The 104,536-nt window shown below is 42.2% G+C and overlaps 7 protein-coding genes across 10 annotated transcripts; 3 read left to right on the top strand and 4 right to left on the bottom strand.

Annotated features, from left to right (window-relative positions):
- Positions 1-442: 442 nt before the first annotated feature.
- On the top strand, positions 443-38,510 carry tmem131 (transmembrane protein 131). 2 transcript variants are annotated; one of them, XM_079506179.1, is made up of 42 exons: positions 443-537; positions 645-784; positions 3,785-3,846; positions 4,344-4,384; positions 8,044-8,112; positions 10,898-11,018; positions 12,156-12,272; positions 12,382-12,504; positions 13,307-13,387; positions 13,476-13,626; positions 13,788-13,844; positions 13,947-14,008; positions 14,097-14,205; positions 15,308-15,416; positions 16,038-16,191; positions 16,302-16,472; positions 16,735-16,845; positions 17,254-17,388; positions 17,482-17,586; positions 17,681-17,767; positions 18,484-18,636; positions 18,734-18,809; positions 18,925-19,039; positions 19,198-19,336; positions 19,527-19,636; positions 19,754-19,826; positions 20,439-20,590; positions 22,162-22,304; positions 23,015-23,201; positions 27,940-28,125; positions 29,818-29,973; positions 31,742-32,202; positions 32,383-32,567; positions 32,695-32,825; positions 32,910-33,028; positions 33,105-33,257; positions 33,433-33,586; positions 33,835-33,950; positions 34,328-34,409; positions 34,505-34,608; positions 37,079-37,230; positions 37,494-38,510. In XM_079506179.1, the coding sequence occupies exons 2-42, from the start codon at positions 655-657 to the stop codon at positions 37,761-37,763; spliced, it is 5,412 nt and encodes a 1,803-aa protein (XP_079362305.1). In that variant the 5' UTR covers positions 443-537; positions 645-654; the 3' UTR covers positions 37,764-38,510. The 2 variants fall into 2 exon arrangements, with proteins under 2 accessions (XP_079362305.1, XP_079362304.1); XM_079506178.1 differs by having other exon boundaries at positions 453-784.
- LOC306927273 (mitochondrial inner membrane m-AAA protease component AFG3L1-like) lies at positions 24,576-26,900 on the bottom strand (the record flags this gene model as incomplete). Its single annotated transcript, XM_079506982.1, has 1 exon — positions 24,576-26,900. One exon carries the CDS (start codon positions 26,898-26,900, stop codon positions 24,576-24,578), a length of 2,325 nt encoding a protein of 774 aa, XP_079363108.1.
- A 1,749-nt stretch (positions 38,511-40,259) lies between the features above and the next one.
- On the bottom strand, positions 40,260-51,684 carry LOC306926774 (inosine-uridine preferring nucleoside hydrolase). Its single transcript, XM_079506197.1, has 6 exons — positions 51,604-51,684; positions 48,597-48,785; positions 47,396-47,578; positions 47,171-47,282; positions 41,652-41,788; positions 40,260-41,562 (listed from the first exon to the last, which is right to left on the bottom strand). The coding sequence occupies exons 2-6, from the start codon at positions 48,777-48,779 to the stop codon at positions 41,197-41,199; spliced, it is 981 nt and encodes a 326-aa protein (XP_079362323.1). The 5' UTR covers positions 48,780-48,785; positions 51,604-51,684; the 3' UTR covers positions 40,260-41,196.
- Positions 51,685-51,906: 222 nt separating this feature from the next.
- On the top strand, positions 51,907-57,031 carry LOC306926769 (basic immunoglobulin-like variable motif-containing protein). Of its 2 annotated transcripts, XM_079506191.1 has the most exons (11): positions 51,907-52,065; positions 52,678-52,756; positions 52,820-53,222; positions 53,649-53,781; positions 54,101-54,196; positions 54,472-54,576; positions 54,663-54,757; positions 54,847-54,979; positions 55,423-55,506; positions 55,580-55,676; positions 56,070-57,031. In XM_079506191.1, exons 2-11 carry the CDS (start codon positions 52,745-52,747, stop codon positions 56,361-56,363), a joined length of 1,452 nt encoding a protein of 483 aa, XP_079362317.1. In that variant the 5' UTR covers positions 51,907-52,065; positions 52,678-52,744; the 3' UTR covers positions 56,364-57,031. The 2 variants fall into 2 exon arrangements, with proteins under 2 accessions (XP_079362317.1, XP_079362316.1); XM_079506190.1 differs by having other exon boundaries at positions 52,678-53,222.
- A 2,053-nt stretch (positions 57,032-59,084) lies between these two features.
- LOC306926212 (homocysteine S-methyltransferase YbgG) lies at positions 59,085-61,828 on the bottom strand (the record flags this gene model as incomplete). Its single annotated transcript, XM_079505476.1, has 5 exons — positions 59,085-59,294; positions 59,492-59,653; positions 59,930-60,033; positions 60,726-60,898; positions 61,824-61,828. The coding sequence occupies 5 exons, from the start codon at positions 61,826-61,828 to the stop codon at positions 59,085-59,087; spliced, it is 654 nt and encodes a 217-aa protein (XP_079361602.1).
- Positions 61,829-63,324: 1,496 nt separating this feature from the next.
- nme7 (NME/NM23 family member 7) lies at positions 63,325-92,069 on the top strand. 2 transcript variants are annotated; one of them, XM_079506192.1, is made up of 12 exons: positions 63,325-63,601; positions 65,668-65,769; positions 66,789-66,955; positions 68,010-68,120; positions 70,739-70,789; positions 71,058-71,265; positions 71,503-71,608; positions 78,366-78,430; positions 79,227-79,295; positions 81,170-81,271; positions 90,836-90,943; positions 91,873-92,069. In XM_079506192.1, the coding sequence occupies exons 1-12, from the start codon at positions 63,416-63,418 to the stop codon at positions 91,903-91,905; spliced, it is 1,308 nt and encodes a 435-aa protein (XP_079362318.1). In that variant the 5' UTR covers positions 63,325-63,415; the 3' UTR covers positions 91,906-92,069. The 2 variants fall into 2 exon arrangements, with proteins under 2 accessions (XP_079362318.1, XP_079362319.1); XM_079506193.1 differs by lacking the exon at positions 63,325-63,601 and adding an exon at positions 64,152-64,261.
- Positions 92,007-104,026, bottom strand: atp1b1a (ATPase Na+/K+ transporting subunit beta 1a). Its single transcript, XM_079506198.1, has 6 exons — positions 103,774-104,026; positions 98,912-99,040; positions 96,362-96,517; positions 95,437-95,624; positions 93,851-93,928; positions 92,007-93,696 (listed from the first exon to the last, which is right to left on the bottom strand). The coding sequence occupies exons 1-6, from the start codon at positions 103,865-103,867 to the stop codon at positions 93,445-93,447; spliced, it is 897 nt and encodes a 298-aa protein (XP_079362324.1). The 5' UTR covers positions 103,868-104,026; the 3' UTR covers positions 92,007-93,444.
- Between the last annotated feature and the right edge of the window lie 510 nt (positions 104,027-104,536).

Genomic DNA, 104,536 nt, shown 5'->3' with positions numbered 1-104,536 from the left:
TTATTGCTTCAACTTATTGCTTCAACCTATTGCTTCAACCTATTGCTTCAACTTATTGCTTCAACCTATTGCTTCAACTTATTGCTTCAACCTATTGCCGGCCTTGCCGCACACGCCTGCCCCGCAAGGCCGTGGCAGGCGTAAAGAGTGTCCCTTATTTCAAGATCTCAAAGGTGGCAACCCTACCTCTGGGTTACTTGAGGGCTTCCAATGGAAGGTGATCTGAGAGTGTACAAAAAATGAAACCAGAATGTGCACACAGTTATAATAATACTTATAATATATAATATGGGTTCCCTTCCGGTTTGAGAACAACTGTGTGTAGTGTGCTCTGTGTACAGTCTGTAATAACTGTTCATGTCCTGCCCCTCCGCATCAGCAGATGGCAGTATATCTATGGTATTATACGCACTATCATGCGCCAACAACAAAACTGTAACCGAAGAAGACGGAGCGAAAAAAAGCAGAAGGTAGCCAGCCCTGAGCCAGCCAGCAGCCAGGCCAAACGTCCTCCTCCTCTACTAGCTCACTTCCACTGTGTGTGTCCCACTAGGTTATGATTGACAGAGTCAGCAGAGGTGTTTTATTATTGGCATGCTGTACGCGATAGACCCGCTGCTCCAATATTACTGTGATCTACCCAGGAGCTGCAGCATGGCGGGTCGAGCCCACAAGAGCAGCCTCCAACAGCCGTCAACAACAAGGACAAAAACATCCTCTTACATGGGGATCCTGAGGATAGTATTTATTGCTTTCATCCACGCGTCGCAGGCGAACAAACAAGGTGGGTTCTGGCGCTGGTTAACCCCGTACCACAGGAGACAGGGCAACGTCAAGGTAGTAGGTTAATGTTATGGAGCCTGCAGTGTTTATTTACACTCTCACTTTATCATCCACTGCTAGCCTTTGGTGCTATATAGCTAATACCTTGCTAACCCTCTCCAGTCCACTTCTATTGGTAGCTTAACGGCAACTTATGTATGTGCTGGGCTGGCCGCTGGAATTAACTGGCTCCTGTGAATGGTGCAGAACCGCATATGAAATTGGAATATATCTGAGTTGCTAACAGATCCTGAAGGTTGTCATGTAAAGCAGCATTTGGCTGCGCAGGCTAACGTTAGCTGGTGTTTTAGAGTATCTATCTGAGAGGTGAGGCTGCTAGTTAGCCACAGCAGACCACAGCCAACCAGCAGTAACACTATCTGATGTGTTGGAAGGGAGCTGACAGGTGTGGTTTATAGATTAACTTTATTGTATTTCCTGCAGGGCTGTCACATTGGAAGGAGGTGGTGGTTTACTTGCTGTTCACTGGCTGTTGGATTAATGTAAATGTGGCTGATTGAAATCTAAGGATCTAATCCACAATAAATGATATCATCATCAGTGCTACTTTCCATTGACCATTTGTTTTGTACTTTTGGATTTTACCGTACATGACATGTTGACATTTGGTTACACTACGTTTTTTATAGTGTAGCTAAATGGATTGACATGGGGTTGAGCCACCCTCTCACATCATCCCTTTTAACAGATCAGATACAATATGTGTCAGATGTGTCACTTTAACACGTAGCTCTCAGAGAGTTGTCAGTCTTGTCACCAGATTGTTGTTGGTGTTGGTATTGTTAATCCTGAGAGACCTTTATGGGGTGTTTGGGTTTCAACAGCAGCTGTGCCAGATCTGAGATCTTGCCTTTAGTGACCCCGGCGGCTTATTTTGTAAAGTCACTGAAACTAAATGAAAGGGACACTTGGGTAACGCAGACCTGTCACAACAAGGCAGCGTGGTGGTGGATCTACTTTCTGGCCAACTGCAAGTGCAAACATCTCACGTTCATTAAACGTTCTTGTAGCCCTTCCTGACCTGTACTCTCATAGACACCTATTAGTCAGCTCTATATTAGCCTACACACACCTGTCACAAACCGCTCAGTCAGAAGTAATGACTGGACAAAACTGTCACCAGAGCCCTTCAGTCTTCGTCACTGCTTAGCCCAGGTCAGGCAGGGTGACCTAGGTGAAACATACTATGATGGTACAGTATTATACCTACTGCACAGTATCAGAATTAAACTGAAAGGTCAAAGGGGAAATTGAGTTGAACTCAGCTTGCTGCTGTGTTGGTTAGTCTAGTCTCTTTCCACACAAGTATCCTCGTCTTGTTAAAACAGTTTTTTTGTCCCCCTCCATGATTCTTTAACTCGCATTACTTTCTTATTCCCTTCCTTCTAAGCATAGGTCAGTTCATTACACGCCCAGGTACATTTAAACATGGAGTTTTGTCCCTGAAAGCAGTGAAAGCACCCGTAGGCTTGGCACTGGGAAAATGTAGCATGGTGTGCCATAGATTAATTATGCATGTTATCACAGTTAGTGAAATCGATTGAATAATAATGAATAAGCCATTAAGTATTTCCATTGTGGACATACTAATCAATTACTCTGCCACACTTTAAGAAAAAAAACATCCCTATATATATGTCTCTTGAAATACTCTTCAAATCGAATCGAAATGATTTTGTAATTGTTTGTTTACCATACTGCTAGACTAATTGGGAAGAACCCTGAGGCGCTAATGAGTTTGAGTCTTTATGCTTCTGCTGGTCCGCAATTTCACTTTCACAGTAATATTATTTCGGTAATTATTTCATGTTGACTTCAAGTTCAAGGCTTAATTTCAGTAATAGTTGTCTGTAGATCTAGAGAAAGACACTGAGCCTTTTTCCTTCCCTTCTGAGCTACTCTGAACATTCATGGCATGTGTTTGCTCACAAAGTTGCAACATACTATCATATTCTACTGCATCTCCACCCGTTCTACTATGAAATATGAATCGCTTACTTCAATGGAAAGGATGGCAGGCATTAACCACTTCTTACGCCATATTACTGTACTTCATTGCCAACGAATATCAGATCTACAAGCTCATAATAGGGATGAGCAGATTTTTAGTACAAATTGTTCAAAAATGTGTCACCGTCAACTTGTGAAAATCAGCGTGGTTAGATAACAGTGTGTGCAATACTTGCCTGCAGCTGTTGAGAGGGTTTGTACAGGTCTGAAGATGTATGGAAATGACATAGAGATTTGTGCAGCCGTGAACATTTTTTGGAACACCAGGAAAGTAGTGCTGGGTGATGTGGACAAAATAATTATTTTTGACCAAATACCTCGATATCGATATTGTGAATTTGTGATGATAATGTCATTTTTTTGTCTTATTCTACAAGCTCACAAAACATCACGATAGGATACATACATATGTCTTTATTGTCTTATCACAATATTATGATATCCAAAACCCTAGGCCTAGACGATACTGTGTGTGTATCTCTCTCATATGATGATATCAATATAATGTAAATATATTGCCCAGCCCTACAGGAAAGTATGGGGAAATTATGTTCGGTCCCTCCCTGTATGCATAATCGTACATGATGATGACAGATTGCATCGCACTCTGACTTACTGAAACATTGTTGTGAGAGAGGATTTGCTATGGAAATGAGTCTTGTGTACAGTATCTCATTCAGTGACATGCAAACATTCTGCTCTCCTTGTATTCACTTTAGCTTTATCTACGTGTATTGTTTATTTTTGCCTTCATGGTGATCACAAAAACAGTCTCCCTTTAGCAAAACGTGGGGTTTTCTCTTCAGTAGTCCTCCTAGCTTTATTTTTTCCCTCTACCTAAAAATCACTTCAATGTATGAGCAGCATAATAATAATGACAAGATGAATATTGCGTCTATATCAATTTGTATTTTCTCTCTTATTTTCACAGCATTTATTCAGTCAGACACCATTCTAGAAGTTCTACATTTTGGTGAAGGAAGCCTCTTACAGGTGAGAAACAAGTTTTACATTCTTTTCATAAATGTTTTCCTCCTTTTCATTGCCATTCTCAATCTGTCACTAAAGCAAACATGAATAGGTAAAGTCATTAATTTATAAGCAGGCACACACTGAATTCTTTTCAATTTTCCTACCTAAATTTACCTTTTGTGGGCCTGGGCCATGGCTCAGTGGTCCAGGCACCTTGGCTGGTAATCCAGTCTGGCAGTGTGCCGCAGGTTCGACTCCCGATCCCGACGGCCTTTACTGCATGTCTTCCCCCCATCTCTCTCCCCATTTCCTGTCAGCCTACTGTCTGTCCCTCCATAAAAAAAATATAAAATAAAGGCGAAGGCTTTGTGTATAAATTAGAACATGGCTAATTGAACTCTCCTATACACACCTGGGCAACGTTTGTAATGTATATGTAGTGATTTTGGATGTGAGAAATGATTGTCAGATATGTATAGCTTGTTTGTTACAGTTTGTCCCTACATTTCTGTTTACAGGCAGAGTCTGACATTGATTTCAGTTTATATCATCAAAAAAGGTAAGTGTTTATTTTGCCTCCAGAGTTGAACATGAAACTATTTGTAAAACATTTGTGTTAATGCCATTATGAAATGAGATGTGATCATGAGACATTCAGACGCTAGCAACAAGAACGACAAACAAAGATTAGATGGGAGTGACGCCTATTTGGTTACATGCAAGTGTACATGCAGGTTTAGCCTGGCAGCTTTTACATAAGCCAAGTTGCATGAATCAAAACAGGCATGAAGGCAGGCGTCCATTCCACTTGTCATATCGATGTGATTATAAAGATTGGAGTTTAATTGGATTACATAACTGTGTCTGGCCTTGGCCTTGAAATGGTTGTCTTGCGGCTGTATGTACTGTATCATCCCTTTACATTACTTGGGTTTGTATTGCTGACTGAGAGAGTACAGTAGGCAATCCTAGTAGCTGTGGGTTTTTCTCCTTTTTTTTCCTCTTTGCTTGCTTCAAAAAGATGTGAAGCGTGTGAAGTTGAGGCCTTGTCTACCCTTCTGTCCCTGGGTTAGTCATACCTTACTCGGGATGAAGATCGATTAAATCATGTTAAACTCAAGTCTCGAAACAGACACATCTTCCATCTTGAACATTATTGGACAACTTGATCAATGTGATACTCTCCCCGCCTCCATCCATCACAGAGTAGAGAAACATTATTTCCTCACAGTTGAATACTAGTACTTACACTTCAGACGCCCTCTAACTCAAATTAGTAAATATCAGTTTTATTTTTGGGGAAAAATGTAAAGTCCTATAAATATCTGGGTTTCTTTGTTGATGAGCATATGAGCTTTGTTCATGGTTCCACAGTCCTCTGGGTCTGCAGGCAGAGCCTTAAGGAGTAATGAATTCATTCATTCATTCAGTACTAGCAATAGTTGCAGGCAGGTGTCGCACACAGAAAATACTAGATGATCTGAAAGCTCGCAACGTGTTGTGAGCTTGTAGATTGGCTATTTTTCAGTGCGCGACACCCACATAATAGTATAACTCAGGCTATTTTACAGTGATTCCTTCAGAAGGCCACCTATAGCTGTGAAGGGAGGAGCATTTTACAGCACCCTTCATGATGCCTCCCACTCATATTTTCTTAACCAATAAAACCTTGAAACAGCCCAAGTGTCTTCCTGTGATTGGCTGAACTGAGCTGTTGCTTTCTTTTCTTTTGCATGCCAAAGCCCAAGGGGGGGGAGAATTACTTTAGCGTCAATCTTTTCCAGATTGCCAGAAAGACTAGAAATCAGTTTTGCGGTTTGCTAGAACAATTCACAACAGGGACATCCTATAGACTTGCATGTCTTGTCCACTTATTTATTTATTTTACAGTATGAGCGTCTTTCTGTGTCAGGAGGACTTGCACACGGCGTGCAGATAAACTATTCTCACTGCCTATTGTTTGTAGGACAGTGCAGAACGTCCCTGCCCATTTTGTACGTACAGTACACGGGGGTTATCTTACACATTCACAACGCAGCCCAGGGCGGAGGCCTCCTTGCTGCTTCTTTCTGTGTCGCTTTCAGAGCTTCTCTAAAAAAAACAGCTTCCCTTTCTGTAACCGATGAGCAACTTTTGCCAAACGTGCCTAGTAGTCATGGTGGGGAGGGGGGGGGGGGAGGTTATTGAGTGTATACTGGAAGTTGGCAGTGTTCCTCTCTCAGTGGTTGAGCGCTCTTTCTCTTTCCTTGAAGAAGTGAAACGTCCCCTTATGTCTAATCATGAGCTTCTTCTTTGTCGTTATTCTCTCAGTTTTTGTGTAGGTTTCATTCAGCACACTAAGCACTTCCTGAGGAGGTAGAACATTTAAAACTTTGCCTACAGTAGCCTCGAGCGCAGGTCACAGCTGCCGGCTGGGTTTGTCTGCTATGTCAGTACGTGGTCTCCCTTCTTCGTGTGCTGACAGGCTCCCCCCGTCGTGGAATATTGTGCGATATTCCGTTCCCAGCTGAAGGTCAGCCTGACACTGGATAGACCACGCAGACATGCAGGTCTGAGGCCAAAAGGCTGAACCTCCCATGACCTTCTGCTCCTGTTACGCACTGGACAGTCCCCCCCCCCCCCCCCCCCCCCCACACACACACACATACTTTCTTGTCCAAATACACCCGGTCCCGAGCTTCCTGGTGGAGCCAACCTCATAGTCAAATGTTTAGGGTGTGCGCATACCACACTACATGCACATATTGCCCTGATTAGCGAATCTCTGGTTGGCTTTGCAGGTGGCCAGACCATTCGCTATTTCGCTGTCATTCCCTTACTGTCTCTATGCATTTCTTCTCTCTCTCTCCACTGAAACTGTCAATTAAACGCTTAATTAATCGTATATACTTTGTTGTAGGAGTCGGACACATTGTGACAACTGCTGATCTACTAACTCACAACACGTTGTGAGCTAGTAGGTCTGCAATAATATTATAAATATTATGATTTATGTCAATTATGTACATTTGCCCAAAATAGGGATGCCTGCCAAGTAGTAAAAAGTGAAATAAATAAATACATAAATAAGATGAAGCTTCGAGAATTGGCTTCGGCAGTAGATTTTTCAGAGAGTTGCGGACAGACTGTAAACGATAAGATGAACCAGATAAAAATGAATGACTAATTACTTGGTCAGCATAGAGACTGCTGGCAGCTGGGCACCCACGACTGTGGGGTGTTGGCAGTCATTGTGAAGCTGTCATGCATGGGAGGGTCTCTGTGTGGATTATTATCAGCCCCCAGGAGATGAAATCCACCCCAGCTCCAGCTAGTAGAGCTCTCTCAGAGGAGTGTGCTATTGTCATTGACACTGTATTGTCTCTACACACTACCTGGTAGATTCTATGTGGTGTTTGTAATTAATAATTAGGGGATTTCCCTTGGCTGCCAGTACATCAGCTTGGGTACTCATTTAGCCAGTAATGTGGGAAGAATATTTAATTTTTAACAAGATTTAATTTACAATAGCCTACTAGTTAATAGAGGGACTCTTTCACAATTGCATTTAATCCTGTGAGTGCTGAGTCAAATCAACACATCACAGTTGACTAACTACCAACCTAAATCATCACATGACTTGAATTTGGCTTGTCCCATTATCCTACGTCACTCTAAAATGTATTTTCTTTTGCGGGAGGTTTAAGATGACGCTACATACAGAGTTTTGCGTTATGATCACCTCAGCTTTTAGCTTTGCCCCAAAGATGATCCATTCACTTCCCTGTGAGGAGGGGCCTATCCTATTGTTAGGATACACCTGTTGTCAAGCAGGTTTGGTGAGCTGTAACCCATCGCTTAAGCCCTGAGCTCACACCTGTGAAACCTCAGCATTGTTTTGGCTTGCCTACATGTGATGGAGAAACTCTAACCTTTTAGGACCCTTTTCTAGTCCGAGTCTGACGAGGAGAGAGGCGTCTTCTCCCCGAATTCCCTCTCCATCCCTCTTGAATCTATGGAGTTTTATCGAGGTTTTCCACGTGGAAGCTGCCTTCCACCGATGGGAGCAGTGCTCCATGTCCATAGCATTAATCCATCAGAGGAACTAGTAGCTACGGGTCATTCTGCTTGACATCACATTTTGAGCGTTTGTATCCATTTTTGGGGGACTTTCACACACATGGATACTATTCTGTTTAACCTGCTGTTGCTCCTATCATGTCTTCCGCTTGCCTGCAGTGTGTCCCCGCACCGTGGGAACTGTCGACCTATACGATTTGAACCTCCAATGCTGGACTTCCACGAACAGTGAGTTGTGTGTGTGTGGGTGTGTGTGTGTGTGTGTGTTGTCTCTTCATAATCTGTTTTCATTATGTGTACCGTGTCAATATGACACAATTCAAGCCAAGTAACAATGACTGCATTAATTTAAAAGCTATTATTAATATAACTGTTCCATTTCACGCTACACATCTTGTCTAAGAGGACCACAATTGTGCCATATAAGCTCACAGACTGGACCTCTTAATGAGTCAGTCAGCCAATCAATCAAACAAACAAAAAACAACTACGACAAATACAAAAATAAAGACGGACAGAATCCATAGGTTACAGGTACAGGTGTGTGTGGGAACTATTCCTGAACCATTTCCATCGTATGGTGCTGCATTCCAGCATTATACGATGTGAGGAATTGATATTGAAAGCATGATGATGTGAACTGCTACTAGTGCCAATCCAAAAGGATTGTTTAACACGTCATGGTATGCTCTCATCTTTTAAACAAGATACCTTTTTAAACCACACGGACAACACCCAGGTACTGTACACTGGACACATTCACTAGATCACATTCCACGTTGACAATGGGTGCAGCACCCATGTGGCGTGACCCAGCCTCAGGTGTTGCCTTGCCACCATACAGTAAAAAAGCCAACAACATGCAGTGATTCAGTTGACCCAGCCTCAGGTGTTGCCTTGCCACCGTACAGTAAAAAAGCCAACAACATGCAGTGATTCAGTATCGCTGAGAAGGGCTGCTCGGCTTGTATGTTTTAGTTTACCATTTATTGTCATTCCAAAAATTGCAATTGATGATTTAATTGTGTTTTGGACATTGATATTGGAACTTATATATATTTTTTTAATATTATAGATAAAAAATCACACCCGTGTGAACTGAGTGGTGCAGTGACGTCACACACTAACCATAGCAACCATGCTCACCCGTACGTGGCCACAGGTACACGGGTACACGTACAGGTATACGGGTACAGACATAACTTATATATATTTTTTAATATTATAGATAAAAAATCACACCCGTGTGAACTGAGTGGTGCAGTGACGTCACACACTAACCATAGCAACCATGCTCACCCGTACGTGGCCCCAGGTACAGGTACACGGGTACACGTACAGGTACACGGGTACAGGTACACGGGTACAGACAAAGCTGGTTGTTGGAGTGGTTTGCACCACTCAAAAATACATTCATGTTTTCCCTTTTTAGACTTTGTAAACAAAAATGGCAGAATAGATATGACAAATACCATAAATATACAAAAATATACGGTTGTCTAAACTTGTCTGCACCTGAGGAACATATTTAAGATGTTGCCATCAGGCCGAGAGGACCTCACTAATCAGTTTACATTTCTACAAAAAGTTACTGTTAATAAAAGTTCTATATAAAGTTTATTACTGTATATTATGTTATATTCAAAGCCTATTACTGAAATGTACCAAGAAATGACTGACAATGACGATAAATCAAAATAATGTACTATTACAAAAACAAACCATACTTAATAACCTAATAACCAATAATCAATGGACAAACTATGGATGCCAGTGGTTAAAAGAGAGTGGAAAACAACATGGAAATGATGATGAAATAAATATGCCATACAGCTGTCTTTATGGCGTGGCTCTGCAATAGGCTAGCCGTCTGTGAGTGTGTGTCTTTGTATGTGTCTGTGTGTGTGTGTGTGTGTGTCTGTGTGTGTGTGTGTGTGTGTGTGTGTGTGTGTGTGTGTGTGTGTGTGTGTGTGTGTGTGTGTGTGTGTGTGTGTGTGTGTGTGTGTGTGTGTGTGTGTGTGTGTGTGTGTGTGTGTGTGTGTGTGTGGGGGTGTCTGGGTGTCCGGCACTAATCCCACAAAGCGCTGGACCGATCAATGCCAAACTTTGTACTATGCACACTTGCCAGTAGGCCACAGAAGTACCACGATAATTTATTTATGCTTTTCACGTTTCTGAACTTGAAATATTTAAAGGGGCACCCCACTCATTTTCAACATTTTACTATGTCATTAATATACCTTAGAGCTGTTGTGTGGAAATAATAAAAAAAGAGTCCCCCCATTTCCCAGAACTGGAGGTCTGAAAAAAATCATTAACATGGTGAAACACATCTTTATTCATCATGTTAATGTTTTTTTTAATGGCGTCAAATTTGGCATGATTCGTCATAGATATATCATAAAACGACTTGTGTCGACTGTGAAGTCATCCGAATCAAGGGTTCTCCAGTCATAGACATCACAGGCTGGTCAGTGGATACATAAAGTTCGAGATCCACTTTGGAGCCAGGCCGTTCCTATTTGGATCCTGAGATCCACATGATTTGATTTTCATTCAGATGAATGGAAACAGTTCTAAACAGTTGGTGAATTATGTTAACAGTGATCAAGTATGACTGAGAAAGGCTGACCTCAAACCAATACTCGCACCCCACCATCTCCATGTGAACTCGCCCAGCTGTCTCTGCCTGGGAGTTCCTGTCCTTCTTTCTCAGTAAACAGTCGCCTTATCAGACACACTTGCTTGAATTGGCATGTTACCTTGAGAGATTTTGATGAATAGTAAGAACCAAACAATGAACATTCCCATGATGCAAGAGGACATGGCGTAAGGAAACATTTGTGACCTTAAACAGCAGTTGGGCTCGTCAGCGTAGAGCAGACGTTTTGTCTCATTTGCATCGTCCCCGTTTCCCTCCCATTAAAAAAACACTATAAATATAAGACTTTTAAGCCTATCTAGGTGTACAGTATGTTGACTTGAATTTAATATTTTATTTCTTCCTCTACAGGCCTGTTGGAATGCCAAAAATGGAGAAAGTTTATTTACATAATCCTAGCTCGGAAGAAATTAGTTTGATATCAATATCAGCAACAACATCACATTTTCACGCATCCTTTTTCCAGAATAGGGTAAGTAGCTATCAATGAATACACTAATTATCACTGATTCACAAACCACACAGCATTTTAATTTAAATTTGTTCAATGAAAATGTTCAACATCCATGTGATTTTCCAGATTCAGATCTTGGAATATAACAGGAAGTTGACATTTTGTAATTTAAAGAAATGTAGTGTTGAGTTTTGTATTGTGAAACATTGTCAGAATTCACTTTGTTTGCATGCATTTGTTGTCTGTTGTTTCTGTTTCGTGTCAATGGGGAAGCTATTTTGAATTATCATTTATTAAACAACGCCATAACTATTGAAGAAATCTCACCAATATTTGGAGTTACATCATGGCAAGGTACAACCCAGGCCAACGTGTCCTTTTGCTTTAAAACCTGCTAGTTAAAAGCATACTTGAGCCGTTTATGTGAACTGTAATAAATTAAACTCATAACACCTGTTCCAGACTCAAAGCGGATAGCATGTAGGAGGGTTGGCCTGGCCTTACTTCATCCATGATGTAGCTTCCCTGTACTTCCCTGCACTGTGACCTCCCATTCGGGTTGTTCACTTAAGGAGCACTCCAAATTTGGATTTCCTCCTGGGTTATTACACTTGTGTTAAAAATAGGCCAATGTCTTAAATCATAGTGATCACTTGAACACACTTGGTCTCAGGCCTGGGAGATCATGTTGCATACTGTAGTGTGGTGTGTTACATTACAAGATTTCAATTATTATTGAGCCTATACGAGTATTAGAACTTAGAAGCCTTACAAAGCCTTGTTTTGATTTGCTACTTTTTTTATTGTGTGTGTGTGTGTGTGTGTGTGTGTGTGTGTGTGTGTGTGTGTGTGTGTGTGTGTGTGTGTGTGTGTGTGTGTGTGTGTGTGTGTGTGTGTGTGTGTGTGTGTGTGTGTGTGTGTGTGTGTGTGTGTGTGTGTGTGTGTGTGTGTGTGTGTGTGTGTGTGTGTGTGTGTGTGTGTGTGTGTGTGTGTGTGTGTGTGTGTGTGTGTGTGTGTAAATTCCTTCTGTCTGGTATGATGTAATAATAATAAGTTGAATTTATATAGCACCTTTCAAGAAACCCAAGGACGCTTTACAATACAGGAAAAAAGATGTACCAACACTTTGCATTTTTGTCTCTTTTCTTCCAACAGATAATTCCACCTGGGGGAAACACATCATTTGATGTTGTGTTTCTCGGCCGCGTAGTGGGGAATGTAGAAAATACATTATTTATTAATACGTCGCATCATGGACTGTTTACATACCAGGTAGATGCCAAAACATTATCTTCCTGAGTCTCCTGTCTTGTGTTAAATGTGTAGTGCCAGCAACATGTGACTGGTGCGCTACTATCGTGTTCCCATCTCTGCCCTGCAGGTTTTTGGGGTTGGCATCCCGAACCCTTACAGACTACGGCCCTTCATAGGGGCCAGGGTCCCAGTAAACAGCAGCTTCTCCCCTTTAATAAACATTCACAACCCGCACAGCGAGCCTCTGCAGGTAAACAGCCATCAACAACAACAGCACTCGATGTCACTGGTCATCAATCTTGAGCTTGTTTGATTAAAGTCTGTGAAAATAGATTTACGCCAGGTGAATATTTCATATCGTCACTGTCGGGCATACATTTCTATGTCCATATTTCATTGTCTTGTTTTTTTTTCTTCATTAAATGAAGGCCCTACTTTATACATATGACAGTGTCGCACAATAGTAGTGGAAATAGCTGATGTACAAGCGTGAATGTGTTTGAGCTTGTAGACCTGCTATTTTTTACCTGTTTTTCTGCATTTTTTTTCTATTTGAAAATGTTTTAAAATATTTGAAACATTTTGCCTGTAATGACATTCCCAAAATCGTGAGGTTGAAAGTGGTGAAGTCTGTCTGTGAGTTTTATAAATATTTATTGTTTAACCAATGAAAAGTATTACGACTTGACGACTTTTTTCTAAAGGCCCACAGAGCCAAGGACGACTTTTTCGGGTTTTTAGTTTTTACACTTAGTTCTTTGCTAATTCCCTGTTCGAGTCCCAATGATTCCAAGGAAATCACGTGGTCGCTAAAACCCGCATCCCGTCCACTTCCATGTTAGAGAATTTTCTAGAATATCTCTCCAGTCGTGGCCACCATTTAATTTTCAATGGACCCTTAAAGTTAGAACTACACTGGATCCATTCGAACACAGGTTATTTTTTCCATTTACTGAAAAAGTAATGATTCTGGAAATGCAAGGTTTCAACTCGACACCAACAATATGTTTTCTTAACTTTCTTTTCTTTTTCTTTTTTCTTCTTACTGCCAGGTTGTGGAGATGTATTCTAGTGGTGGGGATTTACATCTAGAGCTGCCCACAGGTCAACAAGGAGGCACTGGCAAATTATGGGTTAGTTCCAGCTTACAAAAAGACATCTACTTCATGGCACAGCTGTGAGAATTGAGTCAGTTCAACCCTGCTGATTTTGCCTTTGCAGGAAATCCCCCCATTTGAGACAAAGGGGGTGATGAGAGCCAGCTTCTCGTCCAGAGATGTAGACAACCACACAGCTTTCATCAGGATTAAAACCAGTGCCCCCGATGAGGACCAGTTCATCATCCTCCCTGTCGAAGTGGAGGTCACTTCAGGTCTGTCGCCTCATCCTACTACACTATAAAATTCTCCTCCATCCAGTAGTGCAATGCCCATGGCTGCCGTTACGAATGCATGGCCTACATTTTGGTGGCAATACAATAAGTTGTATGAAACCTAACTCTTCTTGTTTTGTCTACTTGCTCCCTCTATACAGCCCCTGGCATATATTCATCAACAGAGATGCTCGACTTTGGTACGCTTCGGTCACAAGGTATGGAATACAGCAATGCGTATGGCATTTTGGAAAAAGAGTCATGAGTTTTTCTTATTCTTGACAATTTCTCTCTCTCTCTCTCTCTCTGTTTATAACCAGATCGACCAAAGCAGTTAAATTTACATCTTTTAAACTCGGGAACAAAAGACGTTCCCATCACAGTGAGTGTCCTGGTGCTTCTTCAGTTCATATTATAAGCAAACTCAACCACCTACCAGTGAATAAAGAGTTTGTGTTTATGCTTTCCAGAGTGTACGGGCGACCCCATCAAATGAAGCGGTCACAATAGATTTTAAGGCGATAACGCTAAAAGCTGGTGAAAGTAGATATACCAAAGTCGCAAGTATTAGTTTTGATGGTAAGTTTTTTTATCAAGCCTTTCAGTGTTGTTATTGATGTAATACTACTACTACTACTAATTATAATAACGATGAAGTCCTCAAATAGTACTTAACCATGAGATAAAAACTGTTTCTTAGAATCTGTCTTTTGTCAATTTGTTTAAAACAGTTGCTAGAAAATAACATTAGACAAGGAATATACTCAAATTCATAATGATGCTATTGAGTTTGACCTCTTCTGCATTGCTTCTTGTCCACTTAAAGACTAACCTGTTAACTTTGATTGATTGAAAATTGTATTAACAGTTTGCAGAATTACAGTACATTTCAAGCACAAACTCAATACAATACTCAATACTAATACTATAGAGCATATTATGAGACATACAATTACAAAGTGGCATTGCCCTACACTGCACTGTTCAACATGAAACACTATCACGTCTCACTGAGTGACCTCTAGGACAATAACTGCTAATCCATTCCTAGATTTAGCAGTGACCACAATTTAGCAGTGACCATTTCTAGATTATGTGATAGTTCAAATATTATGCTCAGTTGGCACAGCAGTATTCTGCTTGAGAAGTGTTGCCTAAAAACCCGATTCAGCCTGACTCCAAATTTCCCATTTTATAAAGTATAACAACTCTTACAACAACTCGTGTGCACAATTGACTCTCTGTATGAATGTTTTGACAACCGTAAGAGCAAACTAGAGTCACACTGGCTGTAAATGTTCATTTCGGGTCAGATGTAGTGCTTTTTTCCCTCACAAAATCCCAAATGGGCCCTCAAATGTGATCAAAGGTTTATAGCCAGCAATGCATTATTGACCAACTGTGTGCTGACCAGGGTCCCCCAGGGGCCAGGACCTGAAATTGGTCTCCTTGTTTTTTTCCCCCTATACCAAAGTTCTTTGCAGAAAATTGCTGATCTACAAGTTTACATGTCTCGTTACGATGTGTACATAGATCGTCTATTTTTGCTGAATGTTCACCTATTATGACATGCCCAGAATAGAGACACTATGGTTCATGTGATTGCGTTTCTTCTTGTAGAGCTCTTGTGTCTTCCTGCACTGTACTTGTGTTTCTAATCTTTTCACTCTTCTTGTTTCAGCTTCAAAAGCAAGAAGACCATATCAGTTTTCTGGAAAAATAACAGTAAAAGCAAAAGAAAAAAGTTACTCTAAACTTGAAATCCCCTATCAAGCAGAGGTTTTAGAAGGGTATGTATACATGTTTAATATTAATAACAGTATAGGGACAATGTGTTAATGACTGGGAGAACAGGGATCAACCCGGAATCTATCTACGCCATGGGTTTTGCATAAATTATGAAAGTAAGCTGTATAGCAAAGGCTTATGACATTGCACTTTTTTCCCAACGAGACGATCTCCAGAAATCAACTTTTGTACAATTTCTGAACCACACACAATTAATATAAGTAAGAGAAGAACACAGGCCTACAACGGGCCCTTCTAAATGAATTATTAATTGTTAGGACATTTCCCTGTACTGTACTGTTCTGTGTCTTGTCTTTTTCTGGTGGCTCCTAGTCTGGGTCCGTAATATTAACGGATGTGATAAATTATGTCATAGTCTAGAACAAAATGTGAAACTCTCTTAGGCTTTGTATAACTACAGAGCTTATTTTCAGCATAAATCAAATTCCATACGCATACGGTAATAAAAAGCAATGGAAATGGAACCGATAGAGAACTCACTAATGGGTTTTAGTACCACAAACTGGACGCAGCTCAACAGAGAGACTTCAGTTATGAATGCAGTATTTCACATCTCTGCATCATAGTGCCTGACATTGATGTGGTCTCTCTCCTCATGTTAGCTACCTGGGCTTCGACCACACAGCCACCCTGTTCCACATCAGAGACAGTCCCGTAGACCCTGTGGACAGACCCATCTTCCTCACCAACACCTTCAACTTCGCTATTCGAATCCACAATGTCTCTCTGCCCGAAGAGGCCAAGACCATGTTTAACGTGAGTGCCGCCCCAGCATGGGGTTCATGGGGTCAAGCTGACATAAACATACTTTCTGAACGTACGTATAGATGTCAGATTTTTTACAGATGTTTGTGATTTGGTTTCAGGTGCAGAACTTCAGTGCCCCCATCCTCATACCACCACACGAGTCGCGATACATCTTCTCCCTCCTCTTCCGGCCGGTTCGGCCCTCCATTCACATAGACGGCAATATCCTGCTCATCACAAACGCCTCAAAGTTCCACCTGCCAGTCCGGGCTTACACAGGCTTCTTAGAGGTTAGCACTGGGAAAGAACATCATGTGACATTGTCTGAAATTGTACATGCATAGACGGAATAATGCATTAAAAACATTCCATACCCTATGGTAGTATATTATGATGTTATTTTGTACATCAAAGGTTATCCGTTTGACTTATTTTGGTAATTTATTTTTATTGCACGAATTGAGTTTTTTATGTTAATTTGTGTGTCTAAGGTATCTGTCTACATGTTATTTTTGAATGCTTGTTTGAAATGTTTGTTTCTGCTATGAATAGACCCTGGTCCTGTCGCCCAGTCTGCGGGAGAACATGCTGGACTTTGGAGTGCGCAGTGCTACAGACACCAGCAGCATCACATTAGTGGTGATCAACAGTAATCCCATAGAGGTGAGGGTGGAGCACAGACACCACACACTACAGACAATTGAAGAGATTTTGGTCACTAAAACGTGTCTCTGCCTTGTGGTACAGCCACATGCACATTGTGAGTCCAGAGGACTCAGAAGACCAGAGTTTGAATCCGACTACCTTCATATCTCACGTCTTCCCTCTATCTGTTTCCTGTTGCTCTACACTCTTTTCTAAATAAAGCATTAAAGGCCAAAATAATTGTAGTCTTAAGTATCACGTTGCTGGTACAAACCTATAAGATCTTCAATACATACATAAGATCTCACTACAGTGAGAGAGGTCATTAATCTTTCCAAGTACAGTCAAGGAAAGCAACCTGGATGTGAATATCAACTCACAACTATCCGTATCTCTTCTATACTAAAGCACTTCCTTTTCTTTCAGCTGGAGATCAAGTCATGGATGGTGACAGGAGACAGTCTGTCCATGGAACTCCTCAAAACCGAGAAAGGCAATAGGACAGCAGCTCTCAGTCGCATCCGAGAACTGCACAACAGTTCAACCTCCCATCATAAAACAGTAAGAGCTTCTTCTCCATTCAGAAACCAGTATCTACAACAAGCCTACCTAACCTAGCTACCTAACGAAAGCATACATTTGTTTTGCATATAGGTAATATTAGCCTCTGGCTACTACGCAGCATTCAGAGTGACTCTGGTGGCCAAGGCACTGGAGGGCACATATGATGGAGCCGTTCACCTTACCACAGACTATGAGGTAGGTGGTCTGTGAAGTTCAGCCAGAGAACATGGAATGTTTTTCTTCATTCAGTTTACCCTTTTTCTGACTGACTATTCCTTCTCCCCCTCAGATATTAACTATCCCAGTAAAAGCTCTGATAGCAGTGGGAACATTAAACAGCTCTCCCAAATCCATTATTCTACCACCGTCATTTCCAGTAAGTATCATCTGCTGATCTGTTCGGGAAAGTCACTGTACAAGAGTTAAACACTACATTTTTTCTTTGATGCAAATAAAGGTGCTACATGAAAACTAGAAAATTGTCCAATTGTCAATGAAGTGAGGGTTATCTCAAAAGTGCATAACATTGTTTTGGACCTTTAAACCTTTGCATTGGGTGTTCCAGATGCTTCCATTAGGGTGGATATTTAGTATTCCCAAAATGGCACTGATAGATGCATATTGTTATTTGTTACATCTGCTCTTGGAATCATAAGCACAGATATCATCATGGTTCTTTTATCATTGTAATATATGACTTATTGAAACAGTGTAGTAGGTCATATGGATCTTGTGTTGTAATGTGTTGTGTGTGATGCATTATTATACAATATGTATTGGATTGTACTCATTTCTGTAAAAAATAAATTGGACTAAAGTCAATCTACTGTACAAGCTCACAACATGCTTGTAGATTGGCAAGCCTATGTTGACATGCCCAAAATAGGGGTGCCAGGTTGAAAGTGGTGAAGGATCCACTCATTTCTTTCTGTTTTGATAAGTGCAAGGTTTCACACCAGCAGCTTGCAGATGGTTAGATGTAATCTGAGGCAACCAAACATTCTCCTACACAAGCTCTTCCCTGTACCCTGTAGACACGTTAACAGAGACGTGTACCTTTGACGCGCCTGCTTGTGTGTTCTCTGTCCTCAGGGGAAAATTGTTCACCAGAGCTTCAGTGTACAGAGCTCTTTCACACAGAGAGTCAGGCTCCAGCAGATCCGCTCTCTGACTGAAGATGTGCGCTTCTACTATAAGCGACTCCGCAACAACAAGGACGAGCTGGAGCCCCGACGTAAAACTAAGGTGTGCACCCTCCCCCGTCTCTCAACGGTTTGAGACTGTGGTTCTTACACACACAAATGTATACATTGATTATGACCAAATCGTTTCTCTTGTACAGGTAGCAAATATTTATTTTGATGCCAGCTTGCAGTGTGGTGACCACTGCTACGTGGGATTGCCGTTTGTCCTTAAATGTGAGTGTTCCCCCTGACTAGACTACTAGATATTGAGACATTCCAGTCCCTCCAAACGATCAACAACCATGCACATCTTTTGCTTATTTTAATTTTAAAATGTTTGCTTCCTCAGTGGAGACCAAGCCACATGGCCTGGCATTGCAGGAGGATATCTGGGATGCTGATGTCGATCTGCACCAGAAACTCCTCAGACGATGGCAAGAGCTGAAAGAGCGCTCCGGCCATGAGTGAGTCATATGATTCCCAAGGAGACTGTCTGTGTGCACGCTTTATCACATTTTACAGTTGCTTGACTTTCTTTTACATCTTTTCCCCTTCTTCTTCCACAAGTGGTGTTCTATTTTTTTTTTAAAACGTCATGGGATTCTCTCTATTTATACCATAGAATGGAAGCCATCTTTGAAGTGAACACAGATCTTCAAAAAAATGTGCAGGCTAAAGTGAGGGCGCAGCTGACTTGGCCATCACTGGTGAAGTCTTCACAACAAATTATGTTCCCCTTAACCAACACAAACGGCTCCTCTGTGAGTAGAAACAGTCTGCCCCTTATTCACACTCTCTCTCTAACATGTGCACGGGTGTACACACACACACGCGCGCGCACACACACACACACACACACACACACACACTGCACAGCTTCAGATACAAAGCAAAGATGTTTGAAGTAGTGTATTTCAGAATGAGATGAGACTAATGTCTGTGATTTTGTAGGATGAGGAGGTGGTTCTGGAGAATCCTGCTGATGTCCCCGTCTTTGTCCAGGTTCTCCCCCTGGCTCTGTTACCAAACCCCTCTGTATTTTCTGGGAAACTAGCCGATAGGTAGGACCCCCTTCCTCCCCTAAACAACCATTACTGTAGTAATGCATAATGCATTTTTTAAAGTTCACTGGAAATAAATAAAGTGAATGGTGTAATTGACGTGACTTTATCTTCCAGGCTGCCTTTTGGAAATCTGTCCAACATCAACATTGACACAGACACCCTGGAATTCCAGGTCCACAGAAATCAAGTGAGTACGACAGGAACAAACAATATCGCTGTTCACTCAAACTGATACATGACACACAGGTTGGGTCCCTCCGCCCGTAATTGAGCCGGCACGTGTAAGTTGTCTCCCTGTAATGCAATCTAACCCATCTTACATCTGACAAAGGTTGAGACCCCCACACGTCACTCATGTGTGCACACACACACACACACACACACACACACACACACACACACACATTTTAATTATTTATTTATGTCCACATAAGAGATACAATACAAGGACACAAATATTTACAAGGTGCTGTACAGAGTGCAATCAGCAAATCCCGGACAAATACCCACACACCCTTCAGGGGTACAAGTAACAGCGTCTTCGCCATATTTGGCGGCTACCGATAGTGGAAGAGATTGCACAGAATTTCGCTGTTTGATGAATAGTGAAAATAGCCAATCTACAAGCTTTTTTTGTAATGTGTGTGTGTGTGTGTGTGTGTGTGTGTGTGTGTGTGTGTGTGTGTGTGTGTGTGTGTGTGTGTGTGTGTGTGTGTGTGTGTGTGTGTGTGTGTGTGTGTGTGTGTGTGTGTGTGTGTGTGTGTGTGTGTGTGTGTGTGTGTGTGTGTGTGTGTGTCAGACGTCCCTGATAAAGGGCAGTACAGGCTTTGTGGAGGGATCAACAAGACCCTTTGTATATAACCTCCTCCTCCTGCCCGGCGAGGTCAAGTCTCTCAGTGTGAGGTTCACCCCTGTCAGCAACCACAGCGTGGCGTCCCTGCTCATAGTCCGGTACGTGTGGGTGGTAGGGCCCGCAATCATGAATCTGTACTTGACGATTAATTGTCTTTGACATAATTGTGATTTAACTATTTAACACAATCTATGCATGGCAGATTCGACAATTCTCGTACCAAGATGAGAATTATCTGCTTTTAGATTTTTATTTAATCCAGAATTATACTATTATATTTACCGTATTTTAGCTTCCCATCGCTAAGCAACGCGTGCTACCATGGTGTGACATCATCGATTCGAAATCTAAAAGTTTTAAAATAAAAATAAAAGAAAAAAAGTTTTTCTCTGAATTGAGGCTCAGATTGAGGTGATATGAGGTGAGGGACCATGTTAGGAGCTCAATAAAATGTCCCGATTGGCATATTGGCGCTTCTGACGCTAGCGAAGGTGATCGGCGGTGGCCTGAAAATGGCCGATTACTACTCCCGTTCACGGGGTCTTCTTGCAGCTTTTTTGGTGCATTCTGTTGGCACTGGTGCCACAGCGCCATGGTGGCATGGAATCGGTTAGTTGTGGTTTAATTGCAGGTTCAGAATAACTGAAATGGTAGGGCACTACTGAAATATGCAAAGAAAGGACTGACATTTAATAATGTTACCCTTTCAAATAAACAAAACAAACTAGTGAAAATAGCTCTGCCCTTTCCTCATGGACCCAGTCAACGCACTGACATTTTGCACCTAATCCCATGTACCCCATCGTAGCACTTAACTAATATGACTGCGCCTTAACACCTAGAACGCCCAGGACGAAGTATCTTCGTCTTTTCTATTAGTAACGCCCGACGCCCAGGACGTAGTAGTATTGTCCAAAAGACGAAGTTTATTGATATGAAAACGCATGACTACACAGCCTGGGAGCGCCTGTTGGGCAATCCTCGATGTTGCGTAAGAGTGAGACGTCATCGAAAAACTCCCTCCCCTGTTTTGCCGACGAAAATGAAAATCTTAAAACATCAATAACTCGTGATCTAAATCATCCCGTCTAATTATGAAAAAAGATCCTGTGTTAGACGGCCCTCCGCAGTCCAGTCACTAGTCGCGATAGATTTATTCTTACCTCCCGTTGTTGTCGATCGACTTTGAAGTGGCGTGGCTATTGTTAGCTGCTACACACACATTCACAACAACATCCGGTCCGTCGGTAAAAGTGGTCTGTGTTTATAAATCGACTGGGCGCTATAATGTAATGGATTAAATAACCCCGGGCGTTCTAGGTTTTAACTAATGTTATACATGTATACACAGCACACATCTGCTGCTAATATGCTCACACACCTTTTTATATCTTATCTCAGGCATGTAAATATGTAGATATTTTGTTGTTGTATTTCTTGTTTGATCCCTCCCCCCCCCCCCTCCTTCTTCTTGCCTTACGATGGGAATGATGCACAAAAATGAATTCCACCGCCTTCTTTACTTCTGTAAATCTGTGATGTGACAATAAAGCCCCCAAGCCCACAGTGCAATGTGATATGTTGTTTGTTAAACTATTGGTTAAATAGCTCTATTCTGATTCGCCCAGAGTTTAGAGCCCTGAGTGTTGACTTTTGCCTGTTTGCTTAGGAATAACCTGACTGTGTTTGACACCATCGTGCTACAAGGCCACGGTACAACGGAGAGCCTGAAGGTGGCTGGGAAGCCCCCAGGACAAGGCAGCTCACTGAGGTTTAAGATGACTGAAGCCCTGCTTAAAGACTGCACAGAGAGTGAGTTTAGACGGGCCGGAGCCTTTCTCTACGTCAAGTCACAGGCACTGAACAGGAGATTTTATTAGCACCTGCATGGAACTCTGAAAAGTAGTTGTCGGCCTATAGTGAGCCAGTTTACCACCCTCAAACTAGACACCTTGGTCTCCACAACACACTGAAATAGAATACATTCGTGGTGGGTTGGCTGACTTTATCTATGACCTATACTGTACTTAAACCACTAGCCTATTATTTGGCATGTCATGATATGCAGCGAACATTTTGTGAAAATAGGCTAACTCAGTGAAGAGATTTGGTGTAGAGGGAAAAAGGAGGGTTCCAAGTATATTCCCTGACTTCATTGACCCTGAACTGTGACAAAAAGAAAAAAAAATATTACAAAAGATGAATTAACATTCATAATTGTCAATTTATACTGTTTATTTTTTTAATATCCTAAATCAATTGGACCCACATGGGTTTAGCTGAGCCAAATCAAAAGAAGCCCAAAACTGAGAAATTAAACATTTGGTTAACATGAAAAGTGAAACCATTTTGAAAAATAGATAATCAACATTAAACCATAAAACCCATTATCAGCAGTGTACAGATTTGGGTCAATGGCAGACCAGAAACATGCAAATGCATAGGTTTGTACACATCTATGTATAGAAAAATGTTATCACTTGGCGTTACCATAATACACATTTCAATCTCTTCTCTTTCAGAGACAAAAGTCAAAGAGCCGAACTTCACTCTCAGAAGAATATTCAAAGTAGAAAACACGGGCCTTCTCCCGATCTTCATCCGATCAGCAGAAATCAATGGGAAGCCTTGTGAAGGATATGGCTTCAAAGTTCTCAACTGTCAAGAGTTTACACTCAAACCAAACGCTTCAAAGGACCTCGTCATACTGTAAGCCAACAAAACCGCCGTGTCTGTCTTCCACATTTCTGTGGAATTTTGCAGAATTGTGTGGCTATTTGCTCTAAATTGGCTCTGCGTTCTTTTAAATAGACAGGATAACAATGTGGTTATTGTGCAAAAACGGTGGATGTGTAGTCGTGTGTGGTTATAGTTGAGGCGTGCATGTGGTCTCCATCATCACCACTCTATTAACACTCACCTTTAGCAACTCTGGTGAGTAAGTCTGAGGAAATAACGCTCCTCTGTAGGCTCTTATCTCCTCTACTACTCTTTCGCTCCAATTGACCTTAAAATTGAATGACATTGTGTCCTACCATGGCATACCATGAAGAATGATGTAGGCTATTGAGATACCTCATAGTCCTGGACTGGTCAACCGTTAAGTCACCATTCTTAATCAATGCTCAGTTTTTACTCTTTTATCTGTGCTGCACTATGGTGTTGTCTTATGTAATGCATACCTCTGCTCAGTGTCTCCATGTGGTTGAGCTAGCGTACCATGCTTCCTTCAAGGTTCAGTACCAAATTACCTATATTGTATTATACTCAGACCTTAAACCATTCAGGACGGGAACCCCTTTTGGGGTTCTTGTTGCCTCTGTCCTAAATGGGTTAATACTGTATAAAGCAATTCTTGGTCTGCTACTATATTAGTGACGGACAATACTGTACATAAAGTGAAGGAGCTTTTGTGTATTCTTCCCCCTTGGCATAGATATGTTGCAGAATGACTTGAAACCTAAATGCTTTTAATGCAAAATGAAAGAATTGTAGGCATGTGAGTTATTTTAATTACTTCTGCCATGCAGAGGCAAGGTGGTAGATGATGTTTTCGCCTCTGGTTGTCAGTCTGGGGCTCATTTCTATTTTCTACTTTGTGCCTATATCACCCGTGCAATGACCTGTCCGATGCCATGTACCGATATAAGCACATAGCATAGACACACAGTGCTGATTGACGACACACTTACAATCAGACTGACTGATACATACGCCAATATACATGTATGACTGATACATGCACCAATATATGGACAAATACACAGTGCTGACATCATAGAGTGGCTAAATTGTAAATGGTGCATTTCTATAGCACCTTTATCCAATGAGCTTTACATTGTGCTAATATTACACCCATCCATTCACATACTTGACAGTGGAGGAAACCATGCAAGGCTCATCAGGAGCAGTTAGGGGTTCAAAACCTTGCTCAAGGACACTTTGACCATAACCCAGGGATCAAACCAGAAACCTTCTGATTTTCAAGCTCTACCTCCTGAGCCACTGCTGCCCCCATATGGTTCATACCAGCTATACATTTAAATGTAGACACACTTAACATAATTCTGGTTATGAGATGCATCAATGCCCGGTGTGAACAGAGCTTGTGTGTTTGTCCTCTTCTCTCAGTTTGTCCTTTGCAGGGGCAGAGTTCTCAGGGATGTTTCCTTTCTCCAGATTCCAGCCCCTGAGTCCTTCGGGCAGGCTGGTGTCCTCCTCAAAGCTGCCTGTACCCTCCACAAACTCCTCATATGTAGACTTCTCCTTAAACGGACGAGGGCCCAGCAGCTCCAACATGTCCGCCTTGTCTAACACCTCTTTCTCTAGAAGACGCTTCGCCACCATCTCGACCAGCTCCTTCTTTTCTGTGACGAGTTCCCGTGTTCGCTGGTAGGCTCTGTCCACCAGATCTCGCACCTCCCCATCGATCATTTCCGCCGTGGCCTCGCTGTAGGGCTTCTCCCTTAGCACCTCCCCTTGTTGTGGCAGGTTAAAGGACACCCGACCAACCTTGTCGCTCATCCCAAACTGCACCACCTGAGCGTAGGCCGACTGGGTGATTTTTTCCAGGTCGTCCCGTGCCCCGGTGGTGATCCTCCCAAAGATCACCTCCTCAGCCACACGCCCTCCAAGCAACACACACATTCTGTCAAACAGCTGCTCTTGAGTGTACAGGTACTGCTCCTTGGGAAGGTAATGGACATAACCCAGACCCTTTCCCCGGGGGATGATGGTCACCTTAAGGAGTGGGTCACCATGCTCTAAAAACCAGCCAACAATGGCATGGCCAGCTTCATGGTATGCCACTATCTTCTTCTCTGTAGGCTGCAGGACCTGGCTCTTCTTCTCTAGGCCCCCAATGACCCTGTCGATGGCCTGTTCAAAGTGTTTTGTGCTTACAGACGTGTTGAGGTGTCTGGCAGCAATGATCGCAGCCTCATTACACACATTAGCGATGTCGGCTCCCGTGAACCCTGGAGTCGCAGCAGCCATTTTCCGGGCAAGGGTATCTCTGTTCAGACCGGGGTCTAGTTTTATTGGTTGTAAATGGACTTTGAAAATGGAAGCTCTGCCCTTGATGTCAGGTGGACCTATGAAGATCTGCCGGTCAAATCGTCCTGGTCTCATGAGAGCAGGATCCAAAACATCGGGCCTGTTGGTGCCAGCCAGGACCACCACATTATTGACGGACCCGGTATTAAATCCATCCATCTCGACCAGCAATTGGTTGAGGGTGTTTTCTTGCTCACTTTGAAAACCAAAGTTTCCTTTGCCTCTTTTACGCCCCACCGCGTCGATCTCATCAATGAAGAGGATGCAAGGGGCGTTCTTCCTCGCCATGGCAAACATGTCCCTGACCCTGGCTGGACCAACACCAACAAACATCTCCTGGAACTCGGAGCCATTGACTGTGATAAAGGGGACGTTGGCCTCTCCGGCTGTGGCTTTGGCCAGCATGGTCTTCCCTGTTCCTGGAGGTCCAGACAATATGGCCCCCTTTGGGATTTTTGCTCCCAGGGCCAGATACTGCTGCGGGTTCTTCAGGAAGTTGACAAACTCGAGTATCTCGAGTTTGGCTTCCTCGCACCCGGCCACATCCTTGAACTTCACATCAATTTTGTCCTTCATAATCTTGGCAGGTGACTCGCTAATAAAGGGCCAACTCCTTCCACCCCCAGCGCCTCCTCCCATTTGACCTCGTCGCATGGCAAACAGCAGGAAGCCAATAAAGCCAATAAACAGCAAGGTGGGCATCATACTAATCAAAAATGAGCCATCGCTTTCTGAACGGTAGACCACAGATATCCTTTGGGAAGGCTTCAGGCCTAGTTCCAAATTGGCTGCCTCTAGGATCATTTCGAATGTCTCCACGCTCCCTATGTTGAACCACACATAGCTCCGCCTATCTGAGCTGTCAGCTCCTGACACTGGAATGACTAGAACATACCGCTTGTTGACGACCTCCAATCGGTCAACCATGCCTCTGCCAAGGTAGTCATGCAGAAATTCCTTCCAGGTAATCTCCTTGCCGGAATCTCTGACGTACAAGTAGAGCAAAGATGAGATCCCTGCGGATGCCCCTGCCAGGTAATAGAAATCCTTATGCCAGTCACCCTTCTGGATGCGGCTCCACCAATCTTTTTCTTTTCCTCCACCTGATCTCTCTCCTCCCCCGTTTGACTCCTTGCTCGTTCTATCCTTTGGTGCCTTGTTGGAATACAATCGTCTTTGAGACGAGTGGTGTCCCTGTCGGGACAAAAACCTAGATGGGATGAGAGAGACATTGGTGGAGGTATAGCCTCCATACACGGGCATGGAGCTGCGTCTGGTGGCTGTGAAGCAGAGTCCCATGCAGGCTCTCCCTGCCATCAGCACAGACAGAGCAGCCACTGAGAGATGCCCCATGATGATGTCTACTGCTATCCTGCTGCCTAGTTTTATGTCATGTTCATATTTAATTCTCTCATCTCCTGGGGTTTGTCAAAGTTGTGTTATTAACCACAGAAATGTTATAAGAGGGTGAGACGATGATTTAGATCTTACTATTGACGTCATAGTACTGACTTCATATAGTACTGACATCACACTTTATATAGTACTGACATCACACAGTAGATGACTGACATGAGTGCAGTGTTGATGATTCCACAAGTAGACAATGTGTTGTGAGGCAATGCCACGCTGATGACACGTTGCCTGCTTGTAGTAGAGTTTAAGTCCACTATCAAATCGACTAATCAAATGATTCCTGAGTGCGGCACGGCTGGCTCCTTGGCTGTGGCTCACCGCTCCAAGAGATGGGTCAAATACGGAGAACAAATTTCACTGTGGTAACGTCACTATCGTGTGTGACAAATCGTACGACTTTGACTTTAGGGTTTGTTTATGGTTATGTCTCAGTCAGAATGACATAGCTGTGGTCCTGCCTATATATGGTCGTATGGGGTTTGTTTATGGTTATGACTGAGTCACTGAGTTTGTTAGTTCACAGTAGCATCCCAGAGCTCCACTGGCTGGCAGTCCGTCCGGTCAGACAATCTCCAATTTTAATATATAGGATAGAGGAGGATAGATGAAATTAAAAAATATAAACACAACCTTTTTTGGCCATAGTACTGTTATGAGATATCCGACATATCTAATCTTACTAACCCACATTACAATCTTCATATTTGGCCCTGGCTGACCCTGAGCTCTATATACAGTATGGATATAGCCGACTGGCATCATCATCGTGACAAGCATTCAGCTGACCCTAGATAAAGAGTCACCTTTATTTACTACGCTCCTCATGAGATACTATTAACCCAGATATCTCAGCGATATTTGCCCTTGTAACCCAAATATCGTTGTGTCCGAGATCTAAACTCAGGGAACCAGTCCCCTTAGAGATATTGGTGTTTATGTGTTGCACACATTCATGGAAATTCCCCTGGTCTTGTAGGTTTACACCTGATTTCACATCATCTCGTATCATCCGGGAGCTGAAGCTGGTGACGTGTGGTGGCTCCGAGTTTGTGTTTGTTCTCAACGCCTCCCTGCCGTACCACATGTTGGCTGCGTGCACAGAGACCCTGCCCAGACCCAGCTGGGAGCTGGAGATCTACATCATAGTGTCTCTACTCATGAGGTTAGTGTCACACATCACCGTACAGCCTTCTCCAACAGTGACACCTTCTGGCTAGGGTGTGTCTCTGCACCATGTGGCTTGGGAGGCAAAAGGGAAAACCTGAGCTGTGAATGCAGATGACAGTTTTGTTGATAAATGACTAGTACTGTTGGTATGTCTAACCAACGTATGCACCCCTTTGTTTGATAGCACATATTCCTCAGTAATTCAATTTACTAACATTATGTTGGGTATTATGAAATTTAGATTTTACCACCTAATTTGACCCTAAACTCATGTCAATAGGCACTCCAAAATAAACAATTCTCTTTGTGCTCTTCTGTTTATAGAAACAACGATATTTACAATATAGTCCATATTGGCAGAGAAAAGACCTGTCTGTTTATGGCTTTTTCAGTGTCTGCTATAACATCAAACTGATTAATATTTTCTGAAATCATGTCATAACGGCAAACAAGGACAATGTCACTCACGACCACCAAGCACAGCTTCATTACAGAGACAGAAAGAGCAATGCTCCGTTTTATGGCTACTAATGGAATGTCAGCCCTACGACTAATAGATTGTTGCTGTTTGGCGGAAACCGTTACTTTTCAGGCAATGGAAAAAATAAACTGTGCGCCAATGTAAGTATTATTTAGTCACAAGCTCCTGGTAATTATTTGTATTGGTTCAATATTTATAAAAGCCACTGACAGACGTAACCACCTTCAACCTGGGATCCCTATTTTGGGCATGCCATTAGGTGAAAATGTTCAAAATGGTTCAAGAGATTGTCTTTTTCGTTGCTTGTATATACAGTTGGGTGCTACCGATATTGTCCCTTATCATTTGACCCATTTAGGCCTGACCTCAATTTTTTTTTAAATCCTTCTAAATCCATATTTTCACGATTTTTCAAAAATAGCAGACCTACAAGCTCGTAGATCTGCTATTTTTCAATAGCTAAATTATAACAATGTTTAAAACACCAAAAGGGGTTCCCGCCCAAAATGGGTTAACTGTCCTTTTGCGCAGATCACGCAAACCTCAGCAAAAAGAAAAGGACAATATCGATGGCCTCCAACTGTATATATGTCTAATTTCGCTGCTTTTGCAAGACACTGTCATATGATGACGTATAAAATAGGCCATTCATTTATGAAATAACAGATGAGGGATACAAGGTTTCTGCCCGACGGCGACAAAGTATAGATGATGTTGAAAATCATGATTGTATCCCTTGAAGGATTTCATATTCATGTGCTCCATGTTTAGCTCCATGTTCCTGCTGGTCATAGTCACAGCCTACTGAAGGATTTTATATTCATGTGCTCCATGTTTAGCTCCATGTTCCTGCTGGTCATAGTCAGCCTACTGAAGGATTTCATATTCATGTGCTCCATGTTTAGCTCCATGTTCCTGCTGGTCATAGTCACAGCCTACTGAAGGATTTCATATTCATGTGCTCCATGTTCCTGCTGGTCACAGCCTACATTGTCTGTCTTCAGCTCCATGTTCCTGCTGGTCATAGTCACAGCCTACTGAATGATTTCATATGCCTCCTGTCTTCAGCTCCATGTTCCTGCTGGTCATAGTCACAGCCTACTGAAGGATTTTATATTCATGTGCTCCATGTTTAGCTCCATGTTCCTGCTGGTCATAGTCACAGCCTACTGAATGATTTCATATTCATGTGCCTCCTGTCTTCAGCTCCATGTTCCTGCTGGTCATAGTCACAGCCTACCTTGAGGCTCAGGGCATATGGGAGCCTTTCAGGAGACGCCTGTCTGTGGAATCCAATTCCACCTTGGAGACCGGGAGGCCCTTTGATTTCAGGGATATAGCACAAATTCACAGTGACGCCAAGTAAGTTAAGGACGGGGCAATGTCTCAATCAATTATTTAAAAAATAACTGATCGATCATTTTATAAAATAATCGATTAATAATTGATCCCTATTTTCTGCATGGTGTCTTTTATAGGTGAAAACCTTCCTAATTTATTTTATGTAAAGATTGCCAATCTACAAGCTCACAATGTGTTGTTCAGTTTGTAGATTGGATATGTTCACTATTTTTGCAACATTTTAACTCACTATGAGCACAGATAACTTTATATTGTGAATATGAACTATCTAAAATCAAATAAATTATATTTTTTGTTTTTCACCAGTTTTCCACTATTTTTTGCAAGAAAGGTATAAAATACAAGTGGTTAATCAATTTGTTTATATATTTGATTTGAAAAAGTAATCAATATCAAAATATATTTGATATGAAAATAATCAATAGTTAAGGTCCCCACACACGCGTCCAGTGTGCAACCACCTTTACAGTCGTTTTCAACCACTTTGATACTAAGGAGCAGTGCGGCCACTAGGGGCTGCTAGCGGTGCTTTCAGTCTCTTCTCTATTCTTCATGATAGCTGTTAGGTCAACCCCAATTCCACTCCAAAATGACATGTAAGGAAACAACTCCAAGATCCAACTCAGGTCAACTTTTATTTTCCAACTTTTTTATCCACAGTTGCTTGGTTTGTTGACTGGTTGGTATCTTCAATTAGGTTGAAAACCTTTGAAAACAAAGAAATAAGGTTTAACAACAATGTCAAGACATCAAAAACAAACATCTTTTCAAAACAATAGGTTCTCTTTTAAACAGGTTTGATTTTAAACATTAAATATATTTTTAACTAATCACATGTCTTTAACTATTAGTGTTTTAACAATAAAGTGTTTTACACTAAATTAAGTCTTAAATTAACTTATTTAAGTCAACGTTTTAATCAAAATATTAAAGTCATTTTAAATTAAACATTTCAGGTTACTGTAACCTTTAAGCTTGAATAAGTTAGGAAACAAGCATTTTAAATGTAATAAGTATTTAGGGGGAAACTGAACTTTTGAGCTCTAAGCCAACTAGGCATTTAACATACCTTTAAACATGGTAAATTGTTTTAGTAGTTCTTTAAATTCTTAAGTAATGTAAATAAGGTTAACATCTTTAACTTTGTCCAAATTGCCTTTTCTAAATTCAAACAAATAAAATCCAAACTCAAACAAATTGAGGCTATACTGCAAGTTGCAAACTGAAACAGTTACTTAATTCTACACACAATTAGCCTATTAAGGCCAGACTTTTAACCACATTAAGCACAAAGTAAGTAGAACAAACATAACCGACCATTGGCGTCTTTGGAGGTAGAGCTCATGGGTAGACCTTCATCTTTGGTAGTCTGATATTTGTTTGACAGCCACCACCAGCAGCCTTTAACAGGTGTTCAATCAGGCAAATGAGCACCAGCAGCCATCTTGCAGCTGATGCACTCTGGGAGATGTAGTTGTCTGAGAGGTCTGAGGTGTCTTGTAGAAGATCCAGCTCCATTTATGAGATTCATGCTCCATTTATGAGTTTTAACTCAACAATAGCTCCAGTGCAGACATGTTTATCCTGTGAGCTGGACAGCACACAGCATAGCTTTGTCATGCTTTGTTTTTGTTTTTACATTCTAGTGCTGTTTCTTAACGTTTTTATCAATCTTGTTTGATATGATTTGTAGCTGCGCATGTATCATAGATATGTTGATCTGATATTTTGTAAGGGCCATGTATTTACTCACACCTTTCATTTTCAGCTTGAATGATTACAGTGACTCACAGCAGAACTCCAGATGTTTCTATGGGTCCGGCAGTGGGGCGTCCCGGGTCGGGGGCCGGCAAGGGAGGGCCTTATCTGATCCGGAGAGCCAGAGGTCCAGAGGAGTAGGTTTTGGTCGCTCGTCTATGCAAGCTGCTTCATCCCATCAGCTGACCAAAGCCAATACCAGCACAGGCCAAGAGGGCCCTCAGGCTGCATGCCAGCTAACCAATCGTAAGACTCGGAACTCCAAGCAGCCACAGCAGCAGCAGGCAGTAGTCCTCCTGGACCTCCAGAGTCAAAGCTTAGCTGGGTCAGCATTGTCTCACAGAGGTCTCTGTCCTGAGGACGCAGACTTCACACACTTACTAGGGGCCATGGACAATGACCTCGACCGTCCAGAGCTTCCTACACTGGGTGCTTTACAGGAGCAGAACTGTCAAATGATACAAAACAAAGGTATTCATTCACATTTAGTAATGAATTATTATTATTATAGTGACCACTAGGGTGGGGCCCTTTCTTACCTGTCACGAGTTCTAGTTCTGCCTGTGGTGGTTAAGAAAAGGGGGAAGGATTTGTTTTAAGCAGATTGGGATAAATATGATGTCATAATATATATACTTACTTTGCTCACAGTATTGGAGTCTAAAGGGAAGTTGCGGGGTAAAACAAAAGCCCAAAGGAAGAAAGAGGAAAAGGAGAAAAAAACTAAGGTTAAGCCTCAGGGAGATGAACTGAAAGACCCCTTGGCTGACAACGATGACAGCTCCTCAACCACCACAGAGACCTCCAATCCAGATGTAGAGGCTAGCCTCAAAGAGGTATGCACATACACTATACGTATGTACTCATAGCTTGTAAGCTTGTGAATCTGCAGTTTATGCTGAATGTTCGCCCCAAGGTACGCAAGGATTCATGTGTGTGAACCTTTCCTGTTTTCCTGACTAGGAACCTGCTAAAAAGAAGGGACGGACATCAGCCGCAGAAAAGGGGAAAGAGGAAACTCAGAATTTCCTCATCAAGCCAAAAAACAAGAAACAAGCACCAGCAAAGAAAGAGAGCCAAGTAGAGAAGTCCAGGTTTGTGAATTACATTTTGTTCTATTCACTTTTAAATCCACTTAACATTGACACTGAACATTGAATACAAATCTTTGTTCACAGTTCACTGGAACTACCATATGTCACACCCCTGGAAAATAAACAACGCAAGAGTTTCACATCTAAAGTGCTTCACCCTGTCACCAGCGCCCCAAAGACGCGGTCCCTGCAGAAACAGAGATGTAAGTTCATTCACTGGAACTGGATTATTTGTATTATTACTACGGTGGAGTCTAACATTTGTTTCTTTTCATGAAGTGGCTGTGAAACTGGACGATTGCCGCCCCTCTCTGCTTGTTAAGTCGCTGTCTAACGGCTCTGTCCCTGAGCCGGGTCACAGCAGCAGCTCTGAGGGCGAGAAGGATTTGCCTTCTCCAGAATGGGATCTTCCTCTCCCCAAAGGCAGCAACCGTAAGTCACATCGTCGGAATCTATCGCCCTTCTTTCCTTTTGGATAAACCTTTTGGTTGAAGACCAAATGAAAAATCATACATCATACAATAGATGCCAAAAAGTTAGCAAAAAAGCAATTACATGACTTATTTGAGATCAACTGTTGTCTCTCTTCTGCTCTCCACATATACAGAAGCGGACAGTCTTCAGCAGATCTCCCTGCAGACGATGAATGCAGACCCCTTTCTGAAGAGACCCATTTCATCCAGGACCTGCTCCCCGCCGCCCACTTCCCCTACCTTAGTGCCCCGAAGCTCCTACAGTAGTGTCCTCAACACTAACAACAGGTAACACACATGCTATAGATTGTATAGATTACTTTTTAAATTGTTATTTTTTTTAAACGTATATCAACAAATCAATTAACCACTTAAGCATTATTTCATAGTTGGTTTGTATTTTATATGGAGACATGCAAAACATACATTTTTTTATATGATCGATTAAACCAATAAGTTTGATTAACTGTTGCACCCCTATGTGTAGTAGTAGTGTACTATAATGTGAATGAAGATTTCTCTGTGCTTTTTGGTAGTGAGGGAAACCTGAAGAAGGCTCCTGGGAATAAGTCCTCCATAGCCACTTCACTCCCTGGCAAATATGGAAATCCCACATTTGCTGCTGTTGCAGCTGGTTATGACAGAAGCCCAGGTGAGTTCATACTTCATAACGTGTATTGGGTGTATTCACTTGCCCTGAAGTAGGAGGAGGAGGAGGACTGACCTGATGATAGTCCACATGGGATATATTGACCATCATCAGTGGAGTTATAGTAGAAAATATGTAACATAGACAAACAAAACAAAAACTCTACGTGTAGTCGTGTACCCTAGTATTGAACCTTTTGTTTACCTTACATGTATTATACCTTGTTTTTATTCTATGTTGGAATTTTTAATACAGTTTGGCATTTTGCTGCACATACTGTACTTGTATGAGCATAACAATCATCTTGTATCCCTGTGTGGGCAGGCTATATAAATGAATAATGTTGTAAATGTGGACCTGTTGCTTTGGGTTGTCATCAGGTGGCACTGGTCCAGGTAAAAGTGAAACCCAAGGGAAGACCCTTTCACATATGACATCAGTGGAAAGTGACAGCTCTGACAGGTAATTGCAACTCTGGACAAATTGGAGTAACTCCATATAAGTCATTGTACTTAATTATCTACCCTGAACTCTTATTTCTTTTCATACCTCAACAGCTCTGGATTATGGAGTCCCATTGACACAGCCAACAGTCCGAGCTTCAGTGCTGCAAACTCTTTCTCTGCATTTGGACCCAATAATTCTTTCAATCTGACAGGAGGTAAGCAACATGGTTCTAATCTAATTTATTAAGAACAATAATTAACCTCTTGACCCCTATTTAAAAAATAGTGAAAATAGCTGATCTAAAAGCTCACAATATGTTTCATCGTGACACGTGAGCTTGTAGATGTAGTGTGGCATTCTGCGCCTTTAAGCACACGCCTTTAAAGGTGGCCTTACACTAGCCGATAATCGGGCATTTTTGACGCTCGGGGGGTCCCCAACCGCTCAAAGCGCGATCGGGATCGGCCCGATCAACATCAAGAATGTTTGATATTTGCTCTGCCCCGCTCCGATTATCCTGTAGTGTGTGGCGCTATCAGATTTCAGATTGAAAAAAATCGGCTAGTGTAAGGCCACCTTAAATCACACGTTCCCACGCTCTCACAGAAGCTTTGCCGTGCGGGTAGTGTGAAAGCAGCCCGTCAGATGCTGTGAGAAGCCAAGCGTTGTGCTACCTGCTGCTATACCTGCCGTCCACAGTGACCTACGCCTGGTCCGTGAATACAGTCCGTCTTTATTAGTATTAATCCAGTGGCCGTATCAACGCGAGTGAAGGACTGGGATCGTTTCGTCTCGTCCAGAGGAGCAGCGATTCCCCTCTCGCCTGTCAGTGCGTTCCTGTGCTCTACAACGTCCAGTAACGCCAGGTCATGACAGCGGAGCTGTCAGCGGTTATGTGGAACCCTTGGGATGCATGGTGGGGAAGTTAAGACCCCGATCAGCGTCCCTGTTAGTACAGTCCACTTGACAGTGAGTTACTGACGTGCCGACCTTGACGTGACGTGACTGGGTTTCTATCATTTCCGGAGGTTTATTGACGGAAGTGAACGGGCCATTCATTTACACTGTTGACTGAGTGTGTGTATTGCACGTCCCTGGAACTGTATAAAAACATTTGAACATTGTTTGACCACTTGAGGTGTCTCTTTTGAACTGTGTTGACTGTGGGAGAACAAAGGAACATTATTTCATTTTGGGTTGGTTGCACTGTTGAATTAATACACTGTTGGTAAATAAAGTTCTCTGTGTGTGTGTGTATTTTCTTTATGATTTTGTATGGTATTGTGTGTGTCTATTGTTTGCATCAGGTGTTGATACAAATGTTTGTCAGTCCTGTGTACGGTTAATTGTTGGTAATACTATTTACCCTATTTGTCAGACTGGTTCTCTGACTGGCACCCCGACGCTTTACCCAACAAACCGCTACACAAAAAGTTAATTTACCAACAGGGTATTAATTCAACAGTGCAACCAACCCAAAATGAAATTATGTTCCTTTGTTCTCCCACAATCAACACAGTTCAAAAGAGACACTTCAAGTGGTCAAACAATGTTCAAATGTTTTTATACAGTTCCAGGGACGTGCAATACACACACTCAGTCAACAGTGTAAATGAATGGCCCGTTCACTTCCGTCAATAAACCTCCGGAAATTATAGAAACCCAGTCACGTCACGTCAAGGTCGGCACGTCAGTAACTCACTGTCAAGTGGACTGTACTAACAGGGACGCTGATCGGGGTCTTAACTTCCCCACCATGCATCCCAAGGGTTCCACATAACCGCTGACAGCTCCGCTGTCATGAACTGGCGTTACTGGACGTTGTAGAGCACAGGAACGACAGGCGAGAGGGATATCGCTGCTCCTCTGGACGAGACCAAACGATCCCAGTCCTTCACTCACGCTGATACGGCCACTGGATTAATACTAATAAAGACGGACTGTATTCACGGACCAGGCGTAGGTCACTGTGGACGGCAGGTATAGAGCGTTGCAGTCCCGCCCCCTTTCATGACGACGCCAGGCCCAGGAAATAATTCCCAATGCATTTTTCCCATAGACATTTCAAACCGTATTTATTTAAAGACCTTATAAGCGTTGTACGAAGCCAACTCGAGTTGTGACAAATGACAACAAACACAATATTTTGGACCAAACAAATGACAACAAACACAATATTTTGGACCAAACAAATAATTACAAAGAAGAAAAACAACAACAAAAGTGTTGTAACCTGCCGTTTTCTTCTTCTTTCTAATTATTTGTTCGGCCCGAAAAATTGTGTTTGTTGTCATGATTTGTCACGACAAGAGTTGGCTTTGTTCGAGGCTTAAAAGGTCTTTAAATAAATACTTTTTGAAATGTCTATAAGGAAAATGAATGGAGAATCATTTCCTGGGCCCTGGTAGGGGGCGGGACTGCGACGCTCTATAGCAGCAGTAGCACAACGCTTGGCTTCACACAGCATCTGACAGGACGCTTTCACACTACCCGCCCGGCTCCTTTGCTTCATTCACAAAACTTCTGTGAGAGCATGGGAACGTGTGACCTAGCGGTACTGCTTAAAGGCGCAGATCGCCACAGCTATTGGGTTTATTTTTTCACTTTTTATACCATATGGTATAGAAACGGTGACCGCGGCTGCATTGTGTGTAAACTGTCTAATTTGGGTTGATTTGTTTCAGTTTTCAGTGGAATGAACTTTCCAAAAACTGCTGAGCCACAGCAGAGCTGGCATGATTTGAATGCTGTGTCCTCTTCCATCTGGGACATCCCAAGCAACGACTCTCTTCACTCCTGGCCGACTAGTGCTGGCTCATCAACAGCCCCAACCACGGTGAGACTCCCTGTCCACTGTGAACGCAGATCATCAAGACTTTTAACACAATTTAATACTTTGGCTTTTATACATGGTGATGCATTGTGAGCTTAGAGATCTGCTGTTTTTGAAAGAAAGAATAATAATCCTTTATATATATAATTTGAAAAACTTAACTTGGGGGTCTGCTGCCAAATATATTGATTTATAAATGTTGGGATTCCTGACATGAAAATGTTTGAGAACCACTGCATTCTAAAATCTTCTGTTTTATGGTGCAGTCAATCTTAGGAAACGCCCGCAGTCCGTGGTCCACCACCACACCCTTCGGCAGCTCCATTTGGTCCACGAGTGGGGACTCAGCCTTGCACTCTTTCACTCCATCTACCAACTCGACAACTCTCAGCGATCTGGTCGGCAGCCCGGCTCCGCCCACCCCGGCTCCTACAGAGATGAGTCGGGGATTCTACAATCCCTGGAACATGTGGCGTCCTACCCTGTGTCGACGGAGCTCTGAGCCCTGGCCCAACCCTTCTGACAACGACAACTGAAGACACGACTTGAATTTACTAGAAACATGTGATTTGTATGCTAAAGCAAAGCATTTTTAAACTGACTCCTGCCTGAAACCAATGTCACATTTATATTATATAATATAATATACCGTATATACGGTAGCCCGTTTCTTTAGGTTACCAACCTCCAACTTTGTTTTTATTCAGGGCAAGGAAATGGCAAACTTACTTTCATTTTAGCGGCTACCCATAAATTAAAGAGAAATCTTCATAGTATGGAAGGCATTTTGCTCTATTTTAGAAGTCCCAAGCAATTGGTTATGCTGCATTCTTTCTCTAAGTTTGGCATGTGGCACAGCACAACTGGCCTATTCTAAAGCTCAGTATTACTCTGTTGGAACAAGCTTCTTGTGTTAAGCCATGTATGTTCTGTTTTTGAGGATTGTTTTAATTTTCATTCTTTCTGGCATTGATGTATTCTAAAAATGGGTTCCACGCCTCATCTTCACGTCTTCATTAGGGTGTCATTTGACAGCAGGGATCTTTCTGACCCTGAAATGACCTCTGCCCCGAGAACATCCACGGCCAATTCAACAGCTTCATTGATAACGACACTCACCGTTTTTAAATTGGGCTTTTCAATAAATAAAACAATGTTGTGTTGCAATCAATTTTAATTCGGTCAAGCGGTCAAATAATGCGTGGCAAATTAGAGGTTTGGGTTTGTGTACATTACCTCCATTTGTCTGCAAATTTAAATAAAAAGATGGATTTCAAAGTGAACAGTTCTCATTGGTGTCATTGTACACGTTACATTTGTACCAAACCGAGAGCTATTAGTCCCTTTTTTTTTGAGTGGTGCAACCACTCCAAGGAACAGCAATGTCCCGATGTTTAGAGTACCAATAGGGGTTGCTGTTGCACCACTCGCTTCAGACTGGTCTGATTTTTACCAGCAGCTTCGTAGAAGGTGCTGGTTAGTGTTTGCCCTGGAAACTTGCAACCGGTAGATAGACACCGCTAGTTGCTGAAGAGTGGGTTGCCAAGTCCGCATATTTCAAAAGCCCACAAAAATACCTTTCACCACACTACTTACACGCACTCCAACTCGCTTATAATTTGCGGACCTGGCAACACTGCCTCCCCTCTCCATTGGCTCACACACACACGCACGCACGCACACACGCTCACACACACGCACGCCTGGAAGCCACCGCCCACTCCACAAAGTGTCATCTCGACTCTCTCCTACTCATGCAGGAGACACAGCGGACGAAGTGGAGGAGGAGGAATTGCCGTATCACGCTTTTGCTTATTCCTTCTAAATCTCTATATAAAATATAGCTCACTCAGCGAATCTTAGTTACATCAATATTGTTCTTCGACAATAGTTGGTTTGTGCCTAAGTATTACGATTAGACAGTTCGCATTGGCCATTTCCAATGCGACGCACTGTGCACCTTCCCAGCCATTAGCCATGATCGCACTGGTTTCAACCTGTCCCAGAGCCAACTAATACAACAGTTACGACATTGAGGGGGCAAATAACAGCGGAGCGCCGCTAAAACGTGGCAGCAGACTCGCTGATTTAATGGGTAACCGACAATAACACATTTGAGTCTCAGTGACTACTCGCGGACTCCCACGCATACTACCGCGGACCCCCTCCGCCCCGCGCCGAACTCCTCGGGGACCTCCACAGCCCACAGCCTCTACCCGCGGACCCCCACGCAGGCTACCGCGGGACTTCTTTAGACCTGTCAACACTACCGACAGCCTGTGCGTGCGGAGTGATGTGAATCATGCGATATATGATGGTTTGGAGAATGGGTGATTGATTATGGTTTGTGTTTCAACGCATAAGGGTCGCAAATAGCCTTGAACAATGTTCCGGGCTATTAAACTCTCAATGGCTTATGATCAGACGGATTTAGATTAACGTTTTGCTGATCCGAAAGTTATCTTCACTTGCTGTTGCAAGACACATTCGAATTCGTTTTTAGTTCGTTTTTAATAGCACATTAAGTTACATTTTCCTTTTTTTTTAAAGATATTTTTTGCCTTTATCTGACAGGTGACAGTAAGTAGACAGGAAAGGGGGGAGAGAGATGGGGGGAGGACCATAGAGTAATAAAAGGATAGCTAGAGGCCGAACCGGAGCGACAGCCCCACCCCCCTGCTATTCATTTCAGTGGAAGTTGCTCAGTGGCGTTTGGAAGCACCTGGAAGAACAGTCTACTTCCGCATTTTTTCGATTTAGGCACCAAAATTTGGTGCCCAAAATGTGGAAACCCCAGCTGCACGGGGTTTCCTCATCATAAATCCACGGGTCGCCTGCAGTCCCGACTCCCCGCTCTGACCAGTAGGGCCCGAACGCTTCAACGTTGGAGAGCCTCCCTGGGGGCTTGGGGAAGGACACATAGCAAAGTTCGTCGGGATCGGGACTCGAACCCACGACACGCTGTAAGGCTGGCTTACCAGCCAAGGTGCCTGACTGGCCTATTCTAAAGCTCAGTACTGTTGGAACTGCTTTTGAGGATAATTTCAATTTTGTTTCTTTCTGGCATTGCTGTATTCTGAAAATGGGTTCCACGCCTCATCTTCACGTCTTCATTAGGGTGTCATTTGACTTTCTGACCCTGAAATGACCTCTGCCACGAGAACATCAACAGCCAAATCAACAGCTTCATTGATAACGACACTCACCGTTTTTAAATTGGGCTTTTCAATAAAAAAACTATTTTGTGTTGCAATCAATTTTAATTTGGTTAAGTGGTCAAATAATGCGTGGCAATTTAGAGGTTTGGGTTTGTGTACATTACCTCCATTTGTCTGCAAATTTAAAGATGGAGTGCCACGATTTTTTTCCCACTCTAAAACATGATCATCAGGTATTATTATAATATAAGGAGGAAGAACTTTTTCCCAAAAGTGTACAGTATTTGTTAAAATCATGCTTTTATGTGGGCACACCCACCAGTTCATTAAGTATGCCTGGTTTGCCTGCGGTGATCCACCTGAACTGAAGTTGCACCCACAGCTGTAGTTGTATGATAAAGGGGGAGGGGTTAGGGGAGGGGCTGATAGTGTGATGTCACTATTTTACTGTTTATTTCATTGGCCCGTTTGACTGTCAAGGGTTCAGCCTCCTCACCTCATAGACACAAAAATCGTGGCACTCCATCTTTAAATAAAAAGATGGATTTCAAAGTGAACTATGTAATGACAAGTTAATTATGTAATGACATCTATGCATCTGCCATTTCATATTTTTGTTCATTCACAATAGGGCTGGGTGATATGGAAATACCTCTATCGATAGTGATGATTAAATTATTTTGTATTTATTTCATTTTATCATCTTTGAATGTATAAAATCAAGCAAAAAATTATTAAAACCAGGAAATATTCAAAATCACACACGATATCTAGTCTCATATCATGATATCGATCCCTAGTTCACTAAATGTTACTTGTTTAGAGGTAGCTTGAGGGAGTCCATGAGCAACCGACTGAACTTGGCAAGATCACATTTGTTCATGACACAAATGCGGTGACTCTTCTTCAATTGATTTGTCTGATCTAGTGCCATCATACCACGGCACATTGTTCCCTGCAGCTCCACGCGGACTGCACAATCAATGCTCTGTGTTACCACGCTGCTGTCGATGAAGGCCGCCATTGCGTACGAATCATAGGAGACAAAGCCAGGTCCGAAGTACACATCTCTCTTATTCATCATAGCCGACTTGGAGTAGGCCCAACATTTTGACGTGATCTTCTTCATGAAACGTGCTGCAGGTGTGTCTTGATTGGTCAGTTCTTCAAAGAATTCCTATACAATGGGAATCAGAGTAATTAAAAAAAGACAAGAGTACAGTGTATTTATTTTCCAAGTGAGATGTTGTTCACTGGCAATGTTACCCATGTCAATGTATTCCTGCAGGAATATTCCCAAGATGCAAGGTGTGTGGGGCAGAGGAATTCTTCCAGCACAATGTAAGCCGACTCCGGATCCATTACAAAGTTGAACTCTCCACATAATGTCACGTTCCCTTTTCCTACAAAGAAAATAGATATAACATAATATACAGTACCTAACTGCCTTCCCTGTATGAACACCCTGATGCAGTTATTACGCCGGGGCGCTGTGGGTGCTGGCGGCGTGTTTCCTCCTCTGCGTCATCAGTGTCCATACCCGAGGCCCATACCCGTTGGCGAAAGGGCCTTTCTGTGTGGAGTTTGCATGTTCTCCCCGTGTCCCCTAGGGTAGGTACCCTCACAAAAAACATGCAGTAATCCTGGTCTCTAAACTGCCTCCCCCTGGCCAGCCGGGGTGCCTGATGGAGGGGAAAGGAACTGGTTGGAATAACGTGTTCCTTCCATGCACTACGTCCAACCAGGGAAACTCCCCCCTGTCAGGTGTAAAGGAGCAACTTGGACACTCAGGCATGAAGGAAGCATGAGTTCAAGTTCAAGAAGATGATGATCATGTAATATAATTGTATAGGCAGTTATTACCCTTATGGGCCAACAGTTAATCAAACTAATGGTCAATCAATTATTTCAAATCATAGATTTGAATAAAATAATCACTTTTAGAGAAAGAAAATCAACAATAGCATATCTACAAGCTCACAAACGTGATGAGTTGTGAGCTTGTAAATCGGCTACTTAATGGGGCTTAAATGGTCAATCACACTACTCGATTTAAAGGCCCAGGCCACACGTCTATGGATCTTTTGCAAAACGCACATTTCTCTGTGCGTTTGGGCCTTTCAGCCACACGCAAACGGCGTTTTCGGCCACTCAAACGGAGGTTTTTTTAAACGGATAAATAAGTGAAGATTTTCGAAAATATCCGGATCGGTGGAGCTGTGTAGTCATGCAAAACGGAGCTTTTGAGAAACGATGATGTCACCGCTTATTAGCGCATATAATTTTTACTATAATTAGGTGAGAAATGCAGCTTGTGCCTGCATGGAAACTACACAGATAGCCTATCTATCCAATTGTTCATGTTTATATATCACTGTTAACAACCTTTTTAACTTCTGCTCTGCTGCATCCAATAATAAATATATCAGCCTACTAGTCCAGTGCGGACTGGTGATTTCATTTGTATTGGTGCCGAGTGGGAAGCACAACCGATTGTTTTAATTCAAAGTGGTATATATTCTGTGAAATGTTTATCGTCATTCTGTGTATCTACAAGCTCCAAGTGTTGCGTCCACATGCAGCGCGTTGTGAGCTTGCAGATCGTCGGTGCCGTCCATGAATCCAAGCAGAGGTCCTCACAAGTATAGGTAAAACACTGCCAGTCCTCAGCGCAATGGCCCGTTGCGCAAAGAACTTGTGCGATATTCAGATAATCTTCAACCGATTGTTATAATTTGAAGTGGTATATATTCCGTGAAGTTTATATTTCCATTGGGTGTACAAGACATGTTTTTAATATGCCTTTATCAAATGATATAGAGAGATGGGTAGTGCCCAAGTATATTAGCCATGCAGCCTATATGATCTGTGGTGCGCTTGCTAGGCCTACACTCTCTCAATTAGGGATTTTCCCAGAGGTTAATTTCACTGATGTGATGTGTACAACCTTTATTCAAATAGTTTCATTTGTATTGGAGTGCGAAGCTTGAACAATAGGTTAATTGCGGACCGCTATGGATAAACTGTGGATATTAACCTATAAGGACCCAGGCCAAATGCCATTGCGCAGTAGCCTATACACCAACAAGTCTATGCGCGGTGTGTGCATAGCCGCATGCAACGGCGTCAACTTTGGGAGTGCCTGAGGGCTTGGGCACCCACTGAAAAAAGAATAAGGCAAATAGCACCCACTGAGATTAAGGCTGAAGATCCCCTCCCCCTGGTCATTTTGTCACGTAGGCACACACCTTTACGGTGTTCACAGAACAGGTATTCAAATGCTAATACGGTGGCTTTGTTCCAGTGACCGCACGGTTCATTCACACTCCGTCTCCTGCAGCAACACAACACTAACACAGTCAGCGGAGAGGCTGCTGTCTGTGTACCGTCGGCCCGTCTGTAAAGAGCCATGAGTCGGGAGGGGAGGGGAGGGCAGCAACACCGCCGGCCAATCTCCACACTGACTTGAGACTTGACAAACAGAGCCATCTCAGCAAAAATATCCCAAAACAATGTCCGGGGAACAGAACTGTTCCCTTTCCTCAGACTACTTTTACTTTAATTAAAAGGTAAGATGCAGTGGCTGTAATTTGGTCAAGGATCTTGCTTTCGTGAGCAATGGTGTACGAGATTGGTAATACATTGGTCAAATCATGAGATTGTTAGACCATCTGGGGGAAATAAATAAATAAATCTGCGTCGTCCCACCTAGCTAAAGGTAAAATCCACCCGCCGCTTATGGCTGAAACAATTTAATTATTTACTGTTGATCATGCTGAAATGTTGAAACAAGATGCTGAAAAATTTAATGTGTTCGTTAATTGTTGTGAACTGAAAGCGCGCACCACTGTATTTATTAGCAAACTGTAAATAAAGTACCAAAAAAAAGGTTTTTTCCCCGCTGCGGCCGGGTGGGGGGGGGGGGGGGGGGGGGGTGGCAGGGAGGCGGGGTGGCTGGGGGGCGGGGCGGAGGGCACCCACTGCGGTTATAGGAACCTGCCGCCCCTGGCCGCATGTGAAACTATATCGTGCTGTATTTTGCTCTCCATTTCATGGTCATGGTCATGCGAGGAGAGAGAGAGAGGTGTGAATGGAATCGCATCGTGCGTATATGGCACATCTCTCTCATGTTTAGGTAATTAAGGGCGCACCATTGACTGCATGTCACTGTGCCTACATGCTGACAATGTGCGCGTGTGAACTTGTATTAGCCTACACATTATAACGTGACATTTATTATACAGCTCGAAAATATAGCCACTCTACAAGCTCACAACTGGTTGTGGACACTTCTATAGGTCTGACTATGCTATTCATTTTTGTGCAGGACTTGCCAAGTCGCCAGAGCAATGGTAAAGTGTTTATAATTTTTAAATTATATGGAGAGAAAAGTCGAGAGTCGGGATTTGGAGATTTACGCACATAGTGTGACATGCGACATGCTGACAGACAATGAAAGAAATATGTTCCACTTCCACTCACAATTTAGGTGGCTTTTAAAATGCGGTACTTATTCCTTCATTCAAAAATATGATTGGCACCTCATAAGTGTAAATATAAAATCAAGTATAATATAGCCTACAATTGAAACCTGCTACTGCAGTGATTTTATCCTGTGTTCAATGCGTTTCTGCGTTTGGGTGTGGACATAGATATCTCTGTCGTATGGCCAGGGATTTTTTCTAAAACGGAGGACGAAAATATCCGTTTTGCAAAATATCCAGAGTAGTGTGGCCTGGGCCTTAGTCAATTTGCCCTTCGCTAAGTCCCTCCCCAACCCGTCCTTGTCCAATAGACACGTTAGCAGTGAGGAGACAGGGCAAGCTGTCCTTCTCACCCATTGAGCGTAGGCACATAGTAGCGTCACGAAGATGCAAGATGCAGCTTAGAGCAGGCGTCACTTCCTGGTTTTCAGACAGCTTGTGGATGGAAAATGAAGCTTGCGTGGCTGCAACTTGCAGCGTGGGCGGTTCTTCCAATAGTACCGCCCACGCTGCAAGTTGCAGCCGTGAGCAAGCTTCATTTTCCATCCACCAACTGTCTAAAAACCAGGAAGTGGCACCTGGAGGCGCGTTTTGTGCATCTTGTAGGTGTGCTCATGCCAATTGAGATGCATGTTAAATGACGGGATTTCTCCATATAAATAATAGATCATTTCAGTAGCAATAGCATCATAGCAAAAGGCTGATGCACACCTCAAAAGGCTGGTGACAGGTGCGTAGGGCAATAGAGCATACATTAAAAAGGGTATATGAAAAACCAAAGAAGAGGACCCGCACACTGTCAGACACTTGCCAAAACATGTTGCTCTTTATTAGGTCGACGTTTCGGTCGGTTAGACAGACCTTCATCAGGACAGACAAAAAAGGATTTTGTCTGTCCTGATGAAGGTCTGTCCTGATGAAGGCCCGACAGGAGTTTTCTTGTTGCACGGTAACGGTAAGACGGTCATTAGTATTATTGCCATCACCTGGTTTGGTCAGTCGTGTAACTTTCCTGACGTTAAGCTGTGTAAGTGTTAAACAACACAGCCATGCAAAATAACATTGACAGAGGTGACGAAAGCTTGCCCTGCATAGCAACGGTTGCTAAACTATTTGGATTGGCATTGGACAATCGCTTTTTGTGGTGGGTTAGTACAAAAGATTCTTAAAAACAAAACGATTAATTTGTTAATTGAAACAGTACTGAATGGAATAATAGTTAATAGTTAGTTAATTCTCAACTAGTCCTAACCCGTTCTGAATATATGAACAGCAAATGATGTTCAGTGTGGGTAATGTGATGATAGACGGTCCCTAACCGCTCACCGTCTGATATAAGCTATTAAACGTGAACGCGGAGGTTGGCTTTTTGGGCTACAAAGCAAGTTGTAGTTTGTTCTTTATATAATCAGGTTAAGAATGAGATGTTTTGTGTGATTTCGGAATGTGTTGTTCGTGAGCTACTGAGCCAGCGTTGGTCATTGTGTCTATCTGTATGTATTTTTGTCATTGTGTTGTTCCGACGGCACGGGATCTGTCTTCCCCGGATTATAGTATTCTTATGATCCATCAGATATAAAAGTGCACAGTATTGTAACTGTTGCCATGGCAATGCCCCGTCCGGGTGGAGTTAAACCTTGTTGTTGTTGCGTGCTAACGGTAGGCGGTTAAGAAAATGTCTCCATTTGGCCACCCAGAGTCGCCGACAGATAAGCATTCGTGTCGAAACAGCGCGTGTGTTCACGTGAACATGCCCCGTCCAACTGTCAGAGCTGGCTTTCAGGTGCCTGTGCCACGCAACCCCCGCGTTGGCCGCGATGCTTCCCCAAAGAAGAAGTGATGTCGACGGACGCAAGAGTAGCTGTAGGCTACTATGGGTCCGAGTTGTTTTCCCCATGTGGGTGTGATTTATAGGTCTGATGCCTGCCTGGGGGCGGTGTGGAAAAGGGGAGGTGGAATGTTGCGCGGAAAACTGTGTCCCAGTATTAATCAGTGTCCGTCCCAACATGCATTTCACTGGTGAAACTGGTGACACATGATTTACGGGGAGATGAGTTGTTGCAAATTAATTTAATTAAGATGATTGTTAGAATGTTTGGCGTGTGCAATGCGGGGCAGATTGAGGTTGGAGTACAGGGCTGCGCGGCGCTAGGTTCCCTGAGAGTCTGTTTGTGCGTTGTGGAGTTGTGAGGAGGCGCTGTAGGCGAGCAGCTGTCTTGCTCTATGCTAGGGAAGGGACAGACTGACTGACTGACAGACAGACAGAGGTTCTTGAATTTCATAATGATAGCAGCATCCTACCCTCCATGTTGCCACCCATGATGAAGAGATCCTTGAGCTTCTCAGGAAACAGGGGATCCAGTCTGACAGCAAGAGCAAGATTTGTGAGCGGTCCGAGGGCTACCAGGGACACCTGTAGAAGGCATCGGAGATGAATGAAGTGGTATAAGAGTTACAACATCCACATTTTCATGAATGAAAATGAATGAATGTTCATGGCACAAGAATGCAGAAAAGATGTAGCACCTGTTTGTGGTTCTCAGATACCAGTCTGAGCATTGCATCGACTGCATGCTCTCTCTGGATCTTCTCCTTCCACAGAGGATCTTTGTCTTCAATCACATCCCCCAGTCCGTCACTTCCAAAATGGTCACTTAATTCTTTATTGGCCCCAACAAGAGGACCAGCAGAGCCCTGGAACACTGGGATCTGTGGAAATGGGAGCCTGATTAGTAGTCTTTTCAAGTACCACCTGGGGAAATCAATAAATCATCCATCAACTATATCTGCCAGACATAACAACGCAGCCCCTTGCATCCAACAGCCCAACCCAGTAGTCAGTAGTCACTTTGAGTGGCACAGCACGCGGAAGCCACACCGGGTGAGTCTTAACCGGCAATGTATGTCGGACTCAAGTCGCCTTAGTCTTAACCAGCCATCATGTATGTCAGACTCCGTTGCCTCAGTCTTAACCGGCCATTAATGTCGGACTCTGTTGCGTTCTAAATCTTTACTTTATCAGCAAAAAAAACATTGTTTGTGGTTGGCACAAAAATAGTGGCACAAGCGGGATTGATACAAACCTGGGAGGTGTGTAATAACTAGTGAGGGATGCTACGGAGCTGGCCTCCAGAATGGGTTTTCAGGCTGTATTAGAATATGACAACGCCCAACTCATGTAAAAAAATAAAGCCTGCCAGGATCTCCGCCAAGTAGGGGAGGCTTCCCCTCCCCGTCCCCTCCCCATATTTCTGGCAGAAGCCCTTGACTGGTGATTTCACCATACCATTGTGGCTGCGTAGGCTAGCCACAGGTGTGCGCCGCCCCACCCACCACTAAATGAGGTGATCAGCTCCCACTCCACCCCACTGGGTGTAAGCACACCTAGGATTCCATGCGTGGACAAAAGCCACTGTCTGCCGGCGTCTCTTCCGGGTCTGTGCCATAATGCATTTCCAATGTGAGTCACATGGTTTGCCCAAACATTTTTGTTTGATGGGCAGAACACAGCCATCAAACACAAATGTTTGGTCAAACCATGTGACTCCCATTGGAAAAGAATCGTGGCGGCTATTAAACACAGACAAGACACTGAACATGTGTTTGATATGTGTGTAAGAGCCCAAATAGTGGTGGGTTTTGTACAGCAGTCTTCTCTGGAATAAACCCAACTGTAAAATGTAATAATAAGCTTCATCTGTGTATTGATTAAGTTTAGAGAGCTTACCTTCCCACGTTCACAGATGGAGAGCACCATTAAGACATTTTGGCATACATTCTCCACTGATGCGTTCCCAAAACAGCAGGTAATTCCCAGGACCTGAACGTCAGGCGCTGCCAGTGCCATCATTATAGCCTGGGCATCATCAATGCCACAGTCTGTGTCAATGATCACCAACTTATTTGCCATGGTATTCTGTTAAAATACAGATTCCCAAACAGAGTTAAACAGATTCATCAAGGCAGATTCCAAATGACCATTTTAGATTTAAAGGACAACTATGGTGGTTTTAATGAGAAAAGTTTAACACCAACATGAGCCTTGGTTGAAAAAAACTATAAAGTTGTCCTTTAACGTACTGTATAGCAACATACATTTAGGATTTAGAACCGTGTTTTAGAACAGTGTTTCTTAAAAACAGCAGATATACAAGCTCACAAATATCTTGAAAGAGTTTGATTAATTGTGTAATTGCATTTTTGGGGGCTAGAAACGGCCATAGCCATTATCACAAATGTGATGAATCATCACATTTGGAAAAGTAGCTATGGTTTATGAACACATTTGTGAAGAAATCTATTGTACCATTTATTAACTATTAAAAAGGACAAAGGGAAGTGTTTTCAGAAGTTATATGTGACTACAACATAGTTATATATAAACTAGAGGGAGGACTGCCCTGCCCCCAGCTATTCAAGCTATTCATTTCAATGGAAGTTGCTCATCCTGCATAGATATTATCCTACAATTCATTATCATTTGGCCACAAAAGATCACTCTACTGAATGTGAAGGGGGAGGTGACAAACTGACATATTGAGCCCCCTATAGTACCCCCCTTCACATTCAGTAGATCCTGTGATCTTTTGAGGCCAGATGTAATTTCCTGGGGTCTAGTAGGACTATAGTAAATAATACAAAAATAAATCGCTAGAAGATTTTGTAAAAAATACATATTTAGCCCCATGTTCGAATGCCCCCACCCCCCTGTCAAAAATAGCTAAAATCATTAAAACGAAAGAAAGCAGCAAATAAAAAAATATATAACACTCATCTTTTAGATATCTGTGTGAACTGTTGCGTGAAATGTACCCAGAGACAGTTCTGCACTTAATTGTTTTGGAACTGTACATGTTTTGGAAGGATGTATCTTGGACTTCTCTGTATATTATTGTTAATATTGACTCTGACTTGACTTCTGTCTACTGGCAACATACTGTTTGGCTTCAGTAATAAGAAGAAAGATTAAGTATACATAATTAATTTGATCATTATTCTAGCTACATTTCATCATATAGGCCTACATAAATCCAGATTTAGTCACTCCAAACATTGAGACCAAGCAGTACTGTACAACTCATTCAGTGCCACCTGGTGGACACCAGTTTTGGCCCTTTGCCATGAAGCCCCTTATTAAAAAAAAGAAAGAAAATGAAATTCTACCGTGCACGACATGCAGTCACCTGCACACCGGATTAGAGAAAAAAATATGGAAGATCTTTTATTTTTTTATGATATATATATATTTTTGTAAAAGGCGTCCTATAAGACTTTAAGGCATCCTGTAAGTTAAAGAAAATTAGCGAAAGGTGTGGCAAATCCTCAAAGAAAATGCTTACCACTAGCTTTCTTCACAAATGTGTTCATAAAGGTGGCTACTATAACATATACATTTGTTCCAACCCAACTCCCTTGGGAAACTTTGTGACAGCTGCTGAAAGTTGGGGTACCATAAACCATTAACAACCAATATAAGGCAAAATTTCCAAAATTTCATTATGCTTTAAGTAGCATGTGACATGTCAAACTAGGGGGTTTTCATGATGCTGAATCCATTCCAAGCATTCGTTTTGCACAAAAACACTCCTTGGGCTAAATTCGGCCATAGCCACTTGCCCAAATGTGCCCAAATGTGCCGACCTCATCACATTTGTGATGACGGCTATGGCCATTTTTAGGCGAAGGAGTGTTTTTTGTGCAAAACGAATGCTTGCAATGGATTCAGAATCATGAAAACCCCCTAGTTTGACATGTCACATTCAACTTAAAGTATAATGAAATTTGGAAAATGTTGCCTTATATTGGTTGTTCAATGGTACCCCAACTTTCAGCAGCTGTCACAAAGTTTCCCAAGGGAGTTGGGTTGGAACAAATTTATATGTGATTGTAGACACCTTTATGAACACATCTGTGAAGAAAGCTAGTGGTAAGCATTTTTTTTTGCAGATTTGCCACACATTTCGCACTGAGTGAGTTTTAAAACAATTTACAACTTTAGTTTAAAGTACAAGAAAGCTGCAAGAACTGTTGCCTTGTGTTCACTCTTTAATGTTTTCTGTAATTCCCCCTGGCTCTGATGTTGTATTAATAACTTTGTTGTTTGTGTTTTTTGTATTGTATTGTATGTCAATATGTCGACTGTAATACAGATTTTAAAAAAGAGAAAAAATTAAAAAAAACATTGGCGGATTCAACCGCTCTGGAGGCCTGGGGGTTGCACCACCTTCAACCTTAGCCTAGTTATAGCTTAAATGGCTTTTAGTAATGCATAAGTCTTGACTTAAAAGCCATTTAAGCTATAACTAGGCAGCTAGGCTAAGTTTGAACTTGGTGTGAGCTGGCTCCACTGCTCCAGGACTACACAACAGTGCAAAGGGCAAGGTGAAGGCAGTATGGTCAGTGGTCAGCCAGCCTTGACTATTGAAAGCCTTGGACCTCAGGAGTGGACCTGAGATTTAAACATGCGTTCATAAATTCTACAGAACAATACAACCTAAATAAATTCCTGTGCTCATATAGTGTAACAAACTTTGCACATATTATTACTAGTAGACCTTTAAAGAATAAATTAGAGTAGACTTGTACCGGTATGGTAGCCTAACGTCTTGCGTGACCAGTAGCCACCAGGGGAGCTAGTTAGCTTTAGGAAATATATCAATATCAAGTGACAGCAATTTTCACGAGAATCTGTAATTAGTCAAAGTAATTGATTAAGGCCTCAAGTAAATACAAACCTCATGTAGTTCTCCTTTCCCTCTTCTCTAAAAAGTGAAGTTGTAATGTGGTTGCAACACATAGGCTACACAGACCTCGGCGGGTTCGTCCATTATAAGAAACACGGGAGGGGGGGGGGGGATTCTTATTGGAATGTGTGTTAAAATATAAACCCGTAAAAAACTAAAAATGCATCATGGAACAAATAAATAAGTTGTTGGATTAGATGAACTCCTATAATTTCTTACTGGACTTATATTACTGTGAAAACTGAAAAGGCCCTTGAAAAATATCTTGAGATACAATTAAACTTTACATAATGGTACAGTCCTGCTGGATTTGTAGCGGAAGAAGACACGAGACAGAAGGATGCTGTGGAATGTTATAATTTAACGTACAGTAAATTTCTACATCACCTGCGACTGATGATGCACGATTTTAACGTGCCATTTGGCTGTTAATTTGCTGTGACATAAAGCAAGGTACGATTAAGCTAAATTGTCTTTTCTGTCTGTGTAGCTAACTAGCTATGAAGGATCGTCTCTGCCATAGTGTGCCATCCATTCGATTGATTGCGTACGTTAGCCCGTTATTATGCCATCTTGACAAGGAGTTGGCAGTGGCAGGTGAACTGTGATGGTTATTAAACAAACACACACAGGCACAGCTAATGTACGTACGTACGCCACAGTCATGCATTCAGACGTTTAAGATGGGTTGATGTGACAGCTTTATGTCATCATGTGTATAACTGTGGCCTCGGTGGTTACTGGTGGTTACATGATGCACCCGAATGTGACTTGACACACAACTGCAGGTCACCATGAAACAATTGTGGTGATGACCGTGTTATCATTGTGGCTGTTGGTGTGACCAAAAAGTGGTATTTCTTGACTAATGACTGTCTTTTCTATCAGCATTATCATGCCGTCTAAAAGACTGTCAGATTTATTTTATCTATTCTGATATTTGTGTATATACAGACAGATCTACACAAATGTCAGAATCAATCAAATAATTCTCTTCTTGACAGCCTTGGTCCAAAGCTAGTTGTCTTGATGAGGCTTGTGTATGTTTGTTTTCATTCTCACTAGACATTCCAGTGACCTGCCCAAAAGAGACCTCAGCTATTCTCTCATCCTTCATCCAAGTGGCTGTTCAATGCCTAATACTCCAGAAGGTCAAGGAACACATCTATCTAGGCCGGCTGACCGGGCTGGGCCGCAGAGACCCCCTGACCGAGAAGATGAACGCAGCCTGTTGAGCTCCCTTGCCCGGGACAATGCCAGGCTGAGGCGGGCTTCAAGTGCTGAGCTCCAGCTCCCATGGACCTGCCCTGTCACACACTCCAGAGAGAAGTTCTACACCGTTTGTTCTGATTACGCTCTTCTCAACCAGGCCGCTTCAGTGTACCGTCCTGCTAACGCACCCCAATCTGGTCAGCAGGATGAGGAACCTTCCTATGTGAAGACCCAAAGCTCTACTGACTTCACCCAAGGCCAGCCTGGAGGCGGCGACATTGCTTTGGACAGGGACTGTGACATGGATGAGGAGTCCTCGAGCAACACAAAACCTATTTTGGCCTGGGAGATCGACACAACAGACTTTGAAACTGTGCTAACTAGAAAAATAAGAACAAGTAAGCCGGAATGATGCTTTAAAGCCATAGTACGTGGGTTCGTCAGTTATGATTGTGTGTTTTTGTTTGGTATGTGATAAGATATTTTTGAATGTTGCAGGTCTGCAGGAGATGGTTGTCTTTTTAAATGTGTCAAGAATTAGCCAGACCATTTGCTAATACCTCAGTTATATAATTCCGGCAGTTATGTCAGCTGTGCAGCATCTTGGTGAGAGCTCAGGGGATAATTACCGCTGTGAATGTTTTATGAACGCCTTATCTCCACTTTGTACGAGCGCATTCAGTTTCAGGTCTTGGCTTTGTGAAACAGTGTTTTATTTTAGCGGCTCACCAGCTGGTGATTTTCTTTGATATTTATTGTCTAAACAATGATCATCTGCAACAGTGATTACGAACAACAGCTAACGAAAATGTTCCTGTCTGAAGGCAATATGAAGAAATTCGGCTCCAAGAAGATGAAGTCGTCGGACAGATCCAGCCGATCCAATCTGCAAGACATTCCCTCCCATGCCTCGCTGGAAGACATCAAAGAGCGGAAGGTCCTAGATCTCAGGAGATGGTAATGTGCTCACTGTCTTGACCTTTGTGAGAACTTGAGAAGCATGTTACTCAATATAAGCTTATGTTTTGTTTTGGTTTTTTTCAAGCCCCTGTTATTTTTCCTGTTATAGTTCATTCTATATACAGTCAAGTTTTAAATGTCAGCACAGATAAGGGGTGATTATACTGTACTCTTCTCTTATTTCTTACTGTGGAAGACAGCTGTGAACGCTCACAAAAAATGTCCAATCTGTGCTGCGGGCTGCGGCAGATGTATACTATTTCAAAGGTCTCCCTTATCAGTTATTTTTTTCTTTTTGGATGGTTTTCTGTTTCAGGTACTGCATCAGCCGGCCACAGTACAAGACGTCTTGCGGTATTTCCTCATTGGTGTCTTGCTGGAACTTCTTGTACAGCACAGTAGGAGCAGGGAGGTGTGTGTGCATTACATATTGAAGTAGCCGGCGTCGCATGATTAAATCAATCCTTAGCTTTGCTTAAACCCTGTATAATTTGTTGTACATCAAATAGTGAAAATTACATGACAACGTAATATTTTTGCAGAATGTTGCCTATTACGATATGAAATGCCCAGAAGCTCATTATGTTAAGTGTGGAGACAAATCATGTTGAAAAGTAAATCATTACGGTCATTGATTATGAACAATGGATATCATTTTAAACATGTTTTGGTTTGTATCTTCTCCAGCCTGCCACCCATCTCTCAGGAAGAGGCACTGCACATTTTGGGGTTCCCGCCTCCCTTTGAAGAGATCAAGTTTGGCCCTTTCACTGGCAATGCCACCCTCATGCGGTAATGGCAAATTCTCTCCAGTGTCCACAGTCTGTATACCGTAGATGCCACAATTCAAACAATAACATATGCCAAATTGTTCACAGATGGTTCAGGCAGATTAATGACCATTTTAGGGTCCGTGGATGCTCCTACTTTCTGTACAAACCACATGGGAAACACAAGACGGCAGGAGAGACGGGTGAGTTAATCTGCGGCCTCAACACAGCAGTTTGTGTTCTTTTAAAAGTGACAAAACAGTCGACTGATAGTCTCAACACACCTTTTTAGCTGAAGGAGCGTTATTGAAGCTGACACAGGGACTGAAGGATGAAACTATGGCATACATTTACCACTGCCAGAATCACTACTTCTGTCCTGTAGGCTTTGAGGCCACTCCACTCAAAGCTGCTAAGGCATATAGGTAGGATTGTGTAGATCAGCAATTCCCAACGTGTGAGCCTGGCAGGCTGTGAGTTTAATGCAAGTGTGTGGGCCCCCAAATAATTGGTAAAATAATTCTTTAGAGCCTTGAAAAATGAGTTTTCATATTGATACCAATAAATAAGATATTAAAGTGTACTACGTTAGTTCCCTTGATTTAAGCCAGAACACAATCAATTGATTGATAATTAAAATAAACATGCTCTCAAAAATGCACGCAGCCAGATCAGGTCAGATGGGTGTGCTGTGAAGTGTGAATACGTTCAAATGGGCCCTGATCCAGGAAAACGTTGGGAACTACTGATGTAGATTTTTATTATTATCAGTGCTTTCTGTGAGAGTATAATATTCCCACTGGTCTCATTGTATGCAGCTGGGTTTAAAGACATTAAAAGATGATGAACAATTCTGTTTTGTGTATAGGGGGCCTCTGCCAACGAATGAAACGGAGCACTGGATTCTTATTGGTGAACCCAGCAGGAAACACCCAGCTATTCACTGTAAAAAGTAAGGCCTTTCCAGACGCAACAGCATTTCGTTGTGATTGTTGAGCTCTTTTTCACATAGCTTTCCTTTTCAGATGGTTGGATATTGTGACTGATCTCAACACGCAAAATCCTGAATTCCTGGATATCCGTCATACGGAGAGAGGAATTCAGTGTCGCAAAACCAAAAAGGTTCTTGTGAATGAATGTTTTTAATGTTTGTGTCTTCTCTTAACCACTTAAACAATATACTTTGTTGTCCAGAATCCCCAGTGGTTTATACTAGGCCCCCTGCTTTTTTCCCTTTACACAAAATCCAAACCGAATAACCAATGTACAATCTCAAAAGACGTTGCTTTATGAGCTTGTAGATCGGCTATTTTCACCAATGTTTGCTTTATGAGCTTGTAGATCGGCTATTTTCACCAATGTTCGCCTCAGAATAAATGCTAGGGTTCAAGTGGTTGTCAGACCCATCGCTTTTATGGGATTATAAGACACCAAAAACACATTATACAATGTTACGTTCTTGTGCTGACTGAATATTGAGCTTCTGTACACTTTCTGACAATCACAACCTCACAGGTAGGTGGCAACCTTCACTGCATCATGGCCTTCCAGCGGGTGAACTGGCAGAAGCTTGGTCCCTGGGCTCTCAATTTGGAGAACCTGCGTCACGACTTGCACCACGCGGGTGCGGAGCGAGCCCACGAGGGCACGGATGAGGGTGCCGAGGAAAAGGCCTCGTCCAAGCGCCTGGCCTGCTTGGGACGCTCCCAGGGCCAGAAAGACACTGCCTGGAAGCGTCTGTCCAACACTACAGAGTACAGACAGAGGAGCTCCCCTGAGAGCGACCTTGAAGAAGACCTCACAGACTGAAATAACTAACTTCTGTCTGCTGGTGTATGTAAGTATGTAAACCAAAATAAGAGCTAATAGGTGTTGTTACATGTTACCACCACACCGCAAACATATTATGTTCAGATTATTCCAATCACATTTCCCTGGGTTTAATCAGGAGTATAATCACAGCTGTTAGTTTGAAGTCACTATAGCAATGCTTTGTGTACATGATTATCATTTTAATAGGGATAGGGAACCAACTGTCGACAACAGCAGTCCATAAATCATTTGTACAGGCATGTCGGTTGTGTTTTGACAATTTGGCTGAAAGTGACTACTGCAGTAGAGTGCTAATATGTAATATAGTTGTGAAAGTGGCAGACTTGTTACGCTCTATGAAATCTAAGGCTAATCGAAGGCCTATCCTTGTCCATGGTGAAACTGGTCATCCCTACCAAAAATGACATTTGTGGGTATTCAAACAAAGTGTGACTGTGAACCACAGAAAAGTTAGGACAGCATGTTTTTCATTCCATGTGTAGAGCCACAATTTCCATTTGAGCCCCTGTGGTGCCATCTGTCTTTTGCTGTATGTCAATGTGTATTTGGTGAATGTGATGTATTGGGAGTTTTTATTTATTTTATATAAAATTATTTAAAAAATAAAACTTCTGAATGGGCCATCAACATCTTCAGAACATTTAGTTTCTCTTCCTAGGTCATTGTTTATTGCAGAAATTATGACAAGGACCAGTTTTGGTTTGTGGTTCTTTATTGAGACAAGGAACAGATTTCTCACTTCACTTCCCATTCCTAATCCTGACATAGCTCTGGTCCATAGCCTTACTGCTTCTATGATGGACGCACTCTTGAGCCCCCCACCACATATATAAACGGTACTTTTTGGCCAGAAAGGGATTTTCTTTCACCGGAGAAAAAAAATTCTCAGGCAATTCTCTGGGCAATATCGGTAGAGGGTGCATTGGTGTAACAAAGTGTTTTTTTTCCGGTGGAAACAAAATCCCTTTTTGGCCAAAAAGTACCGTTTATTGTGGTGGGGGGCTCAGAGTGCTCCCACTAAGGAAAGTAGGCTTTCTAATGACACAACCCGCCTTTGTTTTGGTGAGTAGCAAAAACGTTTCCATGTGAGATTTAAAAACGAAAGTAGCATAGCCTTACTGCAGGGCAGAATCATAGAAGCAGTAAGGCTATGGACCAGAGCTAATCCTGACATTACCTTTAAGGCATTTGTCTGCTCTATAAGGGAGCAAAGACAAGAATATGGCAGGAAAGAGGTACAAGTTTTTTTTCTATATAATGTATTGTGTGTAGTCTATATATTTTCCCCCTATGTACTGTGACCAACGGAAAAACCATGACACCCTGGGATTGATCTCTTTATAATATAATATTTAGAAGGCATAGGCAAGGTAAATGGGCAACAGAAACCCCCAAGCAAGGTGAGAGCATTAAAGCGGCATACCACAATGATGACAACACTGATTTGTAATTATTCTTGTTCTATCACTTATGATAGAGGTAAATGGCTTCCTAATAGTTGTTGTCGTAACTTGGCTATGTCAGCTGGACCAATGCAACAGCAGCCCCCTGTTGATGAAATAAGATCCTACTGAGTGAAAGAGAACAGACCTCAATTTTTGTATGGCTTATTTATACTTTAAAGAAGTGAGGGACGCTAATATATTAAAGTCTAACTCATGTTGCTATGATTAGGTGATGTAATGATGTAAATTGTAAAACAAACTGTCAAAACAAAGATTAAATTCTCTTTATTGTTAATGGGATTTAATGTTTGTTAGGGACAAAACAAACAACTTCACCTCACCTATCAATGCTGCACCTTGCTTCATCCATTCACTGCTTAGTTCTCCAATTGCTAATGTGTTCTGTGATGATGTCCATGACCTGTGTATGAAGACACAATGCATCATGCACACGCCAAGATAAACATCACATGCCAGTTACAATACCATTTCATGTTACCTTGATCTTTGATATCCTTTTTCAATTGCACACAAAAATGCTAAATGTGATGTTTGAAAATGGATAGATAAGATATGCATGATGTGGGGTGTAAATATTTTGTGCAAAATACAAAAATAATGATATATTGCAACTATACTTTCATGCCTCACATCTTTTTCAGTTAAATACATCAAGCTGGGATCTGGTATAGAGCAATTTCTGATCCAACCATTTGTATAGGAATTAAGTCAATGCTGTTCTGAATGAGGGCAGTCCAGAGTCTCCAGACTTGTAGTAGCCTGAAAGAGACCTATGCTTTTCTGGGCATAGAGGGGCGGCACAAACTAGCGCTGGAAAGATGCAGACTTCCTGTTGGTTCACCAACCTATGAGCCCTCCTCCGATCCCCTCCCCAGCAGAACGCAACAGAACAATGACGTCATCAAATTTGGAGCGACGCTCCTCTGCACTGTTTTTGGTTAGCGAAATAGAAGGTTCACTCCCACTCCTATGCCACTTTTCCTGATGGGCTTGCCCAGGCTTTTTTTCCCCCTTTGAAAACCAAACGCCTGCGGTCTCGAGGGTAGACTTGTAGGGTGGGTTTGATTGACTGATTGAAATTTGTATTAACAGCTTGTAGAGTAAGTACAGTTTGAGGAAAGCTCAGGTCAATACAAGGTCTGCTAAGAGGATTGAAATACCCAGAAAAGCACAATGGCTTGTTTACATTGGGCTGGGGGTTATATATAATGGTGACTTGACATCATCAGACTCACTTGCTCTGTGCATCCCACTCTTCTCCGCTGTTGGGGTAGACCACCCAGAAGAGCTCTGGACTGAGAACTGACTTTGCAGAGTCTAGAAGTGGCTTCACTAGAGTTGGTGAACAGCAGTTGACCCCCACTGCAATCAGCTGTTTTGACCTATTGGCAATCTGGACCGCCTCTGCAAAAAGGCTTCCATCTGATATACGAGTCCCATCCTAGAAAGGTTTGTCATATAAATAAATTAATTATTTCTACTGAAATAGTTTTTACTTAATGTTGCTTTATAATAAGAATCCAAAGATTTGTTTTAATGCCCTACATTTTATATATGGGAGCAATATTCACCCTCCCCTAAAGTGCCTTATATGTACTAGACTAAATATACTGTATGACTATATTAGACAGTGATTACCTTGCAAGAGAAGGAGAGCCAGGCTTTAGAATTAGGGAATTCTCTGAGCAGCTCCACCAATGCCTCTGCCTCTTTTATACTTGGAATTGTCTCCATAGCAATGAGGTCGGCTCCCGCCGCGACTAAACAGCTGACCTGCGGCCGATGCCAGGCTTTAAGCTCCTGGGGAACAGACGAACAGACGTTTGATAAAATAGATTATGACTACGAATGCTTCCTCCAAATGCATGAAATAGTACCCATGGCTATTCACCAGTACCACTAACCTACTGTAACCATAATGGCAGAGTTCTGATGAGCTGGCCTAATTCTGGTAAGTGTACTTGAAAATACACATTGTGGTAAACATTGTTCCGCTGAGGGCCATTCACGTGAGCCCTTCAACCTGCATTATGGATATAAATAAGAAAATGTATTTGAAATGGGACTGCCACTCACCTCAATGCTCATATCCTTTGCATAAACTCCTGTATACTCGGAGCCATCGTGCAAAAAAGCCCCGTATGCTCCAACAGAGCCTGCCACCATAGGATACCTTCGATCTTTTAGAATCAAAGTGAAAAGACACCTTATGTATCAGCTATTGATAGCATGTCAACATGTTAAACTATAACAATATGAATATACTGGATACAGGATAAAGGCATATTTCTATAGCAGTGGTTCCCAAACTTGTTCATGTCCAGGACCCCCAAATTGACACTAATTAGCCTGCGGACCCCCATTTGAAAATGATATGCCGGGGACCCCCATAAGAAGATTTTTACGTCTCTTGCAGTGATTCTCAACCAGTTTAATTTCAAGGACCCCCAGTTTGACATGCATAAGTCTATGGACCCCCATTTAATGGCATTTCTATCTCTGGGACCAATTTTTATTGTAAAATAAATGTTAATTTATAAAGGTCCATTTGGTTCCAAACTATCATTTAGCTGGGGACCCCCTCTAACTCCCTCAAGGGGGTCCCCGGACCCCACTTTGGGAACCACCGTTTATAGTGCCTTTATACAAAATGTATTACATTCACCTGGACTGCAAAGGTATCTATCTATGCAAGGAACCAAACTGCTCATCAGGAATAGGTTCAGTGTCTTGCTCAAGGACACGTCAACACGCACAGAGGAGGAGCCGGGGGTCAAACCAGGAACCTTCCAGTTCCCAAACGGCCGCTCTACCACTACCTCCTATGCAACAGTTGCAACTGCCGCCACAGTGGATGGTTAGCATTGGTTACCTGTTGGATGGTGGTCAGATACAAATGTTTTCACTGCATCTTTGGCCAGATGAACTCCAGACATCAGCAACTTGCTGGCTGAGTCTGAGGTCATGTCCATGTGCTTGATGAATCCCTCGATAGTTGCCTGGTATGTGTCCGTTGTGATGACATCAGCACCATGGAGGAGAAATCTACAGAAATATAATTCAAAATATGGAATGGTGGATAAAGCAGCTTTCATGTGTCAGTGAGGGTTCATTGCCATTTCAAATGTCTTAAATTTGGTTTGTGACTTGATTAACACGCATTAGTACTCTACTCAGGCAGGCCTACCTTAAATGAGCATCTCTTATAGCCTGTGGATTGGTGTGCAACACTCTGGCACTCCACAATGGGTCCCCCTGTGAGACACACACACACAAATAGATGGATATAGTTGTACTAAAATAATAGTATATTTTGTAAGTGATGATGCTCAATGGTCATAGCCTGGCATGGCCCATTTGCAATTGCATTTGTGTAGTTCCAGTCTACAATGGTCATATCAACAGGCGGGGTTGGTAAATGAGGCTTTAGCCTAATTTATACTTTGCCATACAAGCTCACACACTGAGCTTGCACATTGTGAGTTCGCAGATTGGCTATTTTCATGGCGGATTACTGGATGAAATAAACTGCAAGGAAGTCTGTCAGACAGATGTGGGATCTGGCTCTAGTTGCTGTGTATAATTGCTACAGTTAAAGCACATCAGAAACAGATGGTGAAATCATCCTCAATATTGAAGAGGCATTTAAAGTTGATCCACTAACTAAGGAATGCAAAATGATAATGATAGCAGTGCTTGTTTGTCTGTGTAAGTCTGTCAGTCCATTCACCAGAGGGTGCTAAAGCGCCTCAACTGCACACAGCTGTAAGGCAGTAGTAGTCACTGATGGCAGTGGTAACAGGTACGCTCGCCCCTTTTCCAACTCGCCCCCGCGAAAAGTGAAGAACGGTCGCCCCGGAATTTCGAAAAGTGTAGACGGCTCGCCCCAAGCCGTGGATAGCTCGCCCCCAAAGCGTGGATATCTCGCCCCACAGCGTGGATATCTCGCCCCAAAGCATGGATATCTCACCCCATGTTTATTTCATGTTTATTTTACCTTATTTCTCATATTGGAACATTTAGAACCAACATTTAGTTGTTGTTGGTCAAATGATGGATGGAAAATGAATGGCTCAACCCCCTCCATTGTTCTCGTATTCATGGCAGTAGTCGCATCGGGTGCAACGCGTGAATCTATTTTGCTTGGACGCAAAATAGATTCACGCACAGTCAAGACGGGCAGTGTCGGTAGGCCAATCAGAGGCAGGCGGTTACCTATGCTCGGACGCAAAATAGATTCATGCGGGCGCAACGCAACCGGTGAAACCGGAATTACGCTCAAAGTAAACAGGAAGTAAACGAGAGGGGAAAAATGACTTCGGACACAAACGGGATTAAAACACTTCTTTATTGAAAACGACGGACTAATACATTGCACAAGCACCCCATAGGCCCCTCTAACATTCGGGGCATCAGGGTAAGCGACTTATGTTATGGATTTGTACATGTTCGGAGCTAAGGGGGGCAGATGGTGCCGTTCTCCCCATCAGGGAAATTAACACAGACTCTCGTAAATTGAAAATGTCAGAATCGATCAAATACATCTACGAGAGTCTAAATCTTAGGCTAGTATTGCCCTAGCCTCGGAGACAACAGGCGTATTGTTTTTGCCCTGGCTGGTACTGTACCGATGCCCCTGGTGGAGGTGCTGCTGCTTGCAATGCAGACCAGTGCTAGATGTGATGTGAATAGAGTGGAATGGACAGCAATTGGTTCTTGTCTCTTTTAACCAAGTAAAGATGAGTCACTTCTTGGATAACACTTTGATGTGCCTGCCTGATACCTATAAAGTCAGGATATGGTGGTGCCACATTTGCTATCACTTTCATTATGTCATGCTGTGCCATATTGGTGACCTAGTATCGCATGTATGATGTTCGACGCCAGGTGACAGGTTGTCGTTTATTGTCGGACAGGACAAGAAAGACAGATATGTAGTTTAGTTTAGGAGTCTGATTCATACATTTCACACAAAGTCATTCCACCATTTTTAACCAAACGTTACATTTCACTTAATTCAATTCAAGTCAAGATCACATACGCATCGACCACTCACCACTACAGAGATTAAAATAGGGTGCATTTTGCATCCCAAAACGCAGTTTATAGTTAAGGGACGCAATAAAACAACGACCTGCATCCACGAGATGCACTACTGTACTGTTTTTTTAAATTCTAGTTTATTTTGCTAGCTTTAGTTATAATAATCATTTCTTCTTCTGTTTTCTACATGCATATAACCACATTATAACCATATAAAATGCAATGGGAGTTAAATGCTGCAATTTGTAAAAATGGCAAAATATGACTCCTAACGTTGTTGAAGTGGGACTCATAAAAAGTCCCTGGGACTCATCTAAAAGACCATCCCTGCATCCCAGGACTCATTACATTGAAAACCTATTTACATCACTGCCACTATAGCCATGGTTCGCATGGCAGTCTGTTTCAGGGCTACGACGTACGACCACTATTGGCCCGGAGTCACACAATTCGATAGGACGCCACCTTCGGCGTAACAATTTCAAAAGCTGTCAGTCATTCCCAAATTCCCAATACAAGATGACTTGCATACAAGATGACTTGCATTGCATAAAGACAAGTTACCTCCAGTTTGAGACCCTGCGCTTCAAGCTCTGTTGCAAGACCACCATCCAAGATAAGAGGAAGCCCCTTCCTGTCAAACGTTACATCCCCAACGAATGTCATTTTGACAAAGACCTACATCAAACTTTACTCAGAACAAAGGTATGGCAAGTTGTAAATGATTTAAGCGATTATGAAGTATGAACTGTCTGTTAATAATTATCATTCTTCCCCTTTGATGAGTTGAGTTCTGACTCGAGTTAACTGTTCAGCCCATAATGGAAATAGACAAGCACGTGACTATTGTTTGTATTGTGTGGCGGTTGCATTCTGGGTCTGCTGCGTTCAAGTCAATCCGTGTACTTTTGTACCAAAATAATTATTGTAAATTGGTTGAAAGCATCATAGGTTTAAGAGAGGTGATATTTTGAAATCCTAATTGTAATGTTTCACATTTACATATTAATGAAAAGTGTTTGTTATTAAAAAATATATTGCGCATGATGAACATCCCCATAGGCATAGCCCACACAAAGAAATTGTCCAAAGATTTGATCAAATTGTTGAATAAAACATATTTGCATTTGTCATAGAAAATAGCCTGTCATAGCCTATAGTTCTCTCTGTAGTGTACAGGCTTTGCATTTAGTTAACTGTAGAAACTGGTTACAATATTACCAAATTCTATGTGGAATAAACGATCTCCCCTTAACGGCGTTTAAGTTAACGCACCATCGTTGCTATGGTGACAGGTTAGCTGTAGTAGCAGCAATAGCAAAACACAGGTGCCATCAAGTTATCGAGTACTATTTTCCATAAATGGTAAGTTTGTTTGAAGATTACTTCAAGCATTCCTTTCAGTGCACATGTTATATTATTGTTGTTTAACCGTTACAATGTAACGCTTGCAGAGGCTTCTTCTGAAACCTCTGGAACATACGTCTGCTAATAATAGAGCTAACCTTAGCCCAGCTAGGCGCTAGCTAATCATTCCTTGACATTTTATTTTTAATATTTATATTTATCAGCATATAGGCTACTATTAGTATTAACATTGTTCTGTTAGAAATTATGAGCTACAGAGCTAGACATTAGGGAGCTGAACAGAATTTGTGAATGATGAGGCTTCCCTGGACAGTTTTCAACTTTCATCTAAAAAGGGTTGACATCTTGCTAGCTCTGGTCCATAGCCTTCATGCTTTGATTCTGCCCTGCATTAAGGGCATAATCAAAGCATTAGGGCTATGGATCAGAGCTAACATCTTGCATTTTTTTGAGAATCCACTTAGGGGTGCAACAGTTAATCAAGCTAATAAATATAATTACAAAAAAAGAATAGAAAGTTAATAAAATAATTGATTAACAATAGATCCATATTTTGGGCATTTCATTATCAGTGAAAAGTTTAAATTAAAAATATATATATCATATCATATATCAGTCATATTTGGCGGACATTTGACCTAATTTCTCCTTTCAATGGCAAATATGAGTAGAGTAGAATCAAGTCAACATTCACAGAAGTGCAATGTTGAGGTATTTTTTACTTCTACAGTTTTTACAATTTTCTATACTTATACTACTATATCTCAGAGGAAAACATTGTACTTTTTACTCCACTATACACAACTTTAGTTACTTAACACACTAATGGCTTCAGCCGTATATATATATATATATATATATATATATATATTTCGGCCATTTGAAAATAGCCGATCTACAAGTTCGATGCGACAGATTGTGAGCATTGTGTTTAAAAAAAAAATTGTATAGATTTCGAACTTGTGAAATGCACTTTAACTTTTTGAACTTTTAAGTATATTTTGATGCCAATCATTTTGTACATTTTGAATACAGCACATCTACTTGTAACATAACAAAGTGGCGGCTGTGGCTCAGGAGGTAGAGCAGGTCGTCCAATGATCCCTGGGTCGGCGGTTCGAATCCCGGCTACTCCTGTCCACATGTCGAAGTGTCCTTGGGCAAGACACTGAACCCTACATTTCCTCCAATGAGTCGGTTGGTGTGAGCTTGCCACCATTGGTGTGTGAATGTGGGAAGTGAGGACGCTGGCGTCGACTGTTCGCCGCTTCACCTCCCAATGTATGAATGAACCATTGTAAAGCGCTTTGAGCACTTGGAAAAGCGCTATAAAAATGCAATTCATTATATTGCAGTATTGATAACATGTGAGTACTTCTTCTATCACTGAATATTTCTCACAGGCGGAACGCTATGCTTTTCTTGCTGAGTGGTTTGACCCCAGTGCATCTCTCTTGCGTCGTTACCAACTTCTGTACTACCCCAAAGATTGCTCAGTGGAAATGGTAAGGATTTTGAAACCCTATAAAGCTAATATGATGTGTGGCTGATTAGAATGACCAGGCAAAGTTCTCGGGACATCACATTCCATCCCAAGTGGTCAGTTATATTAAGGTGTGGAACATTGAACCAATAGTCGAGTCTTGTTTATTTGCATAGCCCTTAATCACAATTAAAGTGTCAAAGGGCTTTACAGGCTTACATTTTACAAAGGAAACAAAACAATACCCTCTGTCCTTTAAGTGGCCTAACACACAAAAGCAGTTTTTGAGGCGAAAATCTGCCATTGAGCGTTTGTGGCCAACATTCGCCTGTAGTTGTTAGTGGTCGTTGGCCGCTACCAATGGCCGATCACCTGATTGTGAATGTTCAATCAGTGGCAGACGCCGTCAGTAAGGGAAATCTCTCTTTTTCTCTGTTCAACCTGAGCAAATCAAAGCTGCATGAAAAAAGAAACAAAAGTGAGCAGCAAGCCAGTGACAGATAAAAACACTATACAGAAAATGCTTAGTTAGTTTTTGTCTTCCCTATAGTGGTGCGTTGATAATCCCCTCCCAAGCATAAAACTGATAGGATTGAATGATGACATTAAAGCACCAGCCAATCTGCAATTCAATTGTGGATAAACTCATACAGCAGCCTTAGCCTACTTAGTATCAGCGACAGGTTTTAATTGAATCGTTATTACGCTCAGCTGTAATGTTAGTTCTGACGCAACTCATACATAACTGTATAGTCTACTCTACGGCACGGCTTTGCATACGTCCTGATCTGTTTACCAGCATAATAAGGGTCACACCTTAAGTGTGCAAATAGGTAATTTTATTTTCCATTGTAAAATCAACAACAATAAATATGAGAGTGAGTATGTATTTCAAAATTGCAGGTATTTGCCACTATAGCTGATAAATGGATGGAATTAAATATTTCACTTTGTTTTGAGCTTTCAGTCTTATCAGACTTCCAGCTCTTCAGGTTAGCTTCTAATGTAGTCTTACTAGGGATGTGCCTGTTTGATTCACAGTTCGACGTGAAAAACCAGCGGATCTTTTTGAAAAGGACCAAATATGATGACCTACGCCAGGAGGATCTGTTTGTTGGGAATCGGGTGAATGTGTTCTCACGGCAGCTCAGTCTGATTGGATATGGAGACCAATATACAACAAACAAATTTGGCAGCAAAAAAGAAAGGTATGATTCTGTTGGTTGTGTCCACATACACTGTGAAATCCTTAGTGTTATTTAACTCTGTGTGTGCAAATGTAACCAAAATGCATCTGATAATTGTAATCCTTTCAAATTACATGCCCTATATTTAACAGTGACAAATCCAATCCCCATTCTGACATTATTTGGTTGATTTAAAAAAAAAACATCAGTGTTATAATTCCTGCTGCATATAGGTTCAAATAATTGCGTTCTAATTTAGTCTCATCTCCATTTATACTGTTCTATGTGTCCCTGTAAATTACCCCATTGAGTAAACTTTGTTGTTATAACTTGGGGTAACGTCGCTTCAGTTAATATAATTTGAAAACTCATTTTGGTTTTCATTTCAGAGATTATACAAATGGTAATGATCTGAGGATTGTCTGGTAATCATGTAATATTTGTCAACTAAAATTTAGCAATACGAGAAAGAAAGATAAGACCTTTATTGATCCCACAAGGGAAATTCAGTCACCAAAGGCAGTGATCAATTGAAGCGGAGAAGAAAAAGTGCAGTATAATCTAATAATAATCTTAATAATATAACAAACTATGATTTATTAATCATTTAATATATAATAAAGATATGATAAAGTTTGAGTATAATAGGTATGGTTAATAATGGTTGTTTTCCATCATCACCTCAATATCCCAGGTTTATCACCCGGTAGATCAAAAAGACGTTGTTGTACACTCTTCTTAAAGTTACAAAATGTTACTGTGTACATCAGGGGTGGGCATGTACAAATTTGGTTCCAAAGTAACTCAGGATTTTACAGTGTAGTTTAACGTGTAGTTTACACTCGCTGGCTAGCTGTCTGTTAATCCCCGGAGCCAGTAATTTGTTGTCTGATCACTGATGATGTAGCTCCACAGGCCTCTGCCGTGAATAACAAGCACCTCTGTCTGTCTGCAGCCTGCTTACACTCAGCCATGACAATCCCTTCACAGTGTCACAGGTTTTCGTCAGTCTTAGTTTCCTTTTTCTTCCGTTGTGTATGTTCTCATCTCCTCTGCCTATAATTTCTCACCCCAGAACTCTCGCTATGCTCAAACCGGATGCAGTTGCCAAGATGGGAAACATCCTTGAGATGATATATGCCGCGAACTTGATCGTGACCAAAGCCAAAATGGTCAGGCTGACTGGGTAAGCCTGGTTGGGGTGCGTGTGTGCGTCCATGCATGTTTGTATTTGAGTCCCTCCCTGGCCAGCAATTCCCTGTAACTGTCATTAACAGACATAATGAATATATCAGACTGAATTGTATGTCCAGAAGAGGGAGGTATTTCAAGGCTTCCCGGTGCCGGAGCTCTCCCATTTGCAGGCAGACAGTGCAGCTTCCTCATGTCCGGAACATATGGCATGCCAATGGGCAGAAGGCACTGGAATTTCACTAATTACCTACATTTGGTCTTCAAGCAGAAGAGGAAATGTAGGAACAAGAGCATCCTGCCATGAAATTATATTATATCCATTCCTGTTAAAGCTGGACCCCTTACACCCATGGGTCTGTACTTGGTCCTGTCCTTTTTTCACCCTATGCTATTTTAGGCAAAGAGATGGGTATAGGCCCTATATTAGTGTAATTAGTGTTTGTGCAATTTCCATCGTTTTGTTATTTCCATAAAAAAGAAAGGGACAAAGTAGAAGGGGCCAGGGGGAAGAGGGAGATCAATCAATAAGAAACAAACAAATGATTTAGACATACGGTAGTATCTGAGGTGAGACATAAGGCCCTCATACACACACACAGACACAGGCACATTTCATTGTCATGTTTCTGTAGCACAGATGCCCATCGTACTACCACTTTTCTTGACAATGAAGATAAATGTTGGAGCAAAATGTAAACAAGCAGATCCGATTACCAGTATAATTGAGTTTTTACGTTTCTTCCGGTGGCATCGGGGGCAGACGAATCGATACAGCTTTCTTCTTTGTGGGCCATCACATCAATTATACATGGGATGTGGATTTGCCACAGGGAAGATTATTTTATAGCAAACAACGATGATAACATAAAAAGATGATGTGTCCTCTGTCCTGTCCTGGTCAGATGTTGATGTAGCGGCTAGTGTCATTGCTATTCTGTTGCAGATAGGAGACTTGGGTACAAGCACACCTTTCAGTGTATTTATTTCATGCCAAATACTCATGTGACCAGAGGTGCAATGCCAGCACAGGTTAAAGGAGAAAAGGGCTGCAGTGTAAGGTCTTTACACACCGGGAGCGCGGCGAATAAACAATCCGAAAATGCATCTGTGTAAATTTCATATAGTATTCATATAGTTACACAAAAATATATATTATATGAATTCACACACACACACACACACACACACACACACACACACACAAACAACACTCCCAGGGCTGTTTGTGTGTGGATGTGGTTGTTCCCTGTGCACGTTGGTCATTAACATTAGAGGAACAACAGAGGTCGGGCACATCCGCATACCATTTAAGGGCAGGTGCTGCACTTCAAATGACAAATCATACACTGTAGCTCCCTTTTGCAGACTTTATTTTGATACCAGTACCTGAGTGAGCTGAGCAACTGTGAAGACGGTTTCTCTGCCTTTGGACATGAAAACAAATCACCTCATGAGAGCAAGGCTGCATAATGCATGGTCAATTTCCTGTCCACCACCAGTCCCTGGAGGGAATACCTTCAGGGACCAGACATTCATGGCATTTATGGAAAAGGCACAGATACGTTTCTGTCGTGGATGCTTTGCCTTGCCGTGTCTTCCAAGCACCCTCGCTCCCTTTTGCAGAGACAGACTACTGGCTTGACAGGTGTAATCCATTATGAGAAATTCTGCTGATTGGTGACGCCTGGACACATTTTCGTTGTGGTTCAGATGTGCATAGGATCAATCAGTTGATGATAACATGGTTTTGAAGGCAACTCCTTTAAACATAATTACAAATCGGAATCATTCTAAAGATGTAATAGATTGCGAACTGCCTGAGGCAGGATAAGTACACACACACACACAGATGCACAAAGACAACTGTTCCCCATACCACAATGTACATTCATGTTCTTGTAGGGGCATCCGAGTGGTACAGGGTGGAAGTTCTGCCCACCACTGTGGAGACTGGACTTAGAATCACACTTTGGCCATGTTCACAGGGAAGCCGGGCAGGGAGGGTGATCATTGTCGCTGCACTAGGCACTCCTATTGATCATATTCACACGCCGGCCATTAAGTTAATAAAGTCCAACATGGCTGCCGTGTGAATATGGTCCATGGGTTGGTGGGGGCGCCTGCAAGGAATTGTGTGTTCTTTTCCATGCCTGAAAAGAAGTGACTGGTGAATGGTGATGTCACTTATCGTAGTAGATTCCTGGTTGTCTGACACCGTCTCCAAGGCCATCCAGAAGGGGTCAGCACTGACGGGGACATATTTCATGGGGAAAAACATGGGAATTGGCATACGGACTAAATTGGGAGAAAATATAAACAACATTAAAAATGAAATGTTCCTGTAGAAGGTTACATAGACTAGTGAAGTTACAAATGAACAAAGTTACAATGTATACCAGGTAATTAGTATCTTTTGTTCACCTTTCTAGCAATTCGCACCTGCCAAAAATGTCAAGTATAACTAGTGAATACCAATGACCATGGCTTGTTGATACTAACGAGGATCTATGCATCCCTCCCACAGTTGTGGGGCTATTCCTTAGAGTTAACATTGAATATCTGATCTGTCTTGGACACTCATTAACCCCAAGTTTATGGTTTCCCTTACAGGGGGCAAGCAGCAGACTTTTATATGGAACACCAGTCAAAGCCTTTCTTCAAGTGAGTTCCTGTGTGAATGATTTACCAGGCAGGAGCTGGTGGGAGCTAGCAGAGGAGGTTTCATCATTAGCGTAACCTCTGATAGTCCTCCCAGTGACATTGCCCTGACGTTTGACCAGATGTGACATAGTAGCTGAAACAGTGTGTGCATGTGTGCGTGCGTGCGTGCGTGCGTGCGTGCGTGCGTGCGTGCGTGCGTGCGTGCGTGTGTGTCTGTGAGAGTTGCATCTGAATAAAATTGTTATTCACTGGGTGACGAATTTTGCAGTAACCTGGTGCAGCATGTGTCCTCGGGCCCGGTGGTTGCCATGGAACTCATGGGCGAGGAGGCCATATCAGTCTGGAGGAGGCTGCTGGGACCAACCGAATCGTCTACCGCGCGGGGGGAAGCTCAGGAGAGCATCCGTGCTCAGTTCGGAGCAGATGGTGTCCAAAACGCGGCACACGGCTCTGACTCGGTCACTGCAGCAGCAAGAGTGAGACATGCTAGCATGTTATATTAATGCCTGATTTATACTCAGACACGCATCATGTCATGCACCGGAAATAGCATATGCAGATTTCCTTGTTTCGGTGCATGACATTTGGCATGGTATAAATCACTTTTAGAATGTTTTCGACACATGCCCTCCTTCTGCACAGCTCACATTTACAAAGATGTATATAATATGCATTCACTGTTATTGTTTTTTTTTTGTTTCTTTTTTTTTTAGGAACTTGAGTTTTTCTTTCCATCCACTACGGGTCACGGCCTCTCAAATACAGCCAACTTTACAGACTGCACGTGCTGCATCATTAAACCACACGCCATATCAGAAGGTACCGTATGGAACATATTCTTAGTCGTCTCTTCAAAACGTATTGATGTTACATCTTCTCACAACACCAGCCCATGATCAATTTGGACAAGAGCTGGGTGATATGGACAAAATCAATTATCAACACGATAATGTCATATTGTGATGATATAACTTTTTCAAAAATATTCAAAACTAGCTAAAATAGCAGATCTACAAACATGTGATGTACTCTGTGACGTGATGCGAGCTTGTAGATGGGTTATTTTCACTATGAAAAAATTATAAAATAGGTCTCAAATTATTTAAAGCCATAAAGAGACAACATGTATGTCATATCACAATATAAAGATAACCCAAATCCCAGACGATATCTAGTCTCATTTCACGATATTTATATAATATTGGTGTATTGCCCAGCCATTCCAGCACCACACACGTTGGTTAATTACTCCAATACATGCATATGTACAAGTCCCACAAGCCAGATAGTTGTTGTATAAGAACGTCTGCTCAGCCGTAGCTCTTACATAACACCCAGCACCCCCTTCTTCTCGATGCCTGTTAATGAGTTTGCGTCACACAAAGCCACTGCATTGTAAACCAACCTTGCTTTTGGATTTTTCCAAATCCCTGCTCTGATCCCCGTGCACGGTGTGCATGCCATCCGGGCTCTGACCTGTGAAATGTTCGGTTATCCGGACAAAGCTGGAGGAGACTCTCCAAAGTGGTGACTGTGTGGAGGGACCCAGTTAATTCCAGCAGCTCTGACTCGACAGAGCTCCCCTAAAGTTGTCATGGATTCTATGTAGAGAATCCCCTTCATTGTCTCCACCAGGCCGAAGGCATGGGGAGAGAGTATGTTTTGCACTCCGTCCGTGTGTCCGTCCGTCCGTCCGTCCGTGTGTCCGTCCGTCCGTCCGTCCGTGTGTCCGTCCGTGTGTCCGTCTGTGAACAGCTAATCTCTGGCACCGTTGGCTTGATCGCAGCCATACTCTGCACACACACTCCCTGAATGCCAGAGCTGAACCTCTGCCCCAAAGTTTTCACATTGGCCTGTTATAGCGCCACCAGGAGGCCGCTTTGTGCAAAACAAATTTTGACAGTTTTGACAGTACACCTACAGATTTTGTCCAAACATTATGCAAATTTGTACACAGTCTCTCTAGAGCCATTCAACGAAACGGGTCTTTCAGATTTTTCAGACTCCATCCTGATTGGCTAAGATTGGCTTCCAAAGGAGTGCTCCGTTTCAAACAAAATGCTGCAAATCATGAACACATGGTGTGATTTCCGTGAAATTTTGCACGCACATTCCCACTAGGTCGAGGAAGAAATACCACTTGAATATTTTCAACTCAGCCTCATGGTGGCGCTATAACTGGCCGATTTGTGTTTTACCTATAACTGCACCGATCTGTGTAAAACCATGTATGCACACTCCCTAGAGGCCAAGGAAAAACCTTTGCCTGGAATTTTTCACATCTGCTCTTTATAGCGCCACCAGGAGGCCGACATATGTAAAACACATTTTCTAATATTACTCCTTCAGATTTTATCCAAATTTCACGCAAATCGGTACACATGCTCTCCATAGTCATGTGATCATGTGATTTGTTTGATTTCTCATAATTATCCATCCTGATTGCCTACGATTGGCTTCTAAAGTTTTCAGGAGTACCACACACACACACAAACATGTTTATATTACTCCTAAACATTTTGCCAAACATCACACACAATCCTATCCTCCTGGTGGAGACCTGTGCCCAGAAGGGCACTTTTTCTAGTTTCATCTGGTGTTTTTGTGGTTCATTTGTTTCTGGATGGGTCTCCTCTACATAGTAGGTTTTGGGTGACACTGGTGCGTGTCTTCGTCAGGCTTGTGGCTGCTGTGGTGTGTTCGCCTGTGGAAAAGGCATCCGATCTGCACTTTGTTTACTTTTGAGTCTCCATGGATGTGTCTGTTTTTCATGCACACACACACACACCGGCACGGTATTGTGCAACTGTCTCACTTTCTCATAGCAACAACTCACTGCCAAGATAAATTCTAGAGCAGATTGGGAACTGAGATGACATTCGGTTTGTGTGTGTGCGTGCGTGCGTGCGTGCTCGTGCACATTGTGAATTCAGCAATATCTGTTAACAGCCAACAGGTTGTAAGCAGCTATGAGGAATAGGGATGGAGCCAAGCCCCCAGGAACGGCTGGCCAACGTTGAAGCCACCGAGTCAAAGCTGGATCTGCAGGCGGGCATTTAGCAAGAGGAAACCCTGTGCAGCTGGGGTTTAAGATTAAGCGCTCGTTTGCACTTCTGCATTTGACCACCAACTATTGGTTGTCAAATGCGGAAGTAGAGCGTTCTTCCGGTTGCTTCAAACGCCACTGAGGGGGGGGGGGGGGGGGGCTGTCGCTCCTGGTCCGCTCTCTATCCTTTATAACTCTGTGGATGGAGCTCGTTAATTTGTTATTGATAATGAGCAGTTGAGCACCATATTGAGCCGGATTATCGAGCCAGGCTTTTATCGATATCACTATTGAGCTTTTTCTATTATTTTGAAGGAAGACGTGAGGCGACAGTTGCCAGTTGTGAGTGACACAACCAACTGTGAGTTTGTGGCTGACCATCATCATCATAGGCATCCATCCGTCAGTGGACAGATGGATTTCGCCTGAGTGGTCAGGTTTTCTTGCAGCGGCGGCTGAAGAGCCCCACTCTGGAGTGGCAGTCTCTATATATAACTAATACAAAAGCTTATTGATATCTCAATACATTTGTTATTGACTTTGTTCGGGTATCGCGTGAGTTCCATCCCTAATGAGGAAGTCAATAGTCATTAGAGATCCTAGGAGACATCCATCCTGCTAATGGTAGTTATGAGATTATGGTTTACTAATGTCATCCAATTGTTTCAGTGTAATCTAATAGTTGCAGGTCCATTAGTAAAGCTATCCAAAGTATGGACATGCTCTATTTTCATCAGTGAGTCATTTCCAGTAACAACTTAACCAAATCAACCCTAGCGTCCTCATTCTGGGACACTCAATCTGGGAAGATAGCCGCTCACCAGCTCACAACAACACGTGAGCTTGAGCTATTTTGGCAGATACTCCTACTACTATATATATAAGTAGTAGGAGTATCGACCCTTAGGGAACCCAGGTCGAAAAGATATGGTTAACTAGTAACTACTATCAAGGCATAGAGCAATGCCATCACAATCTAAGTAAATGTGTTCTTTTTATCATAAAGTGCTAGCAGGACCGATAAAAAAACATTTAAGTACACTACAGTATAAGTGGCCAATTCATAAAGCCAATTCTATGTTGGCTTTATGAACTATCTGATACAGATACAAATGCAGTGAATGGTCTATCTATGGAATAAACTACAGGAGTGACTAATAATTAATTATTTATTATTTCATGCTAATAAGCCACTCTGATACAGAGTTATATTTTATAGGTATTATCCACCAGTAAGACGCCCTGAGGTCGCGTGCACGCATCCGCCTGGGTGACGGCAGACTGCTGGGCGAGCGCTGGCGCTTTGGCATGGGGGGGTCAGATCAACATGGAATGAATTCTGTACTGGAGCTGGAGCGTGTCTTGGAGTGTACAGGGTTTGATGAGGTCATATCAACATATGGAATGTCAGAACAGGTCAGCTCCATATATGGAGATCTAAGGGTCTGATAACTTTGGGGCGGGCCCGTTTGAATGGACAGGTAGCCTATAAGTCAAACGGGAGACATCGAAGAGGAAGGACGGGTGGGATAGGATCAACATCTGGAATGTCGGAACAGTTGCTTGCTGTGCGAGCGCTGGCGCTTTGGCATGGGGCGTCAGATCAACATATGGAATGAATTCTGTACTGCCCATATATGGAGTGTGTCTTGAGTGTACAGGGTTTGATGAGGTCCGATCAACATATGGAATGTCAGAACAGGTCAGCTCCATATATGGAGATCTAAGGGTGGCAGCGGGGGCAGTGTCTTGAGTGTACAGGGTTTAATTTAATAAATAAATACATTTTTAATTAAATTTTCGGGCAGTCTTAAAACGTATTAAAAACGCGAATTAAACAATGAAAACGTAACGCATGTAACTCGTTATTGGGAGGGAAGCTTTTCTACATCAATTGACTTGTGTAACTCGTGAATGGGGGGGGGGGGGAGTGTTAATTCAATTTATAGGCATTTACTTCTGAGTTCTGACAAGGCTCTCCTCTCAAGATATGGACTTGATTAGCCATTATTTTGTCATCATATGATGGACCCTTACTTCCCTTATCCTTAATCTGTTTACAAAGGTAACAGTGTAGCACCTTTTACAGCACTTATTATTGAATGGGGTTACAGGAAAGATGTCAGTTATTTCTTAATTACTTCCGTCACTGGTGTCAGTGTCTCATTGAAATTGAAAGTACTCTAAGTGAAGATGTCTCGTTTAATGTTAGTTCTAATTAGTACTTCATTTCACTGTCATCTGTCAAGACACATTTGGTCTGAGTCATCAGTACACCAGTCTGAAAGGCCCAGTTAATTAACAAACACAAACTGTGTCCATCAATTGGGATGAAGGGCGTTGTAGAGAAAATATCGCTTTGATTTGCCCCTAGCGTTAATTGTGTCTCTAGCCGCGGCCATCCTGAATGCATAGCCGATCACAGGAGGAGTCATGACTGAAATTGCACCCAGTCATGACTGGAATAGAGAAACATCTGTTGCCAGGCACCCAGAGCCGCATCGCCTAGCAACAGTACCAGCTGCTTTTGGGAGCTGTGGCGACTGTTCCACGTCCTAGCGGGCAGATGGGTGCAGCCTTGGGGGGAAGGTCACAGAGGACATGCGGTAACTCGGGAGTCGGGACTAACCCAGACATAGGTAGTACATTGTTACAATGACAGATTAGTCAGGTATGAGAGATTTAAGTGTCATGCCACCTTGTGGCCCATCCCTCATTGGATTATATGACACCTTTTCACACAAGTTACAATAAACCGTTATACACTTAGTTCTTTACTGATCACATACAACATAAATACAAATACAACAAATCAAAACAAAACACAGTAACTAGCATACATATCCCTTACTGGCGGTACATGGCCTTTTTCCTCAGGTCCCAGGCTTTCTCTAGATAATTTGCCAATTTAAATACGTCTTTTTCAAATAAATGGTTAATAAGTTATGCATCATTCATATCCATCATATTAACGCTTCTCTAACCACACCTTAAAAAGGACAATACAACACAAAATGGTACTCATTCTCTATTTCATTGAGATCACACATTTGGCAGATTCGATCTTCTTCATCTAGCCCAACATAACGACCTGTTTCAAATATAAAGTGGCAATATACCTCCTCTAATCTGGGCACAAAGTGATCTTTTTTTCTTTGGCAGATTAAATAAAACATAGTTTTCAGTATAATAGTCATGTTTGATTTCCCTATATCTACGTCATTTTGGTTTGCTACAGATCTCTTCTGTCCAAGTACGTTTGACCTTATCAAAAAGTATTACTAATACATGAGGGGGCCTTGTTTTTTCATTTACTTTTTGAAATAAGTGAAATATCCCTTTAACTGACAAGATTTGTGTGTGTACAAATCTTGTCAGTTGTCAGAGCTTAGGAGGCTGACACACTCTGTTGATTTTGTATACCTACAAAAGACTAACCTTGACACCCTGTACAGGGACAATGTATCCTCTACGTTAGTAAGGTAATCTCATTGTACTTTGTTCAAAGGAGACGTTCAAGGGCAGTCTGAGAATGCCTCCACGAAATAGCCGACACTGATCAAAGTCTTTACAGGCAACTGCTATACTGTAATAAAAAAAACGTTAACATATAAACCAGTAGGCGTTTAGAGACTATCGTGTTCATACTGTTTTATATTGCTATGCTCTACTGTCTTGTTTTCACTCTGTTCAGCACTTTGGTCAGCTTTGGCTGTTGTAAAGGTGCTATACAAATAAAGTTTGATTTGATTTGATTTGATACTGTAATCACGGCTTTCTATGAACAAAATAACTCAAACAAAAATGTGCAGATTGTCCTGAAACTTGATGGGAGTTATCAGTAGTTTGCTCAGAGGAGACGATAAACGTTTGGGTTGAGGTCAAGGTTACAATCACGGTCAAACTCAAGAATGCGTGGTGGGGTTTTCTTGACACTTAGTGCTAATCTCCAGTAGGCTGCCCTGAAGATAAGACGAGATCAGTTTAGTTTAAAATGACAAAATCTCAAATGGATAGATTGGTTGGTGGATGGTGGTGTGGTTTACATCCCCAGGTGCATTGTTATTAGTATTGTGTGAAACCCATTGTTGAGTCTGTGAAAGTAATGGATCTTGGCCTACAGTGCCTATTTAATGGGATATTTCAATTTCAAACTTATTTCAAAACCAAATGTATTTAGTTTTGAGTCGTTTAAATGTCTACTCAGGCTTTTGTGAGCGCCCCAGACCGTTTTTAAAGTTGCTTGATTCAGTATTTAGATATTTGATATAAATGTAATCAGACACACCCCCTTAATACATAAACCCATTGCAACTTCAAACTTCATTTTAACCTGTGAGGAGCCGTGTTTTTTAACCTTTTTCATTAACACTATGTATGTTAGCCATGCGTTGGAATAAATTGAGAGGTGATAGTAATAAGTCACAACTTATTGCAGCGTGTTTTGATCTTTTAATCTGCTATTTTCCCTATTTTGGGGAATACTCATTTATTTATTTTTTGTAATTAATTTGGTTCATTTGCTTTCAGGCCTGGCTGGGAAGATACTTAACTCCATATCTGCAGCTGGATTTGAGATCTCCGCCCTTCAGATGGTGAGATATGAACTAATGTTTTTTTTATGAGTGACCTAATGCTAAAAGCTATGTTGGGGTAACATCTGAGTCATACATGTTTGATAAAGGAATAATGGGATAATTATAGGAGAAATGTGCCTTTTGCCTGCTTTCACCCATAACCCCATCTAATGTAGTTCTACGCATGTGACCTAAGGGCATAACGGCTGATGTGACCTCATTGAACTCGCCACACACTGCCTGATCACAGTGACCTTTAACACTCACAAATGTGTGTGCTGCTGCTCTCTGTTGCCCAATATGCCTATTCATGTAGCCCCATCGGAAATGGTGCTCACTGTTGGCCGTGGGACAAAAATTAATCAATCTTTTTCTCTCTCTCTCCCCCTCTCAATCTCACACAGAGCATTGTATGTTATTTATTAGGAGTGAAATAACTAGGCTCTTGTGAGCTTTGTCTCAAAATGTGTAATCTTGCTTGTTAATTAGTAATAAATCAGCTAATAATATTAGTATTCTCATAGCCATTTTATGTGAACAGAGATGGCCTGTTGTGGATGAAGCTACTGCATGATCACAAATCCAATCCGACCCAAATAACTTACACAAACTGTTTAATTAAAAGAGCTCTCCTTGTCATGTCATTCTCGTTAATTTCAGGTGACATTTCTGGAACAGTAGGGTCATCTGTGATACATTCTGCGATTTGACAACATATTTTCTTTTTTTGTTTGTTAATTTAATATTATCTTTTGTTAATTTGAGGAAATGCAGTTATACTGAGTATTGACAGGTTGAAATCTTCTCTCCACAGTTCAATATTGACCAGGCCAATGCAGAAGAATTCTATGAAGTTTACAAAGGGGTTGTAACGGAGTACCCTGTGAGTATGACCTTAATTTACCGTATTATGTTCAAGAATGGCACCTGCACACAGTCAAATCCCCTGTGCCATTTTAGCCATTTGTAACTCTGAGAATGAGAGACCAATTCTGCACTGGTTGGAGTGGTAACTGGAAGGATCACCCCAAAACACCCTTGCCCTCATTTTGTTTCCGCCAAACCACATGTCGGGGCGGTTTTTGTATATGTTTTACTGAGGATATCATAAGATTAGAAATAAGTTTAGGGTTAGGTATAGTTTAACTGAGGTTAAGTTAAGGAATAAGGTTGAGGTCCACACCCACAACACCAGAGGGAGTTCAACAAAACCATGTGCAACCCGGATTCGGCACAAACAAGGGACTAAATTAATTTCGCTCCTATGCCACCAAAATGTGGAACGGCCTACCAACAGTCATTAAGACATCTGAGTTCCTTGACTCCTTCAAAATCGCTCTCAAAGGGCACCTATGACGGCTGCAATTTGAAACTGGCCCCCGTAAAATCTGAATCCCCCACCCACCCCTTTTCCCCTCACTGTATATGTTTATTTTTTTCCCTTTTTACCTCCTCTATGATGATTTCCTGTTTTTGGCTATTTAGAAATATATTTGTAGTTTTGTACTAAATGTTATGATGAATTGAACATGGTGGACCCTATTGTAAACAAGTGTAATGCTTTTTGGTGTTGTCCACAGTTAACAGTTTTGTATTGAGTTGTGCTTGAAATGTACTGTAGTTCTCCAATCTGTTAATAAATTCTTCAATCAATCAAACGAATAGGGTAAGGTTTTGCCACCGTTTTACTGAGGTTAAGGTGAGAAATATTAAAGGTTTAGGCATAGTTATCTGTGGTTACGTTTAGGAATACCAGGTAGAGACCGTTCCGAGGCAGCCGGATTTGGTATACACTATCCCCATATTCCATCCCCATTGGCTAAGATTCCCTTCCAAAGTTTGCAGGATTGGTCCGTTTTGAACAAAATGCCTTGAAGCGTGCAATTTCCATGCAATTATGCACGCACAATCCCACTAGGCAGAGGAAGAAATGCCACTTAAATCTTTTTGGCTGACAACAATGTCAATATGTAGGAAATGTCCATGGTCTTGATAAGGCAATTAAATCATCTGATAACATCCGAAACCGCTAGCCAGAGACAAGCAGCAAGTGTCTTCTCCTCCCTGTCTGTGCTGCCTTGAACCGCTCAGAGCAGCAGAGATCTCACTGGATCACTGCTCTCTTGTCTACAAGGCTGTCACTCATACTTCGGACAAGCCCATTTTGCGATCAAACGAGACAGACTGTCTCAGACAGTCTATGCTGGTGTGAATTCAGTGTTAAGTGGTTAAACCTGGCTCTGAACCTTGCGCTGGGGACTATAAAGCATCTGTGTGCACAGCTGCTGATGGGTTAATTCGCTCCTTTTAAGAGAGAGGTGTCATAAGCGTTGAAGTGCGTCTGTGTAGGCTTTGCAGCGAGCCAGAACAGAAGGGTCACCAGTCTGGGGAAGTCATGTCCATCTTGTTGCTGTGGTTTCTTCTGTCTCTGTGGCGTGTATAATGAAACGGAACATTTATCCTTCATACAACAGACCTTGCCTTCTGTCCATGGATGATGTACAAGGTCACTGTGCATGGATTCAATCAATAATTGTGTAAATTTTTTTGTGTGCAAATTCTCATGCAGCTATAATAATGTGGACACATTTCAAATTGTCAGGGCTGCTGGGGAATTTTACTGTGATTGTTACATGAAAGTAGATTGGCTATTTATTTCCACCAAATGTTTGCCTATTTTTCACCAAATGTTTGCCTTTTATGAACTACCCAGAATAGGGACGGTGGTTCATTGTATTCCTGTATCTTTCCCTGCAGAGTATGGTCAATGAGCTGTGTTCTGGACCCTGCATGGCACTGGACATTTGTGGTACTGACTCACCCAAAACATTCCGGGAATTTTGTGGACCAGCAGATCCGGTGAGTTTTTTTAGTTATTATTATCATTTAAAAAAACGTGTGTGTGTGTGTGTGTGTGTGTGTGTGTGTGTGTGTGTGTGTGTGTGTGTGTGTGTGTGTGTGTGTGTGTGTGTGTGTGTGTGTGTGTGTGTGTGTGTGTGTGTGTGTGTGTGTGTGTGTGTGTGTGTGTGTGTGTGTGTGTGTGTGTGTGTGTGTGTGTGTGTGTGTGTGTGTGTGTGTGTGTGTGTGTGTGTGTGTGTGTGTGTGTGTGTGTGTGTGTGTGTGTTAGGCTGCGCAACAGTAACAAGCGCTATTTCCGTGCTTGGACGGACACGTTGACACGTACACAACAACATAGGGACACACATTGCTGTCTATAGGAGTGGCTAGCACTACTCAAAAATATATAGTTCCTACATATTATGAGAAATATTTGACCATTTCCTTCGTTTGCTATGATAATATAATAGATGCTCACTCAACAGGTAAATTGTTTTGCATGCAACAAATTACATACTGCAACCACTGTACGTTTAGAACTGTCTTCCTTCACCAGAATACCAGACCAGGCCATTTCTGTTTCATAAAATATTTTTTGTATGTAAATATTTTAGTGCTTATTCTTCAAATATTGTGATGAACCATGCTCACATTAGACTCTTTAGTTTATACTCTATACTTACTATATGATACTGTTCTGCGCCTTGACAGCCAACAGTAACAGGACAAAATAAATAATTGTACTCTTACGTACCAAATTACAAGAACAATTTACCTTAAACCTTGATTTAAAGGCTCAAAACAATCCAAAATTGGCCTGTATGAAATCCAACTCATTACCCTCTCGAATGAGACAAAATAATTTTTTAATAGCCCTTGGCCCGGTTTCCCAAAGGACACCTCTTACACCATGGTGTAAGAGGTATGGTGTTGCACATGCTCAGTTGCCCTCTAGGCCGCACATGAAGCCTGTGTGCGGCCTAATTGGCTGCCAATCAAACACTATGTCCTTTTTTGGGAAACACTGTCAAACACAACAACATAGAAATACACAACCTAGACTAGAGCACAGCCATACCTGTCCTCATTGCGCACGTAAGGCCTCCTGCATGAATACACAAACCCGTTTCCCTAAACCCTCTTTAGCCTACACACACCTGTCGACATGTGGCAGTATTAAAACCTTACGCATGTGTGGTGTGAGTGGTGACTTTCTTCATCTCATTTAAATATAAAAACTTTGAAATTAAGACCTACTTCAGCATCAAAGAAATTAAATTGAATTACATTTTTTTAAGAGTGAAGAGAGCCTACTGTCAGCTGTCCAGCGGTCCAAATATTATTAAATTAAATTTCAGAATGGTAGACCTGAGGCCTACCATACCAGGCCTCAGGACTGAGGCCTACCATACCAGGCCTCAGGCCTGGAATGTCTGTTCACAGGCTTCATGTGTGGCCTAGAGGGCAACTGAGCATGTGCAACACCATACCTCTTACACCATGGTACTGTAAGAGGTGTCCTTTGGGAAACCGGGCCCTTGCCTATAAGTCGATGTAGCACTGCTGTGGAGCTTAGGAAATGTGTTTAACTACATTTGCCATACAATAATAAACTTGTAATCATTACTTATTAGGAATGTAACGATTCACTCAACTCACGATACGATTCGTATCACGATATGAGGTTCACAATACGATTTTGCACGATATTTTTCTAGAAATTTCTAGAAAAATTACCGTTTTTTTATTTTATATAATTTATCTCCCCCCCCTGAGATTTTTTCACATTTTTTATTTAACTACATTGGTAGCATTATACTTTTGACAGTGCAGAAACATAATGGCTGGGTTTCCCAAACGACATCATGCATAGGGAGTGGGTGTGTGGTTCTTCTCAACAACACCCCCTTCACTGTGAATATAGATATTCCGTGCATAGATGTGCCACACAATGGTAGACCTGAGGCCTGGTATGGTAGGCCTCAGGCCTGAGGCCTGGTATGGTAGGCCTGAGGCCTGGTATGGTAGGCCTCAGGCCTGGTATGGTAGGCCTCAGGCCTGAGGCCTGGTATGGTAGGCCTCAGGCCTGCTATGGTAGGCCTCAGGCCTGAGGCCTGGTATGGTAGGCCTCAGGCCTGCTATGGTAGGCCTCAGGCCTGAGGCCTGCTATGGTAGGCCTCAGGCCTGAGGCCTGCTATGGTAGGCCTGTGTTTTCATATAGGCCTACATTTACCTTGCCGACATCACTTCACCTCTCAAATTTAATTTAATAATATTTGGACAGCTGACAGTAGGCTCTCTTCACTCTTAAAAAAAATAATTTAATTTCTTTGATGCTGAAGTAGGCCTAAACATGTTTGTTTATTTAAGATTTTATATTTAAATGAGATGAAGAAAGACATCACTCAGACCACACATTTCTCTGCGAATGTCGACAGGTGTAGGCTAAAGAGGCTTTAGGGAAACAGGTTTGTTTATGTATTCATGCTGACAGTTCGACCACATGAACAGTAGCATCCCTATTCTGGCTTATAGGACACTGCAGCACTGACAGTTTAACCACATGAACAGTAGCATCCCTATTCTGGGCATAATAGCATGATAACAATGTCATAATAGCAATAAGAATGTAATAGCAATAGCTATTCAGTGAAAATGGCAGATCTACAAGCACAATCCAATGTGTTCCGAGCTTGTAGATCGGCTATTTTCGCCAAACAGGTTAGTTGTAGAGGGGGGAAAAGGTAAGTACAGACCCCTGGGGGATCAAATGGCCCAAGTATAACAGGGTTTTAGTGGTTAATGAATCTGGTGATTTGTGCAGCTTTATGCTTCAGTTTCAGTTTAGAACCTGTGTGATATGGAATGGAAGAGCTGTTGATAGGAGCTTCACTGTGACAGCTGAGTTTCACACATTTGTGTCCAGTTAATGAGTTTGGTTCCAAATCTATTCAAGGGCAAATAAATCACAGCATTAGTTGTGTGTGTGTGTGTGTGTGTGTGTGCGTGTGTGCGTGCGTGAGAGAGTGGTTGTCTGTGTGCGTGTGTACCTGGGTACTGTGGAATCAGCGCTGCAGGGCTGTGCTGGTGCATGATGTGAAATCTAATAGGATCCTCTGTGCCTCCAATGCCTCTTTGGTTACCTTAACAAGGAACTACAGTACAGATATGCAGTTCGCCTACACACATTGAGTATTATTATCTGTTGAATTGGATACTAATGGCGGTTGCCTCATATTTTACGATCTTCACTTCAAAATTCAGGAAATGACCTATGTTTATTATGCATTCCAGCCTGTTTGCAATTGTGATTGTAGTCGCGTTTCTGTTTTCAGTCCACCAGTCTGTGAAATCGCATTCACAGACAGTGTCTTTTTGTTTCGTTTTTCTCCTGGGACTGCACCCTGTTCACAGAACAGGAAGATAAGTGGCAAGCTAATGTTTACCAAGTCATATGATGCCACACCGCCCAGCTCAATGATTGCCTCATAGAGGTCTTCAGTCCATGTTCTTCAAATAGGACATACCTTGATTGAAGCCAGGCCTGGGAGGTGTGGCCAAAATCAATTTTCACAATATCTTTCACCACATCTCGATATTGATTGTGAATTTGTGACGATTATATCATAATGTAATGATATATCAGTCATGATATTAATGTATTCAAAATCCAAAATGATATCTAGTCTCATATTACAATATAATAATCATGTTGCCCAACCCTAATTGAAGCCATATATGACTGGTAATATCTTAGTTACACGAACCATCTTAATAAAAGGTTATTTAATCTGTCGACAATTTGAGTCCTATTCATTTAGTGGGTCTGATTTCAAATTCTATACAATTCGGCACATTCAACGGAAAATAAACAAGTTCAAAGAGAAAATAATTGGGCCAGATGACTCATCTCTCTGGCTGATACTATAATGTAGTACATTTGATGTTTAGTTGTGCAGAATTTCTGGGAAAGTGTCATAGTAGCTTGTTTACAACTGAAACGGACTTCCTGTGCACTAACTTCCTCTTTAAAATAACAGCCACATGTAATGATTAGTCAACAGTTAAGTCTACTTACAGAACATTAACATCACATTTGAGTTCCTTTTGAATGCCTGTCAGATTTCTCTACATAACTGTCTGAGCTGTTGGTGCGCAAATGCGCCTTGCATGCCTTTTGATCTACACGCAGAAAACATTTTGACGACGTATGCGCACTGGCGCATCGGCTGTGTGCCCCCCTGATTATTAATAACATCTTAACATGTAAACACAACATGAACATAGTACTCTTATTATGAATATCGCATTCTCGCCGAGAAATATTTTCGAGTTTACAAAAAAAGGGGGGGAAAAAACGAATGGTTCAAGTCCATTAATTAAGATTCGAGTGCCAACCAAGGGGCCAGTGAGGCTATTCAACGTTGAAGCTCTGGGCCCTAGTGGTAGGAGGAGGGACTACAGGCGGACCCGTGGATTCATGACCGGGAAACCCCGTGCAGCTGGGCTTTAACATTGTGTTGTGACGTAGGACCATGACTCCAACGTCACCCCGGACCTCAAAGTTGAGGTCCGGAGGAGGGACTTCCGGCAGTCTTCCGGGTGCTTCAAAACGCCACTGAGCAACTTCCACTGACATGAATAGCTGGGGGGGCGGAGCTTCGCGCCAGTTCAGTCTCTATCATGTTTCGATTGGCTACGCCCGATCACGTGACACGTGCGTCAATACAGTGCAATGCATATTGGGTTACAGGTGCCTGCCATTACCTAATTCTATGGGTCACAGGTTTGTGTAACGCCAATGTTTTATTTTTTATTTTTTTGTGGCGTTAGCGGTGCGCAAACTTTTTTAGTAAACAATATGCTATTGATCAATGTCACCTCATTAAAGACTAGATCATTAAAGGCTACAACATATAAACAGTATAGGTCTTGTGTGCATAACACCTCACTTGACGGATATAATTAAATAGGTTAATTGATGGACTGAATGCTTGAATTCGTGTCTGAATTGAAGTTTATTCAATGGCATGCAATGTAACCTACCCTACAGAGGAGAGTAGGCCTATACGTAGGTTAAAATGAACATGTTGACTCAGCCGGTAGTTACCGTATGTGAGACTGATATTGTTCCAAAGAGGATACCAGTGTGAACACCTCCAATGCTCAATTCCGCCCTCCCGTCGCTCTGACTCTGTCATGAGACCACGTCTCTCACTTGCGTGATGCACCCTGATATCGAAGCAAACGGACACAACAGGCTTCTGTATGCTGCTGTCACCCAGCTCTTCACCCCCCCCCCCCCCCCACCCTCTTCCGATCCTTCTCTTTTCTCTTGGTGTCTGGGCTCGCTTGGCCTCTCAGCATGCTCATGCTTTTGAAATCAGCAGCTTGGATAAGCATCAAGCTGACCAGCTGCAAACAAGTCGCGCCTGGTGGTCACAACAAAGCCTGCACGTGGCCTCACGCTGTCAGGACTCAGGACTGACTGTCTACTGATGTCTGTTAGCTTGTATGCAGTGTCATGTTGTTTTGTTGATGTTTGGGGGGGGGCTGCTGCTGACACTGCTTCTCTCTCTCTGTAGTATGTATGTGTTTAAAAAATATTGATTGTCAATCCTTTAAATAGATATGACACGTGACGTCCTGGCAACAGTGGTGGATTTATTGTAGTCGTTTTGTAAACGATGCTTGAATGGATAGTTGCTGTTGGTTAAACCCTAGTTTGGGAAATGGCAATTTGTAATAAGACACTGATATAGCGTCACCTTGCCATCTAACAGGCTGTTGTAACCTTGGCAGTGAGCCAACAAAAGAATGAGTCCATTTCCCAGAGTGGAGCAGGAATTTATGCTTCATTAGGAGAGTCTTGGACACGGTTCCTACAAGTACAAAGTCGGCTAGGCCGCACATAGTATAACTGTATAACACACTTCCACAAACAGCTTCAGTCTGCAACTTCAGATCTATTTTTTCATTGCTCTGCTGTGATGTATCATCCATATGGAATTCTGAAGTTGAGTATTCCTTTTATATCGTCTGAAATAAGATAATCATTGGCAAGGCCAACAGCGATGACAATAGAACAAGCAAGCTTGTTCGTGTTGTTCGTGTGAGCAAGGAAAGGTTGTGTGAGATAAATGGTTAGTTGTTGTCATATAGCCAGCATGATGTATGCGTCATCAGTATTGACGCTCTGTGAACCGCTTGTATAGCACATGGGATGACACGTTTGCCTGATGTCAGGCGGAGGGCAGACTCACAGCAATACAACACTTTTTTATTATTCAATTTCCAGCAGTGGCTCATATGCTACCCAATTAGTGATAATGAGATTTTCACAGTGTAAATTCAGGCACACCCACCATTACTGGGCACTTACTGAAATTCTATTATGATTTAGCCACAAATTATTGAAATTCCATATCCCATGTAATGTTTTCTTATCTGTGGCTTCGGTTAGAGATAAAACATAACATTTTGTTATCGTGATAATATTGGAGAGCAAAAGTGGACCAAAGGTTTGACCAAAAGTGGACAAAGTTTAAAGTAGAACGTTGGGAACAATTCAAACGGAGATCTATCTCACTGTTTTATTTACATGTACATATTGACCTATCTACTTGCTTTGTATATATTGCATTTGTCAGTAGCCAGGGTAAGCAGAATTTCTGTTCCAAATGTATCACTGCATATTCCTTTCGGCATATTCTTTTACGCAAAGTAATGCTCACATGCAGGAGCATTTCACAAAAACGAGCTGAACTGAACATTCAGTATTTGCCCTCTCGATTACCAGCGAGTTTTTTTTTATATATATAAATATATAATTTTTATCCCAAGATTTTGCAACTCATTTTTTTCACCCAGTGTCTAATGTAATCCTGGGCGCTACACTTCCTCTGCCAACCTGGGGGGGGGCAGCGGACTGACCTCATGCTTCCTTCTATGCACGAGTAGTCCAAGCAGCTTCTTTTCATCTGACAGGGGAGAGTTTCCCCGGCCGGACGTAGCGTGTGGAAGGAACACGTTATTCCGACCAGTTCCTTTCCCCGCCATCAGGCGCCCCGGCTAGCCAGGGGGAGGTAGTTTAGAGACCAGGATTACTGCATTTTTTTAGGGTACCTACCCTAGGGGACACAGGGAAAACATGCAAACTCCACACAGAAAGGCCCTTTCGCCAACCCCGCCTCGGGAATGGGCACTGATGACGCGGAGAAGAGAACGCGCCCACAGCGTCCCCTGCGGGAATTGAACCCAGGACCTTCTAGCTGTGAGACGACAGCACTACCGACTGTGCCACCGTGCCCCCTAACAGACCTTTCAATGGGACGTTGGTCTCTCTCAACGATCAGGCCTCCCCACCGCGCCCATTATTGTAAAAGCCAACAGTCCTTCTGTGAATATCAGTCTGGCATCCAATGGGACTCATTAAAATGAAATTAAGCCTTCTGACTGCAGATCGCCAGTGGTTAGCTAATACAATTACAGAGAGGAGACTTTGCTGAAGAATTCTTTCATGACAGAGTAGAAATCTCCCTTTAATTTCTTGCTTGTTCTTGTTGGCTCAAGATTCATATGGAGTGGAGTTGAAACCACAGACTGCCCATGTCAAGGTCACCGTACTGACAACAGTACACAATTACACAGTCTATAGACATTCCTTAGACATTAAATCAAACATTGCATTATTTTTAATTGCTGCTACAAAACAGCAAAGAATGCATTCCTTTCCTAAATGAACAGCCAAGCTTTTCTTAACAATCAAGAAGGCTATTCTTTCTCATGTTTCCTCATGTTTTTGTGGTAGACTGCAACAAATTTAACTGGAGATTTTAATATCCTCTTGTGGGTGTTTGCTTCCAGGGAAAATGAATGGCTCTGAGAGAAAGCTGGCACGGTTGACCTTGAAACTGGTTCCTTTCTTTTGTGTGAAACACCAGAACATATAGGAAATGGCTTCCTGTTTAATATACAATTGTATCTCTTGCTCTGTAATGCAGACTGCAGAGTACAAAAAATTTACCCTTTCTTTGTTGTGTTAAGGGGATACTTGGACCATTGTGGTGTTTTGCTCTTAAGCCCAAACCACACCAGTTGCAACTCCTTCGCAACTCCTTTGCAAATAGTCGCAACTCCTTGCAACCAATCAGTTTTGCGGTCAACCACGCCAATGCAACTCCTTGCAACTGCGATTGGGGACATTGGTGCGGTTTGGGCTTTACTGGCATCTGTATGTGAAGTATGGTAGCCAAAAGGGGAAAAATTACTTCAGTTCAAATTACACAGATGATGGAGTGTGAAATCGCCTGTAACATAAACTAAGAATATATTCCTTCATCTAATATGCAGACCAATTGTTTGTTAATAGTATTATCCACACTGTCTAAGTAAGACAACTAGTAATAACATGAGGCATAGGTGCCGGAGGGGGGGGGGGGGGGTCATTTGGGTCTGAATGTCTCCGCATTATTGGGGGATGTCTGGTCTATTTATTTATTTATTTTTCCAGACCGGCGCTGGTGCATGCTATGTTCTAGCACCGTTTCCATTTTGCTGTGCAACAGTTGTCCTGTATTGGCTGCATACGTGCAGTAACTGCAGTTGCTCTTAGTCTCAACTCGATCAAGGTATCAGACGGGATAATACACAGCAATGTGAGTCATCGGAAATAATGTCCCAGCACTTTTACGTCCTGACAGCGCTACGGACATGAGGGCTGTCGACAGCTCTCATGTTATTAATATGTCACTACATGCGAGATCATGTTCTCCCATTGTCAAGCATTGAACTAATAGTTCTCACATAAAGAATTATTTACTCTATGTACAGTATGACTCCTGCCCTGAATGCAGCCCTGTGGGAGGATTGCATTTCCTCCAGGAAGAGATTAACAGCACAGAAGAGACAGTCGTGTGACCTTGAGAGACATAGCAACATTTTTGGGGTTTAGTAACTAAGCAGAGGTCGGAATGAGCCGGACATGTGCCCTCAATATAGATGGCCTCTGAAATGTTTGGAAAAACGACAATTTTCAGCTGACCCAGTGTAATTTCTAATATATGTACTACCCAAACAATATTGGAATACATATCTTTAACCAAAATTCTCCCCAAAAAAAAGGAAATTGAAATGGAATTTTAAAATGGAAAATATCTTGAGAGTCCTGTCCCGGTAGAGAGGAAGAAGGCATATCATTGACTGTTGCAAGGACTATGATTCATGCAACCATTTGCAGCATGTTTCCACTGTGGTGGCAATTTTCACTTCCACCACTTGACCAGTAATCAGTGTCTGGATGACATTCAGTCACGCTTTGTGTCATAACTCATTCATACCATTCAGTATGAATGAGTCTTTGATATTTACTTAAATTAATCTAGTCTGTTATGTCATTATTACTTGCCGTCACAGTATTTTCATCCTACTTTGTTTGACAGTAGTCTATTCATACTTGTTGCTGTTTGCATACACTGCATCATGCAGTGTTCAGTCCGCACTGTTTCTGGCATCTCCCACCGAATACTGTTGTCACAGATGCTTTTATCAGAGAAATACAACAACAACAATATTTTCATTCAACAGGAAATCGCTCGCCATCTACGTCCAACCACGTTGCGCGCGCTCTATGGCAAAGACAAAGCGCACAATGCTGTCCACTGTACAGACCTCCCTGAAGATGGCGAGTTGGAGGTAGGTGGCACTTCATTCACTTGCGCACATTCTCCTTTTCCAAGTACTGTAGAAAACACCCACACCACCGCTCTTTGTACTTCTTGTTGTCCTTGGGAATAGGAGATCCGTTGATTTCCAACCGGACCCCATGCACAAATTTATGCTACGTTCTTGTTAGCCCTGAACAAAAACTTAAATCAGTGCTGTTTTGTGTTCTAAAACAAGTCTCATGACTCCACTCTGTGGGTTGGGGCAGCCACTGATCACACTGTTTTTTTTGAGTTGGCTGAAAAAATGAGTGGCACTGGAATTTGAAACAAAACCATTGTTTTCCAGAGGGAGTGGGTCTGTGACCCTTCGCGCGTCATTGTTGAGGCGAGCTCCTGATCTGTGAAGCGGTGTGGACAAATGACTCCTTGTTAATCATTAGCCTGTGACTGCCTGAGCTGGCCACATTCCCCAGGGTAGTTCATAGTAGTCCAGAAAACCTTTTGCATAGGAACACTCTGTGCACCTCTGCAAACCTGTCGCATGGCTACTTAAATGACAGCCTGGCAGATGGTCTCGTGAAAAGGCATAATTCTGAATGTAATATACCAGATTATATGCAAGAAATGGACATGAAATATGATCCACTCGCCCGGACGATTAGCTCAACCACCTAGGCACCTAGGCCGCTGAGCTAGCCTGATGGCGTGCCGCGACTCCCGATCCTGACGGCCTTTGCCGCGTGTCTTCTTCCCCATCTCTCTCCCCATTTCCTGTCAGTCTACTTTCAACCTATCAATACAGGCAGAAAAAGCCAAAAAATATATATTTAAAAAATATATATATATGATCCACATTCCACTCTAGGCTGTAGTATGCTGACACGTTGGATTAGCTATTATATCAAATACTGTTTTCTAAAGCGATTAATGTTAACTCTTAACATTTTCTGTTTACAGGTGCAATACTTCTTCAAGATTTTGGATGGGTGACTTGAGTTAAGAGCATTGACCATAAAAGACATATTTTGTGTACTCTATCTGTATATATACATCTGTCATATTTTCATGCATACAAAGACATCACCACAGGCTTGTTTTTCCGTTTATTTGTTTCAGTCTTATCCAGATTAAATAAAGTGACAAGAGCGAATGGACTCCTGACAAAGTGTTTTGATGTTCCACATTGAATCAAGCACTTTTACACTGACTAAACATCCTATTACACGGGGTACTGCATTGCCTCTGATATTCTAACTTTTGACCAGCGACTTTGGTATTGGATTCACACATTACACTTTTTCCTGTGGAAAAAAAAATGTACAACTGCATAAATATAAAATTCTTCACCATGAAAATGGCTAAAACATTCAGTAGAAAGTTACACCACATCATGTGATGTCTCCAGCAAAAATAAAAGAAATGAAATGAATACAGATTTTTAAAAGCACTGAATTGCCACTGTGTTTCAATGAACATGACAGTCTTGCAGGCTAGACTGACAAAGCTTTACATTACAGAGCAAGCAGAGGTGTGGATACCGGTATTCAACAGAAATGCCACTTGAAACCCTGTCCCACAGCGAAGGTCGAACCATAAAGAAAATGTGGTCTAGAAATGTATCCTTCCACAATCAATTGAAAAGACATCATAAAGAAAGATAAATGTCTCCATGGAGTGCAGACATGGTCTTAAAACAGGGGTGTCAAACTTATTTTATGCCACGGGGGCCAAACTGGGTAAAATGTGACTTCATGTGGGCCTGTGCTAACCATGTGTGTTGCCCTCGTTGTTTTTGCATGTCTCAGCCAGTACTAACCTATAACTACAAAATGCTTCACTTTACCAGTTTCATTACTTATGAAGATGTTAGCCGGAGTGGCCCACGGGCTGCCAGTTTGATACCCCCGTCTTAATAGGATCAGAGTACCATGCCAGTATTTCAGTTAGTAAGAGCACATATACACGCAGCTGCGCAACTCAACGTTAACATGCGCACACAAACACACACACAGGCACGCACAAACACACACACCTTGGACCGCTAAAGCTGACTGACATAAGACAACAAGCGATTATTATATGGCTTGTTAAGGCCATTGTATGTGACTAGACTATGGCACTGGACACTCCAAAAATATATAGAAACCACATTGGGAAGAAATACTTGGGGACAGAAACACTGCTCGCTACATATCAGTAGTGGAATTACGATTTACAGTAATAGATGAACATGTCCCATGGCTCAAGGAATATTTTCATTTACAGTAGAATAAATATTGGCTATTGCTACTCTTCTTCCTGTTTTTCTTTTTTTTTCTTTTTTGTACATTCTAATCCTTGAAATACACAGAGAAGCTAGTGTAAAGCACACAGATTAAGTGTAGGTCCTGTATATCATGAATGGTTTTTGTTCCAAGACTAGTTGTGTTTATTTTAACCTTTTTTTCCTGTCTTCTCTCTCTCTACATTAATTTATTTGTTTTTTTAGAATGGGATAGAGAATAAAAGGAGCTATTTTCATAGCTGAGGTCACGAAGAGATGATGAGCTTAACGTCAAAGCGTCCCTGGTAGCGGTCTTTTTCGCTGTAATCAATGTTCCCTCCGAACACTTTGCACTCGATGCGGATATCCTCGTTCAAGGTGATGTTGCTGAACTGAATGGCCACCAGGGGCTGGAGGTATTGGGGTTGCAGGAGTTTGCCATAGTATGGGTAGTACTGGAGAGGGAAGCCACCACCAAAGCCAAAGTACTTGACCTCGCCAAGTTGCTCTCCCGTTCTCTGCAAGGAAATGGGTTCAGTTTGAGTTATAAGTTGGACATTTTATAGTATTCTTTTTATTTCAGTTTTTAATTTTTTTAATATTTCATGATCAATATTATAATAATTTGTTCACTAATGGATTCTCAACCAGGTGCGGTCAAATGAAACATACCCTGTTATTGCAGTGGATAGGAATCAGGTTGGGGTTTAAGTTGACAGCTGCCGGGAGTGAGCCATTGCTGATGGGAGGCTGGAAAGAGAGAAAGGGTTTGCTAAACAAGACCATACACATTCTGTTGTCTTATTCTACATTTTGGGTGGATAGATTATGGCTAGACTTGCATGATAAAATTCACAAATAGTGCATTAATAAATATGCTCGAAGAGCGCTGGAGCGCACCCGAGGTGCTCTCTGGTAGATAGGAAACTCAGAGTGGTCGGATCATTGCCATTTCAACATTCAGAGAGCACAGCACTGTGGGGGCACTCGGAGTGCACACTAACCACTCCACAACTGTGAAAGTAAAGTCATAGCAAAATATGATTGGTTGCAGCTTGCAAGGTTGCAGCTTGCAATGTTAGTTAAAGTTAGTGTAATTGATCATTTTCTACTGAGTACAGATCAAATCAATTAAATCAGATAGTAATCATGTCATGAGAGTGTTCTGTAACGGGGGTCTAACTGTCTCTCCCACTCTGTAAACAGAAATTACATTTTCAGGTTGGGATACCAATTTCATGCCATCAGGATGGAGAACTCATACGAGACACAGGATAAACAAGAGAAATTGGAAATTATGAAGAAGAAAAAAAGAAAATAATTACATTAAAAAAGATACATGGGTACTTTCTCCCGAGTGGAGAGATGAGATCCCTGTTCCTGAACTAACACTATAGCAGTGATTACTATCGGAATATAAAGCTTTTTAACAAACAAAAAAAAACACTACAGGAAAGGCAACAAAATCAGTAGGGTGCATTCTCCTTGGAGCAGAGCAAATTGAATGGCAATCAAGCTAATAGTTATATCTCTCTGCATATGTTCTATGGACGCAGACTGCAACTGCGTGAGAACTGAAAATTGCACATGCTAAAGCAAGGCAAGCCTGTAAGCAGCAATGCACAAGTTCACCCAATACTTGATTGACATTGCTTTGCATTGAGTGGCTCAGTCTTTCGCTACTGCTTCCCCCCATTGTCATGACATCCTGCTGCTTTCCCTGTACCTTGCAGAACAAGAACTGCTGTTCCACCTGAACAAAACTTGTGTTCCTAATACTATTTATTTGTATTGATTGGCTTATGTTTCAGGGACAGTTCACACAATCCACATTCAAACTGTTAATGAGCCAGTTAAGGTTCATCGACACTAAGAACTGTGTGTGTCACACACACACATATATATATATATATATATATATATATATATACACACACACACACACACACACACACACACACACACACACACATCAGCTGCTTAAAGCTGAAACTGAATTTACTACTGAACTGTGTTACAAAGATTTGAAAAAATAAATGCGTTTTGTGACCCTGGCAAATATACCAATATAATGCTCACAAGTGTCAATACAGTTTCTCCCACCTGCCATGTGCTCTTAGACCTATCCAAGTCCCAGTTAGTTTACTCTAGTAGAACATCTACACTTTGTTTCCCTCCTTATTACTAAACAATCTTTCATTGTTATTACTGTATTATGGTCCATAATAACAAAGGCTCAGAAAAAAACGTATGCATACCCGTGGTAAGAAGTAGACAATCCTGTTGAGCTTGACGATCAAGCATGGCTTTCCCTCCTTGAATCCGTATGTGTCATCGGTTGCCCCGGAGCAGGCTCCCAGCCAAGTCTTGCTGAAGCGGCACGTTTTCCTCGCTCCCAGGACGTCAGGTTCCAGATCCCCACGCATCTTGTATGTGTCGGCTTGTTCTATGGATGATGTGAACAAAGGACATGTTAGACATGCATCTATAAATGCATACAGCAGTTGAGCGACAGCAATATTTGTCACCACCATAGTTTATACAACGTCGCATTCTTAGCGTCGGGTTCTTAGCTTGAAGATCGGTTCTTGTCAACTAGTGACACCGTCGTACGATGGTAAATAAGCTTTAGTGACTACATGATGATTTAGTGATTCATTGTTAATCTGACTTAACCACTTAACTTCAACCCTAAATACTTAGTAAACTTGACCGGATCGGCTCTGTACTTGGTCCACTCTTTTCCCCTCAGGAACAGCCGATCTACAAGCTCACAATGCACCAATGATTCCGCAAGAATAGGGATCGTTAAGAGTAAGACCTATTTATACATCCAATCTACAAGCTCACAATGCATTGCATTATGACACTTTGTGAGCTTGTACATTGCTATTTTCACTATTTAGAAACATACAATCTTTGTTTTTTACATTTTAGGCTACAATGACAAACCCAAAATAGAGACGCCAGGTTGAAAGTACTTAATGGAGGCACAAACTAAGTTCATTTATTAAGTCATATTAGGAAAATGTACTGTATCGTAAGTACTTTTAGCAATGAACCACCAAGTACATTTCTTTCAATCTTGGCCAGGTGTTGGTTAAATATTATATTACATAACAATTATGATAGAATGGCCTGGCCCATGTGATTGGTGTGTGTGTGTACAGTAACGGTACTTGCCTCCACAGTCCTCGAATTTTGATTCGTCTTTCTGAGGTTCATCCGCATAGGGTTTTAGGAATTCCGTAATGGCTGAGGTGTACTGGGTGTAGGTTGTTGCGTCATTTATGTTGAAGGAGATCTCATGCTTTAGAGAGCGTGGGGTGTGCGATAGACCTGAGGAACAGAACAAACCACTGTGATCAGAATACATAACACAAAGAAATTGAATGTTGTTCGATGTTAGATGAAGGAGGTAGGGAGGTTTGCACTCTAAACTCAAGGCTTACTCTAGGGCTGTACGTGCGAGAGGCCAGCATGAATGTCCATAAGCAAAAGGAAGGGGCTCGCACACTGAAGGAAGAATGAGGCTCTTGCGAGATGCAAGAGACTCATTCTGCAAGATTCAAGAAAATGGCAAGAAAAGGTCTTTACTTGAAGTTCAAAAGTGACATGGTGAACTTAAGTTATACAGAGCGGACGTTTTGGTCCACAGACTATCATCAACACTGTTCACTGGTGGAATGTGAATGTGTGGCACCAGTTAAATGACTGATGCCACATAGCACAAAAACATTTATTATAAAATGTTGTTCCATCTGTGTGTGTGTGAGAGAGAGAGAGAGAGAGAGAGAGAGAGAGAGAGGACGACAACACAGAATATTTCAAGTACACAATTCACAAACACAATGCAATATTATTCTAATATTTCACAATTCTATACAATTCTAAAAACAAGAGGGTGTTATTTTGGTATAGTAGTCTGTTATCTAGGGAGTAGGGACACTAGATAAGCTAAGGGTCTTGGGCTTTCCTCAGATGGGTTCTGTGTCAGCTGTCAGCTATTACTACAGCAGTAATTTTCCACAGACAGACCTTGTTGAGCGCGAGGCCTACGTCGTGAGGCGTGGCGTCAAGTGTAGAGAGAGTGGGAGATGACAACAACAAACATGCATCACGGTTGTATTGACTTGTTTCGGTTTCAATGGCTCTTTTTCAGGTTTTAAAATGCTAATGAATGAAAACCAGTTGACATGTAAAACACGAAGGCGGAGGAGTGGGTGTTACCACGTTGTCATTTTAATACCAGGGAAAGTTAATACCACCTCCGCCACCACCCTACCCTCCTCCCTGCCCCCACTCCACTCACTCACTCCACCAGTCTCTCACGTGTGTGACTCCGCACAATGGAAACTTTTAGCCCCAGTCAGAGAGAGAGAGGAGGCGGAGACTTACTACATGGAGCTTGCCTGAAAAATCACCGATATGCAAGCTCACAAGCGCGTGGGGGAAAGCGATGCGATCATTGCGATGTGAGCTTGTACATCGGCGGTTTTGAGGCGCGCGACAGTCCCCCCCCCCCCCCCCCCCCCCCCCCGTCTTGCTTTATCAGGCCTCCAATGGAAACTCACTTCAACTCTAAACACTTCCACACCTACTTGTGTGTCGTCGTGTTGGTACCGCGCGCCTTTTGGTGCTTCTTTACTTTTTTTTGTTTTGCTAGAAGGAAATGGCCGACAGGCTAACCCCCCATGTCATGTGCACGAAGAAGTCCAGTCGGCGTTACAATGGCTGCTAAAAATACCGCCGAGCGAGACGACAGCGTGCTGCTAAAGGCAAGCAGGCGCTGGCACACGGGGGAGGGGGGGGGGGGGGGTGATGCCTGCTCGGCACCAAGGGAACGGAACGGCGCTCTGTCTCCCAACTTAACAGCAGCTAACCAGCAGTACTACACACTCACAATTGTTCATTAACTAACCTTAGAACTCAATGGGTCTTTCTTTCTTTTCATTATTATTAGTATTATGTATTTATTTTACAAAAGTTAGCTTTATTATTTTATACATTTAACAAGGTCGATTACAGTGTAGGCCTACTGTACTCGACTGTAGGCAGTGTAGGGCCTGCAAACACATGCAAAACGTGCTCTCGAGAGATTACACACAGCAGAAGGAATGATCATTGGCAAAAAATAAAAAACTAAGCTCTTTGTTGGGGAAAGTAACAATATTTTTCAAAGAGTAAAATAAACAAAAAGCTGGACAGTCATATTGAACTAAGCCATGTCAACATGTTATGCCTTCTGCCCCCCCCCCGCCCACACACACACACCAGATAGATTATGTTCAATAGCTACATGAAGCATTACATGATTCACATGAACACAAAAAACTGAGGCACTTCCCCGGCAGCCTGAGGGGGAAAACATTGACTGGCTGAGAGAGGAGAGGAGTGAAGGACAAAATGGCTGAACCTGTTTAAGGTCACACAGACTTTTAATAGTGAGGAGCTGCTCACACAGACATTTTTCAAATAATGCAACGCAACACCAACAGCTCCATGGTAACAGCAGTGGAGCATTATGGCAGCCTTGGATGATTACTTGTTTACAAAAAAAACAAGACTAGAGATTTGCTGCCCGGTGTGAAGCGGTATTCTTTCAAGCAAACTTCCAGAAATGCTCTAATTCATAAGTATAGTAACAGCTTGCTGTAAAGTCATGTTTTGTTAAAATGTTCAATGCAATAACAGATCATATATCATCAGGGGAAAGTATGCACAAATAATTACCTGGGGGAGCGACTCTGTCTTGATAGGTAGGTTTGTAGTTACTTAATGTAAGCAGTAATGCCTGAATGGTCCCAATGAAGATCCCAGCCAAGCATCCATAGAATATCACGTAGAACAAGAAGATCTTAACTGTGGAAAATGAAAGGAGGCACGTAGTTATTTACAAATGTAATTTTTTCTCACACATTTGCTGATGTGATGATATGTCAGTGGACAGCACATCCCTTCCTCTGTTTGACATAGACACATAGAACACAAGTGGGAACTTCCTGGACAAAGTTAGTTAGTTTATACAATGGAAATATATTCATAATGTGTTAGGGTTACATCTCTTGATAAGTTATATATATTTTTCTTTGCTTTGCTTTTGACAAGCAAGACAGTGACTGTGCCTAAGCAATAAAGCAGTCAAATGTACGTGAATGAATGAGACTGTCGTCTAAAAAATGTAACCCAACATAGCAAGTTGCTTTCCCTGACATTGGCTCTACAGTAGATAATGGAAATGATGTTGGCATAAACTAACCATTCTAACTATTATTCATAACAGATGCAGTGCTGTGTGATAGTTTACATTTGAACATTCTGAAGTGAGAGTGAGAGTCCTTAGTGTAACAAAATGTTTACAACAATGGAAATTCAACACTTGCCCAATTGGGTGCTTTGTGTTTCAATCTGAGGGAAAGCCGTAGTTCCAGTATGACTTGTGAGTCATGTATTCTGGTCAGTGGCAGTGTCACTATCAGCCCTCATTTTGACCCTCCCCCTCTTATAGGCTGTTACAAACAGGTTTGGCATAAAAGGTTTACTGCCGTTATCCCAGGAAAGTGAGGAGACACCAGGATCTCTAATCTCTTTATCTTTGGTACTTTGGACAGTATAGTCCAAGGTGTTGACAGAAACTTGGAGTTCAAGCTAATTTAAATTGTGTTGAACCTTTATTGGTTTTTATATGTGCATGCTTTGAATCCCATTCATTTTATACATGTATAATCAGCGATTTATTTGTGTCTGATTAGTTTGTTTGCAGGTTGTAGGTTATCATGGGTTCAGTCTGTCTACAAACCATTACAGTAGAACTGACTCAAGCTGTTCTTGGTAATAGAGGCGTAGGAACATGGTCACTTACAACAGTTTATAAATCCCCCCAACTGTGCACTGTAAATGCAGCATGCATTGTTCAACAAGTTGTACCTAAACTGACTTGAATGTCCTTCTGGGTGAACTTGGATGTAAATATAGACTTGCATGTAAATATAGAGTACTTTGGCATTGTTAGAATAATACAATTCTTAAGGCCCAAACCAAACCAGCTGCAACTCCTTGCAACAAAACAAACCACACCAATGCAACTCCTTGCAACTGCCATTGGGTATAATGGTTGCAAGTAGTTGCATGGCGACCCTCTGGTGTGGTTAGGGCTTTAGAGTTAATGTATTTCTCTTTCAGATTAACACAAACATCATTGGAGCGATTGGGAGTTACCTTACACCTAATGTCTCCATCTATTGAATCACATTCTGCTTGTCTGTGTTTACAACTTTACTGTAACCTCTTGACATTCTGTCATCTGTCATTCAGATGACAGTCTGTGACATTTCATCTGAAGGTGATTTTACCTTTTTGTGATTTTCTGGATGTTCTTCAAAAGGACTCAAGGATGATTATCACAATTAACATAAAGTAGAGATTTATGTCATCTAAACATGTAGGCTAATTCAGTTTGTAAATACTTAATCTAGTGAATTGAAAAGGTTCACATACTGTGAACTGGTACTATGAACCTTGGGTATTTTTATCCTGCTTTTAGTCAATTGATTTGCTCCTAAATGAACGGAAGTTTATGTGACCCAGGTGACCGATTTCTATGTGTTGAAATCATGTGAATGTGCATGTACAAGCATGCCTTCTGGATCCTGCCACTATCAAAGTGTCAATTCTTGTTTTATTTGGTGCAGGTATTGTGGCACTCCTTGAGGGCATTTTCCCATAGTGCGTTGCCAAGTGCCAGGACTACGGCTTCAACAAGCTACTACAGTACAAAACCAGCCTGGCAGGTTGATCTGCCGTTCCACTGTTGTAAACCTTATCTCTAGCCATTCAGAGTCAGACTGTGGATTGAGAGGGACACCATTGGTTAGAGCAACTGCAATCCTGTTCCATGGCCTTGTTTGAATTTAGTGTTTCAAATGAGCATGGGGGAAATGAGCAGTCAGTGTTTCGTCATAGCCTACTATAGTGTGTACAGCATCTAATGTTGGCCCTGGTATCGTTCAGGCCTGCAGCAACATGCATGTATGGTAAATAGACAATTTAACCCACACTACAGCTACAATAGGTTAATTCCCTGGAAAAACACCAGTTGGATATCCATCAACCCTGCCCACAGTTTGGGATCCTAAATGTTCTGCTTACGGCTCATTAAATTGTTATAACATCCACATGTCTGCACAAGAGCTTTTTTGTATGATGAGCTTATGTTCTCTCAACCTTGTCAGAATTGCTCTGTATCCCACTGGTTGAGCAACACTCAATTATAATCTAATCTGCCGCTCATGGTACAGTGACATTCATGACAAGATGCAGATGAATTCCAATAATTTACTATTTACTTCTTATAGTCACCAGTGTCCAGAATGACACTTGCACTGCCAATCACTGTTTGAATAGTGGCTTAGGCCATGACACTTGCTTCTGTTCATAGTGGAATTGAAAGGTTATGTCAACTCAGTCAACATGGGCACACTAGTGCACAATGTGAAATGTGCTTCTTAATTTGTGAAATATTCCATGCTCCAGTCTGATGATTAAATTTTCATTCTGAAACTTCAACTTGTTCTATTAGTAGCCTAAGACAAGATTTTGAGCACATTAAAAAGTGCACATGGCCTGTCTGGGTATCTAGTGATTATTTATGTAAAATTAACCAGAGCCTGTTGGTAAATATGACTCAAAAGTGACGCAAGTCTGCAACCTAAATTAGGCTATACTAGAAGGCTTACATTGTAATGGAATAACCAAAAGGGCCAACTGGTGGTGAATGGCCCTGACAGTCTCTCTCTTTGAATCGAAAGCACCTCCCCATACAACAGCAGTCTGTGGTGCACGTTGGGAGCATCAATATTCACACCAGAGCTCTGACATGCACAGCTACCCGGCGTTCCTTCATTCTGCTCAATAGTAGCATATTAACATAAAGCGTTGAAAGTAAATGAAGCATAGTGGTCAAGAACGTGAGATTAAATGTCTCATTAAATGTATTTTTGGTGATAAGAGTTCCAAGATGTTAGGCGTGCCATTATATAGCCTATATATATATATACGTTTGCCTTTGATAAGCCCAGTTTTCTTTTTCAAATCACAATGACCCCTAACGATATCGTAGCCCACAGAGACGCAGCGTGTCGGTTCTTTTATCAAAGACCTGTTGCGTTCATATCAAACTTTGCAACTTGTAAGACGTTGACTGCAATCAAATTCGATTGGGAAATGATCAAGTAAAAACAAAACAAAAAAACTGTATTAATAAAAGTGTTTTCAACTGATTAAAGGGGCTGCGCGCGGGGGGAAAAAGATTCGAGATGGAGGGGCGGCCCTTGTTGAGACATGTGAGTCGTGAGCTGCTCTTTATGTATTAGTGTTAGCAACTAGCTGCTTATGGCCATGTGAACACGACCGGCAGCTTGTCATAAAACTCACACAGAGGTTGTAATAGAACACGGCCTAATCGATAACCAGAGACAAATCGATATAGCCTGATCGATGGATGTGCTGAAAGGCTGTGGCTGTTGGGACCAATCACGATCTTAAATCAACAGGCACACATCAACAGCTGAATGTACCAGCAGGGCGAGCATTCCTCTTCCACTATGAAACCATTTTAAACAGTGAAATTAAGCAGCTCAAACCAAATCAGATTAAAGTAGATTAAAGGTCATTAGCTCGAGCGAAAGGAGGGGGAAAACATAAACGAAGAGTCATGTCAGGTCCCGTGGTTAACATGTCTTAAATGTTCGGGAGGAATACAGGAAAAGGCGTCGTGTTTCTCCAGTTGTCCATTTTAAGTTAAATATAGGAAGTAGGCTAGTCGACTAGATTCGATTATAACCCAGATCAAACTTTAGGTCCGCTTGTGTTTGGTTAAATAGAAACTCTGTCTCAACAACAGGTCGTCCTTCAAAATGACCTTTTTCTTTACAAAGGACGCCGAGATTGAGGCGTTCATCAATGAATGGACTCATCTGTTTTTTACAGTTAACGATGTTAATCATTAACTAACCAGTACATCCAACCGTCAGTTAGTTACTATGGAATATCTAAGTGTAGAGCGCATAAATCACACGAATATAGGCTACTGGCGGTACCTTTTAGGTTTGTATAAAATATGTATTAAATCCTTAAGTCACTTGTTGGATCGTGTGGATTTTATTTTTTGTCCGTGTCGCTGCTGTCGCATGTATTGTATGTTCTTTCTTGTGAAACCACTAGTCACGACACAGCATGGCCTGGCAGTGGCACGGCCAAACCGTGAGCTCTAACAGGTGCTCAAAGCCAGGGAAACCGAGAGGAAAATGGATCCTTGTGTGTTAATAACGTCGTACCAAAGTAGTCACGGCGGCATTTCAATATTTTGATGAGCCCTAGCGCCCCTGTTGTGGGGGGCGAACATTGGGCGAAAACAGCTGATCTACATGCTCGCAAGTCACAACAAGGCGTCTTTGTGAGCTTGTAGTTGTGGATCGGCTATTTCCGCGAAAAGATGTGGCGTAAACGGTGGTCTGTCTACCGCTCACTAGAGTGCCGGGTCAAATAAGTATGTATAGGGGTTAAGTGGTTGAAATAATTCAAGTATCTTTACTTACACCAACTGCTGCCTGTGCGTCCCAGAAACTCCCTCCGCTCTGAATTCCACACAAAGGTCTTCCATCCGCCGTCCGCGTCTTTATTCGCCGACATGTTGCTCTCCTGTGGTTGTAATAAGTTCCCTTTTCAAATCAGCGTGATTTAACGGCCCTGTTTTTGGAGGTACCGAGCAGAAGACAGAGACCACTGTACTGTCCCTGTACAGGAAATGTGAAAGGACAGTCTCGTACCCGGCTCCACCTATTGTACCGCGCACAATTTATCTGTTATGGTAACCGGCTCCGCCCGCAGCCTCCAGTCAGAAGTTGCCCCCCGAGGAGGTGGGAGGAGGAGGAGGGCTCAGTCTGGCAAATCACAACCCACCACCGTGCGTGCGTAACAGCTCTGCCCACTAGTGACTACTGACTAGTGCACGGATCAATGTAAACTACTACTACAAGGCCCAAGAGCTTTTTTATTGAATAGGTCTACTACTAGGTCAGGCAGACATTATGGCGAATACCATGTTTTAGCCCAGACAGGATCAGTGATTCGCAACCTTTTTAATTTCAAGGATCCTTCCCAAGTTATTGCATTAGGCCATGCATGGACACCCCCCCCCCCCCCCCCCCTACTGTAAAATATGATAATATATGTAGGCCTACATTCTCAAGAGTTTCAGTCTACAGAACTGTATAAGGGTCATTTTGGACGCTTGGTGGACCGCACAGTGTTTTAGCTTTTACCATGACAGGACAATGTGACAATGCGTGCAGACTCGGC

The sequence above is a fragment of the Electrona antarctica genome (genome assembly GCF_951216825.1).
Source record: "Electrona antarctica genome assembly, chromosome: 7".
NCBI classification, from domain to species: Eukaryota; Metazoa; Chordata; class Actinopteri; order Myctophiformes; family Myctophidae; genus Electrona; species Electrona antarctica.
The sequence above is the reverse complement of the archived record's forward strand: the minus strand, read 5'-3'. Positions and strand labels throughout refer to the sequence as shown.

What these genes read in the sequence shown, in the direction of transcription:
- tmem131 (XM_079506178.1), top strand. Translation starts at nt 595, where the DNA reads ATGCTGTACGCGATAGACCCGCTGCTCCAATATTACTGTGATCTACCC. An exon ending in TCAACAGTAATCCCATAGAG is followed by an intron (nt 16,846 to 17,253) that starts GTGAGGGTGGAG and finishes CTTTTCTTTCAG; the next exon opens with CTGGAGATCAAGTCATGGAT. An exon ending in GTCCCTGCAGAAACAGAGAT is followed by an intron (nt 33,029 to 33,104) that starts GTAAGTTCATTC and finishes CTTTTCATGAAG; the next exon opens with TGGCTGTGAAACTGGACGAT.
- LOC306926774 (XM_079506197.1), bottom strand. Translation starts at nt 48,779, where the DNA reads ATGGCAAATAAGTTGGTGATCATTGACACAGACTGTGGCATTGATGAT. An exon ending in CATGGGTGGCAACATGGAGG is followed by an intron (nt 41,789 to 47,170) that starts GTAGGATGCTGC and finishes TTTTCTTTGTAG; the next exon opens with GAAAAGGGAACGTGACATTA. An exon ending in GCAGGAATACATTGACATGG is followed by an intron (nt 41,563 to 41,651) that starts GTAACATTGCCA and finishes CCCATTGTATAG; the next exon opens with GAATTCTTTGAAGAACTGAC.
- LOC306926769 (XM_079506190.1), top strand. Translation starts at nt 52,745, where the DNA reads ATGCCTAATACTCCAGAAGGTCAAGGAACACATCTATCTAGGCCGGCT. An exon ending in GTCCTAGATCTCAGGAGATG is followed by an intron (nt 53,782 to 54,100) that starts GTAATGTGCTCA and finishes TTTCTGTTTCAG; the next exon opens with GTACTGCATCAGCCGGCCAC. An exon ending in GGCAATGCCACCCTCATGCG is followed by an intron (nt 54,577 to 54,662) that starts GTAATGGCAAAT and finishes AATTGTTCACAG; the next exon opens with ATGGTTCAGGCAGATTAATG.
- nme7 (XM_079506192.1), top strand. Translation starts at nt 63,416, where the DNA reads ATGACTTGCATACAAGATGACTTGCATTGCATAAAGACAAGTTACCTC. An exon ending in CGGTCACTGCAGCAGCAAGA is followed by an intron (nt 71,266 to 71,502) that starts GTGAGACATGCT and finishes TTTTTTTTTTAG; the next exon opens with GAACTTGAGTTTTTCTTTCC. An exon ending in CTGAAGATGGCGAGTTGGAG is followed by an intron (nt 90,944 to 91,872) that starts GTAGGTGGCACT and finishes TTCTGTTTACAG; the next exon opens with GTGCAATACTTCTTCAAGAT.
- atp1b1a (XM_079506198.1), bottom strand. Translation starts at nt 103,867, where the DNA reads ATGTCGGCGAATAAAGACGCGGACGGCGGATGGAAGACCTTTGTGTGG. An exon ending in AAAATTCGAGGACTGTGGAG is followed by an intron (nt 95,625 to 96,361) that starts GCAAGTACCGTT and finishes CATCATCCATAG; the next exon opens with AACAAGCCGACACATACAAG. An exon ending in CTATCCACTGCAATAACAGG is followed by an intron (nt 93,697 to 93,850) that starts GTATGTTTCATT and finishes ATTTCCTTGCAG; the next exon opens with AGAACGGGAGAGCAACTTGG.